Source organism: Somniosus microcephalus, chromosome 29, assembly GCF_052327205.1.
Source record: "Somniosus microcephalus isolate GS21.2 chromosome 29, FLI_Smic_1.0, whole genome shotgun sequence".
Classification (NCBI taxonomy): Eukaryota; Metazoa; Chordata; class Chondrichthyes; order Squaliformes; family Somniosidae; genus Somniosus; species Somniosus microcephalus.
The window spans coordinates 8350618-8494796 of NC_141015.1; the positions used below are offsets into that span (position 1 = coordinate 8350618).

The 144179-nt window shown below is 48.5% G+C and overlaps 2 protein-coding genes across 4 annotated transcripts in view; both read right to left on the bottom strand.

Annotated features, from left to right (window-relative positions):
* Nucleotides 1-22787: 22787 nt before the first annotated feature.
* On the bottom strand, nt 22788-98987 carry tbrg1 (transforming growth factor beta regulator 1). 2 transcript variants are annotated; one of them, XM_085970132.1, is made up of 17 exons: nt 98742-98987; nt 96090-96256; nt 89145-89202; nt 85124-85206; nt 80142-80178; nt 76619-76681; nt 72199-72438; nt 66848-66918; nt 66171-66412; nt 55928-56067; nt 53391-53537; nt 48372-48469; nt 47944-48054; nt 36089-36231; nt 31890-32006; nt 23920-24030; nt 22788-23069 (listed from the first exon to the last, which is right to left on the bottom strand). In XM_085970132.1, exons 1-17 carry the CDS (start codon nt 98850-98852, stop codon nt 22930-22932), a joined length of 2079 nt encoding a protein of 692 aa, XP_085826258.1. In that variant the 5' UTR covers nt 98853-98987; the 3' UTR covers nt 22788-22929. The 2 variants fall into 2 exon arrangements, with proteins under 2 accessions (XP_085826258.1, XP_085826260.1); XM_085970134.1 differs by lacking the exon at nt 98742-98987 and adding an exon at nt 97698-97721.
* A 24735-nt stretch (nt 98988-123722) lies between these two features.
* The window catches only part of LOC147098454 (leucine-rich repeat-containing protein 20-like), a 46879-nt gene continuing 26422 nt past the window's right edge, over nt 123723-144179 (bottom strand). For both annotated transcript variants that reach the window (XM_085970136.1, XM_085970135.1), the window contains exons 3-5: nt 131179-131328; nt 128540-128707; nt 123723-124463 (exon numbers count right to left, since the gene is read on the bottom strand). In XM_085970136.1, the coding sequence (XP_085826262.1) occupies nt 124330-124463; nt 128540-128707; nt 131179-131328 (452 nt within the window). In that variant the 3' untranslated portion in view covers nt 123723-124329. The remainder of the gene's footprint in view (nt 124464-128539; nt 128708-131178; nt 131329-144179) is intronic.

Genomic DNA, 144179 nt, shown 5'->3' on the forward strand with positions numbered 1-144179 from the left:
TCTTTAAAACTGTGCCATTAAGTGTATATTGCCTCTCCCTGTTCCTTCTGCCAAAATGCATCACCTCACACTTCTCTGTATTAAATTCCATCTGCCACTTGTCTGCCCATACTGCGAGCCTTTCTATGTCCTGTTGCAGTCGATTGATATCATCCTCACTGTTTGCCACACCCCTAAGTTTGGTGTCATCGGCAAATTTGGAAATTCTTCTTTGTATTCCAATATCCAGATCAATTATACATATCAAAAAAAGCAGTGGCCCCAGCACTGACTCTTGAGGAACACCACTGTCTACGATCCTCCAGTCTGAAAAACAGCCATTTACCACAACTCGCTGTTTTCTGTCCTTAAGCCAATTCCTTATCCAAGCTGCCACTGACCCACCTATTCCATGAGCCTCAATTTTGTTAACCAGCCTTCTATGCGGTACTTTGTCAAATGCCTTCCCAAAATCCATGTAGACAAAAACCATTGCATTCCCTTCATCAATCCTCCCTGTTACTTCATCAAAAAATTCAATTAGATTAGTCAAACACGATCTGCCTTTCACAAATCCGTGTTGGCTCTCCTTAATTAGCTTAAACCTCTCCAAGTACCTGTAAATTTTTTCTTGATTATTGTTTCTAAAACTTTACCCACCAACTGACCAGCCTGTAGTTACTAGGATTGTTCTTACACCCTTTCTTGAACAATGGTGTCACATTTGCCACTTTCCAATCCTCAGGCACCTCCCCCGCATCTAGGGAAAATTGGAAAATTATGGCAAGCCCTTCCACTATCTCCTCCCCCAATTCCCTTAGCAACCTGGGCAAGCCATCTGGGCCAGGCAACTTATCCACTCTAAGCATACCCAGCCTTTCTAGTACATCCTGTCTATCAATTGTCACCCTTCCATTGCTTCTACCTTTTCCACTTTTGCCAGCATCCACCTCCTTAGCAAACACCAATACAAAGTACTCATTCAGTATTCTAGCCTTGCCCTGCGCCTCTAAGCATATATCACCTTCTTTGTGCCGAATAGACCCCACCCCGCCTCTTACTACCTGCTTACTGTTTACATGCCGGTAGAAGATTTTTGGGTTCCCTTTTATGTTAACCGCCATTCTACTCTCATATTCTCTCTTTGTCAATCTTATTTTCATCTTCACTTCCCCTCTCAACTTATTGTATTTGGTCTGGTTCTCCCTTGAAGAATTCACCTGACATGCATCATACGCCCTCTTTTTTTGTTTCTTCATCTTCTCTATCTCCCTCGTCATCCAAGGAGCCCTTGCTTTGGTTCTCTCTTGTTGGAATGTACCTATCCTGTACTTGGAACATCTCCTCCTTAAAGATCTCCCATTGTTCTGTTACAGTTTTTCCTGTCAGTCTTTGGTTCCATTTTACCCTGGCTAGATCCTTTCGCATCCCATTGAAGTTAGCCCTATTCCAGTTTAGAAGTTCCAATCTAGATTGTTCTTTGCTTCTCTCCATTGCTAATCTAAATCTTATGATACGATGATCACTTGTACCCAAGTGTTCTCCCACAGACACTTGGTCGACCTGGCCCACCTCATTCCCCAGCACCAGATCCAGCAATGCCTCCTTCCAAGTTGGGCCAAGAACATACTGGTCAAGGAAATTCTCCTGAACATATTTCAGAAATTCCTCCCCCTTTACCCTAGCATTATCCCAATCGATATTTGGGTAATTAAAGTCCCCCAATATCACCACTCTATAGCTCTTGCATATCTCTGCGATTTCCCTGCAGCTTTGCTCCTCTACCTCCCTCTCACTATTTGGGGGCCTGTAGAATACCCCCAATAGTATGATCATACCCTTTTTGCTCCTCAACTCTAACCAAATGGATTCTGTCCTTTTCCCCTCAAGAACATCCTCCCTTTCCAACACTACAATGTCTTCCTTAATCAGCACTGCCACCCCACCTCCCTTTTTTCCTTCCCTATCTTTTCTGAACCATATACCCCAGAATATTAAGTGCCCAGTCCTCACCGTTTTTAAGCCACGTTTCCGTTATTGCCACATCATATTGCCACACGGCTAATTGTGCTTGTAGCTCACCAACCTTATTCACTACACTGTGCGTTTACGTACATGCATTCTAAACCCATTTTTGAATTTTTCGTAGTCTTTCTTAGTCTGCTCCTATCTAATATGGTACTACTGCCTCTAGTACTTTCTTCTCTGGTACTATCCAACACACTCACTCTTTTATGCACCTTATTCCTCTTTTCTACTCCTATATGCTGGTGCCCATCCCCCTGCCAAGCTAGTTTAAACTCTCCCCAACAGCACTAGCAAACCTTCCCGCGAGAATATTGGTCCCGGCTCTGTTGAGGTGTAACCCGTCCGGCTTGTACAGGTCCCACCTTCCCCAGAAACGGTCCCAATGCCTCAGGAATCTAAAGCCCTCCCTCCTGCACTGTCTCTCCAGCCACGCATTCATCTGTTCTATCCTTCTATTCCTGTACTCACTAGCACGTGGCACCGGGAGTAATCCGGAGATTACTACCTTTGAGGTCCTGCTTTTTAATCTCTCTCCTAGCTCCCTAAACTCTGTCTGCAGGACCTCGTCCCTCTTTCTGCCTATGTCGTTGGTATGGATATGGACAACAACCTCTGGCTGTTCACCCTTCCCCCCTCAGAGTGTCCTGCAGCCGCTCAGTGACATCCTTGACCCTGGCACCAGGGAGGCAACATACCATCTGGAGTCACGTCTGCGGCCACAGAAACGCCTGTCTGCTCCCCTAACTATCGAATCCCCTACCACTATTGTGCTTGGTGAGTAGCTGTGTGTCCACCCAATGGGTCAATGGCTCAGTTGATGAATTTTATTTTTTGCTTTCAAGACTGATGCATTTCAGGCATTCTGAAAGATGATCTATTCCCCGTCTGTGGGTGTTTGCCGAGGAGACTGATTGTCCATGGCCTACCAGGATCTGTGTTCAGCAGGTGGGCGATTCTGCTCTAGGTTGTGGAGATGGAGGAGCATCACAGGCACCTTGGGAGACGGGAGTGACTGTACTTTAGGCGATGAAGAATCTGCCATTACACCTCCATCCAGTCCACACCTGGACACATCCGAGGAAATTTGTTTGCAGACATTGATTCACCAAGGAGTCCCTGAGTGAGCCCAGCAATCTGCTGCAGCCACTTCCAGGATAGAGGTTGCTGTGACATAATCATAACATCAATATTTTAAGCCACCATGTTATTCCAAGTCACAACAGGAGAACACACCGTTACTGGATCATTAATAAAATAGTAAAACACTGCCGATACTGGAAATCTGAGATAACAGCAGACAATGCTGGAAACTCTCAGCAGGTCAGGCAGCATCGTGGAGAGATAAACAGAGTCAACCTTTCAGGTCGAAGACCCTTCCAAGGGTCACAGACCTCAAATATTAACTCTGTTTCTCTCCACAATGCTGCCTGACCTGCTGAGTGTTTCCACCATTTTCTGTTGTTGTTAAAGGATCATTGTCAGTTACAGGATCATCGTCAGTTACAGGATCATCGTCAGTTACAGGATCATCGTCAGTTACAGGAGCATCGTCAGTTACAGGAGCATCGTCAGTTACAGGATCATCGTCAGTTACAGGATCATCGTCAGTTACAGGATCATCGTCAGTTACAGGATCATCGTCAGTTACAGGAGCATCGTCAGTTACAGGAGCATCGTCAGTTACAGGATCATCGTCAGTTACAGGATCATCGTCAGTTACAGGATCATTGTCCTGTTTTTGTTGCATGTGGGAGCTGGTGGACACCATTGAGGTCCAAGGCGACCACATCTGCAGCAAATGTTGGCTGCTCGAGGAACTTCAGCTCAGAGTTGATGAGCTGGAGTCTGAGATTCAGACACACCGACACATTAGGGAGGGGGAGCGTTACCTGGACGCTAAGTTCCAGGAGGCAGTCACACCCACTAGAGTAATTACTTCCAATTTGGCCCATGGTCAGGGACAGGAGGGTGTGACTACAAGCGAGGCAGGTATTGGGTTTCAGGAGGTAGTGATGGAGGAGCCTCAGCCCTTGCTCTTGTCCAACAGGTACGAGATTCTTGCTCCCTGTGTGGACGAGGGCAGGGACTGCAGGGAGGATGAGCAATCTAACCACAGCACCGTGGAACAGGGAGCCATTCAAATGGGGGAGTAAAAAGAAATTTTGTAGTGATAGGGGATAGTATAGTTAGGGGGATAGATACTGTTCTCTGCAGCCGAGAGCGTGAGTCCCGAAGGCTGTGTTGCCTGCCCGGTGCCAGGGTTAAGGACATCTCCTCTGGGCTGAAGAGGAACTTGGAGTGGAAGGGGGAAGATCCAGTTGTCATGGTCCACGTAGGCACCAATGACATAGGTAGGACAAAGAAAGAGGTTCTACTGAGAGTATGAGCAGCTAGGGGCTAAATTAAAAAGCAGAACCACAAAGGTAATAATCTCTGGATTACTACCTGAGCCACGAGCGAATTTGCATAGGGTAAATAAGATCAAAGAAATGAATGAGTGGCTCAAAGGCTGGTGTGGGAGAAATGGGTTTCGATTAGTGGGACACTGGCACCAGTACTGGGATAAAAGGGAGCTGTTCCATTTGGACGGGCTTCACTTGAACCATGCTTGGGCTAGAGTCCTGGCGAATCGAATAACTAGGGCTGTAGAGAGGGCTATAAACTAAATAGTGGAGGGTAGGATCCAGGTGAGCTGGAATTTAAAAAGTCAATGAGAAATGAGAAAACAATAGAGCAGGATAGAGATGGGGGAAATCATAACCAGAGTCTGACAGGAAGGGAAAGAATGTTTAAAAATAAGAGTGCAAGAGAAAATGGGGCCAAAACAAGGAGAAATGGTAAAAAGACAAAGTTAAAAGCTCTATATCTGAATGCACACAGTATTCGTAACAAGATAAATGAGTTGACGGCACAAATCGACACAAATGGGTATGATCTGATCGCCATTACAGAGATGTGGTTGCAAGGCGATCAGGGCTGGGAACTGAATATTCCAGGGTATTTGACAATTCAGAAGGACAGACAGAAAGGAAAGGGAGGTGGGGTGGCTTTGTTGGTAAAGGATGGGATCAGTGCAGTGGTGAGAAGTGATATTGGCTCAGAAGATCAAGATGTAGAATCGGTTTGGGTGGAGATAAAAAATAATAAAGGGAAAAAGTCTCTGGTGGGCGTAGTCTACAGGCCCCCGAATAGGAGCAGTACTGTTGGACAGAGTATAAATCAACAAATAATGGAGGCCTGTAAAAAAGGTACGATAATAATCATGAGTGATTTTAATCTCCACATTGATTGGACAAATCAAATTGGACATGGTAGTCTTGAGGAGGAGTTCATAGCGTGCATCCGGGATGTTTTCCTGGAACAGTATGTAATGGAACCAACCAGGGAGCAGGCTATCCTGGATCTGGTACGGTGTAATGACACAGAATTAATAAATGATCTTATAGTAAAGGATCCTCTAGGAAAGAGTGATCATAACATGGTTGAATTTCACATTCTGTTGGAGGGTGAGAAAGTTGTATCTCAAACCAGTGTCCTGATCTTAAACAAAGGCAATTACAATGGCATAAGGGCAGAACTGGCTAAAGTGGACTGGAAAAATAAATTAAAGGGTAAGACAGTTGAAATGCAGTGGCGGACATTTAAGGAGATATTTCATAACTCTCAACAAAAATATATTACAGTGAGAAAGAAAGATTTTAAGAGAAGGGAGCACCATCCGTGGCTAACTAAGGAAGTAAAGGATGGTATCAAATTGAAAACGAAGGCATACAATGTTGTGAAAATTGGTGGGAGACCAGAAGATTGGGAAATTTTTAAAAACCTCCACAGTGTTGTGTATGTACCTTTAAGAGAGAACTGCTTTTATACTGTAGTACCGGCAGTGACCACACCTGTATATAAAGCCGTAGCAGGCTTCTGTACTTTCAGTTCCAGCATACCCTCTGTTCAGTAAACACCTCTTATTACCGTTCTCCTGCAGTCCGTGTGTTATTGATACGCGGACACTACAGTGGCGACGAGCAGGTTCGAACTCACCTGCAGTACTGCATCACCTCATGGGGATCCATCCCTGAAAAGAAGCTTCTTGGAGGTTGAAGCCAGAGCAACGGGCGTCGACCGTGGGCAACCGCCCAGTGATCCATCGGAGTTCAGTGAATCGCAGGGGAAGCTGTGGAGAGCTGGGCTTGGCTCCCCAGTCAAGGTGTTCCAGCAAATCGTGCTGGTAGCAGGTAGTGCGCTGACCCTTCCGGACTGCGGCGGGCTTGAGCTCGATCGAGCGGCTCTGCAAGGGGGCCGTGCAACGTCGTCGGGAAGGAAAAGAGAGAGGGTGGAGCGCACAGGGCGCGGTCGGTGCTCAAGAGCCGGGCAGCGTAAGAGAAAATAAAAGAGGGGAAGGAAAAGAGACGCGCAGTGGACAGCGTCGAAGAAGAATAAAATGAAGGAATTTAACTAACAAAAGAGAGACGCGCCAAAGCCGCGGGGCACCGCCATTACTATTTAGAACGCTAGGAGCAGCATTGGCAGTAAGGGGATGAAGGAAAAGCGCGGGAGGCGCCATTTTAATCCATTGGGGAAGAAGGAAAAGCACGGGAGGCGCCATTTTAAACCACCCAAGATGCCGAAGAGTGGCAGTATCACTGCTTTCGACAACGAAATAGAAGACTGGACCACGTATGTGGAAAGAATTGAAGTGTACTGCAAGGCAAATGGGGTGGCCGATGAAAAGAAGGCGTCGGTATTATTAAATTTGATGGGCGCGAGAACGTACGGCCTATTGCGGAATGTAATTACCCCAGCTAAACCAATGGAGAAAAGCTTTGAAGAGATTGTCAATATCTTACAGGAACATCTAAACCCTACACCGCTGCTGATAGCAGAAAGATTCAAGTTCCATAAAAGAAACCAGCACAAAGATGAGAGTAATGCTGACTATCTTACGGAACTACGCAAGTTATCGAAGAACTGCCAGTTCGGAGCAGGACTGGCAGATACATTAAGGGATAAGTTTGTCTGCGGGCTCCAGAGTGAAGGAACCCAGAAACGACTACTTTCGGAAAAGGACCTTACGCTAGAAAAGGCTTTCAGCGTTGCAGTATCCTATGAAGCAGCAGCACGGGGAGCTGCGAAAATGCAACAGAAACCGCAAGAATATAGCACCAATGAAATGGCATATGGAGCAGAAAAGTGCTATCGCTGCGGCAGAACAAACCATGACCAGAAGGATTGCTGGGCTAAGGACAAAGTATGCAGGCAATGTGGAAAAGTGGGACACATAGCACGAGTCTGCAGGTCGGGAAAGAAAACCAACACTAAAAGAACTAAGGAAAAGTACAAGAAAGTACAAAAGATGACGGACAGTAGTTCAGAAGACCAGAAGAGTGATAATGACTCCGGGAGCAGGAGACTAAGTTGTCTAAAGTTACACAACGTGATCGCAAAGGAGGATCACCAAACCATTTGGGTCACCCTCATGATAGCAGGGTCCCAAGTAAAGATGGAATTGGACACAGGATCAGCCCTAACAGTCATGAATTGACGAGACTACGAGCAGCTACTCTCACACATTCCCTTGAAGGATACGTCCATTGTCTTGAAGACATATACGGGGCAAAAAGTCTACCCCAGAGGAAAAATCAGGGTGCCCGTTAAATACAACGGTAAGGAAACACAGGAACTGTATCTATATATACTACAAGATGGAGGACCACCATTATTGGGACGTGAATGGATCCGAAAAATATAATTGGATTGGCATTCCATTCAGGCGCTAGCTGTGGCTGACAAAAAGAATGACGACGCCACACCTAGACGACTGTCAAAAATTCTAACTGACACGAAAGAGGTGTTCCAGCAAGGACTTGGGACTCTAAAAGGCGTAACGGCAACGATAAAAATTGAAGATAACGCAAACCCAAAATTTTTTAAGGCCAGACCGGTACCGTATGCGATCCGCCCAGCCGTCGAAGCAGAGCTGGAGAGTCTGGAGCGTGCGGGTGTGCTGTCCAAGGTGGACTGGAGCGAGTGGGCCACACCCATCATTCCTGTAATGAAGAAATCATTGAGCAGCATGCCTGGGGAACCGAAGAAGGTTCGCATCTGTGGGGACTTTAAGGTAACTGTGAACCCAGTCCTTTACACAGTACAATATCCACTTCCGTGGATAGAAGATATTTTCGCCTCACTATCTGGAGGGAAGCGCTTTACGAAGATTGATCTGGCCTAAGCGTATCTACAAATGGAGGTAGATGAATCATCTAGAAAATACCTCACGATAAACACTCACAAAGGTCTTTACCAGTACAACCGACTGGTATTCTGGGTAGCATCAGCTCCGGCAATTTGGCAGAGAGCGATGGAACAAGTCCTGCAAGGGATCTCGGCGACCCAGTGTTATTTGGACGACATCCTGGTTACGGGCGGAAATGACAGTGAACACCTTGCCAACCTAGAGCAGGTGCTCACTAGATTACAAGAATATGGGCTATGAGCCAACTGCCCCAAATGCGAGTTTTTCAGGAAACAAATCTCATATTGTGGCCACGTGATTGATGAAGAGGGGTTACATAAGTCCCCAGACAAGATTGAGGCAGTAGTCAAGGCTCCAGCACCGGAAAATGTGTCACAAATGAGGTCGTTCCTCGGGTTGATGAACTACTACCATAAGTTCTTGCCAGATTTGTCTACAATTCGGCACCCGCTGAACGCCCTGCTGCAAACTGGAGTAGCATGGAAATGGAGTGATGAGTGTAAGCGTGCCTTTCAGAAATGTAAATGCCCAATCGCTTCAAAAGAAGTATTGGCCCACTTCAATCCATCACTACCGATTCAGTTGGCATGTGATGCGTCTCCCTACGGTATTGGAGCGGTGCTCTCGCACAAATTCCTTGACAGTTCAGAGAGGCCAATAGCCTTTGCGTCACGCTCGTTAACTTCAGCCGAGCGTAACTATGCCCAGATTGACAGGGAGGCCCTCAGCCTGGTGTGGGGGGTGAAGAAGTTCAATCACTATCTGCACGGGCAGAAATTCACCTTACTGACTGATCACCAGCCTCTTGTCTCCATTTTTATCCCAAAGAAGGGCGTTCCGGTGATGACGGCGCAACGGCTGCAAAGATGGTCCCTTTTTCTAGGGGCACATCAATACGACATAGAGTATAAGGGCACGAAACAGCATGGAAACGCTGATGGGCTGTCGCGCCTGCCGCTGCCTACGGTGGAGGAAGCACCTGCAGTGGACCCTGTTGAGATATTCCATTCAACCATAGTCGAATGTCTACCTGTTACAAACTCAAGTATAGAGAAGGAAACTCGAAATGACCCGACACTCTCTCGGGTCTATGATTTGATGGTGAAGGGATGGCCAGCACATGGCGACTCACTGTTGCCAGCATTCTCGCCAAGGAGAGAACAGCTGTCAGTGTGCTGGGGGACCTTTATGTGTGGATCCCGAGTGGTAATTCCACCCAAGTTGAGAGAAAGAGTGCTCAATGAGCTTCATGAGGGTCATCTGGGAGGGGTAAAAATGAAAAGCCTAGCCAGGGCATTTGTGTGGTGGCCGGGAATCGATAAAGAAATTGAGGAAATGACCAAGAGATGCACAGGATGCCAGAAAGTCCAAAACGCTCCACCACAGGCCCCGCTACACCCATGGGAGTGGCCCTCATCTCCATGGCAATGGGTACACATTGATTTTGCTGGTCCATTTATGGACTCAATGTTTTTAATCGCCGTGGATGCACATTCGAAATGGCCAGAGGTCATCAAAATGTCCTCCACCACCACGGAGAAAACTATTGCAGTCCTACGGACCATCTTCACCAGGAATGGCTTGCCAGAACAGATTTGCTCCGACAATGGACCACAGTTTGTGTCCGAGGATTTCCGGAGGTTTTTGAGGAATAATGGGGTAAAGCATTACACATCCGCCCCATATCATCCAGCCACAAATGGATTGGCTGAAAGGTTTGTTCAAACCTTTAAAAAAGCAATAAAGGCGATGTATAACGACAACATACCACTGCAACACAAGGTGGATAATTTCTTGTTTGCTTACCGAAATGCGACACATGCAGTCACCAACCAAGCTCCAGCCATGATGTTCTTCAACTGCGGGTTAAGATGTCGCCTGGACTTGCTCAAACCAAACATAAGATGAGATGTTGAAAATAAGCAATTCCAGCACATCAATGAAAAGCCAACCAGGAGCTTCAAGATAGGGCAACCAGTCTTGGCCCGCGACTACCGAACAGAAAAATGGCAGCCAGGAACGATATGCACACAGCAGGGACCACTAATGTACACAGTGGACGTTGGAGAGAGCATCGTGAGATGCCATGCTGACCAGATTCTAGAGTCACAGGAACAAGTCAAACCCATACCACGAGCATGCGCACCTGGTGATGTACCTAAAGTACAGATTGCGTCTACCTCGGAATCAGTGGTATTGGAAGCTGACGAACCAACCAATGACAATGAGCCAGAATCGACTCCGCCGCAAGAACAGGATACTCGAGAAAGGTGCTATCCAGACAGGATCAGGAAGCCTCCTCAAAGACTGAATTTATAAATGATTACTTTCAGCTGATGTATATAGTACAAAGAAAATTGTAATTAGTTATTATTCAATTGTTAAATGAATGTTATGTACTGTTTATCTAAAAGGGAATTGTTGTGTATGTACCTTTAAGAGAGAACTGCTTTTATACTGTAGTACCGGCAGTGACCACACCTGTATATAAAGCCGTAGCAGGCTTCTGTACTTTCAGTTCCAGCATACCCTCTGTTCAGTAAACACCTCTTATTACCATTCTCCTGCAGTCCGTGTGTTATTGATACACGGACACTACATAAAGGATGACTAACAAAATAATAGAGAAGATGAATTATGAGAGAAAACTGGCAAGAAACATTAAAACAGATAATAAGAGCTTCTACAGGTATATAAAAAGGAAGATGGCAGCTAAAGTAAACGTTGGTCCCTTAGGGGATGAGACTGGGGAATTAATAATGGAGAATGGGGAAATGGCAGAGACTCTGAACAAATATTTTGTATCTGTCTTCACGGTAGAAGACACTAACAACATCCCAAAAATGTATAATCAAGGAGCCACAGGGAGGGGGGAACTAAAGACAGTCACTATCACTAGGGAAATAGTACTTGATAAAATAATGGGACTAAAAGATGACAAGTCCCCTGGACCAGATGGCCTGCATCCCGGGGTCTTAAAAGTGGCTACAGAGATAGTGGATGCATTGGTTGCAATATACCAAAATTCCCTGGACTCTGGGGAGGTCCCAGCAGATTGGAAAACAGCAAATGTAACACCCCTATTTAAGAAAGGAGGGAGGCAGAAAGCAGGAAACTATTGACCAGTTAGCCTAACATCTGTCATTGGGAAAATGCTGGAGTCCTTCATTAAGGAAGCAGTAGCAGGGCATTTGGAAAATCATAATGCAGTCAAGCAGAGCCAGCATGGTTTTATGAAAGGGAAATCATGTTTAACAAATTTGCTGGAGTTCTTTGAGGATGTAACGAGTAGGGTGGACAAAGGTGAACCAGTAGATGTGGTGTATTTGGATTTCCAGAACGCATTCGATAAGGTGCCACATAAAAGGTTACTGCATAAGATAAGAGCTCACGGAATTGGGGGTAATATATTAGCATGGATAGAGAATTGGCTAACAGAAAGCAGAGAGTCAGGATAAATGGGTCATTTTCCGGTTGGCAAACGGTAACTAGTGGGGTGCCACAGGGATCGGTGCTGGGGCCACAACTATTTACAATCTACATTAATGACTTGGATGAAGGGATCGAGTGTAATGTAGCCAAGTTTGCGGATGATACAAAGATGGGTGGGAAAGCAAGTTGTGCAGAGGACTCAAAGAATCTGCAAGGGGATATAGACAGGCTAAGTGAGTGGGCAAATATTCGGCAGATGGCGTATAATGTGGGAAAGTGCGAGGTTACACTTTGGCAGAAAAAATAAAAAGGCAAATTATTATTTAAATGGAGATTACAAAATGCTACAGTTCAGAGGGACCTGGGGGTCCTTGTGCATGAAACACAAAAAATTAGCATGCAGGTACAGCAAATAATCAAAAAGGCAAATGGAATGTTGGCCTTTATTTCAAGGGGGTTGGAGTATAAAACAGGGAAGTCCTGCTACAACTGTACAGGGTATTGGTGAGACAACACCTTGAGTACTGTGTACAGTTTTGGTCTCCTTATTTAAGGAAGGATATACTTGCATTGGAGGCAGTTCAGAGACGATTCACTAGGTTAACTGCAGAGATGAGGGGTTGACTATGAAGAAAGGTTGAGCAGGCTGGGCCTATACTCTCTGGAATTTAGAAGAATGAGAGGTGATCTTATTGAAACATATAAGATATTGAGGGGGCTCGACAAGGTAGACGCAGAGAGGATTTTTCCCATGGGGAAATCTAGAACTCGGGGCACAGTTTTAGAATAAAGGGTCACCCTTTTAGAACTGTAGGAAGTCACACAACACCAGGTTATAGTCCAACAGCTTTATTTGAAATCACAAGCTTTTGGAGCACTGCTCCTTCGTCAGGTGAAGTGAAGCATACAGGCACAGCATATATAGTCAGAGAAAACTGCCAGATGATTACAGGTAATCTTTCTAACTGCCCTTTATCACACCTCAACAGAGAGATAATCACAGCAATCAAAGGTGTGAATGGTGTCCAAACAGGTCAGTCAGGAAAACATTACATCAAAGAACAATGAGGTGGGGTCACAAGGGGTCAAATGTTGCAGATGCTGGGGTCTGTATGAAAAACAGAAAAAAAACAAAAAACTTTGCTGGAAATCACAGCAGGTCCGGCCGCATCTGTACAGAGAGAACAAGCCAACGACAACTCAAGTCTGGATGACTCTATGTCAGGTGGAGTTACATGTAGCGTGACATGAATCCAAGATCCCGGTTGAGGCCGTCCTCATGAGTGCGGAACTTGGCGATCAGTTTCTGCTCGACGATTTTGCGTTGTCGTGTGTCTCGAAGGCCGCCTTGGAGAATGCTTACCCGAAGATCGGAGGCTGAATGTCCTTGACTGCTGAAGTGTTCCCCGACTGGAAGGGAACACTCCTGCCTGGCGATTGTTGTGCGGTGTCCGTTCATCCATTGTCGCAGTGTCTGCATGGTCTCGCCGATGTACCATGCTCCGGGGCATCCTTTCCTGCAATGTATAAGGTAGACAACATTGGCCAAGTCACATGAGTATGTACCATGTACCTTGTGGGTGGTGTCCTCATGTGTGATGATGGTATCTGTGTTGATGATCTGACATGTCTTGCAGAGGTTGCTGTGGCAGGGTTGTGTGGTGGCGTGGTCGCTGTTCTCCTGAAAGCTGGGTAATTTGCTGCGAACGATGGTCTGTTTGAGGTTAGGCGGCTGTTTGAAGGCGAGTAGTGGAGGCATGGGGATGGCCTTAGTGAGGTGTTCGTCGTCGTCGATGACATGTTGAAGGCTGCGGAGAACATGGCATAGTTTCTCCGCTCCGGGGAAGTACTGGACGACGAAGGGTATTCTGTTGGTTGTGTCCCGTGTTTGTCTTCTGAGGAGGTCTATGCGATTTTTAGCTGTGGCCCGTCGGAACTGTCGATCGACGAGTCGAGCGTCATATCCCGTTCTTACGAGGGCGTCTTTCAACGTCTGTAGGTGTCCATCGCATTCCTCCTCGTCTGAGCAGATCCTGTGTATTCGCAGGGCTTGTCCATAGGGGATGGCTTCTTTAACGTGGTTAGGGTGGAAGCTGGAGAAGTGGAGCATCGTGAGGTTGTCCGTGGGCTTGCAGTAGAGTGAAGTGCTGAGGTGTCCGTCTTTGATGGAGATCCGTGTGTCCAAGAATGAGACCGATTCTGGGGAGTAGTCCATGGTGAGTTTGATGGTGGGATGGAACTTGTTGATGTCATCGTGTAGTCTTTTCAGTGATTCTTCGCCGTGGGTCCATAGGAAGAAAATGTCGTCGATGTATCTGGTGTATAGCGTTGGTTGGAGGTCCTGTGCAGCGAAGAAGTCTTGCTCGAACTTGTACATGAAGATGTTGGCGTATCGGGGTGCGAATTTGGTCCCCATGGCTGTTCCGTGTGTTTGGGTAAAGAACTGGTTGTCGAAGGTGAAGACATTGTGGTCAAGGATGAAACGGATGAGTTGTAGGATGGCGTCTGGAGATTGGCTGTTGTTGGTGTTGAGTACTGAGGCTGTCGCAGCGATGCCGTCATCGTGGGGGATACTGGTGTAGAGTGCCGAGACGTCCATTGTGGCGAAGAGTGTTGCTGGTTCAACTGGTCTGTGGGTGCTGAGTTTCTGTAAGAAGTCTGTAGTGTTGCGACAGAAGCTGGGGGTTCCCTGTACGATGGGTTTCAGGATGCCCTCGATGTATCCAGAGAGGTTCTCACACAGGGTTCCGTTGCCTGATACGATAGGACGTCCGGGTGTGTTGGCTTTGCGTATCTTTGGGAGGCAGTAGAAGTCTCCCACGCGGGGAGTACGTGGGATGAGAGCGCGTAGGATGCTCTGAAGGTCTGGATCGAAGGTCTTGATCAGTCTGTTGAGTTGGCGGGTGTGTTCTTTGGTCAGATCTGCGGGTAACTGTCTGTAGTGTTCCTGGTTGTCCAGTTGTCGGTATGCTTCTTTGCAATAGTCCATTCTGTTCTGTATGACGATGGCTCCTCCTTTTTCTGCTGGTTTGATGACGATGTTGCGGTTGGTCTTGAGAGCGTGGATGGCATTGCGTTGTGCTCGGGTGACATTCTGGACTGTCTTGTGAGTGCGGCTGATGAATCTGGCGTTGATGCATCTCCTGACAGCTTGAGCATACATGTCAAGCTTAGGGCAGCGGCCCTCCGGAGGGGTCCAATTTGACTCTTTCTTCTTCGGTTGCTGCACCGCAGATCCCTCTGTCTGCTGTTCCGGATCATTGATTGTCTCATTGGGTTCACTGCTGACATCTTGGGATTTGTGGAAGAATTCCCGGAGCCTCATTCTCCTGATGAATTCCTCTGTGTCTTCCGTGAGGCCGATGGGGTCCACTTTGGTGGTGGGGCAGAAATTGAGCCCTCGGCTGAGAACTTCGATTTCGTCTGGTTGAAGGGTGTGGTTGGACAAGTTGACGATGGACTTCCCTGTGGTTCCAACCGTGGTACCGGGGGAGGCTTGCTTGCTGCTGGTGGTGATGCCGAGTTTCTCAAGCTTCCTGTTCTTCGTGTGCATGTAGGCAGTGTAGTTCCGTTGCCTCGTCTGCTTGGCGGTGTCTTGTAGCTGGTCTGCTGTGTCCTGAGCACAAGCTGAGAACATGGACTCTATCTTGGTCTCGCAGCAAATTGCCCAGCTTTCAGGAGAACAGCGACCACGCCACCACACAACCCTGCCACGGCAACCTCTGCAAGACATGCCAGATCATCAACACAGATACCATCATCACACATGAGGACACCACCCACCAGGTACATACTCATGTGACTTGGCCAACATTGTCTACCTCATACGTTGCAGGAAAGGATGCCCCGGAGCATGGTACATCGGTGAGACCATGCAGACACTGCGACAACGGATGAACGGACACCGCACAACAATTGCCAGGCACGAGTGTTCCCTCCCAGTCGGGGAACACTTCAGCAGGACATTCAGCCTCCGATCTTCGGGTAAGCATTCTCCAAGGCGGCCTTCGAGACACACAACGCAAAATCGTCGAGCAGAAACTGATAGCCAAGTTCCGCACTTATGAGGACGGCCTCAACCGGGATCTTGGGTTCATGTCACGCTACATGTAACCCCACCTGACGTAGAGTCATCCAGACTCGAGTCGTCGTTGGCTTGTTCTCTCTGCACAGGTGCGGCCAGACCTGCTGTGATTTCCAGCAAAGTTTTTTGTTTTTTTTCTGTTCTTCATACAGACCCCAGCATCTGCAACATTTGACCCCTTGTGACCCCACCTCATTGTTCTTTGATGTAATGTTTTCCTGACTGACCTGTTTGGACACCATTCACACCTTTGATTGCTGTGATTATCTCTCTGCAGAGGTGTGATAAAGGGCAGTTAGAAAGATTAACTGTAATCATCTGGCAGTTTTCTCTGACTATATAAGCTGTGCCTGTATGCTTCTCTTCACTTCAGCTGACGAAGGAGCAGTGCTCCGAAAGCTTGTGATTTCAAATAAAGCTGTTGGACTATAACCTGGTGTTGTGTGACTTCCTACATTTGTCAACCCCAGTCCAACACCGGCATCTCCACACCATGGCTTTTAGAACGGAGATGAGGAATTTCTTCTCTCAGAGGGTTGTAAATCTGTGGAATTCTCTGCCGCAGAGAGCTGTGGAGGCTGGGTCATTAAATACATTTAAGGTGGAGCTAGACTGATTTTTGCAAGATAAGGAAGTGAAGGGTTATGGGGAGCAGGGGGGGAAGTGGCTTTGAGCCCAAGATCAGCCATGATCTTATTGAATGGCGGAGCAGGCTCGAGGGGCCAAGTGGCCTATTCCTGCTCCTATTTCTTATGTTCTTATGTTACAGGATCATTGTCTGTTACAGGATCATCGTCAGTTACAGGATTGCACCATTACAAGATCATTGTCAGTTACAGGATCATCGTCAGTTACAGGATCATCGTCAGTTACAGGATCATTGTCAGTTACAGGATCACACCATTACCAGATCATTGTCAGTTACAGGATCATTGTCCATTACAAGATCGCACCATTACAGAATCATTGTCCATTACAGGATCATTGTCCATTACAGGATCACACCATTACAGGATCATTGTCAGTTACAGGATCATTGTCCGTTACAGGATCGCACCATTACAGGATCATTATCCGTTACAGGATCATTGTCCGTTACAGGATCATTGTCCATTACAGGATCGCACCGTTACAGGATCGCACCATTACAGGATCATAGTCCATTACAGGATCGCACCGTTACAGGATCATTGTCCGTTACAGGATCGCACGGTTACAGGATCATTGTCTGTTAGAGGATCGCACCATTACAGGATCATTGTCCGTTACAGGATCATTGTCTGTTACAGGATCGCACCGTTACAGGATCATTGTCTGTTACAGGATCGCACCATTACCAGATCATTGTCCGTTACAGGATCGCACCGTTACAGGATCATTGTCCGTTACAGGATCATTGTCCGGTACAGGATCGCACCGGTACAGGATCGCACCGTTACAGGATCATTGTCCATTACAGGATCGCACCATTACCAGATCATTGTCAGTTACAGGATCATTGTCCGTTAGAGGATTGCACGTTACAGGATCATTGTCTGTTACAGGATCATTGTCCGTTACAGGATCGCACCGGTACAGGATCGCACCGTTACAGGATCATTGTCCGTTACAGGATCGCACCATTACCAGATCATTGTCAGTTACAAGATCATTGTCTGTTACAGGATCGCACCAATACCAGATCATTGTCAGTTGCAGGATCATTGAGCGTTACAGGATCGCACCGTTACAGGATCATTGTCAGTTACAGGATCGCACCATTGCCAGATCATTGTCAGTTACAGGATCATTGTCCGTTATAGGATCGCACGTTACAGGATCATTGTCCATTACAGGATGGCACCGTTACAGGATCATTGTCTGTTACAGGATGGCACCGTTACAGGATCATTGTCCGTTACAGGGTGGCACCATTATGGAATCATTGTCCGTTACACGATCATTGTCAGTTACAGGATCATTGTCCGTTACAGAATGGCACCGTTACAGGATCATTGCCCGTTACAGGATCGCACCGTTACAGGATCATTGTCCGTTACAGGATGGCACCGTTACAGGATCATTGCCCGTTACAGGATCATTGGCCGTTACAGGATCGCACCGTTACAGGATCATTGCCCGTTACAGGGTGGCACCATTATGGAATCATTGTCCGTTACACGATCATTGTCAGTTACAGGATCATTGTCCGTTACAGGATGGCACCGTTACAGGATCATTGCCCGTTACAGGATCGCACCGTTACAGGATCATTGTCCGTTACAGGATGGCACCGTTACAGGATCATTGCCCGTTACAGGATCGCACCGTTACAGGATCATTGCCCGTTACAGGGTGGCACCATTATGGAATCATTGTCCGTTACACGATCATTGTCAGTTACAGGATCATTGTCCGTTACAGGATGGCACCGTTACAGGATCATTGCCCGTTACAGGATCGCACCGTTACAGGATCATTGTCCGTTACAGGATGGCACCGTTACAGGATCATTGCCCGTTACAGGATGGCACCGTTACAGGATCATTGCCCGTTACAGGATCATTGGCCGTTACAGGATCGCACCGTTACAGGATCATTGCCCGTTACAGGGTGGCACCATTATGGAATCATTGTCCGTTACACGATCATTGTCCGTTACAGGATGGCACCGTTACAGGATCATTGCCCGTTACAGGATCGCACCGTTACAGGATCATTGTCCGTTACAGGATGGCACCGTTACAGGATCATTGCCCGTTACAGGATCATTGGCCGTTACAGGATCGCACCGTTACAGGATCATTGCCCGTTACAGGATCATTGCCCGTTACAGGGTGGCACCATTATGGAATCATTGTCCGTTACACGATCATTGTCAGTTACAGGATCATTGTCCGTTACAGGATCGCACCGTTACAGGCTGTGCCATTTTCCGGTATGGATCCATGTCCCCATATCCTGCAGTTATACTTGATCTTGATTTTGGCTTTTTACCTTTTGATGATGTACCTGTCATGCATTTGTGGTTTCTTCTGTTTTAGTGATAAAGCTTTGGCCTTTCTGATGTGGTTGAGGTGTTGTGCCTGTGCGATGTGCAGGCGGAGGCAGCAGAGCCGGTGAACAGTGAGTGTTGATGCTTCATACGAAGGTGGCAGCCAATGACAGTGTCATAGAATCATAGAAATTTACAGCACAGTAGGAGGACATTCGGCTCATCATGTGCGTGCCTGCCGACAAAGAGCTATCTACCCTAATCTCACTTTCCAGCACTTGGTCCATAGCCTTGCAGGTTACGGCACTTCAAGCGCATATCCAAGTACTTTTTGAATATGATGTGGGTCTCTGCCTTGACTGCCCTTTCAGGCAGTGAGTTCCAGACCCCCAGCACCCTCTGGGTAAAACAAATTCTCCTCATCCCCTCTAAGGTTATTAACCCTTCCGCTAAGGAAAATAGGTCCTTCCTATCCACTCTATCCCGGCCCCTCATAATTTTATACACCTCAATTAGGTCCCCCCATAGCCTCCTCTGTTCCAAAGAAAACAACCCCAGCCTATCCAATCTTTCCTCATAGCTAAAATTCCCCAGCCCAGGCAACATCCTTGTAAATCTCCTCTGCACCCCCTCTAGTGCAATCACATCCTTCCTGTAATGTGGCCAGAACTGCACGCAGTATTCTAGCTGCGGCCTAACTAGTGTTTTATACAGTTCAAGCATAACCTCCCCCTGCTCTTGTATTCTATGCCTCAGCTAATAAAGGCAAGTATCCCATATGCCTTCTTAACCACCTCATCTACCTGTCCTGCTACCTTCAGGGATCTGTGGACATGCACTCCAAGGTCCCTCTGATCCTCTATACTACTCAGTGTCCTACCATTTATCGTGTACTCCCTTGCCTTGTTAGCCCTCCCCAAATGCATTACCTCACACTTCTCCAGATTGAATTTCATTTGCCACTGCTCTGCCCACCTGACCAGTCCATTGATATCTTCCTGCAGTCTGCAGCTTCCTTGTTCATTATCAACCACACGGCCAATTTTTGTATCATCTGCAAACTTCTTAATCATACTTCCTACATTCAAGTCCAAATCATTGATACATACCATAAAAAGCAAAGGACCCTGTACGGAGCCCTGCGGAACCCCACTGCAAACAGCCTTCCAGTCACAAAAACACCCTTCAACCATTATCCTTTGTTCCCTGGATCCAACTTGCCACTTTGCCTTGGATCCCGTGGGCTTTTACTTTCGGGACCAGTCTGCCATGCGGGACCTTATCAAAAGCCTTGCTAAAATCCATATAGACCACATCAAATGCACTACCTTCATCGACCCTCCTCGTTACCTACTCAAAAAATTCAATCAAGTTTGTCAGACACGACCTTCCCTTAACAAATCCGTGCTGACTGTCCCCGATTAATCCATGTCTTTCTAAATGAAGATTTATCCTGTCCCTCAGAAATTTTTCCAATAATTTTCCCACCACCGAGGTTAGGCTGACTGGCCTTTAATTACTCTATCCCTTTCTCCCTTTGTAAACCATGGTACCACATTAGCAGTCCTCCAGTCCTCTGGCACCACACCTGTAGCCAGAGATGATTGGAAAATGATGGTCAGAGCCATAGTTTATGAAGGGAGGAGCTGGGATACATTTCATCCGGGCCTGGGGATTTATCCACTTTCAAAGATGCTATACCCCATAATACTTCCTCTTTCACTTTGTTTATTTCATCTAATATTTCACACTCCTCCTCCCTGATTGCAACGTCTGCATCGTCCCTCTCGTTTGTGAAAACAGACGCAAAGTATTCATTAAGAACCATACCCATGTCTTCCACCTCCACACACAGGTTACCTTTATGGTCCCTAATAGGCCCTACTCTTACTTTAGTTATCCTTTTGCTCTTAATGTATTTATAAAACACCTTTGGGTTTTCCTTGATTTTATACTTGCCAATATTTTTTCATGTCCTCTCTTTGCTTTCCTAATTTCCTTTTTGATTTCACGCCTGCACTTGCTATACTCCTCTAGGCTTTCTGCAGTATGGAGTCCTCAGTATCTGTCATAAGCTTCCCTTTTTTTCTTTTGTAATGAAATCTGTTTGTCTTGCCTGTATTTGTTCTTGCCTGTATTTGTTTTGCACTCATGTATATTACCCTCCCCTACAAGGTGTATAGTTTCACTTCCTCTTTCCTGACTCATTCCTGCAAGCCAGTCAGTGTGTTGAGATGTTAGCTCTGATCTTACTGATTAAAAGCCAACTTGTTAAAGTTTATAACTTCTAGTTTTGTGGTTATTGAAGGCACATCATCTTTATCCTACCCTGGAGGCCCCTTGACATCCCCGTGTCATGTTGCTGCTTCCTGTCACGGTGTTAGTGCTCCCAGTGAGTGAGGCACTGGCCCTGTGGAAAAATGGCTGCAACGATTTCACTTCATTGTGAATTTGGCAGTTGGAGTCTGTTCGTGATTTCACCAGCGAGGAGATGGGATTCACAAACACTGAAGCCCAGCAAAAAAGATCCGCCAATGTTCCTGCTCCTGTTACCCCTGTGGGAAGGGCACCTATACAGATGTTGACCAAGGAAATTAATTGGCTTCACTGTGATGGTCACAGACTCTGCTGTCACTCACTGTCCAATCTCCAACATGTGGATCAAGTAGAAGATGGCCACCCTTGGTGATACCATTCACAGGCACAGGGCTACCTCCACATGTATGCTCTCGCCTCTCCACCACTTCCCGCACCCCACCCCAGCTCCTCCGCCTCTGCAGCCCTTATTTATGCCTGGTCACTTCTAGATTCAACTGTCCCAATGCTCCTCCCTTCATAAACTATGACTTGTCCAAAATGTAGCGACGTGTCAAGTCCGGCACGGAGTCTCATTCATCCACCGTCCCCTCCTCACTGACCTCCTCCAGCTCCCCCGGCCCTCAACTTATTCTTAGCTATAAATCCCTCCATGGCCTTGTCCACCGCCCACAACCTTTGCACGTACTTCCAACCTATAAGCCCTCCCAAGTGCTCCATTCCTCTGATTCTGGTCCTCTATTGTTCCACCCGATCCCTTCATCCCAGCAATACTGGGTAGAGCCTTTGGCTGCATCAGCCCCGCTCTCTGGATCGCTCTCCCTAGACTTCTTTGTCTCTCCACCTCTTTCTACCTTCAACTTTTCAAAACTCATCACTTCAACAAGTTTTCTGCCGCATCTCCTAATCTCCCTTCCTGGTGCAGCAGGTATTCCCGAAGCCCGTCGGTGAAGCACCTTGTGACGCTGATTGTTGTTGCTGGTCGGATCAGCACTTCTTCCCACCCCACAAGCTGTGTGTTTTTTTTAATTGAAGCCTTTTTTAACCTCAGTAAGGAGGAATGTGCCTGTTCGGTGCCTCCATTCTTCTTTAGACTGATTGGAAAAGACGATGATTTTTTAACACGCCTGTCTTCAGTACATGTGCAGAGGTCTGGGTGCCCCTTTTCCATAGTGTCCTCCAACAGAACAGAGGCGGTGGACGGTGTCGAAAGCAGAGTTGGGTACGGTGACCGGGCTCTCCCAAAACCCAAGACCAGCATCAAAATGCCCTCAACCTGTTTCAGGTTATTCAGCACCACACCCGGGAGCACAGCTCGAAGCAGAGGGGTGTTAGGTGTGGGTCATGCTGTTACAAGAAGTGGCAGGGCAGGGTGTCACTGAGTAACGGCACTGCATTGGTGATTGGATGTGTGATAGAGGCTGATTGGAAATGTTTTCAGCAAGTTGGGGAGGTAGCGGTTAGGGTGAAACACGGTTCCTCGCGGGGGCGGGGAGTAGAAGTTAGGGGGAAGCATGGTTCCCCAGACCCCCGCCCCGCACGCCCCCAACACTGAACCCAATCTCCTGGAAGGATTGGAACCGCTGCTATCCAGAATCCCACACACGGTAAGGTGGGAGGTCGATGCAGGTCCTCCAGCGCTGAGAGACACTGAGCTGAGAGACTGCCATGAACAAATTAGAAACTGCGCATCAGAGAATAAATAAAACAAAAAGCACTGAGGGTTTGATAATCTGTAAAATTTTATCACCAATTTAAATCTGTCCGTGTGCGGAACGTCGATGTCACGGGAGGCAGCTCCACATTCACAGAGCACCAGCTGCCTCCCTCCACCCTGTGGGCTCTCACCACCCAGCCCACAGTGTCTCATTCAGGCAGTTTGGGGGAACTGAATGAGGCAGGTGATGACACGTGCTGTTGCGGTGAGGTAATCCGTTGCTGTGGGGATGGTATCTGTGGTAACACAGGTTGCTGGGAAGCGAGGTTTCTATTTAACTCCAGTGAAGCTGCAATGAGATTTCAGGAATGTCAAGGGAGGAATCACAGAAAAAGGTCATTCAGGCAAACAAGCTAGTCTGCCAGTGCTTTTCTCCATGAGCCCCTTGTCTAACCCCACCCTCCTGCTCACTCCCCATACCTTTCATATCCCACCCAGTCTAATCCCACTCTCCCCCTCACTCCCCATACCCTTTAATATCACACCCAGTCTAATCCCACTCTCCTGCTCACTCCCCATACCCTTTAATATCCCACCCAGTCTAATCCCACTCTCCCCCTCACTCCCCGTACCCTTTAATATCACACCCAGTCTAATCCCACTCTCCCCCTCACTCCCCGTACCCTTTAATATCACATCCAGTCTAATCCCACTCTCCCCCTCACTCCCCGTACCCTTTAATATCACACCCAGTCTAACCCCACTCTCCCCCTCACTCCCCAAACCCTTTAGTATCCCACCCAGTCTAATCCCACTCTCCGCACCCTTTAATATCCCACCCAGTCTAATCCCACTCTCCATACCCCTTAATATCCCACCCAGTCTAATCCCACTCTCCCCCTCACTCCCCATACCCCTCAATATCCCACCTAGTCTAACCCCACTCGCCTGCTCCCGTACTGTTTAACATTCCTTTCTTTCAACAACTATACTGATCCACTTCATCACCTACCTCACCCGATCAGTGCAACCTGCCCCATCACCCGCCCCTCCGCTCCATCACCTACCCACCCTGCCTACCACACCTGCCTAATGAACCAGTTCACCGCCTCTTACAGCCGCCCTCTCCAATGCCACACCCACCTACTTCCTCTCCCAAAGTTAAAAGAAATTGTGAATTTTAAGTGGTTTACAAGTACCTCGCACCAAAGCCCCTGATGACGTGCTTGAAGAGAGCAAGGAGTGAAGGCTACTTGGAGTACGTGAGGGTGAAGACTGCAGTCTTGGTGCAAAGTGAAGACTCGTGCTGCCTGATGGGGCAAATGAAAGGAAATATGAACAACAATAACACAAACCGTAACCATAACCGAGCAAGCAAAGAACACGGAGAGGAGAGCACACAGACTGCCATTATAAAACAGGTCAGCTGTTAAGAAGCAGGTAAGAACCCTTCACAACAGAAGATTAAAAACAGCTGTTGTTACAAAATTGAACATCTTCTTACTTCTACTGAAAGAGTAAACAAGGAACTCCAGTCAGGCCTCGTCATCTATCAAACAAGGTTTGTCCAGACGGCAAAAGGAAGAGAACCTTGGAGGGAGATGTGAAGAGATGTGAAAGTCCAGATTTGATGTAGAGTGAGTCATTGGTCACATTGCCTGAAGGTTCAGCTAATGGTACTTAAAGGTGATGGCTTTTCAGAAGTTACAACAAAAAGTAGGAGGAATCAGAACAAGTCAGGAGTAAATTCTGCTACAAGAGGATTCTCTTTTTATTCACATTTGTCCACAATGTTTAGTTCTTTTCTTATTTTGCTTTTATAAACTTTCTTTCGCATTTACTTTATTTTACATTTTGCCTCGCTTAGATTTCGCTATTTGTATTAAGAAGCAGGGAGGCAGAGGTTTAGGGAGGGAATTCCAGAGCTTAGGGCCTCGGCAGCTGAAGGCCCGGCCGCCAATGGTGGAGCGATGAAAATCAGTGCTGCGCAAGAGGCCAGATTTGGAGGAGCGCAGGGATCTCGGAGGGTTGTAGGGCTAGAGGAGATTACAGAGATAGGGAGGGGCGATGCCATGGAGGGATTTGAACATGAGTATGAACATTTTAAAATCGAGGCGATGCTTCACTGGGAGCCAGTGTAGATCAGCGAGCACAGGGGAGATGGGTGAACGAGGCTTGGTGTGAGTTAGGATACGGGCAGCAGAGGTCTGGATGATCTCAAGTTTATGGAGGGTAGAAGATGGGAGGCCAGCCGGGAGTGCGTTGGAATAGTTGAGTATAGAGGTAACTAAGGCATGGATGAGGGTTTCAGCAGCCGATGAGCTGAGGCAGGGGCGGAGACAGGCGATGTTACGGAGGTGGAAGTAGACAGTCTTGGTGATGGAGAGGACATGGGGTCGGAAGCTCAGCTCGGGGTCAAATAGGATGCCAAGGCTGCGAACGGTCTGGTTCAGCCTCATACAGTGGCCAGAGAGCGGGACGGAGTCAATGGCCAGGGAACGGAGTTTGTGGCAGGGACCAAAGACAATGGCTTCGGTCTTCCCAATACTTAATTGGAGGAAATTTTGGATCTCGGTCAAGCAGTCTGGCAACACAGAGGCAGTAGAGGGGCCGAGAGGTTGTGAGGTAGAGCTGGGGTCAGTGTACATGTGGAACCTGATGTTGAGTGTTCAAATGATTTCACCCAGGGGCAGCATGTAGAGAAGAAATAGGAGGGCGCCAAGGATAGCTCCTTGGAGGACACCAGTTCAAGGACTTTGGAAAGGAAATGGAGGTCAGCAGTTTAGTGGGAATATGGTCGAGGCAGCAGAGGGCGGATCCCATGAACACGATGAGCTCGGAGAGGGAATAAGGGGAGATGGGAGAGAAACTGGAAAAAGATGCAAATCTTCACTTCTTCTATAGGCTACAGCTGGGGACAGTGCTTTTGATCTCTGGTGGCCCCAAACTGCTGCAGCACAGTCACAAGCTGAAACAAAGTGAGGCCAGAGAACAGTTCCACATTATGAGGTCACCCGGGGGCGGCGCGGTCACCCGGGGGTGGCGCGGTCACTATGGAGCAGTGCGGTCACTATGGGGCGGCTTCCTGATGGTTGGTGATTTTATTTCTGCCCGAGGGTGGTTTTGGTGGAGAAGTTTGAGCCAATCAGTGTGTTTTGGGTTCTGTGTATATGCTTTCCATGTGTTCTAATACACATTAAAATAACTTAATTTCTTGAATTTGAGCCCCCGGCATAAAACTGCCCAAGTCCTTGCCCTTTCTCAGGGGTTACAGGGATAATTGGGTGAAGCAGAGGCACAGAACCCAAAACAGAGCCAGAGGGGATGGAAGCGTGAAATACAGGATTGAAGAATGAAGATCACAAAGGCAGTTTTGAAATCTAGCTTTGTTTGCCGACCTTCTCATGCGCTGGGGGAGTCTCCCCAGGAGGACCAATCTGCGAGAGAATGGAGTACGAGAAATGGGTTTCACAGTTTGAAATCTTAGCGATGGAGTTTCTGAAATCTTTTTTTTAAAGAAGGAGTTGCAGAGTAAACAGTGAGGAGGATAGCAACAAGCTTGAGGAGGACAGAGAAAGACTGGTGAAATGGGCAGACACATGGCAGATGAAATTTAACGCAGGGAAGTGTGAAGTGATACATTTTGACAGGAAGAATGAGGAGACACAATATAATGGTACAATTTTAAAGGGGTGCAGGAAGAGAGAGACTTGGGGGTGTATGTACACAAGACTGAGGGGCCTAGATAGAGGAAGGACCTATTTCCCCTAGCAAAGAGGTCAATAGCCAGGGGGCATAGATTTAAAGTATTTGGTAGAAGGATGAGAGGGGAGTTGAGAGCTTTTTCACCCAGAGGGTGGTGGGGGGGGTTCTGGAACTCACTGCCTGAAAGGGTGGTCGAGGCAGAGACCCTCATTGCATTTAAAAAGTACTTGGATATGCACCTGAAGTGCCGTAACCTACAGGGCTACGGACCAAGAGCTGGGAACTGGGATTAGGTTGGAGAGCTCTTTGTCGGCCGGCACAGACATGATGGGCCGAGTGGCCTCCTTCTGTGCCATAAATTTCTATGATTGTATGAAGTTTTTGAAGATGGCAGGACACGTTGAGGAGGTTGTTAAAAAAGCACACGGGACCCGTGGTTTTATAAATAGCGGTATAGGGCACAAAACAAGGGAGTTATATTAAACCGTTATAAATCACTGGTTAGGCCTCAGCTGGAGTATTGGGTCCAATTCTGGGCACCACACTTTAGGAAGGATGTCAAGGCCTTGGAGAGGGTGTGGACGAGATTTACTAGAATGGGCACTTGTCCAATAGATTCGGGGTTCTTGCAACCCTTGTGGACAAGTGCAGGGACTGCGGGAAGGACGAGCAAACTGACCATGACACCGTGGTACAGGAAGCCCTTCAAGTGGGGGGGGAGTAAAAAGGAAGGTGGTTGTAGTAGGCGACAGTATAGTTAGGGGGATAAAACTATTCTCTGCAGCCAGGAACGTGAGTCCCAAAGGCTATGTTGCCTACCCAGTGCCAGGGTAAAAGACATCTCCTCCAGGCTGGAGAAGAACTTGGAGTGGGAGAGGGAGGATCCAATTGTCATGGTCCACGTAGGTACCAACGACATAGGTAGGACAAAGAAAGAGGTTCTGCTGAGAGAGTTTGAGCAGCTAAGGACTAAATTAAAAAGTAGACCCACAAAGGTCATAATCTCTGGGTGATTACCGGAGCCACGAGCAAACTGGCATAGGGTCAATAGGATCAGGGAGATGAATGCGTGGCTCAGAGATTGGTGTGGGAGAAGTTGGTTTTGATTCGTGGGGCACTGGCACCAGTACTGGGGAAAGAGAGCTGTTCCGTTGGTACAGACTACACCTGAACCATGCGGGGACCAGAGTTCTAGCGAATTGAATAACTAGGGAGGTAGATAGGGCTTTAAACTAAATAAGGGGGTGGTGGGGGGCGGAGGAGAGGAGGGTCCCGGTGGAGAGAAATCTAGAATGCTGAAGATTAAAGACAAGGAAGCAGTGCAGGAACGTGATTGGGGTAAGGATAACCAGATTGTGTCAGGAGGGAACAGAGCGTACAAACAAAGGAGTGCACGAACAAATAGGGTCCGGGTAAGAAAAAATGGTAATAAGACAAATAGCGCCATAGTACAAAAAAATGTTAAGATGTCTAAAAATGTTAAAAAGACAAATCTAAAGGCACTGTATCTGAATGCACAAAGCATTCGTAATAAGGTAGACGAATTAGCAGCGCAAATAGATGTAAACGGATACGATATAATTGCGATTACGGAGACATCGCTGCAGTGTGACCAAGGCTGAGAGCTGAATATCCAAGGATATTCGATATTTAGGAAGGACAGGCAAAAAGGAAAAGGAGGTGGGGTGCTGATGTTAGTAAAGGATGAAATCAGAGCAATAGTGAGAAAGGATATTGGCTCAGAAAATCAAGATGTAGAATCAGTCTGGGTGGAGCTAAGAAGCACCAAGGGGCAGAAAACATTGGTGGGATTTGTCTATAGGCCTCCAAACAGTAGTGGTAATGTAGGGGATGGCATCAAACAGGAAATTAGAGATACATGTAACAAGGGTACTATAGTAATCATGGGTGACTTTAATCTACATATAGACTGGCCAAACCAAATTAGCAATAACACTGTGGAGGATGAATTCCTGGAGTGTGCACGAGATGGTTTTTTAGACCAGTACGTTGAGGAGCCAACTAGGGGACAGGCTATCCTAGATTGGGTATCGTGCAATGAGAAGGGGTTAATTAATAATCTTGTGCGGGGTCCTTTAGGGAAGAGTGACCATAACATGATAGAATTCTTCATTAAGATGGAAAGTGAAGAAGTCCAATCTGAAACTAGGGTCCTAAATCTAAACAAAGGAAACTACAATGGTATGAGGAGTGAGTTGGCTATGATAGATTGGGGAGCTTCATTAAAAGCCATGACGGTGGATAGGCAATGGCTAACGAATTTAAGGAACGAATGCATGAATTGCAACAGTTATACATTTCTTTCTGGCGCAAAAACACAAAAGGAAAAGCGGCCCAACCATGGCTAACAAAGGAAATTAAGGATAGTATTAGATCCAAAGAGTCATATAAAGTTGTCAGAAAAAGTAGCAAGCCTGAGGATTGGGAGCAGTTTAGAATTCAGCAAAAAAGGACCAAGAGATTGATTAAGAGGGGAAAAATAGAGTATGAGAGTAAACTTGCAAGGAACATAAAAGCAGACTGTAAAAGCTTCTACAAGTATGTAAAAAGAAAAAAAGAGTAGTGAAAACAAATGTAGGTCCCTTACAGTCAGAAGCAGGAGAATTTATAATGGGGAACAAGGAAATGGCAGAGCAATTAAACAAATACTTTGGTTCTGTCTTTACGGAAGAGGACACAAATAACTTCCCAGAAATGCTAGGGAAACAAGGGTCTAGTGAGGAGGAGGAATTAAAGGAAATTAGTATTAGTAAAAAAGTAGTGCTGGAGAAATTAATGGGACTGAAAGTTGATAAATCCCCAGGTCCTGATAATCTGCATCCCAGAGTACTAAAAGAGGTAACCATGGAAATAGTGGATGCATTGGTTGGCATCTTCCAAAATTCTATAGATTATGGAACAGTTCCTGCAGATTGGAGGGTGGCAAATATAACCCCACTATTAAGAGGGAGAGAGAAAACAGGGAACTAACACCATTAGCCTAACATCAGTGGTAGGGAAAATGCTAGAGTCTATTATAAAGGATGTGATAACAGGACACTTAGAAAATATCAACAGGGTTAGACAGTCAACATGGATTTATGAAAGAGAAATCGTGTTTGAAAAACCTACTGGAGTTTTTGGAGGATGTAACTGGTAGAATAGATAAGGGAGAACCAGTGGATGTGGTGTATTTGGATTTTCAGAAGGTCTCTGATAAAGTCCCACATAAGAGGTTAGTGTGCAAAATTAAAGCACATGGGATTGGGGGTACAGGAAACTTCCTGTTATCTGGCACGGACGGGACCGACGTGGTGCCGGTTCATCGAAAATTCCGGATAACCGAACGCTATAGTAAAAGATACGGAGCTGAGAGCTCCGTATAAAGCAACAAACCCTGTTGCGCTTCAGAACAATGGGCACAAGTTGCAAGCGTCTCTGTAGCTTAGTAACAGCTGCAGCTACACCCTTGCACAGCAACAAATGGAGTAAAAAAAGTAATAAAAGTTACCTGAACCTACTCCTGAATTTTGCCGGTTAACCGACATTTCCGGTTATTTAGGGGCCGGTTAATCGAAAGTTTCCTGTAATATACTGGCATGGATTGAAAATTGGTTAACAGACAGGAAACAGAGAGTAGGAATAAATGGGGTTTTTTCGGGGTGGCAGGCAGTGACTAGTGGGGTACCGCAGGGATCAGTGCTTGGGCCCCAGCTGATTTGGATGAGGGAACCAAATGTAATATTTCCAAGTTTGCTGACGACACGAAACTAGGTGTGGTTGTTAGTTGTGAGGAGGATGCAAAGAGGCTTCAAGGCGATTTAGACAAGTTGAGTGAGTGGGCAAATACATGGCAGTTGCAGTAGAACGTGGATAAATGTGAAGTTATCCACTTCGGTAGGAAAAACAGAAAGGCAGAGTATTATTTAAATGGTGATAGATTGGGAAATGTTGATGTACAAAGGGACCTGGGTGTCCTTGTACATCAGTCACTGAAAGCAAACATGCAGGTGCAGCAAACAGTTAGGAAGGCAAATGGTATGTTGGCCTTCATTGCAAGAGGATTTGAGTACAGGAGCAAGGATGTCTTACTACAGTTATACAGGGCCTTGGTGAGACCACACCTGGAGTACTGTGTGCAGTTTTGGTCTCCTTACCTAAGAAAGGATATACTTGCCATAGAGGGAGTGCAGCGAAGGTTCACCAGACTGATCCCTGGGATGGCAGGACTGTCGTATGAGGAGAGATTGTCGACTAGGCCTGTATTCACTAGAGTTTAGAAGAATGAGGGGATCTCATTGAAACGTATAAAATTCTGACAGGGCTAGACAGACTGGATGCAGGGAGGATGTTTCCCCTGGCTGGGGTGTCTAGAACGAGGGGTCACAGTCTCAGGATACGGGGTAGGACATTCAGGACTGAGATGAGGAGAAATTTCTTCACTCAGAGGGTGATGAACCTGTGGAATTCTCTACCACAGAAGGCTGTGGAGGCCAAGTCACTGAATATATTTAAGAAGGAGATAGATAGATTTCTAGACACAAAAGGTATCAAGGGGTATGGGGAGAGAGCGGGAATATGGTATTGAGATAGAGGATCAGCCATGATCATATTGAATGGCGGAGCAGGCTCGAAGGGCCGAATGGCCTACTCCTGCTCCTATTTTTCTATGGTACCAGGGATGAGGGACTTCAGTAATGTGGGGAGACTGGAGAAGTTGGGGTTGTTCTCCTTGGAGCAGAGAAGGTTCGGGGGAGATTTGAACGGTTTTGGTAGAGTAAAAGAGAAACTGTTTCCAGTGGCAGGAGGGTCGATAACCAGAGGACACAGATTTAAAATAATTGGCTAAAGGACAAGACGGGAGACGAGGAGAATTTCTTTTACGCAGCGAGTTGTTAGGATCTGGAAGGTGCTGCATGAAAGGGCGGTGGAAGCAGATTCAACAGTAACTTTCAAAAAGGGAATTGGAGAAATAGTTAAAGGGGAACATTTGCAGGACTACGAGGAAAGAGCGGGTGGGAGTGGGACTAACTGGACGGCTCTTTCAGAGAGCCAGCACAGGCACGATGGGCTGAATGGCCTCCTTCGGTGCTCTGAGATTTGATGATTCGATGAGTTCATTCAGAGCTAATCCAAACTGAAAGGCATCAGAGACAGGAGCTACAGGAATTTGGAAACCAGATACCTTCACACTTTAAAGAAAATCCAGTAAGAAACTCACACAGGCCAAGCACAGAATTAGCAGTTCAGACGTAAAGTATTTTTCTCTCCGAGGCTGGGGTGGGGAAGGTAGGAAGATGCAATCTCCTGCTCCACACACTCACAGCTGTTGAGCGCACAGACTGTGTAAATACATAACTGAATCAGGAAGATTCCACAGTATTGTGTCTGAACCCCTGGAATATTAACACACATTGAGGTGCATGCTCACTAAATAAAAAAGCAGCAAGAAGTTTTCACTAACCTGTGGTGTGCAGCCTAACAGCAGCGAGGCTTCCTGTTTGCTGGATACCTGAAGGCAGAGTAGGTATGGAGCCGGACTCAATCGGGATTCCACGCTTCTGATCTGAAGCCAAATGCTCTGGTGGGTAAGATCGCTGTCAGTTTGAGAAATTCTGTATGGGTATAGTACACAGGTCCCGCAAACATCGAGACAACGCCTGTTAAAACGGAGCACCCAGCTCTCCCAAAGCCAGTGGGTAAGTAGCTCTGAGTAGTGCGGCTGGGTTAGTTCAATCCCCGGGCGATGGGGGGTCAGTGTGTGCTGGGTTAGTTCAATCCCCGGGCGATGGCGGGTCAGTGTGTGCTGGGTTAGTTCAATCCCCCGATGGAGGGTCAGTGTGTGCTGGGTTAGTTCAATCCCCCAATGGAGGGTCAGTGTGTGCTGGGTTAGTTCAATCCCCGGGCGATGGAGGGTCAGTGTGTGCTGGGTTAGTTCAATCCCCAGGCGATGGAGGGTCAGTGTGTGCTGGGTTAGTTCAATCCCCGGGCGATGGGGGGTCAGTGTGTGCTGGGTTAGTTCAATCCCCGGGCGATGGGGGGGTCAGTGTGTGCTGGGTTAGTTCAATCCCCGGGCGATGGCGGGTCAGTGTGTGCTGGGTTAGTTCAATCCCCCGATGGAGGGTCAGTGTCTGCTGGGTTAGTTAAATCCCCCAATGGAGGGTCAGTGTGTGCTGGGTTAGTTCAATCCCCGGGTGATGGGGGGTTCAGTGTGTGCTGGGTTAGTTCAATCCCCGGGCGATGGAGGGTCAGTGTGTGCTGGGTTAGTTCAATCCCCAGGCAATGGAGGGTCAGGGTGTGCTGGGTTAGTTCAATCCCCAGGCAATGGAGGGTCAGGGTGTGCTGGGTTAGTTCAATCCCCGGGCGATGGGGGGGTCAGTGTGTGCTGGGTTAGTTCAATCCCTGGGCGATGGGGGATCAGTGTGTGCTGGGTTAGTTCAATCCCCGGGTGATGGAGGGGGGGTCAGTGTGTGCTGGGTTAGTTCAATCCCCGGGCGATGGAGGGTCAGTGTGTGCTGGGTTAGTTCAATCCCCGGGCGATGGAGGGTCAGTGTGTGCTGGGTTAGTTCAATCCCCCCAATGGAGGTTCAGTGTGTGCTGGGTTAGTTCAATCCCCGAGCGATGGAGGGTCAGTGTGTGCTGGGTTAGTTCAATCCCCAGGCGATGGGGGTCAGTGTGTGCTGGGTTAGTTCAATCCCCCCGATGGAGGTTCAGTGTGTGCTGGGTTAGTTCAATCCCCGGGCGATGGAGGGTCAGTGTGTGCTGGGTTAGTTCAATCCCCAGGCGATGGAGGGTCAGTGTGTGCTGGGTTAGTTCAATCCCCGGGCGATGGAGGGTCAGTGTGTGCTGGGTTAGTTAAAACCCCCTGATGGAGGGTCAGGGTGTGCTGGGTTAGTTCAATCCCCCGATGGAGGGTCAGTGTGTGCTGGGTTAGTTCAATCCCCGGGCAATGGAGGGTCAGTGTGTGCTGGGTTAGTTCAATCCCCGGGCGATGGGGGGTCAGTGTGTGCTGGGTTAGTTCAATCCCCGGGCGATGGGGGGTCAGTGTGTGCTGGGTTAGTTCAATCCCCGGGCGATGGGGGGGTCAGTGTGTGCTGGGTTAGTTCAATCCCCGGGCGATGGGGGGGTCAATGTGTGCTGGGTTAGTTCAATGCCCGGGCGATGGAGGGTCAGTGTGTGCTGGGTTAGTTCATTCCCCTCGATGGAGGGTCAGTGTGTGCTGGGTTAGTTCATTCCCCTCGATGGAGGGTCAGTGTGTGCTGGGTTAGTTCAATCCCCGGACGATGGAGGGTCAGTGTGTGCTGGGTTAGTTCAATCCCCGGGCGATGGAGGGTCAGTGTGTGTTGGGTTAGTTCAATCACCGGGCGATGGGGGGTCAGTGTGTGCTGGGTTAGTTCAATCACCGGGCGATGGGGGGTCAGTGTGTGCTGGGTTAGTTCAATCCCCGGGCGATGGAGGGTCAGTGTGTGCTGGGTTAGTTCAATCCCCGGGCGATGGAGGGTCAGTGTGTGCTGGGTTAGTTCAATCCCCGGGCGATGGGGGGTCAGTGTGTGCTGGGTTAGTTCAATCCCCGGGCGATGGAGGGTCAGTGTGTGCTGGGTTAGTTCAATCCCCGGGCGATGGAGGGTCAGTGTGTGCTGGGTTAGTTCAATCCCTGGGCGATGGAGGGTCAGTGTGTGCTGGGTTAGTTCAATCCCCGGGCGATGGGGGGTCAGTGTGTGCTGGGTTAGTTCAATCTCCGGGCGATGGGGGGGGTCAGTGTGTGCTGGGTTAGTTCAATCCCCGGGCGATGGGGGGGTCAGTGTGTGCTGGGTTAGTTCAATCCCCCGGCGATGGGGGGGTCAGTGTGTGCTGGGTTAGTTCAATCCCTGGGCGATGGAGGGTCAGTGTGTGCTGGGTTAGTTCAATCCCCGGGCGATGGGGGGTCAGTGTGTGCTGGGTTAGTTCAATCTCCGGGCGATGGGGGGGTCAGTGTGTGCTGGGTTAGTTCAATCCCCGGGCGACGGAGGGTCAATGTGTGCTGGGTTAGTTCAATCCCCGGGCGATGGAGGGTCAGTGTGTGCTGGGTTAGTTCAATCCCCGGGCGATGGAGGGTCAGTGTGTGCTAGGTTAGTTCAATCCCCGGGCAATGGAGGGTCAGTGTGTGCTGGGTTAGTTCAATCCCCGGGCGATGGAGGTTCAGTGTGTGCTGGGTTAGTTCAATCCCCGGGCGATGGGGGGTTAGTGTGTGCTGGGTTCGTTCAGTCCCCGGGCGATGGAGGGTCAGTGTGTGCTGGGTTAGTTCAATCCCCGGGCGATGGAGGGTCAGTGTGTGCTGGGTTAGTTCAATCCCCGGGCGATGGAGGGTCAGTGTGTGCTGGGTCAGTTCAATCCCCGGGCGATGGAGGGTCAGTGTGTGCTGGGTTAGTTCAATCCCCCGGCGATGGGGGGTCAGTGTGTGCTGGCTTAGTTCAATCCCCGGGCGATGGGGGGTCAGTGTGTGCTGGGTTAGTTCAATCCCCCGGCGATGGAGGGTCAGTGTGTGCTGGGTTAGTTCAATCCCCGGGCGATGGGGGGGTCAGTGTGTGCTGGGTTAGTTCAATCCCCCAATGGAGGGTCAGTGTCTGCTGGGTTAGTTCAATCCCCGGGCGATGGAGGGTCAGTGTGTGCTGGGTTAGTTCAATCCCCGATGGAGGGTCAGTGTGTGCTGGGTTAGTTCAATCCCCGGGCGATGGAGGGTCAGTGTGTGCTGGGTTAGTTCAATCCCCGGACGATGGGGGGGTCAGTGTGTGCTGGGTTAGTTCAATCCCCGGGCGATGGGGGGGGTCAGTGTGTGCTGGGTTAGTTCAATCCCCAGGCGATGGAGGGTCAGTGTGTGCTGGGTTAGTTCAATCCCCGGACGATGGGGGGTCAGTGTGTGCTGGGTTAGTTCAATCCCCGGGCGATGGGGGGGGGTCAGTGTGTGCTGGGTTAGTTCAATCCCCAGGCGATGGAGGGTCAGTGTGTGCTGGGTTAGTTCAATCCCCAGGCGATGGTGGTGACCCTCAGTGAGGGTTCTGTTGCCGACTGTAACGGAGCGACTCATGTTGGAGAGGATGCGTGTCGATGGGTCTGCATAGGATCGGGCTCAACACGATGCCCTCCATGGTTCAATAGCCCACCTAAAGTTACTGTCTAATTTTAGCACTTGGGCCCAGTACCTGAGGGTTTTGCGCACTTGTGGAACTGTCACTGCCTTTATGAGAAGAGGGCAGAAAATGATAAAAGTTTTGTGTCTGGTGCACCTCCGCCAAGCTGTAACTGGGTCAGAGAACCATGGTTAAAACAAAGAGGGTCTGAGCCAATCAAAAACCACAGCTCGGAAAAGCTACCAATCAGCAATGGACTGCAATACAACAAACCTCCAATCAAACCGTTCGAGCTGCCGTTGGCCATTTCGGTTCCTCGAGCCACTCAATGTAAACAGTTGAAGTAATGTTTATAACAAAGGTAAAAAATTACACAATTCTGCAAAAAAAATCACTTCACCATAAACTTATTCTCTTAAAGCAAAGGGATAAAGTTACCGATACAAAGGGAAAACTTACCAAATATCCCATAAATATTTCCTGATAAAACTATTTTTCACAAGTTACCGCACCATTCCAATGGTTGTTAAGTGGATGAATTGGACGGTGTTATTACCTGATGTGGGCCGATTGCTCGGCCTCTCCTCAAAGACCCGCTGTCTCAGGGCCTCAAAACTCATGGAAACATCATCTTCAGGCAGCCCGTGTGGCACCTGCCCATCTCCGGGCCGACACACCTCAAACCTCACCCAGCGATAGCTGCAAAATAAAGGGCACATCTCAGGTGCTTCCAACTTCTCAACTCCTTCAGAACAAGCTTAGTCATGGGCGTGCACAATCAGCAATCCATTGTACGGTTCCAGACAGAGCACAGTCTGCCGTCCATTGTACGGTTCCAGACAGAGCACAGTCTGCAATCCATTGTACGGTTCCAGACAGAGCACAGTCTGCCGTCCATTGTACCGTTCCAGACAGAGCACAGTCTGCCGTCCATTGTACGGTTCCAGACAGAGCACAGTCTGCAATCCATTGTATGGTCCCAGACAGGGCACAGTCTGCCGTCCATTGTACGGTTCCAGACAGGGCACAGTCTGCAATCCATTGTACGGTTCCAGACAGAGCACAGTCTGCCGTCCATTGTACGGCTCCAGACAGGGCACAGTCTGCAATCCATTGTACGGTTCCAGACAGAGCACAGTCTGCAATCCATTGTACGGTTCCAGACAGAGCACAGTCTGCCGTCCATTGTACGGTTCCAGACAGGGCACAGTCTGCAATCCATTGTACGGTTCCAGACAGAGCACAGTCTGCCGTCCATTGTACCGTTCCAGACAGAGCACAGTCTGCCGTCCATTGTACGGTTCCAGACAGAGCACAGTCTGCAATCCATTGTATGGTCCCAGACAGGGCACAGTCTGCCGTCCATTGTACGGTTCCAGACAGGGCACAGTCTGCAATCCATTGTACGGTTCCAGACAGAGCACAGTCTGCCGTCCATTGTACGGCTCCAGACAGAGCACAGTCTGCCGTCCATTGTACGGTTCCAGACAGAGCACAGTCTGCCGTCCATTGTACGGCTCCAGACAGAGCACAGTCTGCCGTCCATTGTACGGCTCCAGACAGAGCACAGTCTGCCGTCCATTGTACGGTTCCAGACAGGGCACAGTCTGCCGTCCACTGTACGGTTCCAGACAGGGCACAGTCTGCAATCCATTGTACGGTTCCAGACAGGGCACAGTCTGCCGTCCATTGTACGGCTCCAGACAGGGCACAGTCTGCCGTCCATTGTACGGTTCCAGACAGGGCACAGTCTGCCGTCCATTGTACGGTTCCAGACAGGGCACAGTCTGCCGTTCTTTGTACGGTTCCAGACAGAGCACAGTCTGCCATCCATTGTACGGTTCCAGACAGGGCACAGTCTGCCGTCCATTGTACGGTTCCAGACAGAGCACAGTCTGCCGTCCATTGTACGGTTCCAGACAGAGCACAGTCTGCCATCCATTGTACGGTTCCAGACAGAGCACAGTCTGCCGTCCATTGTACGGTTCCAGACAGAGCACAGTCTGCCGTCCATTGTACGGTTCCAGACAGGGCACAGTCTGCCGTTCTTTGTACGGTTCCAGACAGAGCACAGTCTGCCGTCCATTGTATGGTTCCAGACAGGGCACAGTCTGCCGTTCTTTGTACGGTTCCAGACAGGGCACAGTCTGCCGTTCTTTGTACCGTTCCAGACAGAGCACAGTCTGCAATCCATTGTACCGTTCCAGACAGAGCACAGTCTGCCATCCATTGTACGGTTCCAGACAGAGCACAGTCTGCCGTCCATTGTACGGTTCCAGACAGGGCACAGTCTGCCGTTCTTTGTACGGTTCCAGACAGAGCACAGTCTGCCGTCCATTGTACGGTTCCAGACAGGGCACAGTCTGCCGTCCATTGTACGGTTCCAGACAGGGCACAGTCTGCCGTCCATTGTACGGTTCCAGACAGAGCAGAGTCTGCCGTCCATTGTACGGTTCCAGACAGGGCACAGTCTGCCGTCCATTGTACGGTTCCAGACAGGGCACAGTCTGCCGTCCATTGTACGGTTCCGGACAGGGCACAGTCTGCAATCCATTGTACGGCTCCAGACAGGGCACAGTCTGCAATCCATTGTACGGCTCCAGACAGGGCACAGTCTGCCGTCCATTGTACGGTTCCGGACAGGGCACAGTCTGCAATCCATTGTACGGTTCCGGACAGGGCACAGTCTGCAATCCATTGTACGGTTCCGGACAGGGCACAGTCTGCAATCCATTGTACGGCTCCAGACAGGGCACAGTCTGCCGTTCTTTGTACGGTTCCGGACAGGGCACAGTCTGCAATCCATTGTACGGCTCCAGACAGAGCACAGTCTGCCGTCCATTGTACAGTTCCGGACAGGGCACAGTCTGCAATCCATTGTACGGCTCCAGACAGGGCACAGTCTGCCGTTCTTTGTACGGTTCCAGACAGAGCACAGTCTGCCATCCATTGTACGGTTCCAGACAGGGCACAGTCTGCCATCCATTGTACGGTTCCAGACAGAGCACAGTCTGCAATCCATTGTACGGTTCCAGACAGAGCACAGTCTGCCGTTCTTTGTACGGTTCCAGACAGAGCACAGTCTGCCATCCATTGTACGGTTCCAGACAGGGCACAGTCTGCCGTCCATTGTACGGTTCCAGACAGAGCACAGTCTGCCGTCCATTGTACGGTTCCAGACAGAGCACAGTCTGCCGTCCATTGTACGGTTCCTGACAGGGCACAGTCTGCAATCCATTCTACGGCTCCAGACAGGGCACAGTCTGCCGTCCATTGTACGGCTCCAGACAGGGCACAGTCTGCCGTCCATTGTACGGTTCCAGACAGGGCACAGTCTGCAATCCATTGTACGGTTCCTGACAGGGCACAGTCTGCAATCCATTGTACGGCTCCAGACAGGGCACAGTCTGCCGTCCATTGTACGGCTCCAGACAGGGCACAGTCTGCCGTCCATTGTACGGTTCCAGACAGGGCACAGTCTGCAATCCATTGTATGGTTCCAGACAGGGCACAGTCTGCCGTCCATTGTACGGTTCCAGACAGAGCACAGTCTGCCGTCCATTGTACGGTTCCAGACAGGGCACAGTCTGCCGTCCATTGTACGGTTCCAGACAGAGCACAGTCTGCAATCCATTGTATGGTCCCAGACAGGGCACAGTCTGCCGTCCATTGTACGGTTCCAGACAGAGCACAGTCTGCCGTCCATTGTACGGTTCCAGACAGAGCACAGTCTGCCGTCCATTGTACGGTTCCAGACAGGGCACAGTCTGCAATCCATTGTACGGTTCCAGACAGAGCACAGTCTGCCGTCCATTGTACGGTTCCAGACAGAGCACAGTCTGCCGTCCATTGTACGGTTCCAGACAGGGCACAGTCTGCCGTCCATTGTACGGTTCCAGACAGAGCACAGTCTGCCGTCCATTGTACGGTTCCGGACAGGGCACAGTCTGCAGTCCATTGTACGGTTCCAGACAGGGCACAGTCTGCCGTCCATTGTACGGTTCCGGACAGGGCACAGTCTGCAGTCCATTGTACGGTTCCGGACAGGGCACAGTCTGCAATCCATTGTACCGTTCCAGACAGGGCACAGTCTGCCGTCCATTGTACGGTTCCAGACAGGGCACAGTCTGCAATCCATTGTACCGTTCCAGACAGAGCACAGTCTGCAATCCATTGTACGGTTCCAGACAGAGCACAGTCTGCAATCCATTGTACGGTTCCAGACAGAGCACAGTCTGCCGTCCATTGTACGGTTCCAGACAGAGCACAGTCTGCCGTCCATTGTACGGTTCCAGACAGAGCACAGTCTGCCGTCCATTGTACAGTTCCAGACAGAGCACAGTCTGCAATCCATTGTACGGTTCCAGACAGGGCACAGTCTGCAATCCATTGTACGGTTCCAGACAGAGCACAGTCTGCCGTCCATTGTACGGTTCCAGACAGAGCACAGTCTGCCGTCCATTGTACGGTTCCAGACAGGGCACAGTCTGCCGTCCATTGTACGGTTCCAGACAGGGCACAGTCTGCCGTCCATTGTACGGTTCCAGACAGAGCACAGTCTGCCGTCCATTGTAAATCATCGCTGAACCTGACCTTGCTCTCAGCTGATGTCCAAACCCACAGTTTCAACCAGGTTCGCTGGGAGCAGGAACCCCGTGCAAAACTCCCCTCCCTAGCCCAGAGGCACTGAGTCAGTTGTGTTGCCCTCTCTCGCCACCCCAGCTGCAATCCACCAACTCAATCTTGACCGGGTTCTGGACCTGTGACATTCCTGCTCTGTGTGACTAAACTCACCGAGCTAACTGTAATAGCTAGTACACCACCAGGTGGCATCTTTATCAACTAAACCAGCTTTCATTTTTATTAAAACCCAAACAGTGATTCCACAGTCAGGGCCAGTGCCACTCTACAGAACTCACACTATGCCGTGCCAACGAGCAGCTGACTTTCCATTCATGGGTTTGATCTGAAATTAGCAAATATAAGTGTTTGCAACTTGACTCAGTGGTAGCACTCTAATTTCTGAGTCAGATGGTTGTGGATTCAAACACGACTAAGACTTGAGCTCATAATCTAGGTTGACAGTACTGAGGGAGCGCCGCACTGTCGGAGGGGCAGTACTGAGGGAGCGCCGCACTGTCGGAGGGGCAGTACTGAGGGAGCGCCGCACTGTCGGAGGGGCAGTACTGAGGGAGCGCCGCACTGTCGGAGGGGCAGTACTGAGGGAGCGCCGCACTGTCGGAGGGGCAGTACTGAGGGAGCGCCGCACTGTCGGAGGGGCAGTACTGAGGGAGCGCCGCACTGTCGGAGGGGCAGTACTGAGGGAGCGCCGCACTGTCGGAGGGGCAGTACTGAGGGAGCGCCGCACTGTCGGAGGGGCAGTACTGAGGGAGCGCCGCACTGTCGGAGGGGCAGTACTGAGGGAGCGCCGCACTGTCGGAGGGGCAGTACTGAGGGAGCGCCGCACTGTCGGAGGGGCAGTACTGAGGGAGCGCCGCACTGGCGGAGGGGCAGTACTGAGGGAGCGCCGCACTGTCGGAGGGGCAGTACTGAGGGAGCGCCGCACTGTCGGAGGGGCAGTACTGAGGGAGCGCCGCACTGTCGGAGGGGCAGTACTGAGGGAGCGCCGCACTGTCGGAGGGGCAGTACTGAGGGAGCGCCGCACTGTCGGAGGGGCAGTACTGAGGGAGCGCCGCACTGTCGGAGGGGCAGTGCTGAGGGAGCGCCGCACTGTCAGAGGGGCAGTGCTGAGGGAGCGCCGAACTGTCGGAGGGGCAGTGCTGAGGGAGCGCTGCACTGTCGGAGGGGCAGTGCTGAGAGAGCACCGCACTGTTAGAGGGGCAGTACTGAGGGAGTGCTGCACTGCTGGAGGGGCAGTACTGAGGGAGCGCCGCATTGTCAGACGGGCAGTACTGAGGGAGTGCTGAACTGTCAGAAGGGCAGTACTGAGGGAGCGCTGCACTGTCGGAGGGGCAGTGCTGAGGGAGTGCTGCACTGTCGGAGGGGCAGTACTGAGGGAGTGCTGAGGGAATGCTGCGCTGTTGGAGGTGATCTTTTTTGGAGGATATTAAACCGAGGCCCCATCTACCGTCTCAGGTGGACGTAAAAGATCCCATGGCACTATTTCAAAGAAGAGCAGGGGAGTTCTCCCCAGTGTCATGGCCAATATTCGTCCTTCAACCAATGCCTAAAACAGATTAGCTGGTCATTTATCGCACTGCTGTCTGTGGGACCGTGCTGTGTGTAAATTGGCTGCCGCGTTTCCCACATTACAACAAAGACTACATTTCAAAAGTAAAACGCTTTGAAGTTGTGAAAGCTGCTAAATAAATGCACAGTGTTTGTAGCCTTACCATACACAGTGCCCAACTTTCCTGGAACTCCATGTTTGAATCCCTCCAAGCAGGTTTCGGCCCTGCGTCAGTACCAAAACGGCTCTTATCGAAAAAGAGAGACTTGCATTTCTATAGCGCCTTTCATGACCACTGGACGTCCCAAAGCGCTTTACAGCCAATGAAGTACTTTTTGAAGTGGAGTCACTGTTGTAATGTGGGAAACGCGGCAGCCAATTTGCGCACAGCAAGCTCCCACAAACAGCAATGTGATAACGACCAGATAATCTGTTTTATGTTGATTGAGGGATAAATATTGGCCAGGACACCGGGGAGAACTCCCCTGCTCTTCTTCGAAATAGTGCCATGGGATCTTTTATGTCCACCTGAGGGGGCAGACGGGGCCTCGGTTTAACGTCTCATCCGAAAGACGGCACCCTCAGACAGTGCAGCACTCCGAATATTGCACTGGAGTGTCAGCCTGGAGTGGGACTTGAACCCACAACCTTCTGACCCAGAGGCGAGTGTACTACCCACTGAGCCACAGCGGACACAAGTCACAAATGATATCCTGCATGACTGACAGTGGTAAACTAGCCCTCCTCGACCTGTCTGCAGCCTTTGACACGTGGACCACTCCATCCTTCTCCAACACCTCTCTACCGTCGTCCAGCTGGGTGGGACTGCACTCACCTGGCTCCATTCTTATCTATCTAATCGTAGCCAGCGAATCACCTGCAATGGCTTCTCTTCCTGCTCCTGCACCATTACATCTGGTGTCCCCCAAGGATCTATCCTTGGCCCCCTCCTATTTCTCATCTACATGATGGCCCTCAGCGACATCATCGAAAACAGAGCGTCAGTTTCCACATGTACGCTGACGACACCCAGCTCTACTTCGCTCGACCGCTTCGCTGTCTCTAAATTGGCAGACTGCTTGTCCGACATCCAGTACTGGATGAACAGAAATTTCCTCCAACTAAATATTGGGAAGATCGAAGCCATTGTCTTCGGTCCCCACCACAAACTCCGTTTCCTGCCCATCGACTCCGTCCCTCTCCCTGGCCATCGACTCCGTCCCTCTCCCTGGCCATTGACTCCGTCCCTCTCCCTGGCCATTGACTCCGTCCCTCTCCCTGGCCATTGACTCCGTCCCTCTCCCTGGCCACTGACTCCGTCCCTCTCCCTGGCCACTGACTCCGTTTCCTGCCCATCGACTCCGTCCCTCTCCCTGGCCACTGACTCCGCCCCTCTCCCTGGCCACTGACTCCGTCCCTCTCCCTGGCCATTGACTCCGTCCCTCTCCCTGGCCACTGACTCCGTCCCTCTCCCTGGCCACTGACTCCGTCCCTCTCCCTGGCCACTGACTCCGTCCCTCTCCCTGGCCACTGACTCCGTCCCTCTCCCTGGCCATTGACTCCGTCCCTCTCCCTGGCCATTGACTCCGTCCCTCTCCCTGGCCACTGACTCCGTCCCTCTCCCTGACACTGACTCCGTCCCTCTCCCTGATCACTGACTCCGTCCCTCTCCCCGGCCACTGACTCCGTCCCTCTCCCTGGCCACCGACTCCGTCCCTCTCCCTGCCCACCGACTCCGTCCCTCTCCCTGCCCACCGACTCCGTCCCTCTCCCTGCCCACCGACTCCGTCCCTCTCCCTGCCCACTGACTCCGTCCCTCTCCCTGCCCACTGACTCCGTCCCTCTCCCTGCCCACTGACTCCGTCCCTCTCCCTGCCCACTGACTCTGTCCCTCTCCCTGCCCACTGATGCACTATCAATTGCTACAAAAGACTGGAAAGTTGAGAAAGTAACAGACAGGCTTTTATTACCAAAGAACAGAGCATGCCTCTTGTGGTTGCCTGGTATCCAAAAGGGCCGGGGGCTGCCGAGCAGCCACCTTTATATCCAGCCATGAGGGTGGAGCCAGGGGCGGAGTCAGCTGAGGCATGCACAGACAAGTACAACAATATGCAAGAGTGAACAACAGTACTAACAGTGAACAACAGTACTAACAACAGTGGTTTACCACACCCACTGTCTGAGGCTGAACCAGACCGTTCGCAACCTTGGCATCCTATTTGACCCCGAGATGAGCTTCCGACCCCATATCCTCTCCATCACCAAAACTGTCTACTTCCACCTCCGTAACATCGCCCGACTCCGCCCCTGCCTCAGCTTATCGGCTGTTGAAACCCTCATCCATGCCGTTGTTACCTCCAGATGCAACTACAGGAAACTTTCTGGTATCCGGCACCGACGGGGCGCCGGTTCATCAAAAATTCCGGATAACCGAACGCTATAGTAAAAGATACGGAGCTCAGAGCTCCGTATAAAGCAACAAACCCTGTTGCTTAGCAACAGCTTCAGAACAACGTCCACAAGTTGCAAGCGTCTCTGTAGCTTAGCAACAGCTGCAGCCACACGCTTGCACAGCAACAAATGGGCTAATAAAAGTTACCTGAACCTACTCCTGAATTTTGCCGGTTAACCGACATTTCCGGTTATTTAGGGGCCGGTTAATCGAAAGTTTCCTGTATTCCAATGCTCTTACAAAAGCAAAATACTGCGGATACTGGAAATCGGAAATAAAAACAGAAAATGCTGGAAATACTCAGCAGATCAGGCAGCATTTCTGGAGAGAGGAAGAGTTAACGTTTCAGGTCGATGATCTTTCATCAGAACTGCTATTCCAACGCTCTCCTGGCTGGCCTCCAACCTCTATAAACTTCAGCTCATTCTAAACTCTGCGGCCCGTATCCCAACTAGGGAACAGGCTATTTTAGATCTTGTATTGTGTAAAGAGACAGGGTTAACTAGTAATCTCATAGTAAAGGGTCCTCTGGGGAAGAGTGATCATAATATGATAAAAGTTCAACATTGAGTTTGAGAGTGAAATACTTCAGTCGGAAACTAAGAACATAAGAAATAGGAGCAGGAGTAGGCCATACGGCCCCTCGGGCCTGCTCCGCCATTCAATAGGATCATGGCTGATCTGAATCTAGACTCACGTCCACTTCCCTGCCCTCTCCCCATAACCCCTAATTCCCTTATCTGCTAGGAAAATGTCTATCTCCATTTTAAATTTATTTAATGTTGCAGCTGCCACAGCTCTCTGGGGTAGCAAATTCCATAGATTTACTACCCTCTGAGTGAAGAAGTTTCTCCTCATCTCAGTTTTGAAAGGGCAGCCCCTTATTCTAAGATTATGCCCCCTAGTTCTAATCTCACCCATCAGTGGAAACATCCTCACCGCATCCACCCGATCAAGCCCCCTCACAATCTTATATGTTTCGATAAGATCGCCTCTCATTCTTCTGAACTCCAATGAGTAGAGTCCCAACCTACTCAACCTTTCCTCATAAGTCAACCCCCTCATCTCTGGAATCAACCGAGTGAACCTTCTCTGAACTGCCTCGAGAGCAAGTATATATTTTCTTAAATATGGAAACCAAAACTGCACGCAGTATTCCAAATAAGCCAATTACATAGGCATGAGGGGCGAGTTAGCTAAGGTAGATTGGGAAATTAGATTAAAAGGTATGATGGTAGATAAGTAATGGCAAACATTTAAAGAAATATTCCAAAATTCTCAACATTGAGAAATAAAAACTCCACAGGAAAAGTGATCCATCCGTGGCTAACTAAAGAAGTTAAGGATAGTATTAGATTAAAAGAAGAGGTTTATAATGTTGCGAAGAATAGTAGTAAGCCGGAGGATTGGGAGAGTCTTAGAAACCAGCAAAGGATGACCAAAAAATTTATTAAAAAGGGAGAAAATAGAATGAGGGTAAACTAGCAAGAAATATAAAAACAGATTGTAAGAGCTTCTACATGTATGTAAAAAGGAAGAGAGTAGCAAAAGTAAACGTTGGTCCCTTAGAGGCCGAGACAGGAGAAATTATAATGGGGAATAAGGAAATGGCAATTTTGTATCTGTCTTCACAGTAGACGACACAAAGCATACCAAAAATAGTGGGAATCAAGGGGCTAAGAGTGAGGAACTTAAAGTGATTAATATCAGTAGAGAAAAAGTACTAGAGAAACTAATGGGACTAAAAGCCGACAAATGCCCTGGGCCTGATGGCCTACATCCTAGGGTTCTAAAAGAGGTGGCTGCAGAGATAGTGGATGCATTGGTTATGATCTTCCAAAATTCTCTAGATTCTAGAACGGTCCCAACAGATTGGAAGGTAGCAAATGTAACCCCGCTATTCAAGAAAGGGGAAGAGCAAAAACAGGGAACTACAGGCCAGTTAGCCTAACATCAGTCGTCGGGAAAGTGCTGGAATCCATTATTAAGGAAGTAGTAACAGGGCACTTAGAAAATCATAATATAAGGCAGAGTCAACATGGTTTTATGAAAGGGAAATCAGGTTTAACCAATTTATTAGAGTTTTTTAAAGATGTAACTAGCAGGGTAGATAAAGGGGAACCAGTGGATGTAGTATATTTGGAGTTCCAAAAGACTTTCGATAAGGTGCCATATAAAAGGTTGCTATGCAAGACAAGGGCTCATGGGGTTGGCGGTAATATATTAGCTTGGATAGAGGATTGGTTAACATACAGAAAACAGAGAGTAGGGATAAACGGGTCATTTTTCGGGTGGCAGGCTGTAACGAGTGGGGTGCCACTGGGATCAGTGCTTGGGCCTCAGCTATTTACAATCTATATCAGCGACTTAGATGAAGGAACCGAATGCAATGTATCCAAGTTTGCTGACGATACAAAAATAGCTGGGAAAGTAAGCTGTGAAGAGGACACAAAGAGCCTGCAAAGGGATATAGATAGACTAAGTGAGTACTGGGCAATAAGGTGGCAGATGGAGTATAATGTGGGGAAATGTGAGGTTATTCACTTTGGTAGGAAGAATAGAAAAACAGAATCTTTTTTAAATGGTGAGAAACGATTAAATGTTGGTTTTCAGCGAGATTTGGGTGTCCTCGGACAGGAAACACAGAGTTGGCCTGCAGGTACAGCAAGCAATTAGGAAGGCAAATGGCATGTTGGCCTTTATTGCAAGTGGGTTGGCATACAAGAGTAAGGAAGTCTACTACAATTGTACAGGGCTTTGATGAGACCACACCTGGAGTACTGTGCACAGTTTTGGTCTCCTTATCTGAGAAAGGATATACTTGCCTTAGAGGCGGTGCAACGAAGGTTCACTAGATTGATCCCTTGGATAAGACGGCTGTCCTATGAGGAGAGAATGAGTAGATTGGGCCTATATTCTCTGGAGTTTAGAAGAATGGGAGGTGATCTCACTGAAACATACAAGATTCTGAAGGGGATTGACAGGGTAGATGCTGAGAGGTTGTTTCCCCTGGTTGGAGAGTCTAGAACTAGGGGTCATAGTCTCAGGATAAGGGGTCGGCCATTTAAGACTGAGATGAGGAGGTATTTCTTCACTCAGAGGGTTGTGAATCTTTGGAATTCTCTGCCCCAGAGGGCTGTGGATGCTGAGTCTTTGAGTATATTCAAGGCTGAGATCGATAGATTTTTGGACTCGAGGGGAATCGAGGGATATGGAGATCGGGCGGGAAAGTGGAGTTAAGGTCGAAGATCAGCCATGATCTTATTGAATGGCGGAGCAGGCTCGAGGGGCCGTATGGCCTACTCCTGCTTCTAATTTTTACGTTCTTATGTTCTAACTCGCACTAAGTCCCGTTCACCCATCACCCCTGTGCTTGCTGACCGACACTGGTTCCCGGTCCAGCAACACCTCGATTTCAAAATTTTCATCCTTGTTTCCATGGCCGCGCCCCTCCCTATCTCTGTAACCTCCTCCAGCCCTACAGCCTTCCGAGAACTCTGCGCCCCTCGAATTCCAGCCCCTTGCACATCCCCGATTTTCATTGCTCCACCATTGGCCCTGCTTTCAGCTGCCTAAGCACTCTCCCCCTTTAAGACACTCCTTAAAATCCACCTCTATGACCACGCTTTTGGTCACCTGTCTCCAATATCTCTTTATGTGGCTCGGTGTCAATTTGTGTCTGATAACCCTCCTGTGAAACACCTTGGGAAGCTTTACTACATTAAAGGCACTATATAAATGCAAGTTGTTGTTGTTCCTGTAACCTTACCATGCACATTTTCTGGCACCAGGGCAGCTCTGAATCAGGTTCTGAATGGTGGGGTGGGAGAAGCCAAAGAAATCTGCTCCAGATGGCTCTACATTCGTGAGTGGTTTTCCTCTGAGTGGAGAAAGAATAGCATAAAACACATTTAAAAATAAATCGTATCTCCAAAGTTCCTGGCATTACACAGATATGAGTCAAGGGACGAAGAGTTGAGTTTGTGTCCCTCATCGAAAGGTAGACGGTTCCCATCAGATAGCTTGCTGTTTCTCTGATGATCCTTCACATACTGTGCAGTTCAGTCACCCCAATATCCAGACTGGGCCCAATCATCGGTCTGACTACCTCTGACCTTCCTAACCTGTGTGGCTCACGGCCAACCCCATATGGAGCACTTAGCAACTGTACCACCCATAACAGTAAACCGCACTCACCGTGCCATGGCGATCGTTTCCAGCAGGCTGGCGTGACAGGCTGACGCAGAGGTGGCAACAAGGGCGTTCTGAGGGTCAACTTCAGGAGCAATCTCGAACTGTTAAACACAAACACTCACTCAGTCAATATCTTTCCTCCTTGCCATACTGAAAATTCTCACTGTGTTTCTAATATACACTAAGCTAGCGGGCGCTCCACATCACCAACTGTGGCTTCACTCGCTGGGCGAAACCAGTGTTCTACGCAGAGTGAACACACGGAAGGCTGCTGGACCGGATAGCATCCCTGGACGGGTACTCAAGGAATGTGCTGATCAGCTGGCTGATGTCTTCACCGCCATCTTCAATCTGTCATTGGCCCAGGCAGTAGTCCCTACATGCTTCAAGACCGCTACCATTATTCCTGTGCCAAAACAAACGGCTGTGACGTGCCTGAACGACTATCGACCTGTCGCACTCACACCCATCATAATGAAGTGTTGAGAGAGACTGGTCCTGGCTCACATCAAAGCTAGTGTTCCCGCCTCTCTTAACCAACACCAGTTTGCCTATCGTGCAAACAGATCAACGGAGGATGCAATCACAACTGCTCTACACTCGGCACTGAATCACCTAGATGGTAAAGAGACCTACATCAGAATGCTGTTCATAGACTACAGCTCAGCATTCAACACTATCGTCCCCAACAAGCTGCCCACCAAACTCCAAACTCTTGGCCTGAACACTTCCCTCTGCAACTGGACCCTGGACTTCCTAACAGACCCCAGTCTGTCAAATTAGGTAACCACACCTCCCCCCCCCCCCCCTGACCCTGAACACGGGGGCCCCACAAGGATGTGTGCTGAGCCCCCTCCTCTACTCCCTCTTCACCCACGACTGTGTGGCTGTTCATGGTTCCAACACCATCATCAAGTTTGCGGATGATACCACGGTAGTAGGCCAGATCACCAACAACGATGAGTCAGCCTACAGGGAGGAGGTCCAGCATCTCGTGAAGTGGTGCGCCGATAACAACCTGGCCCTTAACATCAAGAAAACCAAAGAAATCATTGTGGACTTCAGGAAGTCTAAAGGCGGAAGTCACACCCCCATCCACATCAATGGGGCTGTGGTGGAAAGGGTGGACAGCTTTAAGTTCCTCGGAGTCCACATCACGGAAGACCTCTCCTGGTCCCTCAATACCTCCTCTCTGGTGAAGAAGGCCCAGCAGCACCTATATTTCCTAAGGAGGCTGAAGGGATGTAACCTGTCACCCCTGATCCTCTCTAACTTTTACCGCTGCACAATAGAGAGCATCCTGACAAACTGTATCACAGTATGGTATGGCAGCTGTAGCTACTATGACCGGAAAGCCCTGCAGCGGGTAGTCAAAACTGCCCAACGCATTACCGGCACCCGGCTACCGACCATAGAGCACATATACCAGAAACACTGTCTACGGAGGTCACGGTCCATCATCAGAGACCCCACCCACCCCAGCCACAGTCTGTTCGCCCTCCTGCCATCTGGGAGACGCTACAGATGCATTCGCACCCGTACGACCAGATTTAGGAACAGCTTCTTTCCCAGGGCTGTCATCCTACTGAATTCCACAAATAAACTCTAAAGCCTGCACATCTGCCAATGCACTTTATTATGGTTATGTTTATGTTAATATATTACAAGCCAAATGTATGTTGAATGTTTAAATGTCTTAATCTAAATGTACACTCTCGGGAGCCGCAAGCCTACATTTCGTTGTACTGCACTTGTGCACTAACAATGACAATAAAAGTTGATTTAATTTGATTTGATTTGATTTGTGTAGGAATAATAAGTGAAAGCTGACACACCGCCTGCCATACCGTGCGACACACCGTGTACAATATGCTACTGTGATAACCCTCCTGTGAAACACCATGGGAAGGTCTGATCTCAGGACATTGCTCAAGGATTTAAAAAAATCTCTTTTTGAAAGTGTCTGCTTCTTTCTCACTTATCAATTCTATTTTGTGTTGTTCCTTTAATGATGTACTCAATATCTATCTCTGACTCCTTCAGTGCAGAGTACAAGCTGACAGCACTGTGCTCCCCCTCCAGCCCACTCCCAGCAGCACTGTGCTCCCCCTCCAGCCCAGTCCCAGCAGCACTGTGCTCCCCCTCCAGCCCACTCCCAGCAGCACTGTGCTCCCCCTCCAGCCCAGTCCCAGCAGCACTGTGCTCCCCCTCCAGCCCACTCCCAGCAGCACTGTGCTCCCCCTCCAGCCCACTCCCAGCAGCACTGTGCTCCCCCTCCAGCCCAGTCCCAGCAGCACTGTGCTCCCCCTCCAGCCCACTCCCAGCAGCACTGTGCTCCCCCTCCAGCCCAGTCCCAGCAGCACTGTGCTCCCCCTCCAGCCCACTCCCAGCAGCACTGTGCTCCCCCTCCAGCCCAGTCCCAGCAGCACTGTGCTCCCCCTCCAAGTGGTGAACCTGTGGAATTCTCTACCACAGAAGGCAGTTGAGGCCAATTCATTAAATATATTCAAGAAGGAGAGTGATATATTTCTTAAGGCTAAAGGGATATGGGGAGAAAGCAGGGACAGGGTACTGAATTTGGAGGATCAGCCATGATCTCATTAAATGGCGGAGCAGGCTCGAGGGGCTGAATGGGCTACTCCTGCTCCTATCTTCTACGTTTCTATGTTTCTATACCCAGCAGCACTCTGCTCCCCTCCAGCCCGCTCCCAGCAGCACTGTGCTCCCCCCCAGCCCAATCCCAGCAGCACTGTGCCCCCCCAGCCCACTCCCAGCAGCACTGTGCCCCCCGCCCACTCCCAGCAGCACTGTGCGCCCCCGCCCACTCCCAGCAACACTGTGCGCTCCCGCCCACTCCCAGCAGCACTGTGCTCCTTTGCAGCCCAGTCCCAGCAGCACTGTGCGCCCCAATAGCCCAGTCCCAGCAGCACTGTGCTCCCAATAGCCCAGTCCCAGCAGCACTGTGCTCCCAAATAGCCCAGTCCCAGCAGCACTGTGCTCCCCAATAGCCCAGTCCCAGCAGCACTGTGCTCCCCAATAGCCCAGTCCCAGCAGCACTGTGCTCCCCAATAGCCCAGTCCCAGCACTGTGCTCCCCAATAGCCCAGTCCCACCAGCACTGTGCTCCCCAATAGCCCAGTCCCAGCAGCACTGTGCTCCCCAATAGCCCAGTCCCAGCAGCACTGTGCTCCCCAATAGCCCAGTCCCAGCAGCACTGTGCTCCCCAATAGCCCAGTCCCAGCAGCACTGTGCTCCCCAATAGCCCAGTGCTCCCCAATAGCCCAGTCCCAGCAGCACTGTGCTCCCCAATAGCCCAGTCCCAGCAGCACTGTGCTCCCCAATAGTCCAGTCCCAGCAGCACTGTGCTCCCCAATAGTCCAGTCCCAGCAGCACTGTGCTCCCCAATAGTCCAGTCCCAGCAGCACTGTGCTCCCCAATAGTCCAGTCCCAGCAGCACTGTGCTCCCCAATAGCCCAGTCCCAGCAGCACTGTGCTCCCAAATAGCCCAGTCCCAGCAGCACTGTGCTCCCCAATAGCCCAGTCCCAGCAGCACTGTGCTCCCCAATAGCCCAGTCCCAGCATCACTATGCTCACCTGCAGTCGAGAGCTACATTCTTGTCGATCCCAGTCCACCTGTGGTCTCAGTGAGATGTAGTGCTGTGGACCCATGTCTCCATGGAACTGGATTGAGACTGTCCAAACTCAATTAATTTAGAGCCCTCACAGTTAACGGACAGAGGGCACCGTCGCCTCATCAGTCTGGGCTTGTCTTAAACCAGGTCCCAGCGTTGAGGGGACAGTTTCAAACGAAGGTGTCACCCACTGACCTGTTCCGACACTGTGACTATAAATGTTTTTGTCCTCAGTCAGCACACATGGTGAGAGGCAATGGGCAGACACGGTCCTGTAATCTCCTCAATAGTGCTGGTCATTATCAGCAGTGAAGATGAAAACTTGCATTTAATGTAAAGAAACATTCCAAGGTTTTTATTCAGAGGTGGGTTTTGAGGACGGTTTTATCAGCGGAGCGGTGTCGACATTGATGGAGGGAGTTGCATAGAGGTCAAAGTGGCAGGATGTTCTGCCATCAATGGTGGAGTGATGGGAGGGGGACAGGGTCAGGGGGCAGAGCGAGTGTAAGTGAACAAGGATGGTGAGAATGGACAGGGCTCGGTGTGGGACAAAGTACTTGTGGCAGAGTTTTGGATAATTAGAATTTATAGAGGGTGGAGGAAAGGGCCAGCAAGGTGAACACGAGAGCAGGCCAGTGCGGGGGTGAGAGAGGTTGAGGGTTTCTGCGGCAGCGGGGCTGAGGTAGGGGCGCAACGTGGCAATGTTGTGCACACGGAGTGGGCGGATTTGGGGATGGGGATGATGTAGATTTTAACGCTCAGCTCAAGGCCAAGAGGAGGCCATGAGGGCAAATAGTCTGATTCAGCCCAAGGGAGTGGCTGGGGAGGGGGTGAGCCATGGCAAGGGAGTTCACGGCAAGGAAGTGGGACTCGGGACCGGGGGTCGGGGCAGCAGTACAGGGCACCCGCACCACCAGTACAGGGCACCCGCACCACCAGTACAGGGCACCCGCACCACCAGTACAGGGCACCCGCACCACCAGTACAGGGCACCCGCACCAACAGTACAGGGCACCCGCACCAACAGTACAGGGCACCCGCACCAACAGTACAGGGCACCCGCACCAACAGTACAGGGCACCCGCACCAACAGTACAGGGCACCCGCCAATGTTCTCTTTAAGCTGTGCGGCCGCACAGTGCTCTGGAGCTCCTGCACAGCCGGCTCACCAGCTTTTAAATGGGAAAAACCGTGCATGCCAAGTAATTTGAATGGAATGGGCCGTGCATCCAAAAAAAATAAAAGGGAACATTGACACCCACATCGTTACAGGATATCCTGCAACAAAATGCAGATTCAAAACTTTAGGAAATATTTCACAAAAATGTAATCTGCATCATTGCGCAGCAATACCAATCGTGAAAAACTGTACGTTATGTTTTTTGAAATACCTGTGGTCCAGTTCCACCATCTTTGATCTGACAGGTGTACAGGCACTTGTGGTCGGGGTTCTTCATACTGGCGTAGATCCGGGTGCTGCAAAACCCCACGGGATAGATCGCCGTCTCATCACAGAAACCTGAGCGATCCGCAATGATCTAACATCCAAAAGTAGAGAGTTTAGTGTGTAATCAGTCATTCCCAATGCCAGCTCCACAGGGACAGGTGCGCACCACAAGAATGGACCCTGATTGGATAGCGGGCAGTCGATGACCCGTGCTACAAGCTACCATGGTAATGAGTCGCACGGTTGGGATCCCATCACCCGAGCACAGTCACCGTCGATTGTCACACTGCGCACTTCTTCAGCTGTGTAATTCCCGGTTGAGCAGAGTGCAAAATACTTCAAAGTGAAACGCGTGTGTTGAAACAAAACCAGCAGATTTCACCACCCCACCGCCCACCCCCCATTTCTCCTGCAGACACTCACTTTTAGCAGTTCCACACATACCATCAGCTTCCAGGTACCCCTCACACGTAAGCCAGGAAAATGTCAGAGCTATGAGAGAGCTAGGTATCAGCCGCGGCTCAGTGGCTAGCACTCTCACCTCCGAGTCAGAGGGTTGTGGGTTCAAGTCCCTCTCCAGACACTCCACTGCAGTACTGAGGGAGTGCTGCACTGTCAGAGGTGCCATCTTTCGGATGAGACGTTAAACTAAAGCCCGTCTGCTCTCTCAGGTGTACATAAAAGATCCCATGGCACTATTTCGAAGAAGAGCAGGGGAGTTCTCCCCGGTGTCTTGGCCAATATTTATCCCTCAACCAATATCGCTAAAAAACAGATTATCTGGTGATTATCACACTGCGGTTTGTGGGAGCTTGCTGTGTGCAAATTGGCTGCTGCTTTTCCTACATTACGACATTGACTACAATTCAAAAGTTCTTAATTGGCCAGAAAACACTTTGAGATGTCTTAAGACTGTGAAAGGCGCTAAATAAATGCAAGTCCTTTCTTTCTGTGTTATTCAAGCACAGAGGGTGGGCATCATAAGCAGACTCCAACAGCCTCATCAGACACCCATATATGGGCACTTACCAGCCGAGGGGTGGGGAAGGGAGTTGCTGGGTGGCAGTCAGGCGTAGGAACCCAGGCTGATTTTTGCTCCCTTCATAGTCCAGGGATTCTGAGGATAATTCTAGCTCCATGCCTAAAATCAGCGAACTCACTGGATCAACTTGCTTAGGAATCAGGGGTTCCCCAATACCCGTCTTCTCAGGTATTCCACCCCCTTCCTCTTTTTTGGGTCTTCAAGTGCCATCTAACATCACCTCGCAAAATCATGGCTGACCTGCGCCCCTGCTGGGCGTTAGGAAGCGGCTTACAGTGGGGGGAACCGTTACCCTCCTTCCCGACTGGTGACGGGTCCAGATCTCCATCCCAGTGACTCTGTGTAGAGTGCAGAACGATGCTGACTGGTCCATGCAGGCATAACCCCGAGTTAGAAGCTGCACTGCTCACTCTAAACACAATCAATTTAGACAGGGCTAAACAATAAACAAATATTTATTTAATAACCTTTCTACCTATTTTTGATGGAGTTTTGTGCTCATTAAGGTGAGGGATGTTAGTGCAGACAAATGGAACACTTTCTATTTCAGGCACCCAGTGTCAGCATCAAACACTCCCAGCACAGGTACAGCACGGGTTAGGTACAGAGTAAAGCTCCCTCTACACTGTCCCATCAAACACTCCCAGGGCAGGTACAGCACGGGTTAGGTACAGAGTAAAGCTCCCTCTACACTGTCCCATCAAACACTCCCAGCACAGGTACAGCACGGGTTAGGTACAGAGTAAAGCTCCCTCTACACTGTCCCATCAAACACTCCCAGGGCAGGTACAGCACGGGTTAGGTACAGAGTAAAGCTCCCTCTACACTGTCCCATCAAACACTCCCAGGGCAGGTACAGCACGGGTTAGATACAGAGTAAAGCTCCCTCTACACTGTCCCCATCAAACACTCCCAGGGCAGGTACAGCACGGGTTAGATACAGAGTAAAGCTCCCTCTACACTGTCCCATCAAACACTCCCAGGGCAGGTACAGCATGGGTTAGATACAGAGTAAAGCTCCCTCTACACTGTCCCATCATACACTCCCAGGGCAGGTACAGCATGGGTTAGATACAGGGTAAAGCTCCCTCTACACTGTCCCATCAAACACTCCCAGGGCAGGTGCAGCACGGGTTAGATACAGAGTAAAGCTCCCTCTACACTGTCCCATCAAACACTCCCAGGGCAGGTACAGCACGGGTTCGATACAGAGTAAAGCTCCCTCTACACTGTCCCATCAAACACTCCCAGGGCAGGTACAGCACGGGTTCGATAGTGAGATTTTATGATTCCTCATAGCAGCATGTGGCCTCTCAGAATGGGATTGCCAATTTATTGCCAAGTACACTCATCTTTAAGTTGCCATTGTGAAACCGAGGATTATCCTACAATGGTGGTGCTTTCTCTTGGAATCAAAGAGAATAAACAAGAATGCAAACCTCTCCCAAACTGTAAACAGTCAGTCCTCCAAGCACAATTGGAAAAATCGGCCTCCCACAGGGGTCCAGAGGGATTGGCTGGACCAGCCTCCGGGCGCTGCTGTCCCCAGCTCGCTTCTTCTTTGATACTTTTTTCGGACCTAGAATTAATTGCACGTTAGCGCTTCTACCAAACCACATTTATCAAGCACAAAATGCATACCTACAGCTTGTGAAGTGACTTGAGCAGTGTTAGTGCACAGCGCTAGAGCTGGATGGCACACTGGGATTGTCGGTACACGCTGGGAGCCACACGCAGGTCAAGATAGACTGGCAGTGTCCCTCGGGTTTGGTTAAGACAAAATGTCCGCAGCCAGATAGCAAAGGGTCTCGCACGGTTGGGTAGTTGTGTGCATGATGCTTCAGGAGCCCAGTCACACTGGAGAAAGCCTCAGTTCGCTTGTGGTTACATTTGATGTTGCGGATGAGGGGATGTGCCAGCTTCCAGGAAAGGGCTCGATTGCCCAGTGCCCCCAGCCGGAGATTGTACATTCCAACTGGTCCACTGGTCCACAGCTGCTCCATCCACGCAGACTGCGCCAGGGGGCATCTTCTTTTGTCTGCCGCTGACACGTTGCCAGGGAGGCTCGTTCTCCAGTGGGCAGGCCCAAAAGGCCTGCAGGAATCAAAGAGCTGATCAGAGAGAGCCAACATGGATTTCTAAAGGGCAAGTCATGTCTAACAAACCTCGTCAATTTTTTTGAGGTCACTAATGTGGTACATAAGGGAGTGTCGATGGATGTTATTTGTATGGATTTCCAGAAGGTATTCGATAAAGTTCCACATAAGAGACTGTTAGCAGAAATGAAAGTGCATGGAAATTGGAGGCAACCTTTTGACATGGGTAGGGAATTGGTTAGGAGATAGGACCAGAGAGTAGGGACAATGGGTGTGTACTCATTGACAGGATGTGACCAGTGGTATCCCCCAGGGATCTGTACTGGGGGCTCAGCTTTTCACTGTATTTATCCATGACTTGGATGAAGGAATAGGGAGCCGTATATCCAAGTTTGCTGACGACACTAAGTTAGGTGGAACAGTAAATAGTGTAGATGGGAGCAGAAAGTTGCAAAGGGACATTGATAGATTCAGTGAGTGGACATAACTGTGGCAGATGGAGTTCGATGTGGGAAACCATGAGGTCATCCACTCTGGACCCAAGAAAGATCGATCAGAATATTTTTTAAATGGCGAGAAGCTGGGAACTGTGGAGGAGCCGAGAGATTGAGGGGTCGAAGTAAAGAAATCACTAAAAGCTAGTGGACAAATACAAAAAATAATTTAAAATGCTAATGGAATGTTGGCCTTTATCTCGGAGGCTGGAATACAAAGGGGTGAAGTTATGTTGCCGCTGCACAGAGCTCTGGTTAGACCCCATCTGGACACTGGGTTCAGTTCTGGGCCCCGCCCCTCGGGCAGGATATATTGGCCTCGGAGGGGGAGCAGCGCAGATTCACCGGACTGATCCCGGGGCTAAAAGGGTTAAATTGTGAGGACAGGTTCCACAGACTGGGCTTGTATTCCCTCGAGTTTAGAAGATTAAGGGGTGATCTAATCGAGGTGTTTAAGGTGATTGAAGGAGTTGATGGGGTAGCGAGAGAGAAACTTTTTCCTCTGGTGGGGGGAGTCCAGAACAAGGGGGCAGAACCTTAAAATTAGAGCCAGGCCGTTCAGGGGTGATGTCAGGAAGCACTTCTTCACACACAGGGTGGTGGAAATCTGGAACTCTCTCCCCCAAAAAGCTAACAAGACTGAGAGGAGTCATTGAAAATTTCTTAACGGAGATGGATAGATTTTTGTTAGATAAGGGAATTAAGGGTTACAAAGTATTTACACCACAGAAACAGTCCATTCGGCCCAACAGGTCCGTGCCAGTGTTTATGCTCCACAGAAGTCTCCTCCCATCCCTCTTCATCTAACCCTATCAACATATCCTTCTATTCCTTTCTCCCTCATGTGTTTATCCAGCTTCCCCTTAAATGTATCTATGCTATTTGCCTCCTTGGTGTAGCGAGTTCCATATTCTAACCACCCTCTGGGTAAAGATGTTTCTCCTGAATTCCCTATTGGATTTATTAGTGACTATCTTATATTGACGGCCTCTAGTTCTGGTCTCGCCCACAAGTGGAAACATCTTCAACCCTATCAAAACCTTTCATAATCTTAAAAACCTCTGTCAGGTCACCCCCTCAGTCTTCTCTTTTCTACAGAAAACAGCCCCCACCTGTTCGATCTTTCCTGATAGATAGAACCTCAATTCTGGTATCATTATAGCAAATATTGTTTGCACCTTCCCCAGTGTCTCTATATCCTTTTTATAATAGGGAGACCAGAACTGTTCACAGAACTCCAAGTGTGGTCTAGCCAAGGTTCTCGGCTTTTCAATTCTATCCCTCTAGGAATGAACCCCAGTGCTTGGTTTGTTTTTTTATGGCCTTATTAACCTGCGTCGCTACTTTTAGTGACTTGTGTATCTGTACCCCCAGATCACTGCTCCTCTACCCCATTTAGACACATATTTTCCAAGGAATATATGGCCTCCTTATTCTTACCAAAATGTATTACCTCGCACTTATCTATACTGAAGTTCATTGGCCAATTACACGCCAATTCTACAAGTTTATTCATGTCTTCTGTATTTTGTCGCAGTTTTCCTCTGTATTAACTACACACCCTGCTCCCCCCCAATTTTTGAAATTGTACTTCCAATTCCCCGAGTCCAAATCATTTATTTAAATGGTGAACAACAGTGGTCCCAGCACCAATCCTTGTGGAACACCACTTCCCAAGTCACGGAACCAAGGCGGGTAATTGGAGTTAAGATACAGATCAGCCATGATCTAACTGAATGGCAGGACAGGCTTGAGGGGCTGAATGGCCTCCTCCTGTTCCTAATGGACGTAAACTCATGAGCTGTGGACGAGTGATATAAGATGCCAGCAGGCGAGTCGCTTTGCCAGCTGTCCCGCGCAGGCCGTTCAACAGCTTTATAATGGAAAAAAACGCGCATGCACGATAATTTGAATGGGCCACGCAGCCCATTAAAGGGGCCACGCACCCAAAAAAACTTAGCAGGAACATTGATCCTGGCCCTTGCACATTTGCAAGAGGTCGCAGTCTTGAGGATCTACTAACAGACCTGTCCCCATTTCTCCTCCATCTGGCAGCCTCTCACTTTCAGGCTCCCCATCAGATTTACGGTGTTGTTTTTCGATCTGGAGAAAACATGGAGTGCAGGGTGGAGCTGTATTTATAGTGCCTTTTGTGGAGTGGAGGTCAGCTCATGTTGGAGCTGTTAGTGTGGTCAGGTCCTGGAGGAACAGGATTGGTCATGTTGGGGAAGCCAGCCAGCTGTTGGAAGGCAGTCCAGACACTGGCCTAGTCTGGTGCCAGGTTGAGAATCTACCCATCGCAAATGCGTGTGGGAGAAGTGCCACATTGCGACGAGGATCGACAGATCCTGTGGTATTTTCAGAGACTTTCCAGGCTGATAGTGTTGCTGTTATTATGGGGTGCTCCTGGATCGCTCTTGGCCTTCTCAGCTGAACTACAAAGGGCAGGCTGTGTAGAAGGTTGATTGGAGGTACTGGTCTCCATGCCCAGCAGGGGCTGAATTTCAGGCCATAATTCTCTAAAGTTGGGCTGCCCAGTAGTAATGGCTGGGACAGAGGAAGCCAGAATCTCCTTCATGTGCGAGTTCCACCTCGAGACCCAGACAACATATTTGTGGGTCTTTTCTGCTCTTGTTACTCTAAATATTTCAGCTGTCATAGTTTTGATTACTCGCAGAGAGGAGTCGCAGCTCACTACAGCCCTGAGGGCATCTTCACTGGCTCAGATAGCGAAGTAAGTTTTGATAGTGTGCCCAGGATAAGAAACAGAAACAACTTTCTTTAGCTACAGGATCTATCCTGTGCCTACAGGAGTCTTTCCGTGTCCTCCAAGAAGTGGCAGAATATCATCACACCAGACCTGGTTTTTGGCTTTAATTGCCAATTAAATTTATTGAACAATAGGTGAACACATGAATAAATCACAGCAATATATAATGCATATATTTAAAGTAGATGTTAAACCATGCTAATTCCTCAAAAAGGAAAATAATAAATGGTTTTCAATCTATATATTAAACTGTATATTTTTTTAAATTATCGTTAGTATACACAATTATTCTTTTTTTCTTTGATTCTTGCCAACTGCGGGAGCTTATTGTCCTGACCGGAGCTTTGTGAAAGTTCGAGACCAACTTGAACAGTCCAAGCTAATTCAGAACCACCCAAAACAGTTGTTGTGGATTTGAATTACTGTCAGCTGAATTCAAAAGGAGCTGTCAATCATACACATAACAAGTTACGCAGTTACTCGTCTTTGAAAATCCAGGCACTGACTCAGTACCTCCTGTAACAGCATGTGACTGACGGCAGGTCCAGACCTCCGTCCCAGTGACTCAGTGTGTAGAACGCGAATATCCATACAGAACAATGCTGGCTGACCCATGCAGGTATAACCCCGAGCTAGAAGCTGTTTAATGCACTACCCACCCCAAACGCAATCAATTTAGATTGGGCTGAACAATAAACAAAAATATTTCTTTATTAAACTTTCTACCTTTTTTATGGAGTTTTGTGCTGTTACGGTGAGGGATGTTAGTGCAGACAAGTGGAACACTTTCTCATTTCAGGGACCCAGTGTCAGTATCAAACACTCCCAGGGCAGGTACAGCACGGGTTAGATACAGAGTAAAGCTCCCTCTACACTGTCCCATCAAACACTCCCAGGGCAGGTACAGCACGGGTTAGATACAGAGTAAAGCTCCCTCCACACTGTCCCATCAAACACTCCCAGGGCAGGTACAGCACGGGTTAGATACAGAGTAAAGCTCCCTCCACACTGTCCCATCAAACACTCCCAGGGCAGGTACAGCACAGGTTAGATACAGAGTAAAGCTCCCTCCAGACTGTCCCATCAAACACTCCCAGGGCAGGTACAGCACAGGTTAGATACAGAGTAAAGCTCCCTCTACACTGTCCCATCAAACACTCCCAGGGCAGGTACAGCACGGGTTAGATACAGAGTAAAGCTCCCTCCACACTGTCCCATCAAACACTCCCAGGGCAGGTACAGCACGGGTTAGATACAGAGTAAAGCTCCCTCTACACTGCCCCATCAAACACTCCCGGGGCAGGTACAGCACGGGTTAGCTACAGAGTAAAGCTCCCTCTACACTGTCCCATCAAACACTCCCAGGGCAGGTACAGCACGGGTTAGGTACAGAGTAAATTGCACAGTTATTTGTGTTACAATTATATTGCTTGGCTCCTCTTTCAAGCTATCTGCTCAGAGACCAAAACTACTAGGAGTACTTGAAAAATTATATTGTGTTTTGTCAGGACATGGATCTGGATTTGAACTCCTTATATATTGTGACTCAATTAAAGCAACGGGCCAGAAATTCGGGTCCCCGCGGGTGAGTACGCGCTGTGTACTCACCCGTAACGGAAGTGCCGGTTTCGCGCATGCACTGCGCATGGAAACCGGAACTTCCGTTCCCTTGAAGGGGTTCGGAGGTCAAACGCGTGCGCCGGAGAGGCAACGCATAGACCTGGAACTTCCGATGTTTTTATAGGTTTCTCCATGCGGGTAAGTTCCTAGCAGCGGCGTGTGGAAAAAGCAGTCGCAAGGCCTGCTTTTAACAAGGTAAGGGGTTAATTAAGTAAAATTAAAACATTTTTTTTTCCCCACAGGTTCATCATTTTAAAATACTTTAAAGACAGGTAAGTTTATTTTTAGCCCCGTTAAAACCTTTAATTTTTTCAAAAATTTAAATTTTTGTTTAAAATAGTTAATTTATGTAATTTATATATAGTTATTTTTAAAATGTGATGTTTTTTAAAAAATTTATTTGAAGTTTTACTTCGGCTTTCTGTCAAATCTATGAATAGAGATTCCTTGCTCCGATTGGCTCCCCATGGCCCACGTGATCTCAGGGGACGCTACGAACTAACTGCGCCCCTGGGATACACAAGCACTGTGCACCGGCAGCTGGAGCAGGCCCAGGATCGGAATCCCACGCGGGCCCACCGCACAACAGCCGGCGCGGTAGGTAAGTGCAGGTCGGGGGCTTAAATACCAAGCTAAAACAAGACAAAAACGCTTAATGTTTGTCAACACCGGACTGGCAGAATGTGAAGCAAGTAGAGGAGACAGGGAGTACATTCCCTTTTGTTGTACCAAGAGTGAAATGGGAAGGTTGTTCCAGGTAAGCCAAGGACACCATTAGCAAACACCCTCTGACAACAGAATACAGTCCTACTCAGGTCCCCTCCCTCGCCTCTTTTTCCAGTACATTGACGACTGCATTGGTGCCGCTTCCTGCTCTTGCACCTAACTGGAAATTTCATTCACTTTGCTTCAAATTTCCAGCCCTCCCTCGCTTTCACATGGTCCATCTCCGACTCTTCCCTTCCATGACTTCTCTATCTCCATTTCTGGCGATAGGCTATAGACTAATATCCACTATAAGCCCACTGACTCCCTCAGCTACCTTGATTACACTTCCTCCCACCCCGCTTCCTGTAAGGACTCTATTGCATTCTCCCAGTTTCTCCGTCTTCATCGCATCTGTTCCGACGATGCCACCTTCCACACCAGTGCTTTCGATAGGTCTGCCTTTTTCCTAGGATTCCCCTCCACCCTGGTCGACATGGCCCTCGACCGTGTCTGTCCCATTTCCTGCACTTCTGCCCTCACCCCTTCCCCTCCCTCCCAGAGCCACGACAGGGTTCACCTTGTCCTCACATTCCACTCTATCAGCCTCCATATTCAACAGATCATCCTCCGCCATTTCCACCCACCTCCAGCGCCAAACACTCTTCCCCACCCCTCCCCTTTCGGCATTCCGAAGGGACCCTTCCCTCCGGACATCCTGGTCCAGTTTAATCACCCCCAACACCCGCTCCCCGTCCCACGGCACCTTCCCGTGCAAGCACAGGAGATACAACACCTGCCCTTTCACCTCCCCCCTTCCCACTGTCCAGGGCCCCAAACACTCCTTCCAGGTGAAACAGCGATTTACTTGTACTTCTTTCAATTTAGTATACTGTATTCACTGCTCATGATGTGGTCTCCTCTACATTGGGGAAACCAAATGCAGGTTGAGTGATCACTTTGTTGAAAACCTCCGTTCAGTCCACAAGCGTAACCCCGAGCTTCCGGTTGCCTGTCATTTTAATTTTCCACCCACTCCCACTCTGACCTCTGTCCTGGCCCTTCTAAACTTTTTCAATGAACAGTACCTCGTCTTTTGATTAGGCACTTTACAGCCTTCTGGACTCAACATTGAGTTGGATTGGTGTTGTTTGCTTGGGAGCACGGTTACATTCAGTACCGAGATGTGCCATTTAGCTGCCCATGGCTAGGGTCCTGTGAGTTCCGTGAGTGTTTCCTCAAATAGAAGGTAAACCTCCTCTAAACTATGCCATCTAGGAAATCAGCCAGGTGGGAAATACCTGCCCTAAACCCCAAGTGGTGACCCAAACGATGACGCACCTCCGCCCCTCCTTCGTTACCCAAAGATGTGGCCTCCCAGCCTCGGCTGCAAGCTTGCCTCAGGAAAGAGGTGAGTGTGGAACGACTGTTGCTTTCATGCCAACTGTAGGTGGCTTGCTTCACTGTAGGAGGCAGCGCGTGCGTCTTGGATTTCCGCTGTTTTGGGGGATTTGCGCATGTGTAAAGGCCTCCGGTCTTTACGCTTGTAAAAAGCACACGTAAGTATTTATTTTTATAGGTAAGTGGTGTTTTAGTGCAATTCAGAATTTTTTTTTTTCCCCCACAGGTTTATTATTTTAAAGAATCTACAATAAGGTAAGTTTAGTTTTAGACCCTTTTTTATTAAAAATTTATTTTTTTCAAAAAAAAAATTGTTTAAATTATTTTTTTAAACTTATTTATACTTAATTTAATGATTGGGATGTTTTTTAAAATTTTATTTAAAGTTTAAGTAGTGTTTAGGGGTACAGTACTTTTCATGAGTTTGACAGTTCTTACTCTCAAACTTATGAATGAAGTTTCCCCTCCCCTGATTGGCTGAACAGTGCTCACCTGATCCCAGCCGGCACATCGCACTAACTACGCCGCTGGGTCAGGTTAGCACAGCGCGCCGACATCAGAACCGGGCCACTGACAGGAAATCCACTGCGGGCCAGGTTTCAGATGTCGGATAGCAAAATACTGCAGATGTTGGAAATCCGAAATAACAACAGAAAATGCTGGAAAAACTCAGCAAGTCAGGCAACATCCGTGGAGAGAAATTTGAGTTGACGTTTCGGGTTTGACCCTTCTTCAAAACTGGAGAGAAAAGGAACTAGATCGAAGGCAGGGCTGCGATTGGACAAAAGAATAAAAGAACCAAAAGAAGTAAAAGAGATAGAAGCTAGACGAGATGGTAATAGGCTGTGATTAGGTGTAAAGTGTACTGGCAGGGCAAAAGATAGCTGCCAGGTGTGAGAGAGAAACAAAAGGAAAGGGGGGGGGAAAGGAAAGGAGTGGAAAAATATAAGTGAAAAAGTGAAAATGAAATAGGGGCCGAGGTTATGATCTGAAATTGTTGAACTCGATATTGAGACCGGAAGGCTGCAGACTGCCTAATCGGAAGATGAGGTGCTGTTCCTCGAGGAAGCTCAACGTAAACTCGAGGAACAGCACCTCATCTTCCGATTAGGCAGTCTGCAGCCTTCCGGTCTCAATATCGAGTTCAACAATTTCAGATCATAACCTCGGCCCCTATTTCATTTTCACTTATATTTTTCCACTCCTTTCCTTTCCTTTCCCCCCCCCTTTCCTTTTGTTTCTCTCTCACACATGGCAGCTATCTTTTGCCCTGCCAGTACACTTTACACCTAATCACAGCCTATTACCATCTCGTCTAGCTTCTATCTCTTTTACTTCTTTTGGTTCTTTTATTCTTTTGTCCGATCGCAGCCCTGCCTTCGATCTAGTTCCTTTTCTCTCCAGTTTTGAAGAAGGGTCAAACCCGAAACGTCAACTCAAATTTCTCTCCACGGATGTTGCCTGACTTGCTGAGTTTTTCCAGCATTTTCTGTTGTTATTTCAGATGTCGGCACGTCGGGTAAGTGCACATCGGGGGCTTGCACGCGCGGCAAGCCCCCGACACCAAGTTCTGGGCCAATATTAATTAAAAATCAAAGCTTGCCCAATGAATACACTGCCCGCTGCACTACTGAGCCATTCAGACCAAGAAGGTCCCAAATACTGTGGTGTGTAAGCTGAACTCAGACAGCACAGCATCTGGGGTGCTACAAGTGGTTTCAACACCCATGTAAAGAGCAAGCTCCCGATTACTACCCAGTGAGTCCTGCCGGAAAGCCTGCATGTCAGGTCAAGACTGGCTGTGACGGCCCCCAAGGTAAAATAGCCTGCTGAGACCCACTGTCCAGCCTCATGAATAAAGAATGGCAACTTGTGCAAGTTCCAGAAGGCTAGCAACATCAGTGTTCAGAGCACGAGAAAACTTGGGGGGGGGGGGGGGTGGGGGAGCGGAAACAGCATTCTTTTGGATAAGTCAAATGAAATACGTCTGCAACTTTGCTTTCAAAATAGTTTACAACAGAATCTCAATTATCGACCATAATAGGACCTGCCCTCTGGCCCAAAGCGAAGACTGGGGGAACAGAGAGGCTCCACTGGAGCAATCAGCGGCTCGCTGAGAGCACGGTGGCTCTCCTCACATTTTGTTCCAAATCTATTTTTGAGTTATTCTACAGCTGACAAAAGATTTAAAGCCTCCTCTGACTGATCCTTCTGTCCTTCTCCTCCACAATCTCGGTCTTTGAATCCCAACCTCCCACCTCAAGTCTCGACCCTGCTGCCCTGCACCCGAGACAATATCTCCCTCCGTGTCTGTTCCGTCTCTAACAATAGCAGGGTGTGCAGAGCAGTGCCAGGACAGGCAAAACAATAGTTTTAGTTAAAGGGCTGCTAAAAGAATCTGCACTCCATGCTCAGTGAGGTGAAATGATCTGTACTGACGCCGGACGCTCAGGCGGAAGTGAACAATTGTACAGTCAGCAGCAGATACATCAAACACGTGCTCTGCTTTCTGACACCAACTCGTGAATGCACCACTGTGCATCAACCAAGTACACTGGTCACTCCCGCAGTGCATACAGGAGACCCAAAGGCTTACCATCATCTTTGCCATTATCTTTTCCTTTGTCTCTCTTGTCTTTCTTTGACTTTTTCCCCACTGCCTCCTCTCCTACTGAAGTACTGGTAACTGGTGTCGTGGGGAGGCTCGCCACTCCTGATACTTGGCTGGTTCCGCCAGGGACACTGTACACGGGAGGGGTAAGCACGGTGCTGGTGGGTCCTGCAAGCTCAGTCCCATCAGTTAAGCTCTGGTGCTGCAATAGCCTCTTTAATAGGAACCTACGGTGTATTTAAAGAGAGAGGGACAACATCATGACTAGAAACATCCTTTTTACGTACCAGTAATTAAACCAAATTAGATTTTATGAAATAAAGAGGTAAAGAATGGAAAATTACAAAATTCTGCTAATTGCAAAAATATATTTTTTAGCAAAATCTGTTGACAGATTTTCAGCTTCCAATATGAATATTTTCTTTGGTGAATTAATAAGTGTAAATATTTTTTTAAATTCTAAATGCTTCAATAAAACAATTTTACAGCACAAAAGCTGTAACTCATGTAAATTTTCAATGATTATCACCCAGTTTTGGGTCAGTGCTGAGCGCAACAATGTTAGACCTTAATTTAGACTGCACAATGGATAACCAGTCAGCCACGGGACTAGGCAACTAAAGTACAAAGCATAAACATCAGCATGTGAAAATATTCCTTACCGTCTTTCCGCTTTGGTTCGGACGAATTTCTGCTCTATGTAAGCAATTTCATCACAGAGAGCTGCATTCTCCTGAAATACAGTCATTGTACCCATAAACAGGCAGATAAAGAAAGAAAGGTCACCTTATTCCTTACTTAACTCAGAAACATGCACTCCGTACGGCCCTCTCTACTCGCTCTCAGCAGAATGTATAAAATATATATTCTACAACATGCTCTACCTAAAGCAGCAGCTAAAGTGCTTAATAGAACCTCAGTAACTTATGTTTTGGGGCTTGTACAGAATCTAGTTTCTCAGGTTCAGCGTCACCTGTCACTCCTGTAAGTAGACCTCGTGTTCCCCATCATCTGGAGTGCACCTATTCTGTCCAATATCTCAGTAAATGTGACAAGTACCGCCACATAATTCTCCTCTCTGCGCAAGCGGACTCGATGCACATACTTAGCTGACCAAGGCTTAGGCCCTGAACCAATAAATGGTTGAATTTACACAAGGCAGGTGAATGAGCTGTACAACAGTGAAATATACATTGTTCTCTTCTATACATAAAATAATAAAGTCACCACTCATTTTCATTTTAAACACAACAACTTGCATTTATATAGCACATTTAATGTAGTACAGGAAACTTTGTGCTATCCGGAGGCGAACCATCCGGCAAGCTGGAGCCACCGGCAAAAATCAGGAGCCGTTTTTATTCTTTTCGTTTCTTTTCTTTGCTTTTTTTTCCCCCCAGTCAAGCTCTGAAAGGTCTGTAGCTATAGCAACAGCTTCAGCTACAGAGGCTTGCAGCTGCTCCCGACTGTTTAGAAGCTGTTGCTAAGCAAGAGTGTTTGTTGTCAGATACGGAGATGAAAGTCTCTGTATCTTTCAACATTAACTCTGGAGTGTCCGGCAGTTTTGAGGGAACGGCAGCAGCTCGGTCCCGTCGGTGCCGGATAGCACAAAGTTTCCTGTACAATGCCCCAAGGCACTTCACAGGAGCGTTATCAGACAAAAATACAGACATTAAATACTGTCTTCTGTAGAAATGGCCACTGTTTGAAATCTAGCTCAACGATCCTGCTGGCTGGCCTGAACTCCAAGCCCTCAGGCTGCAGCCGCACAAGTCCATCACTGACCACAGACTGACCCTTCAACTACCATATAATGAGCTATCTGTGGAAAAGTGACCTTGTCCCCTTCTGAAAGATCGCAAACACAGCTGGGAATTAAACCCGCTGCCCTGGGCTGGGCACACTCCTTTGATCTGTGTTAAGGTGGCTTGGGACCATCCAAACACAAACCCCACTTCCAGTAGACCATGGGAACATCTCACAGTCTGACTGTCAGTAACCAGTGTGTCAAACTGGGTAAATTGAATAGAACACCTTAAGCACCAAGGCTTCTGAAGGACAATGCATTTGAAAAGACCCCTTTAGAATCCTACACTGCATGTAAATTACCTCCAGCTTGCAGAGAATAACTAGCCATGATCAATCTTATCCCCATGTGACCCATTTTAGAATCATAGAATCACAGAAGCAGGCTATTCGGCCCATCGTGCCTGTGCCAGTTCTTTGAACGAACCATCCAATGAGTCCCACTCCCTTCTCTTTCCCCATAACCCTGTAAATTTTACATGCTGATTCTAGCCATACAAAATACAATTAACATAGAAACATAGAAGATAGGAGCAGGAGTAGGCCATTCGGCCCCTCGAGCCTGCTCCGCCATTCAATGCGATCATGGCTGATCATCAAAATTCAGTACACTGTCCCTGCTTTCTCCCCATATCCCTTGATCCCTTTAGCTTTAAGAAATATATCCAACTCCTTCTTGAATATATTTAATGAATTGGCCTCCACTGCCTTCTGTGGTAGAGAATTCCACAGGTTCACCACTCTCTGGGTGAAGAAATTCCTCCTCATCTCAGTCCTAAATGGCCGACCCCTTATCCTTAGACTGTGACCCCTGGTTCTGGATTCCCCGACCATCGGGAACATCCTTCCTGCATCTAGTCTGTCCAGTCCTGTCAGAATTTTATAAGTTTCAATGAGATCCCCTCTCATTCTTCTAAACTCCAGCGAGTACAAGCCCAATCGACCCAATCTCTCCTCATACGTCATTCCTGCCATCCCAGGTATCAGCCTGGTGAATCTTCGCTGAACTCCTTCCATGGCAAGAACATCCTTCCTCAGATAAGGCGACCAAAACTGCACACAATACTCAAGGTGTGGTCTCACCAAGGCGCTGTACAACTGCAGCAAGACATCCTTGTTCCTGTACTCAAACCCTCTCGCTACGAAGGCCAACATACCATTTGCCTTCTTAACCGCCTGCTGCATCTGCATGCTTACCTTCAGCGACTGGTGCACAAGGACACCCAGGTCTCATTGCACTTCCCCTTCTCCCAATCTATTGCCATTCAGATAATAATCTGCCTTCCTGTTTTTGCCACAAAGTGGATAACCTCACATTTATCCACATTACATTGCATCTGCCATGCTTCTGCCCAATCACCCAACCTGTCCAAATCATCCTGGAGTTTCTCGGCATTCTCCTCACAGCACACACGCCCACCCAGCTTTGTGTCGTCTGCAAATTTGGATATATTACATCTAGTTCCCTTGTCTAGATCATTAATATATATTGTGAATAGCTGGGGTCCAAGGACAGATCCCTGCGGTACCCCACTAGTCGCTGCCTGCCACTCGGAAAAAGACCCGTTTATTCCAACTCTTTGCTTTCTGTCTGCCAACCAGTTCTCTATCCAAGTCAATACCTTGCCCCCAATCCCATGTGCCTTAACTTTACACGCTAATCTCTTATGCAGGACTTTATCGAAAGCCTTCTGAAAGTCCAAATACACCACATCCACTGGTTCTCCCTTATCTATTTTACCAGTTGCATCCTCAAAAAATTCCAGTAGATTAGTCAAGCACGATTTACCTTTTGTAAATCCATGTTGACTTTGTCCGATCCTGTCACTGTTTTCCCAAGTGCTCTGCTATTACATCTTTTATAATGGACTCTAGCATTTTCCCCACTACCGATGTCAGGCTGTAATTCCCCGTTTTCTCTCTACCACCTTTTTTGAATAGTGGGGTAACATTAGCTACCCGCCAATCCATGGGTACTGTTCCAGATTCCATCAAATGTTGGAAGATGATCAGCAATGCATCTACTATTTCCAGGGCCACTTCCTTAAGTACCCTAGGATGTAGATTATCAGGCCCTGGGGATTTATCGGCCTTCAATCCCATCAATTTCCCTAATACCATTTCCCTACAAATACTGATTTCTTTCAGTTCCTCCCTTTTATCAGGCCCGATGTTCTCCGACATCTCTGGGAGGTTATTTGTGTCCTCTTTTTGAAGACAGAACCAAAATATGTATTTAATTGGTCTGCCATTTCTTTGTTCCCCATTATAAATTCCCCTGATTCTGACTGCAAGGGACCTACGCTTGACTTCACCAATCTTTCTCTCTTCACATATCTATAAAAGCTTTTACAGTCAGTTTTTATGTTCCCTGCAAGCTTACTCTCATATTCTATTTTCCCCTTCTTAATTAATCCCTTTGTCCTCCTTTGTTGAATCCTAAACTGCTCCCAATCCTCAGGTTTACTGCTTTTTCTGGCCAATTTATATGTCCTCTCCTTGGATCTTATGCTATCCCTAATTTCCCTTGTTAGCCACGGTTGAGTCACCTTTTTTGTTTTATTTTTATGCCAAACTGGGATGAACAAATTCTGTAGTTCATCCATGCGGTCTTTGAATGTTTGCCATTGCCTATCCACCGTCAACCCTTTGAGTGACATTCCCCAATCAATCCTACCCAACTCGCGCCTCAGACCATCGTAGTTTCCTTTATTTAAATTCAGGACCCTAGTCTCTGAGTCAACTACTTCATTCTCCATCTTAATGAAGAATTCTATCATATTATGATCGCTCCGACCCAAGGGGCCTCGTACAACAAGATTGCTAATTAATCCTTTCTCGTTACATAATACCCAGTCTAAGATGGCCTAATCTCTGGTTAGTTCCTCAACATATTGGTCCAGGGAACCATCCCACAAACACTCCAGGAATTCCTCCTCCACAGTATTGTTACTAATTTGGTTAGCCCAATCTATATGTAGATTAAAGTGATGACTGCTGTGCCCTTATTGCATGCTTCTCTAATTTCCCTTTTAATGCCATCCCCAACCTCCGCATTAGTTTGGAGGTCTATATACCACTCCCACTAACGTTTTCTGCCCCTTGGTATTTCTCAGTTCTACCCATACAGATTCCACATCATCAGAGCTAATATCCTTCCTTACAATTGTGTTAATCCCTTCTTTAACCAGCAATGCTACCCCACCTCCCTTTCCTTTTTGCCTATCTTTCCTGAATATTGAATACCCCTGGATGTTGAGTTCCCAGCCTTGAAAAATTCAAGAGACAAAAAGTACATATTTGTTACACCATTCTACCCTCCTCCCACCCCAAAGAGAATCTATATACAGTATTATGGACTGCAACATATTTACTTGAAGCAGCAGCAATTTGAGCTCTCGCTGGGACAGAGCTGGGGCTCATACGAGAGTCGACTGATAGAGGAAGACTAATCACAGTAAAATAGAGCAAAGAAAACTCCAAAAACATAACTGCACCCTATAGGAGGTTGAAAGGATAGCCTGGATACACTAATGGCCGGCCAGGACTCACCAGCGGCCGGCCTGGTTACTATATAACTGGTCTGACGCAGTAGTGAGTGCTTTTAGCATTTTGCCCATGTATTTAGGCATTGTTTTACTGATCATAGAAAGTTACAGCACGGAAGGAGGCCATTTCAGCCCATCATGTCCGTGCCGGCCAACAAAGAGCTTTCCAGCCTAATCCCACTTCCCAGCTCTTGGTCCATAGCCCTGCAGTGTTTGACCACGTACCACACAGCACGGCTAATCTCTTGTGGCACAGGTCAAACACAGAAAGCAAGCTCCTAATGATCTCTGCTCCTTTCCCAATCTCTTTCTGTTTGTGTCACACTCTCAAGTACTTCTTAAATGTGGTTAGGGTTCCTGCCTCTCCCACCCTTTCAGGCAGTGAGTTCCAGACCCCCACCACCCTCTGGGTGAAGAGATTTCCCCTCAAATCCTTCCACCGATTACTTTAAGTTTATTTGTGGGGGGGGGGGGGTGAGAGTTTTGCTCCCACTTCTCTCCCTCCTGAAGTTACTGATTTTTGCCGAGATGCAGACAGCAGAAGCAACCCTCTCGAACCTCACCAAGCGGTGAGTCTACGAACAAACAAAATCTGCCCACTCCTGCTTCAAACAGACAGCAGTGCAACAGCGCTGTTCAAAATGATTGCAAATACTCACAAAAATCAGAGCTTTTACAGTCTTCCGCAGCCTGAGGTACTTAATCCTATACTTCTCATTCATGGTCTTCTTCAGAACCTTCTTCAGTTTGGGCTTTGACTCCTGGAATATGGAGGGGGAAGGGAAGTTGGAGAGATGGTCCATTAACTGGGGATTTGGATACTCAGGCGGGTGAGTCACTGGCACAAGGAAAGGCTGTGCCGGGTAGGTCTGGAGAAGCTGCTGTCGTTCCTTCTCCGTCTGGAAGGCAAAATGTGGTCATTTTAGGAAAAAATAGGTTTTCGTGTACCTCATTACATCATCCCCGTCACTGTGAGCAGCCAGGTTTCCTGTGATAATGCTCCCGTGAAGCACCTTGGGACGTTTTACTACATTAAAGGTGCTATATAAATGAAGCTTGTTGTTGTAAGGGTGTATTGGTGTGCAGGTTCAGATTTTTGACAGGGCTAATCAGTGAAAATTAAAATAAACTCTTTGAAAGTGATAGCTGTCCAATGTTTTCTCCCTCTTCTCCGCTCTAAAAGCCAGTGACTGCTTCCTACGGCTCTTCAGCTACTGCCGACCCTCTGGGTATCTCAGCCAAGTGACTATACATTGCATGTGCGTCAACAGGCTACTTAACAATGGAGTGCGTCACACCCGAGCCCCATACTGTCCTCACCCAATGTCCGTGCCGGCGCATCATCATCTTAGGCAGTCCCTCGGAACCGAGGATGACTTGCTTCCACATTAAAAATGAGTTCTCAGGTGACTGAGGAGTCCAATGCGGGACCTACAGTCTCTGTCACAGGTGGGGCAGACAGTGGTTGAAGGGGCGGGTGGGTGGGGTGCTTGGGTTGACGTGCACTCCTTGTGCTGCCTGCGCTTGGCTTCCTCTTGCTCCCAGCGAAGAGACTCGAGGTGTTCGGCGCCTTCCCAGATGCTTCTCCTCCACTTTGTGCGGTCTTGGGCCAGGGATTCCCAGGTGTCAGTGGGGATGTTACACTTTTTCAAGGAGGCTTTGAGGGTGTCCTTGAAGCGTTTCCTCTGCCCACCTGGGGCTCTCTTGCCGTGCCGGAGCTCCGAGTGGAGCACTTGTTTTGGGAGTCTCGTATCGGGCATGCGGACAATGTGACCCATCCATCGGAGCTGACTTGAGCATGGTCAGAGCTTCGATGCTGGGGATGTTGGCCTGAACAAGAACACGGACGTTGGTGCGCCTATCCTGCCAATGGATTAGCAGGATCTTGCCGGCGCATATTCCAGCAGCGGTCACAGGATTGTGATTCAGCGTACGAATCCTGGCCCATTATTCTTCCTCAGTTAACACGCCAATTGTAGCCACAGGCACCCTCTACGGTCATGAACTAAACCAACTCCAGCCACCGACTAGGCCTATATTTGGAGACCTGATGAGGGTTGTTGGGTTGTTTAAAGCAGAATGTCTCTCATGTCATTGCTGATGGCGAGTTGCAGCATCCACGCTTTCATGGCAGGAGTGTTGTACCACGTACCACACAGCACGGCTACTCTCTTGTGGCACAGGCCAAACACAGAAAGCAAGCTCCTTCTGTAATGATCTCTGCTCCTACCCCAATCTCTTTCTGTTTCTGTCACACTCTCACTCTTTTGCTGTACCACACTTTTCTCAATGTATTTCATTGGGTGTAAAGCGCTTTGGGACGTCCGGTGGTCGTGAAAGCCGCTATAAAAATGCAAGTCTTTCTTTCTTTTCTCAATGTGCTGTCTATCACTCTGTCACATGTTCCTTTACTGGTGTAATCAATAGCAATCTCTTAGTCTTTTAGAAAGCTTATGGTATGCAGATTGGTCGAAGGCAGCATGTGCCAGGGTGGCAACAAGCTGTTGGAGTTTTTTTTATTTGTTCCTAGGGTGTGGCCGTCGCTGGTATTTATTGCCCATCCCTAGTTGCCCTCGAGAAGGTGATGGTGAGCTGCCTTCTTGAACCGCTGCAGTCCGTGTGGTGAAGTTGCTCCCACAGTGCTGTTAGGGAGGGAGTTCCAGGATGTTGACCCAGCGATGATAAAGGATCAGCCGATATATTTCCAAGTCAGGATGGTGTGTGACTTGGTGGGGAACTTGGAGGTGGTGATGTTCCCATGCGCCTGCTGCCCTTGTCCTTCTAGGTGGTAGAGATCGCGGGTTTGGGAGGTGCTGCCGAAGAAGCCTTGGCGAGTTGCTGCAGTGCATCTTGTAGATGGTACACACTGCAGCCACGGTACGCCGGTGGTGGAGGGAGTGAATGTTGAAGGTGGTGGATGGGGTGCCAATCAAGCGGGCTGCTTTGTCCTGGATGGTGTCGAGCTTCTTGAGTGTTGTTGGAGCTGCACTCATCCAGGCAAGTGGAGAGTATTCCATCACACTCCTTACTTGTGCTTTGTAGATAGTGAAAAGGCTTTGGGGAGTCAGGAGGTGAGACACTCATCGCAGAATACCCAGCCTCTGACCTGCTCTTGTTGCCATAGTATTTGTGGCTGGTCCAGTTACGTTTCTAGTCAATGGTGACCCCCCCAGGATGTTGATGGTGGGGGATTCGGTGATGGTAATACCGTTGAATGTCAAGGAGCGGTTGTTAAGGTTCTCTCTTGTTGGAGATAGTCATTACCTGGTACTTAAGTGGTAAGTAACATTCGTGCCACACATCAGCATAAGCCTGAATGTCACCCAGGTCTTGCTGCATGCGGGCACGGACTGCTTAATTATCTGAGGAGTTGCGAATGGAATTGAACAGTGTGCAATCATCAGCGAACATCCCACCTTCTGACCTTATGATGGAGGGAAGATCATTGATGAAGCAGCTGAAGATGGTTGGGCCTAGGACACTGCCCTGAGGAACTCCTGCAGCAATGTCCTGGGGCTGAGATGATTGACAACCAACAACCACAACCATCTTCCTTTATGCTAGGTATGACTCCAGCCAGTGGAGAGTTTCCCCCCCCCCAACCCCGATTCCCATTGACTTCAGTTTTACTAGGGCTCCTTGATGCCACACTTGGTGAAATGCTGCCTTGATGTCAAGGGCAGTCACTCTCACCTCACCTCTGGAATTCAGCTCCTTTGTCCATGTTTGGACCAAGGCTGTAATGAGGTCGGGAGCTGAATGGTCCTGGCAGAACCCAAACTGAACATTGGTGAGCAGGTTATTGGTGAGTAAGTGCCGTTTGATAGCACTGTTGGTGACACCTTCCATCACTTTGCTGATGATTGAGAGTAGGCTGATGGGGCGGTAATTGGCCGGATTTGATTTGTCCTGCTTTTGTGGACAGGACATTCCTGGGCAATTTTCCACATTGTCAGGTAGATGCCAGGGTTCTAGGTGTACTGGATCAGCTTGGCTAGAGGCACGGCTAGTTCTGGAGCACAAATCTTCAGCACGATAGCCGGGATGTTGTCCGGGCCCACAGCCTTCGCTGTATCCAGTGCACTCAGCCATTTCTTGATATCACGCGGAGTGAATCGAATTGGCTTAAGACTGACTTCTGTGATGGTGGGGGCCTCAGGAGGAGGCCGAAATGGATCATCCACTCGGCACTTCTGGCTGAAGATGGTTGCAAACGCTTCAGCCTTTAATTTTTCACTCACATGCTGGGCTCCACCATCACTGAAGACGGGGATGTTCATGGAGCCTCCTCCTCCTCCCGTTAGTTGTTTAATTGTCCACCACCTGGATGTGGCAGGACTGCAGGGCTTTGATCTGATCTGTTGATTGTGGGATCGCTTAGCTCTGTCTATAGCATGTCTAAATATTTCCACTGTTTAGCGTGTATGTAGTCCTGTGTTGTAGCTTCCCCAGGTTGGCACTTCATTTTAAGATACGCCTGGTGCTGCTCCTGGCATGCTCTTCTACACTCCTTATTGAACCAGGGTTGGTCCCCTGGCTTGACGGTAATGGTAGAGTGAGGGATATGCCGGGCCATGAGGTTACAGATTGTGGTGGAATACAATTCTGCTGCTGCTGCTGATGGCCCACAGCGCCTCATGGATGCCCAGTTTTGAGCTGCTTGATCTGTTCTGAATCTATCCCATTTAGCACGGTGGTGGTGCCACACAACACGATGGAGGGTGTTCTCAGTGTGAAGACAGGACTTCATCTCCACAAGAACTGTGCAGTGATCACTGCTACCAACACTGTCATGGACAGATTAAATGAGTGGGCAAAACTGTGGCAAAGAGAGTTCAATATGAATAATGAAATGTTAACTCTGTTTCTCACCCAACAGATGCTGACTGACCTGCTAAGTGTTTCCAGCATTTTCTGTTTTTGTTTCAGATTTCCAGTATCTGCAGATGTTTTGCTTTTTTTTAAAAAAAAAACCATAGAAAATACCCCAGTCAATGCCTCCAGGGGAGGAGGGGAAAGGGGAAGAAAATGGCTAAACTAAGCTGCGGCAATTAAAATATCCCCAGGGTTCACACTTACCAACAGAGCAAAGACCCCGTTCCTGTTCTCAAGTCTCTTGAATCGTCTGCTCCCTTTCTGAGTCTGTAAAGCAGCAACACACGGACACTCAGCTGTGTCACATCAAACACAACAACCTCTCGCCCCAACGCAACAGCTCTTAGATCAGTATTGTAACCCCATATCAAAATACTTTCCTTTAAACCTGGTGCCGTTCAGCAAGGATCAGAAAATGTCTTAAATTTATTGTTGAGAAGAATCTAATCATATGAGCATTTGAAGAAAGATCATCCATTTCTACATCAGGTGCTCTGGAGTAAGCTCAAGTTGTCTTCCCTAACTGAAAGCCAGAGACGGTGACAATGCAGATGTGGAACAAATCTTTCTGCAAGATTTAAGATTTTAGGAATAATTGTTTCACATTTAAGAATTGCCCATTTATGGAACTGATTAATGTGAACTTGGCTGACATTCAAAGAGCAACTGGACAGATTTCTCATGGAACAGGGAGAAGATGGTTATTGCCCTGGTGCCTAATGCAGGAGGGAAGTGATAAAGTTGAAGAGGTCCTAATTATGGATCAGATCAGCTGGAGCAGAAAACCACCATATATCCTGCAGAATCCAGACTCGCAGCCCAACACCTCACTGACCGTGTCCCAGACTCACAGCCCAAACATCTCACAGCCCAAACATCTCACTGACACTGGGCTAGACTCACAGCCCAAACACCTCACTGACACTGGGCCAGACTCGCAGCCCAAACACCTCACTGACACTGGGCCAGACTCACAGCCCAAACACCTCACTGACACTGGGCCAGACTCACAGCCCAAACACCTCACTGACCGTGTCCCAGACTCACAGCCCAACACCTCACTGACACTGGGCCAGACTCACAGCCCAACACCTCACTGACACTGGGCCAGACTCACAGCCCAACACCTCACTGACACTGGGCCAAACTCACAGCCCAACACCTCACTGACACTGGGCCAGACTCACAGCCCAACACCTCACTGACACTGGGCCAAACTCACAGCCCAACACCTCACTGACACTGGGCCAGACTCACAGCCCAACACCTCACTGACACTGGGCCAGACTCACAGCCCAAACACCTCACTGACCGTGTCCCAGACTCACAGCCCAACACCTCACTGACACTGGGCCAGACTCACAGCCCAACACCTCACTGACACTGGGCCAGACTCACAGCCCAAACACCTCACTGACACAGGGCAGCACCCACCCTGAACATCAGGACACGGTGATATCTGCTGTTCACAAGTTAACAGTCAGTAAGAGACGGAGTTATGCTGCCTAATCATAGCAATTTCCAGATCAATATACCAGCCTTTGTTCACCTGTAGGTGTTATTCTGTACTGCTTGGAGTGGTGCAGCTAATGGTGGAACACTCCTGTGTTGAACAGAATTGAGAATTTTGCAAAGTTTGGTTTTCACTTGGATGAACTCCTGGTGTGCAGATGAAACAAAATCCATTGTTTTGTTAACAGCCTGTTCCAATGCTGAATCACCCCTTCCTGTCTCAGCTAAATATTATATGAGCGCTGTTACATCCCCCACTTATAGCGGAAACAGCATTCCCATGGTCCTTGTGCCCGACAGCACTGCCTTTACCATGGGTCATGAAGAAATAACTGCTACAGGAATGCATTGTTCTCGTGTCCCTCTCCCCCACATCTGACTGTTGAGTCCGCTCTCTGTAAATGAAAGCTAGGCTTCCCAAACAGGTGCTTGGATACAGAAATTCCAAACAGCAAAAGAATGCCTGCAAGAACCGTAAACCGTTACTTGATGGAGGCAGCAACCTTGCTGAGGAATTTTGTATTATAGGAGTTAAGGACCACATTTGAGTGAAGAGAACTAGATTCACACCAATATATCACACAGCTATTGGCAGGACAGCTCACAGCTTTTGGTAGTCAAAATAGAGCCCAGGGGCCACACGGACTCAGCACAGCTGCTGCTCCGTGTCCCACCGAGTCAGTTCACGGCTCGCTAACTCTACAGTGTCGCTGCTGCTAGGATTCAGTAGAATCGGGATGGCACAGAGAAAAAAAAATAAAAGGTTTATCGAAGAGAAATTGCCCCAATGAGCTGATCAGTGAGTCGCTGAGCCACAGAGGCAAAGACCCTGGTTCCATCTCTGATCTCCGTCAAGTCAGCTGATCTGAGCTGCGGGCGGAATGACTGGGAGGGGATAACGGACTAGGATTCTTGTTTCTGTTTGCTAGTCAGGGACCCCTGCTGGAAGTGTCTATGTGTGAACAACAGGCGAGGAGAGATCTCTCTTGGCTGTGATGTCGAGTAGCTGAAGACTTATATTCAAGGCTCAGGAGAGATTAGGGCAGAAAGTTGGTGAGAGAGAAAAAAAAGAGTGGAGTTGTTTTGTGGTAAATCTGAGTTTAGCCCTCGTGCCTCACTGCTTGGGACCGTCAGCCTTCAACTAATCGGTAAGAGCCTGAGTTCCAATGACAATATAGGTGCCGATACAAACCTACCCTTAACTTAAACTGCACATCACTTGTATTGTAGGGAAAAACTAAACAGAGGTGCATTTTTTTAAATTTTATTTTTTTATACAGTGTTGGATTTGGAAATTTAGGAAAAGGAATGTGAGCATAGAAAGCACAAGATTAATCTTTGGCAGGTTGGGGACATTTTGTGATGCACTGAAGCCAAAAAGAATTAATTCAGGAAAGATATATAGTTGTTACAACTGAATCACGACCTCTTTACCATCAGGAGGTAACGAACAGTGAGAATAAGCGTGTAACAGGCCCACGTGTACCATAGCTGAATGATGTAATAATGTAAGTAACAATGGACTGTAGGCTTAATCATAAAATTACTGAACTAGGCATGTAACTAATACATGCACCACAATGATGTAAAGATTGTCACAACATACATTTCCGTAGCTCTCCCACAAACCAGTTTCTGTCCACAAACATGTCGAATTGTCTGCTGATCCTGTTTATTTTGTCGGTTTCAATGTCCTTCCCTGGAACTTATTCTACGATTTTATTACTCTTTGGGAGAAAAGGTTCCTCCTGAATTCTACTCTTAGTCCGAACTCCCTAATTTTGCTCAAAACCTTTACCATAGGGAATAATTGGCCTGGATCAATTTTGCCGATTCCCTTCACAATCTTGAAAGATTGAGGTTGGTCACTAGGAAGTTTCCAAAATGGCCAAGCACAGGCCCAGTTTCCTTAACCTGTGCTCTTCACTTTCTGATACTCGGATCGATCTCCGTGCCTCACCTCTGGCCCCTCTCAAGGGAGGGAGCATCATTTCTAAGGCCAGGAGGCCAGAAACCGCCACGTGGGTCTAACTTTATCTAGTGGTGGTTGTGCCACCATTTTAACCATAACGGCACTGCAAACTGCACCAATCAGCAAGGGGAATGGAAAGCAGGGTTGGAGCAGGCAGCAGCTTCCCTCTCCCTCCAAATCACCCAGGAAATCATATACACTGAATGCAGATTGAAATAGAAAGGAATAGCAAGGAGTGCTTACCTCTCGATACAGAACTGCTTCCAGGCTAGATTTGGAGCTATAGGGAAGGAGAGCAAGACAATCGGTAAATAATGTAAAGCAGTTCGACACCGGCATTGGTACACATTCACAGCCATTGAAGTATTTTTGAAGTGCAATTTCTGTTGTAATGTAGGAATCACAGCAGCCAATTTGTGCACAGCAAGATCCCACATACAGCAATAAAATAAATGGCCAGATAACCAGTTTCAGTAATGTTGCTTGATGGATTCATACTAGCCAAGACACCGGGAGAACTCCCCTGCTGCACTTTGAATGGTGCCACGGGATCTTCCATCTGAGAGAGCAGGCGGGGCCTCGCTTTAATGTCTTATCCAAAAGACGGCACCTCTGACTGCGCAGCACTCCAGATTATGTGCTTAAGTTCTGGAGTGGGGCTCGAACCCTTGACCTCTGAGTCAGAGGCAGCAGTGCTCCTACTGAGTCAAGGCTGACACCTGGATATAGTATTGAAGGACGGGAGTGTTATACAATGTTATTGGGATGGTGTATTTATTAAAAGGCAAGCATTGAGAATGGGATTTACATATACAGTCCAGAGGTGAGGCGAGAGTTACTGCCCTTGACATCAAGGAAGCATTTGACCGAGTCTGGCATTAAGGAACCCTAGTAAAACTGAATTCAATGGGAATCGGGGGGGAAAACTCTCCATTGGCTGGGGTCATACCTAGCACAAAGGAAGATGGTTGTGGATGTTGGCGGTCAATCATCACAGCCCCAGGACATCACTGCAGGAGTTCCTCAGGGCAGTGTCCTAGGCCCAACCATCTTCAGCTGCTTCATCAATGACCTTCCCTCCAACATAAGGTTAGAAATGGGGATGTTCGCTGAAGACTGCAGTGTTCAGTGCCATTCGCAACTCCTCAGATAATGAAGCAGTCCATGCCCGCATGCAGCAAGACCTGGACAACATTCAGGCTTGGGCTGATAAGTGGTCGGTAACATTCACACCTCAAATGCCAGGCAATGACTATCTCCAACAAGCAAGAGTCTAACCACCGCCCCTTGACATTCAATGGCATTACCATCGCCGAATCCCCCAACATCAACATCCTGGGGGTCACCATTGACCAGGAACTTAACTGGACCAGCCACATAAATACTGTGGCTACAAGAGCAAGTCAGAGGCTAGGTATTCTGCGGCGAGTGTCTCACCTCCTGACTCCCCAAAGCCTTTCCACCATCTACAAGGCACAAGTAAGGAGTGTGATGGAATACTCTCCACTTGCCTGCATGAGTGCAGCTCCAACAACACTCAAGAAGCTCAACACCATCCAGGACAAAGCAGCCCACTTGATTGGCACCCCATCCACCACCTTAAACATTCACTCCCTCCACCACCGGCACACCGTTGCTGCAGTGTGCACCATCTACAAGATACACTGCAGCAACTCGCCAAGGCTTCTTCGGCAGCACCTCCCAAACCCGCGACCTCTACGACCTAGAAGGACAAGGGCAGCAGGCACATGGGAACACCACCACCTCCAGGTTCCCCTCCAAGTCACACACCATCCTGACTTGGAAGTATATCAGCCGATCCTTCATCGTCGCTGGATCACAATCCTGGAACTCCCTCCCTAACAGCAGTGTGGGAGCACCTTCACCACACGGACTGCAGCGGTTCAAGAAGGCGGCTCACCACCACCTTCTCAAGGGCAACTAGGGATGGGCAATAAATGCTGGCCTTGCCAGCGATGCCCACATCCCATGAACGAATAATAAGAAAACCTCTTGCACCGTCCCCGCTTATCCAGGACAGCCACCTGTATCTGACAAATGGCACTGACCATTTGCCAGTACCATAGGCGCCAATTATAAAGGCACCGCTTAAATCGTATTGAACGAGCTGACTATTTTGGGCAAATCAAGCAGCGGTTTGCTGAGTGATTACCTGTCAGACGTAAATTGTATATGGAAAGGCAGTTTCCCTGTCCAATAAACTATCAGTAACCAACATGGAAGAATTCTTCTGAAATGCGAGGTTACTGGGAATATTCCGTCCACCCCCGTCACAGTCTAACCGTCTCTTATACGGTCCAGGGCTGTACCTCAGCAAAGATACATCGGTGTACTGACTACTGACACAAAGACCCCCTCATCACTGTTGGAATACATTGTGTTGCAGAGAAGCCAGGGGAAGCAAATTCTCGTCGGTGAGATTTGCTCTTATGCTACAGTGTTATTAGGGATCCGATGGATTTACGGCCCACCGTGTATAGCGGGCAAATCGTGTTAGTGCGAATGCGCCTGCTGTATATCTATTATAAATGCTGTGATCCAGTCAGTTTCACTTGTGATAAAGTAGTTCCTATCCTAATAATCCCACTTCACACCCCAATATCCCATTTCATGTTCTAATAATCCTGTGTGTGAACAAATGTATGCTTCTAGCGTTTTCCTGAGATACTGTTCCCTGAGCAAATAATCTTTCAAAATAAAAACATCCTATGAACTATAGTCACACTGCTGCCCTATTATTAATAAATTGCCCCAATCATCAAATTCATAAAAGCCTGGTACCAATTGTAAATAAATAAATTCCAGTACAGTGCATTCTCAGTGTTGTCCATCGTTTACTAAATCGCCCCAATTTCAGTCCAGTTCACACCGTATACAGCGGGCGCAGTCGCACTGACATGATTTGCCCGGTATACACGGTGAACCCATCGGACTCTCCAATAACCCCGTAACAGACGAACAAATCTCACCGACGAGAATTTGCTTCCCCTGGCTTTTCTGCAAAACAATTTATTCCAAGTGATGAGGGGTCTTTGTGCCAGCAGTCAGTACACCGATCAATCTCTCAACTTCGCTGAGATTACAGCCGTGGACCGTATGATCGAGTTCTTTGATTAAGTAATGGAGAGGGTAGTGCGGTTGATGTTGTGTATACGGACTTTCAATAGGCGTTTGATAAAGTACCACATAACAGATTTGTCAGCAAAATTGAAGCCAACGGGATTAATGGGGCAGTGGCTGCGTGGATACGAAATTGGTGAAGGGACAGAAAGCAGAGAGTGGTGGTGAACGGTTGTTTTCCAGACTGGAGGGAAGTATAGTGCTGTTCCCCAGGGGTCGGTATTAGGACCACTGCACTTTTTGATATATAGTAATGACCTGGACTTGGATATACAAGGAATAATTTCAAAGTTTGCAGATGACAGAAAACTCGGAAATGTAGTAAATAGTGAGGAGGATGGTAACAGATTTCAGGAGGACATCGACAGCCTGGTGAAATGGGCAGACACAGGGCAGATGGAACTTAACGCAGAGAAATGTGAAGTCATTCATTTTGAGGGGAAGAATGTAGAGGCAATATAAACTAAATGGTGCAATTTTAAAGCGGATATAGGAAGAGAGAGAGCTGGGGGGTGTGTACACAAATCTTTGACGGTGACAGGACAAGAAAACTGTTAAAAAGGCACATGGGATCTTTGGCTTTATAAATAGAGGAATAGAGCAAAAGCAAGGACGTTATATTGAACCGTTATAAATCACTGGTTAGGCCCCAGATAGAGTATTGTGACCAATTCTGGACACCACACTGTAAGAAGGATGTCAAGGCCTTAGAGAGGGTACAGAGGAGTTTTACTAGAATGGTACCAGGGATGAAGGACTTCAGTTACGTAGGAAAACTAGCGAAAATGGAATTGTGTTCCTCAGAGCAGAGAAGATCAAGGGGGAGATTTGATAAAGGTGTTCAAAATTATGAAGGATTTTGATAAAGTAAATAAGGAGAAACTGTTTCCAGTGGCAGAAGGGTCGGTAACCAGAGGACACAGATTGAAGGTGATTGGCCAAAGAACCAGAGGGGAGAGGTTTGTTTTACACAGCGAGTTGTGATCTGGAATCCGCTGCCTGAAAGGGCGGTGGAAGCAGATTCAATAATAACTTTCAAAAGGGAATTGGATAAATACTTAAAGGGCGAAATGTGCAGGGCTCTGGGGAAAGAGCAGGGGGAGTGGGTCTAACTGGAGAGCTCTTTCAAAGAGCCGGCACAGGCACGATGGGCCGAAAGGCCTCCTTCTGCGCTCTATGGTTCTTTGAAGAGGGAATTAGATAAACATGAAAAACATATTATTGGGCACTTGGATACAGCAGGAGATGAGACTGAAAGGGAATGCTGCAGTGGTGGAGCCAGCACTGACAGGGCTACATTGAGCTGAATGGGTTGCTTTGGTACCTAAATTTCAATGATCCTATAATTTTCCACCAGAGGGAGCCCTCACACACTGCCTGAATTAATGTACAACTCACCGTAGGACCACTGACTATCTGAAAAGCATCTTGCACTGCTCCGTAATACACGGCACTAATTTGTGCCATTCACGAGTAGTTCAATCCAGCAGGATTGCGCTGTCACAAGTCTCCTTCCTGCCCAACTTTCTCCCCTTCTCCCTAGAAGAAAGTGGCTCTTGCTCGACTGAATTTGGGACTGTGGCACACTGTTAGGGCAGAGTGCAGGCAGCACGATTCTGCAGCTGTCCCTGTAATACCTGATGCGCAAGTGCTTGATGGCGACAGCACTGCGAGTGCTAGATGGCGACAGCACTGCGAGTGCTCGCAGCCCTCTGGTACTTTGCCAGTTGCCCTCTGGCACTTTGCCCGCCGCCCTCTCTTCTTGTTCAGCCTAGGCTCACACATCAATAGGCTATTCAACTCTAGAGATGGCCCAATCCTCAACCTCACCAACATCCAAACATGTGCATCTTACATCAGGGAGGAGGACCAGAACCCTGGCTGACTTTTTCATCTCTTGCTCAGGAGCACCAAGGCCATTTGTATCACTCCAACTCCCCCCCCCGGGCAGAGCTGAGCTAACAGCAGCGACCAGCGACCAACCCTGGGACCTTCAGGCCTTCTGTTCAAGTCCACTGCGTCACGCAGCACCCAGCTCAGGTTTGCCCCCGTGTGTCAAGGTTCTGTACTAAATGCCACCTTACTTTGACTGCACCAGCCCTCGGTCCAGTATCCTCTGCTTGATTTCCTTGATGTGCAGCGGCCTCCCAGCTTCTTCCAGAACAATCTGTAACAAAACAACACATTTCAGCAGCTGAGCCACAATATTCAGAAGTCTGAAGGCAGTACTGAACGGCAAGTGAAATTTACAGCGAGGGTTAGAATCTAATCTGATTCAGAAAGTTCTTTTAAGAACATAAGAATTAGGAGCAGGCGAAGGCCATACGGCCCCTCGAGCCCGCCTCTGAGTCAGAAGGTTGTAGGTTCAAGCCCCACTCCAGGGACTTGAGCACATAAACCTAGGCTGACACTCGCAGTGTAGTGCTGAGGAAGCGCTGCACTGTCGGAGGTGCCGTCTTTCAGATGAGACGTTAAACCGAGGCTCCATCTGCTCTCTCAGGTGGACGTAAAAGATCCCATGGCATTATTTCGAAGAAGAGCAGGGGAGTTATCCCCAGTGTCCTGGGGCCAATAGTTATACCTCGACCAACATAACAAAAACAGATTATCTGGTCATCATCACATTGCTGTTTTTGGGACCTTGCTGTGTACAAATTGGCTGCTGCATTTCCTACATTACAACAGTGACTACACTTCAAAAAGTACTTAATTGGCTGTAAAGCGCTTTGAGACGTCCGGTGATCATGAAAGGCGCTATAGAAATGCAAGCCTCTCTTTATTTTTGCTCCCCCATTCAATAAGATCATGGCTGATCATCGACCTCGACTCCACTTTCCCGCCCTATCCCCATATCCCTTGATTCCCCTAGAGTCCAAAAATCTATCGATCTCAGTCTTGAATTTTGTGTTAATAAAAGGCGAGGACCGTTAGTGTGGGAATGCTGGGAATCAGGTACCCTGCATTAGCATCAAGCACTCCCGTGAGACGTAGCACTGATAATTGCAGAACAAAGCTCCCTCTATTCTGTCCCAATCCCAACCTCAGATCACCTCTCACTGTACAGCAGGACCTTTGACCATTCGCAATACCAGCCACCCCGACACCCGAGTGAGAGCGCCAGTTAGTGCCAAGTTAGAAGCAGTTTTGTGCTGTAGCACATTCTCACTAAGAACTGGATTGAGATGGCCCAAGTCACTTCACATAGAATCCCTATAGCCAGCATTGATTTTCATTAGTTTGGGCTGAATTTGATCCTAGTGTTTAACCCACTGCACCATAATACAGTAATGTTTTTGCACTTATCACCAAATTAAACAAATCTATTTGATCACTATGTTGTACAGAGAGCTCAATATGAAATATTATGTTTAGTTAATCAAACAAGAGCATTCGTTTAATATGAGCGAATCTTCCCGCAATGAGTTAGAGGATATGGTTTTCTATAATGACAGGATTATACCAATGTACACCCAGCAAACGTCCCATGGCACTTTCTGCTAGGTAGTCTGGGCAGTGCTGCCGTGGCACTTAGTGTGGTCCCATCTCAAGCCTGAGAGAGGAACAGAGTGTGGGCTGTGGAGGCAAAATCCCCTTAAACAGTCGGATGTTGTGAATGGGAGATGGTGGCGTCTCTCAGGGTGAATGAGCTAAGATGGGCTGAATGGCCTGCCCCCTCTGCATTGACTCAGCGATCCTCTTGTACGATAGCTAGATTTGACCTGCCCCCCACCTACTCATTTAATTAGTTAGTTGATCTCCTGTGGCATTACTCACAGAAGTAAATAAAGCGAAGTGTTGGTCTCCTTTTCTTTAACCTGTTCTCGGGATATGGTCAACACTGGCATGGCTGGCATTCATAGCCCATCTCTAGTTGCCATGAGATGGTGGTGGCGCTGGCTCTTTTCCTTGAGCCGCTGCAGTCCGTGTGGTGATGGTGCCCCCACAATGGTGTTAGGGAGGGAAGTCCAGGATTCTGACCCAACAATGACGAAGGAACGGTGATATATAGCCAAGTCAGGATGGTATGTGACTTGGGGAGGAACTTGGAGGTGATTGTGTTATCACAACATTGCTGCTCTTGTTCTTCTTGGATGTAGAGATTGCAGGGGAGGAAGGTGCTTCCAAAGTAACATTGGCGAGTTGCTGCAATGCATCTTCTCGATTGTACATACTGCAGCCACAGTGGAATACTGGTGGAGGGAGTGGATACCGAGTCCCGCATTAGGGGCGCCATTCCAGCAAACGGATCTACCCCGGATGGTGTCAAATTTCTTGAGTGTTGTTGCAACTGCACCTATCCAGGTGAGTGGTGAGTATCCATCACCCTCCTGACTTAAGCCTTGTAACTGGTGGAAACGTTTGCAGGGTCAGCCTCTGCCCTGTCCTTGTAGTCACTATATTGATATGGCTGCTTCAGTTCAGCTTCTGGTCAATGGTGACCCTCAAGATGTTGATAGTGCAGGACTTGGCAATAGTGGTACCACTGAAGGACATGGGGAGGTGGCTGGGCTTTCTCTTGTTCAAGATGGTCATTCTCTGGGTTCAAGATGGTCATTATCTGGCACTTAAGTGCTACAAATGTTACCTGCCACTTAGCCCAAGTCTGGATGTTATCTAGGTCCTGCTGTAGGCTGTCATGGCCTGCTTCAGTATCAGTGGAGCTGTGAATGGAGCTGAACACTGTGGGATCATCAGTGAACAGCCCTATTCCTGACCTTATGATGGAGGGAAGGTCAGTGATGCAGTAGCTGAAAATGGTTTGACCAAGAATACTTTCCTGAGGAATGCATGCAATGAAGTCCTGGAGCTGTGGTGATTGGCCTCTGACAACCATGATCATCTTCCTTTGCAGCAGGTATGACTCTAGCCATTGGAGAGTTTTCCCTGACCCCCCAGTAACTTCAGTTTTGTTTGGGCTCCTTGGTGCCATATTTGATAGAAGGCTGCCTTTACGTCGAGGGCAGCTGCTCTCATCCCCTCGGACATTCAGCTCTTGCACTGGTGTCAGGATCAAGGCTGTGAGGAGGTCAGGAGCCAAGTGGTTCTGGCGGAACCCGAGCTGAGCATCAGTTAACAGGTTATTGGCGAGTAGGTGTTGCTTGATGGTACTATTGACGACTCTGGAATATGTGGAAGTCAGAACAAAAGTGGAGGGCTGGGTACTTGGGCTGGGAAGGAAACTGGTGCTGGAAAGAAGTGGAGTGTGGGGCTTGGGAGCGCATGGTGGGCCAGGGCAATTGTTGGGCTTCAGGATGAGAGTTATGACCATCTGGTGGGAATAGAAGGCTGGGGTGTGGGTACTCAGATGAGCAGAGGAAAGAGTCTGGGAGTGCACAGGGGGCTGGATATGGGAGTATTCAGGAGGGTACTGAGTGAAATTAGGACATCTGGGAGAATTCCATGGCTGAAGTCCATAACGGTTCAGCAGGAGGGAGGAGACTGGAGGGTTGGATTTCACTAGTAAAGGAGTTAGGGGGCACTTGGAGAAGAGTAGGGTCTGGGAGCATTTGGGTTCTGTGGTCTATGAGGGTCTGTTTTGGTGCTGCGAACCTTCAAGAGAGCAGCAACTAATGTGTTTCAAAAGAATGTGGGCCGTGCTGGCCACCAGAGACAAGGACATCGAGATGGAGATGTAGGGTGGGCAGGTATCCAATGACTGATGACTGTGAGGACACAGCCCTGGAGAGACCACGATGGAGCATCGCCCTGCCTGCGGGCATCTCTCACTTTCAGAGCAAGCGTCTGTGAAAGTAGCGACGGAGCCTCTAACCAGCCCGTGCGTCATTGTGACCTGCGATGGTTCCCACAATTGTCTCAGTGTTGCTTGATGGCACTACTGAGGACTCCCTCCATCAGTTTACTGATGATTGGGAGGAGACTGATAGGGACGTTATTGACCACTTAGATCTATCCAGTTCTTTATGGATAGGACAAAGCTGGGCAATCTTCCACACTGTGGGGTAGATGCCAGTGTCACTGGAACAGCTTTGCTCGGGAGAAGCTAGCTCCGGTGCAATGCAAGAAACTTCTGGTGATCCAATCATTCTCGACATGAAGAACAATGTACAACACGGACTTGTACGTTGAGTGAATAACAGTGTGTACCTGCGCAGCATCCAACCACGTCATGTTTGGCTTGTCACTCACATCAGCTGCTGGCTCACTAGTAGGGGGAAATAAAAAACATACCGGTTTTCATTATATTGTCTATGATGATATGTGATTGCCTTTCAAATGATCTGTGTGCTGAAAATGATGATAACCCATCAATCAGGCCATCGAGGTTAAAACAGAAAAGAAAGACTTGCATTTCTATAGCACCTTTCACAACCTCAGGACGTCCCAAAGTGCTTTACACCCAATGAAGTGCTTTCGAAGTGGAGTCACTGTTGTAATGTGGGAAACGCGGCAGCCAATTTGTGCACAGCAAGCTCCCACAAACAGCAAGGTGATAAAGACCAGATAATCGGTTTTTTTTGTTATGTTGATTGAGGGATAAATATTGGCCCCAGGACACCGGGGAGAACTCCCCTGCTCTTCTTCAAAATAGTGCCGTGGGATCTTTTACATCTACCCGAGAGCAGACGTTTAACGTCTCATCCGAAAAGAATGGAGAGAAGGTGAACCAGGAGACAGTAGTTAGAGCTTCTGGCTCATTTTCCTTTCCAAGTCCAAGCACACTGCCGCCGACAGTAGCAGCCCTACTGCTACCCTAGCCAAGGTCAGCTAACTGCACCAACCAGGGATCGAGCTTGGGATCTTCCTTGCCTGTATGACTCAGTATCCAAAAAGCTTAAATACAATCCCAAGAAAACATTCATAAAACACTTGAGATTTGCTATCATGATTTAGGACTACATCTGAAACACTCTTACAGCCCTTGCAAGAGACAAACCCAAGATTTTTTTATTTTTTATTTATTCATTCACGGGATGTGGGCGCCCCGGCAAGGCTGGCATTTATTGCCCATCCCTTGAGAAGGTGGTGGTCAGCCACCTTCTTGAACCGCTGCAGTCCTTGTGGTGAAGGTAGTTCCGCAGTGCTGACTGCATCACCATTACTGACACGAGCTTTTTATTCCAAATGTATTTAATTAACTGAATTTAAATTCCCCAGCTGCCGTGGTGGGATTTGAACTCACGTCCCTGGATCATTAGTCCAGGCCTCTGGATTACTAGTCCAGTAACATAACCACTATGCTACCGTACCCCTTATTATTCAATATAAAGAATGCATACAGGTGCACTTTTGATCGCATTTTCAGTGTCACTGGCCCTTCCTATTAACTTTAACGTCCCCCTTCTCGTTCTGTACTGCAAACTTCAAAACACCTCCAATTCTCAGAATTCCAATCACATTGAAGTCATAGAATTTACAGCACAGGAAGTAATCACCTGCTCCATCAGTGCCAGTGCCAGTGTCAGTGCTATCTCTTCAGCTAGAGCTTTCTACTCTCATGCCATTTCCCTGTTCTTACTCCATGTCCTTTTGTATTCTTCAAACACCTATGACAGGGAGGTAAAGGACACTTAAGAGGGAGTGTTGCATTCAGAAATGCCGTCTTTTGGATGAGACGTTAAACCGAAGCCCAATCTCCCCTCTCAGGTGGACGTAAAAGATCCCCCGGCGCTATTTCAAAGAAGAGCAGTCGCGTTCTCCCCGGTGTCCTGGGGCCAATATTTATCCCTCAATCAAGATCACTAAAACAGATGATCTGGTCATTATCACTTTGCTGTTTGTGGGAGCTTGCTGTGCACAAATTGTCTGCTGCGTTTCCTACATTACAACAGCGACTACACGTCAAAAAGTACTTCACTGGCTGTAAAGCACTTTGGGATGTCCTGAGGTTGTGAAAGGCGCTACAGAAATGCAAGTTCTTTCCTTTTCATTTTATAAAAACGTGTTTCTCCAGTGTACAGCTTTGGACAGAGTATAGCGACAATAGGAAAGAGAGGGACGCACAATGAGCAGTCACTGGGCAACGATGACAGTGGGTGCTGCAAGGGGAGGAGTTGGAGAAAGAGAGAGAGAGAGAGAGAGAGAGAGAGAGAGAGACAGAGAGAGAGACAGAGAGAGAGACAGAGAGAGAGAGCCAATGTGCAGACAGGGAGGAGGAATGGGGAGAGAGGAGGCAGCACCAGAGATAGGGAGCAGACTGAGACATGGCATCAATGCAGAAAAAGGCCAAAAAGGGGATGTCTTGACTTCAACCTTAAGGGTGGGGAAAAACACAAGTGCATGAGGGGGAAGGAGACAGGGAGTTAGAGAAGATGCAGCACATCGATCCATCTCAGTCTTGAAAGTTTCAATAGACCCAGCCTCACTGCTGGACAATATTGAAGTGTTCTGTTTGGACACCATTCACACCTTTGATTGCTGTGATTATCTCTCTGCCGAGGTGTGATAAATGGCAGTTAGAAAGATTACCTGTAATCATCTGGCATTATTCTCTGACTATATAATCTGTGTCTTTAGGCATCTCTCCACTTCACCTGATGAAGGAGCAGTGCTCCGAAAGCTTGTGATTTCAAATAAAACTGTTGGACTATAACCTGGTGTTGTGTGACTTCTTATAATTAGGAGAGACAGAGGCAGAAAAAAGGGAATGCAGAGGAAAGATTAGTACAGGATTCTACCCCAGCGCTAGAGCACAAGGATATTCCAGAGGTTGCATCAAGCCAGAATCCATTTGGCTAGAGATGGGGAAATGGTACAATTCTTAATGTGTACAGTGAAGAGTGGCGATGAGGTGGAGATCTGAGATCCCAAGGTAGACTGGAATAAAGGTAACACGTGGTTAGAATGTAGGTTTGCTGGAGGAGGATCTGGAACAATTGTAAGAGATAACTGTAGAAAAGGAATTGGTTCTGAAAAAATTAGCAGAACTCAAGGTGGGCGAGTCACCAGGCTCCGATGGCTGTACTCTGCGCTGTTGAAAGTTGTCAAGTGGATAGAGCTGATGCCCTGGGCACAATTTGTCCACCCTCTTTAAATATACAAATTGCACTGTGGGAATGCAGAGCAGCTGATGTAACACCTTGTGGTCAACGAGCAACAATTTGTTAAAGACAAGTTGTGCTTGGCAAATGTTTTATTTGAAGAAGTGATTGACTGTACAGATAAGGAAATGCGGCAGATGTCATGTATATGGATTTTCGATAAGGTGTCTCACAATAGGTTGGCTTGTAAAATTTAGGCATATGGTACAAGAGGGAATGTGGCAGCGTGGATAGACAGTAGGCTGACAGACAAAAAACAGAGTTAAAGTAAATGGCTGTTGTTGGATTGGAGGCGGGTTGGAAGGGTTGTGTACCCCAGGGACCAGTGCTGGCTCCACTTCTGTTCTCAATATAATCTCGAAATTTACTGATGACACAAAGCTTTAGCAAATGACTAGGAGGATTGTAAAAGACTTCAGCAAGACACAGACAGCTTGGCAGAATGGACAGACAGGTTGCAGATCCAATTTAATGTTGCTTGACGTGATATAACATATTTGGGAGGTAAACAAGGAATAGGAGTACACACTCAATGGAAGAACACTGAAGGGCGTGGATGAACAGTGGGACCTAGGGGTTCAAATCCAGAATTCCTTGAAAGTGTGTGGTGATTATTCTTGTTTTATAAGAAGCATTGTAATTGGTTGCCTGTTTTCCTGCCTTGAGATATATGCTGTAAACTCATTGGTAGTTGATGTCATGTTATCTGTGGTGGCCATCTTAAATTCAGTTCTCCACGGTTTTGGTTGAGACTGGATGCTTAAGATGTGCTGCTGGTTTTTAAGGTTAATAAAGCCTAGCTTTAGAAAGGCAATCTACTCTTCATTTCAAAGTGCGAGTCCAGGTAGATAAGAGACATAAAAATGGCCAGGTGCATTTTGAGTTTTACAAATAAGGGCACAGAGTACAAGAGTAAAGAAGTAATGATAAATTTGTGCAAAACATTAGTTGCCGTGTACAGTTTTGGGTGCCCTGTTATTGAAAGGACATTAAAGCCATGGGGAGCGTACAGGGTAAATTCACCAGGGTGATGCTAGGGATGGGAAACTAGTTAGGAGGAGAGACTCGAGATACTGGGACTGTTCCCACTGGACCAGAGAAGGGCAAGAGAAGATTTCATTGAGTTTTTTTTTTTAATTATGAAGAGTTTTGGTGGTGAATAGGGAAAGGCGATTTCCTCTGGTTGAGGAGCGAGAGAAAAAGGTTCATCAATTTAAGATTGCCTGAGAGTGAGGAGAGGGGTTAGGAGAGTGAGGAGAGGGGTTAGGAGAGATTTCTCTACAGAGGGGTATTGGAGCCTGGAGTGCTTTGCCACAGGGAGCAGCTGAGAGAGAGAGACCGCTGCATCTTTTAAGAGAAAACGGAGTCAATATTTGAAGCAGAGGAAGATATAGGGCTTTGGGCAGTGGGGTTTGTTTTATATTTCGCGAACCGAAGAGCCAGCACAGACACGATGGGCTGAATGGCCTCCATCTGCTGTGTAACCCTCTCCTTGTGAACTGCTCAGACAGCCCACACCTGTAATTAGAACAGGAGTAGTTTCCTTCTTGACACTAAACAAACCCAAGCTATTGTTCATCGAGAGTGGGTTTCTTCTTTAGTCACTCCCCTCTTTGTTTTGAATCTCTCTTCTGAACCATTTTTGAGGTACAAGGACGTGACCAGGAAAATGATGAACAGTTGAGTGTCGAAAGCAATCATTTTGTTGTTGATGGAAGTTTATGTTCATCTAAGAGTGTATAATTCAACAAATGTCACTAATACTGCATTGCAGGGTAAATATTCCCCTTCGGACACATGCTGGGATCGCACACCCAGAAACTGCACCCTTAACTGTCAGTTTCCATCAATCACCCTTCAAATTTACCCGTAGCCACTTTAAGGCAGGAACATAACATATAGAGTCTAACCACCTCCCCTTGACATTCAGCGGCATTACCATCGCCAAATCCCCCACCATCAATAACCTGGGGGTCACCATTGACCAGAAACTTAACTGGACCAGCCATATAAATACTGTGGCTACAAGAGCAGGTCAGAGGCTGGATATTATGCGGTGCATCTCACCTCCTGACTCCCCAAAGCCTTTCCACATCTACAAGGCACAAGTAAGGAGTGTGATGGAATACTCTCCACTTGCCTGGATGAGTGCAGCTCCAACAACACTCAAGAAGCTCGACACCATCCAGGACAAAGCAGCCCGCTTGATTGGCCCCCCATCCACCACCTTAAACATTCACTCCCTCCACCACCGACGCACCGTGGCCGCAGTGTGTACCATCTACAAGATGCACTGCAGCAACTCGCCAAGGCTTCTTCGGCAGCACCTCCCAAACCCACGACCTCTTCCACCTAGAAACATAGAAGATAGGAGCAGGAGTAGGCCATTCGGCCCTTCGAGCCTGCTCCGCCATTCAACGAGATCATGGCTGATCCTCCAAATTCAGTACCCTGTCCCTGCCTTCTCCCCATATCCCTTGATCCCTTTAGCCTTAAGAAATATATCCAACTCTTTTTTGAATATATTTAATGAACTGGCCTCCACCGCCCTCCGTGGCAGAGAATTCCACAGGCTCACCACTCTCTGGGTGAAGAAATTCCTCCTCATTTCAGTCCTAAATGGCTTACCCCTTATCCTTAGACTATGACCCCTGGTTCTGGACTCCCCGGCCATCATAAACATCCTTCCTGCATCTAGTCTGTCCAGGCCTGACAGAATTTTATAGGTTTCGATGAGATCCCCTCTCAATCTTCTAAACTCCAGTGAGTATAATCCCAATCGACACAATCTCTCCTCATACGTCATTCCTGCCATCCCAAGTATCAGCCTGGTGAATCTTCGCTGCACTCCTTCCATGGCAAGAACGTCCTTCCTCAGGTAAGGCGACCAAAACTGCACACAATACTCAAGGTGCGGTCTCACCAAGGCCCTGTACAACTGTAGCAAGACATCCTTGTTCCTGTACTCGAACCCTCTTGCTACGAAGGCCAACATACCATTTGCCTTCTTAACCGCCTGCTGCACCTGCATGCTTACCTTCAGCGACTGGTGCACAAGAACACCCAGATCACTTTGCACTTCCCCTTCTCCTAATCTATTGCCATTCAAATAATAATCTGCCTTCCTGTTTTTGCCACCAAAGTGGATAACCTCGCATTTATCCACATTATAGTGCATTTGCCATGTTTCTGCATGGGGAGGACAAGGGCAGCAGGCGCATGGGAACACCATCACCTGCAAGTCACACGCCATCCTGCCTTGGAAACATATCAGCCGATCCTTCATCGTTGCTGGGTCAAAATCCTGGAACTCCCTCCCTAACAGCACTGTGGGAGCACCTTCACCACAAGGACTGCAGCGGTTCAAGAAGGCGGCTCACCACCACCTTCTCAAGGGCAACTAGGGATGGGCAATAAATGGTGGCCTTGCCAGCGACGCCTCATTCCCATGAACGAATTTAAAAAAAGACTGGACCAGATGATAACAGGGAAAGCAGTGGGAGGGACCCTTGAGAGCAATGAGGGCTGCAGACAGGTCACAGACTGACCAGCAGAACCTGATGGTCCAAGAGGGACACAGGGCAGTTGGAGTCAATCTCCCCCGAGCCCCGCTCCTCCAAAAGGATGCTAGGCCCTGTTCCCCCAATACTGCCAGATTCCAGCAACCTGCCCATGCTCAAAATCACCTGCTGGATCTCAGAACCCCTCCCCATTCTAAACTTTATCCCCACCCAAAATCCCAGGACCCCCTGTGCTTAACCCCACCCCGAGACTGCGACCCCAGTGTTCCCCGACCCAAAGACCTCCCTCCCCAATGGTGCTGCATCCCAGGACCCCTCTCCCGGACAATCTGGTTTAGTGCTGCTGATTGAAAAGCAAATATTGACCAGGACACCAACATAAAAGGAGACAACAAAGGGTGACTGAGAAGCATGAGTAATTGCACCGAGACCTCCCTTTAAAACAGTTAGTGTTTTATTACCAAAGAGTAGTGAGTCACTCTCCCGCCCCCCCGTTAATGAAACATGAAAGTACTGACAGCAAAACTTACGTTTCCAGTGCTTCACTGGTTCCGGACAAGATCGTCACGTTATCGAGGGCCGGGAAGAGAGAATAATTCCCCTGTCCATCGTGGTCCATTTCAGATTCAAAATTGGAAAGAGAATTCATGGTGTCGATAGGAGATAGGGACGTCTCTGGCGAATGACTGCTTGTGGACTATTCAGGGCAAAAACACACACAGCTCCAATTAATTTTAAAATGACTCTGCTTCTTATCCAATCACTCACTACAATGCTTAATATTGCGATCAGTGTCTGACACTAGGGCAGTGTTGTCACTCAGAGGATGGGATGCTTCCTATCGATAACTAGCAAAGAACGTCAGCTTGGCTACAAATCAGGACTTCCGTTTTTAAGCTTTTCTGTTAAAACTGTTGAGGTGTAAGAGTTTCACTTTGGGATTTCAGCGCAGTGTAATTTCTACTCTCTGCCCACTTGAGCTGTGAAAGGGAATGGTGGTGCAGCGGCGTTTTGGTGCTGGAGTCTGTGGGTTCAAATCCCACCATGGCAAGTTTTACATCGAGTCTGTAGCACAGAAACAGGCCATTCAGCCCAACAGGTCTACGGCATCGTATATGCTCCACACGAGCCTCCACCCACTCTACTCCATCTCAGCCTCTAGTGCTTTCCAATTTTATTCCTCTAGAAATGAACCACAGTGCTTGATTTGCACATTTTTAAATGGCCTTATTAACCTGCGTCGCTACTTTTAGTGATTTGTGTAACTGTACCACTCAATCCTGCGTGTCCTTCTATTTCTTTTTGCCCTAATGTGTTTATCTAGCTTTCCCTTGAGTGCACCTCTGCTATTCGCCTCACCATTCTTTGGGTAAAGAAGTTTCTCCTGAATTCCCCATTGGATTTATTAGTGACTATCTTATATTTTGGCCTCTAGTTTTGGACTCCCCACAAATAGAAACATCTCTATGTCTACCCTATCAAACCCTTTCATAATTTTAAAGAACTCTATCAAGTCACCCATCAGTCTTCTCTTTTCTAGAGAAAAGAGCACCAGCTTGTTCAGCCTTTCCTGATAAGTATATCCTCTCAGTTCTGGTATCATCCTTGTGAATCTTTTTTTGCACCTTCTAGAACCATAGAAACACAGCACAGGAGGAGGCCGTTCGGCCCATCGTGCCTGTGCCGGCTCTTTGAAAGAGCTCTCCAATTAGTCCCACTCCCTGCTCTTTCCCCACAGCCCTGCAAATTTCTCCTTTTCAAGTATTTATCCAATTCCCTTTTGAAAGTTACTATTGAATCTGCTCCCACCGCCCTTTCAGGCAGCGCATTTCAGATCACAACAACTCGCTGCGTAAAAATTTTTATTCTCATCTCCCCTCTGGTTCTTTTGCCAATCACCTTCACTCTGTGTCCTCTGGTTACCGACCCTCACAGAATCACAGAATCTACAGTGCAGATAGAGGCCATCTCGGCCCATCAAACCCGCACCGACACACATCCCACCCCATCCCTGCAACCCCACGTATTTAATCCCCTAATACTAAGGGTCAATTTATCATAGCCAAATCAACCTAACCTGCCACTGGAAACAGTTTCTCCTTATTTACTCTGTCAAAACCCTTCATGATTTGGAACACCTCTATTAAATCGCCCCGTAACCGTCTCTGCTCCAAGTGGCTCGGTGTCACATGTTGTTTGGTAACGCTCCTGTGTTGCGCCTTGGGATGTTTTACTCCATTAAAGGTGCTATGTAAATCTCCAGTGCCTCTATATCCTTTTTAAAATATAGAGATCCTCAGCTTCTGGTTTAGGAGTAATCCACAAAGCAACGGGCCTGAGGCCCCAGCCCCAGCAAATTGAAAGAGCTCAAAACAACAAGTGAGCAGCATAGCAACAGATATAAATAAGACCGGGCTTCGAGGGCAAGATTGCACCCCTGCACTAGGGTGAAGTATTGGTGGTTACGTCCCACTGGCGTGATGAATTAAGAACATTGTGCCATATACTGGCACAGCTTCAAGCTAACTCAGCTAGTGTGTTTATTGGCAACAGTAAACCATGTCACCCTGGCCTACAGCGAGGGCCCAGCGACCCAGGCCCCGGGGGGTGAGGGCCCAGCGACCCGGGCCCCGGGGGGGTCAGGGCCCAGCGACCCGGGGTCAGGGGTCAGGGCCCAGCGACCCGCAGGAGTCAGGGCCCAGTGACCCGGGCCCCGGGGGGTCAGGGCCCAGCGACCCGGGCCCCGGGGGGGGGTCAGGGCCCAGCGACCCGGGGTCAGGGGTCAGGGCCGTGGGACCCGCAGGAGTCAGGGCCCAGTGACCCGGGCCCCGGGGGGTCAGGGCCCAGCGACCCGGGGGGGCTCAGGGCCCAGGATCAGGGCCCAGGGGCCCGGGGGGGGAGCGGGGGTCAGGTCAGGGCCCAGCGACCCGGGCCCAGGGCCGGGCCGCTCTGGTTGGCCGGTTCCTGGAGTTTTCATCACATGGCCTCGCGCCGCCCCTCCCGGTCAAACAGCCGGCTCCGGCTCCGGCTCCGCAAATTAATGGTCAATTCCTGGAGACTCCAGGGCAGGCCGGGAGGGTTGCCAAGCCTCCCACTCCCTTCCCAACCAGTGCGCGGGCGAAGCGGGGCGGGCAGTGCAGGAAAGGCCGCTGGAAGCGCCGGGCCCCGCGGGGGACACTCACCACGGGCAGCAGGATGGCGGGTTTGTGTCCGTGTCGGAGCTGCTCCTTCCCGTGGATCATCGGCGACTTGTGGAGAATCTCCCCTTCCGTCTCCAGGCTGTGAGACTCCATCCCGGAGCGGGCCAGCGGCGGCGGGGGAGATCGCGGGCCTTCCCGCGGCCTACCGGGGCCGCTTCGGGAACACTCGGGGCCGCCCGGGAACGTTCGGCAGTGCTCGGGGCCGCTCGGGAACACTCGGCAGTGCTCGGGCTTTTCCGGCGACTCTCGGGGTGTTCGGCGCTCCTGTGGTTTCACTCCTTAAAGGAGCCCCGACCATCCTCGTCATCAACAACAACTTGTATTCATACAGCGCCTTTAACGCAGTAAACCGTCCCAAAGCGCATAGGAGCATTATAAAACAAAATTTGATGCCGAGTCACATAGAGATATTAGGGCAGGTGACCAAAAGCTTGGTCAAAGAGGTAGATTTTAAGGAGTGACTTAAAGGTGGAGAGAGAGGCAGAGAGGTTTAGGGAGGGAATTCCAGAGCTTAGGGCCTGGGCAACAGAAGGCCCGGCCGCCAATGGTGGAGCGATTAAAATCAGGGATGCTCAAGAGGGCAGAATTAGAGGAGCGCAGATATCTCGAGGGGGGTTGTAGGCAATGTTCCCTTTTAAGCTACGTGGCCGCACAGCGCTCCAGGTAACCTGTGCTACCGGCTTGTCTATACAGAAACCGCACCTGCGCGGTATTTATGAATGGCCCGCGTAACCCCTTCAGGGACCGCGCGGAGCCAAAAAAAAAAGAGCATTAGTTGTAGGGCTGCTGGAGATTACAGAGATAGGGAGGGGCGAGGCCACGGAGGGAATTGAAAACAAAGATTGATTGATTGAATATTAGATTGGTTCCTGGGATGAGAGGGTTGCCCTATGATGAGGGATTGAGTAGACTGGGCCTGTACTCACTGGAGTTTAGAAGAATGAGAGGTGATCTCATTGAAACATATAAGAGAGTCTAGAACTAGGGGACATAGTCTCAGGATAAGGGGTCGTGCATTTAAGACAGATGAGGAGGAATTTCTTCACGCAGAGGGTTGTGAATCTTTGGAATTCTCTTCCCCAGAAGGCTGTGAATGCTGAGTCGTTGAGTATATTCAAGGCTGAGATCGATAGATTGTTGGACTCTGGGGCAATCAAGGGATATGGAGATCAGGCGGGAAAGTGGAGTTGAGGTCAAAGATCAGCCATGATCTTATTGAATGGCGGAGCAGGCTCGAAGGGCTGAATGGCCGACTCCTGCTCCTATGTCTTATGTTCTTATGATGAGAATTTTAAAATTGAGGTATTGCTTAACCGGGAGTCAGTGTAATGAGCACAGGGGTGATGGGTGAACGGGATTGGTGCGAGTTAGGATACGGGTAGCAGAGTTTTGGATGAGCTTAAGTTTATGGGAGTCTGACGAGCAGTGCGTTGGTATATCCTACTGCCCCTATCCTAACTCGCACCAATCCCGTTCAACCATCACCCTTGTGCTTGTTACACTGGCTCCCAGTTAAGCAATACCTCGATTATAACATTTTCATCCTCAGATCCTAAGAAATGGGAGCAGGAGTCGGCCATTTGGCCCCTCGAGCCTGCTCCGCCATTCAGTAAGATCATGGCTGCTCTTTGACCTCAACTCCACTTCCCCGCCCGATTCCCATATCCCTCGATTCCCCGAGAGTCTAGACGTAACAAAGGCATGGATGAGCGTTTCAGCAGCCGATGAGCTGAGGCAGGGGCGAAGTCGGGTGATGTTACGGAGGTGGAAATAGGCGGTCTTATTGATGGCGTGGATATGTGGTCGGAAGCTCATCTCGGGGTTAAATATGACACCGTGGTTGTGAAGAGTCTGGTTCAGCTTCAGACAGTTGCCAGGGAGAGGGATGGAGTCGGTGGCCAGGGAACAGAGTTTGTGGCGAGGACTGAAAACAAGGGCCAAGGATAGATCCTTGGGGGACACCAGAGGTAACAGTGCAGGGGCAGGAAGAGAAGCCATTGCAGGTGATTCTCTGGCTACGACTAGATAGATAAGAATGGAACCAGGCGTGTGCAGTCCCACCTCGCTGGACGATGGAGGAGGGTGGTGTGGCCAACCATGTCAAAGGTTGCAGACAGGTTGAGAAGGAATAGTTTACCTTTGTCAGTCAATTAGGATGTAATTTGTGACTTTGATGAGAGCCGTTTCGGTACTGTGGCGAGGACAGAAACCTGAATGGAGGGATTCAAATATGGAATTACGGAAAAGATGAGCACGGATTTGAGGGGCAACAACACGTTCAAGGACTTGAGAGGAAAGGGAGGTTGGAGATGGGCGGTAGTTTGCAAGGATAGAGGGGTCAAGGGTTGTATTTTTGTGGAGAGGGGTGATGATGGCAGATTTGAAGGGGACAGGGAGAGAAACATAGAAACATAGAAGATAGGAGCAGGAGTAGGCCATTCGGCCCTTCCAGCCTGCTCCGCCATTCAATGAGATCATGGCTGATCATTCAAATTCAGTACCCTGTCCCTGCCTTCTCCCCATATCCCTTGATCCCTTTAGCCTCAAGAAATATATCCAACTCTTTCTTGAATATATTTAATGAACTGGCCTCCACCGCCCTCTGTGGCAGAGAGTTCCACAGGTTCACCACTCTCTGGGTGAAGAAATTCCTCCTCATTTCAGTCCGAAAGGTCCTACCCCTTATCCTTAGACTATGACCCCTGGTTCTGGACTCCCCGACCATCGGGAACATCCTTCCAGCATCTAGTCTGTCCAGGCCTGACAGAATTTTATAGGTTTCGATGAGATCCCCTCTCAATCTTCTAAACTCCAGTAAGTATAAGCCCAATCGACACAATCTCTCCTCATACGTCATTCCTGCCATCCCAGGTATCAGCCTGGTGAATCTTCGCTGCACTCCTTCCATGGCAAGTACGTCCTTCCTCAGATAAGGCGACCAAAACTGCACACAATACTCAAGGTGCGGTCTCACCAAGGCCCTGTACAACTGTAGCAAGACATCTTTGTTCCTGTACTCGAACCCTCTTCCTACGAAGGCCAACATACCATTTGACTTCTTAACCGCCTGCTGCACCTGCATGCTTACCTTCAGCGACTGGTGCACAAGAACACCCAGGTCTCTTTGCACTTCCCCTTCTCCCAATCTATTGCCATTCAAATAATAATGTGCCTTCCTGTTTTTGCCACCAAAGTGGATAACCTCACATTTATCCACATTATAGTGCATTTGCCATGTTTCTGCCCAATCACCTAACCTGTCCAAATCGTACTGGAGTTTCATGACATCCTCCTCGCAGCATACCCTCCCACCCAGCTTTGTGTCGTCTGCAAATTTGGAGATATTACATCCAATTCCCTCGTCCAGATCATTAATATATATTGTGAACAGCTGGGGTCCTAGGATCGATCCTTGCGGTACCCCACTAGTCACTGCCTGCCACTCGGAAAACGACCCGTTTATTCCAACTCTTTGCTTTCTGTCCGCCAACCAGTTTTCTATCCAAGTCAATACCTTGCCCCCAATCCCATGTGCCTTAATTTTGCATGCTAATCTCTTATGCGGGACCTTTTCGAAAGCCTTCTGAAAGTCCAAATCACCACATCCACTGGTTCTCCCTTATCTATTTTACCAGTTACATCCTCAAAAAATTCCAGTAGATTAGTTAAGCATGATTTACCTTTTGTAAATCCATGTTGACTTTGTCCGATCCTGTCACTGCTTTCCAAGTGCCCTGCTATTACATCTTTTATAATGGACTCTAGCAATTTCCCCACTACCGCTGTCAGGCTTACCGGTCTATAATTCCCCGCTTTTTCTCTGCCACCTTTTTTGAATAGTGGGGTAACATTAGCTACCCTCCAATCCATGGGTACTGTTCCAGAGTCTATCGAGTTCTGGAAGATGACCAGCAATGCATCTACTATTTCTAGGGCCACTTCCTTAAGTACCCTGGGATGTAGATTATCAGGCCCTGGGGATTTATCGGCCTTCAGTCCCATCAATTTTCCTAACACCATTTTCCTACAAATACTGATTTCTTTCAGTTCCACCCTTTCGTCAGACCCTATGTTCCCCGGTATTTCTGGGAGGTTATTTGTGTCCTTCTTTGTGAAGACAGAACCAAAATATGTATTTAGTTGGTCTGCCATTTCTTTGTTCCCCATTATAAATTCCCCCGATTCTGACTGCAAGGGACCTACGCTTGACTTCACCAATCTTTTTCTCTTCACATATCTATAAAAGCTTTTACAGTCAGTTTTTATGTTCCCTGAAAGCTTACTCTCATACTCTATTTTCCCTTTCTTAATTAATCCCTTTGTCCTCCTTTGTTGAATCCTGAACTGCTCCCAATCCTCAGGATTATTGCTTTTTCTGGCCAATTTGTATGTCCTCTCCTTGGATCTTATGCTATCCCTAATTTTCCTTGCTACCCATGGTTGAGTCACCTTTTTTGTTTTATTTTTATGCCAAACTGGGATGAACAACTTCTGTAGTTCATCCATTCAGTCTTTGAATGTTTGCCATTGCCTATCCACCGTCAACCCTTTGAGTGCCATTCCCCAATCAATCCTACCCAACTCGCTGCTCAGACCATCGTAGTTTCCTTTATTTAAATTGAGGACCCTTGTTTCTGAGTTAACTACTTCATTCTCCATCTTAATGAAGAATTCGATCATATTATGATCGCTCCGACCCAAGGGGCCTCGTACAACAAGATTGCTAATTAATCCTTTCTCGTTACATAATACCCAGTCTAAGATGGCCTGATCTCTGGTTGGTTCTTCGACATATTGGTCCAGGAAACCATCCCATAAACACTCCAGGAATTCCTCCTCCACAGTATTGTTACCAATTTGGTTAGCCCAATCTATATGTAGATTAAAGTCACCCATGATGACTGCTGTGCCCTTGTTGCATGCTTCTTTAATTTCCCTTTTAATGCCATCCCCAACCTCCGCCTTACTGTTTGGAGGTCTATATACCACTCCCACTAAAGTTTTTTTCCCCTTAGTATTTCTCAATTCTACCCATACAGATTCCACATCATCAGAGCTAATATCCTTCATTACTATTGTGTTAATCTCTTTAACCAGTAATGCTACCCCACCTCCCTTTCCTTTTTGCCTATCTTTCCTGAATATCGAATACCCCTGGATGTTGAGTTCCCAGTCTTGGCCATCCTTGAGCCACGTTTCCGTAATCCCAACCAAATCATATTCGTTTACCTCTATTTGCGCAGCCAATTCATCCACCTTATTACAAATGCTCCTCGCATTAAGACACAAAGCCTTCAGGCTTGTTTTTTTAACGCTCTTAGATCTATTAGAAGTATTATTTACTGTAGCCATGTTTGATTTAAACCGTTGATTTCTCTGACTGCCACTTTTGATTTTTTCCTTCCTATCTTTTGCTTTTATCCTTGTTTCCCTTTCCTCTGTCTCCCTGCTCAGGTTCCCAACCCCCTTCCATTTTAGTTTAAACCCTCCCCCACAGCACTAGCAAACAAACCCCCTAGGACATCGGTTCCTGCCCTGCCCAGGTGCAGACCGTCCGGTTTGAACTGGTCCCACCTCCCCCAGAACCGGTTCCAATGTCCCAGGAACTTGAATCCCTCCCCCTGGCACCATTCCTCTAGTCACATATTCATCTGAAGTATCCTTCTATTTCTACTCTGACTAGCACGTGGCACTGGTAGCAATCCTGAGATTACTACCTTTGAGGTCCTGTTTTTTAATTTACCTCCTAACTCCCTATATTCCACTTTTAGGACCTCATCCCGCTTTTTACCTATATCGTTGGTGCCTATATGCACCACGACAACTGGCTGTTCACCCTCCCCTTCCAAGATGTTCTGCAGCCGCTCGGAGACATCCTTGACCCTTCCACCAGGGAGGCAACACACCATCCTGGAGTCTCGTTTGCGGCCGCAGAAACGCCTATCTATTCCCCTTACAATTGAATCCCCTATTACTATAGCTCTACCACTCTTTTTCCTCCCATTCTGTGCAGCAGAGCCACCCCTGGTGCCAGGAAGTTGGCTGCTGCTGCCTTCCTCTGATAAGCCATCCCCCCCAACAGCACTCAAAGTGGTGTATCTGTTGGAGAGGGGGATGGCCACAGGGGACCCCTGCACTACCTGCCTGCGCCTAGTACTCTGCCTGTTGGTCACCCGTTCCCTTTCTTCCTGTCCAACCTCTAGCTGCGGTGTGTCCAACTCTGTGAACGTGCTAATCATGATGTCCTGAGCATCGTGAACGCTCCAGTATGTATCCAATTGCAGCTCCAGCGCCGCAATGCAGTCTGTCAGTAGCTGCAGCTGGGTGCATTTCCTGCACATGTAGTTGTCAGGGACACAGGAAGTGTCCCTGAGTTCCCACATATCGCAGGAGGAGCAGATCACGGGGCCTGGCTGTCCTGAGGAGAGAGAACCGTTAACAATGTCGGCTAACATGGGAGCCAAGAAGGGAAGTTGGATAGTCAGCAGTTTAGTGGGAATCGGGTCGAGGGAGCAGGGGTTGGGTCTCAAGGACAAAATGATCTTGGAGAGGGCATGAGGAGAGATCGGAGAGAAACGGGAGAAATATGCAAATTCAGGGGCTAGGGCAGGGGGAACCTTAGAGGAAGTTTGACCCGGTGGGCTAGGGCTAGGGAAGGATGCGGCAGAGGCAGCTGAACGGATGGTCTCAATCTTAGTGACAAAGAAGTCCATGAGCTTCTCGCACTTATTGTTGGCGGGGAGGGTGGAGGAGGCAGGGGAGAGGGGTTTAAGAAGATGGTTTGTAGTGGAGAAGAGAAGCCGGGGGTTATCTTTGCATTCCAGGATGATCCTGGAACAGTGAGCAGTTTTGGCCGAGGAGAGCGGGACCCGATAGTGTTTTGTGGTCCAGCCAGATCTGGGGGTGAATGGCTAAACCAGTTGTCCGCCATATACGTTTAAGTCTGCGTCCCTTGGACATAGGGAGTGGAGATGAGGGCCGTACCAGGGGGAACAACCAGGGTGAGAGAGAGTAATGGTTTTATTGGGGACTAGAGCATCAAAGGTGGAGGTGAGGGTGTGGTTGAGCAGATCAGTAGCAGCAGAAATGTCGTGGTGTATGGAGAGCCAAAGGCTAGAGAGTTGGGAATTTTAAAATGTAGTTCTAAGTTACTTAGAGTTTTTTCCAGGGGCGGGCACAGAAGGTCATGGGATTGGGAGAGGGATGTAGGTGAAGAACGATACAAGGAAGTGATCAGAGATTGCCTTATCTGTGATTGGCACGATGGAAGTAGCGAGGCCACATGAGGTGGCGCAGTCAAGGGGGTGGCCGTGAATATGGGAAGGGGAGTTTATGTGGAGAGTGAGATGAAGGGCAGTGAACTCAGAGGAGAGAGAGCATGATGAGTTGAGATGGAGGTTGACCTCACCGAGGATGAGAAGTCCCTCGGTGCAGAGGCCGAGGGAGGAAAGCAGTGAAGATATCTCGGTGAGAAATTTGGCGTGGTACTTGGGTGGGTGGTAGAGAACGAAAATTTTAAATGATAAGTGGGAAGGGTGGAACAAGGTGAAAAGCTCAAAGGAGGAGAAGGTGCCAGAGGAGTAGGGGTCAGAACAAGGTGTGATTTGAGTCCATGGGGTCAGCACTGGGAAGGGTGAGTGGGACGGGAAGGAGGTAGGAAAGATTAGACGCTAGAGGGTGCGCTGGGCGGGAAGGTCAGCGAGAGAGGAGGATGGGGTAGTTGGGGTTGCTGCTCGTAAGGAGGCAGCGCCGAGTGCCTCAGTGGTCCCTTCGGAGGATGCCAAGAGGGGCACAGGGAAGCTGTAGGCTTATCTAAGAGGGAGTCAAGCCTAGGACTACTGCAGGAGAGTAGGAAGGTCGACAAGTGCTGAAGGGTAGGGGTAGTGATTTGGGAGGGCAGAGTACCCGAGAGGGGAGAAGTGAAGGGAGGCACGATGACAGGAGAGAGGGGTCTCGGAAGGGTAAAGAGAAAAGAAAAAAAGTGGAAATAGAAATGATGGGCTTGGATCCGGAGCAGCAGCCAAAACACGCACGCGAATGGACACAGCGAAAACTCAAGTTACATAGGCCTGGTTACACCTCAGGAGATCACATGACCCTTTACCGCCAGTCTGAGAAACCAACAGTCCACCCGGACCTCAACCCAGCTCCCCGCACTGAGCGTGCACCCCGGCCTAACCTCCCTCCCGTCCCCAGGGTAACACCGGCCCGCTTCACCCACCCCCGCCACCGGCCCTCTTCACCCGCCCACCCCCCCCACCGGCCCTCTTCACCCGCCCATCCCCCCCACCGGCCCTCTTCACCCCCCCCCCCCTCCACCGGCCCTCTTCACCCGCCCCTCCACCGGCCCTCTTCACCCCCCCCCCACCGGCCCTCTTCACCCCCCCCCTCCACCGGCCCTCTTCACCCCCCCCCTCCACCAGCCCTCTTCACCCCCCAGCCCCACCGGCCTTCTTCACACCCCCCACCGGCCCTCTTCACCCCTGCCCCCCCCCTCACCGGCCCTCTTCACCCCTCCACCAGCCCTGTTCACCACCCCCCTGTGATGAAATATTCCATTCATCACTCATCAGTATTTCTCTGCCTGTGACTGTGGTTGGTTTCAGTTTCATTTCCATTGTATTGTACTGTGTGTAGGGCTCCGCCCATACCTGGCTCCTATGTAAGCTGGCCCAGCCTGCAGCACATCCAGTACGGCAGACCTCTGGATGGAAGATACATTCTCCTCTGTGTGTTACCTTCTCAGTCAATAAAAGCCTTGTTTTGTTTCGCTAACATCGCGTCTCGGATTTATTGAGGCACATCAATTTTATTGACTTAATTTTCAACACAATGGATCAACTCTTGAAACCCAAACGTTTGGATTTGGACCAGCATGCTTCGGACGCATCGGCACGCTTCGGACACTGGTTTATGTGTATGGAATTCTTCCTGGACAATTCCGCAGCCGTCAAAGACGCTACGGACGCTGCGAGTATGAAACTCGGAATTCTGCGGAATTGGGTAAGCCACCGGGTTTACCCCCTCATCCAAGACGCCGACACGTACCCGGCCGCCTGCGACATCTTAAAGGCGCATTACCAGCAGCCTATGAATGAGGTGTATGCTAGGCATCTGCTCGCTACTCGCGCACAGCGACCTGGGGAATCGGTGGAGGAGTTACTAGGCACCCTGAAAACGCTTGGCAAAGACTGCAAGTGCCAAGATGTAAAAGCCGCAGTGTACACTGACGAGCTTGTTCGCGATGCCTTTATCACAGGCCTCAGCTCCACTTACATCCGGCAGAGACTGCTGGAAAAAACGGGATTGGACCTGAAACAGGCTGCGGACACAGCACGATCCCTGGATGTGGCCCAGAGAAACTCGGATGCCTACTCTTCAGCCTGCGCCATCCACGCCGCCACGTGTGCACCAAGGGCGCCGCCATCTTGGAAGGCATCTTCCCCGCCCGGCAGCCCGACACCGTCGGGGCCCCGTTCTCCCCCCAGAAGCCCTACGACAGCCGCGGCGCGTCGGGGACCCAACTGCTACTTCTGCGGGCAGCCGAAGCACACCAGAAACCTGTGCCCGGCGAAAGGCACCACCTGCTTTAAGTGCGGTAAGAAGGGGCACTTCGGGAAGGTGTGCAGAGGGAACCCCGCCGGAAAACCCGCCACCGCCGCGTGTGCGCTGTGGGAGCGGCCATCTTGGACGCCATCTTGCCCGACCTCGTGGGGTCCGCCATCTTGTGAGCAGACAGCGTGGACGCCATCTTGTCTCGATCAGGGCCCTACAGTGGCATCGGTCACAGTGGACCAGACCAGGCCGCACCCGCTATCCAAATCAATGGTGGACATCGAGGTAAACGGGTGCAGGGTTAAATGTTTAATTGACAGTGGAAGCACGGAGAGTTTTATCCACCCTGAACTGGTACAACAACTCTCCCTAAAGGTGGTCCCTACTCGGGGTACCATCTCTATGGCTGATAAAACCCAGACATCGACCATTATGGGTTACTGCACGGTACAATTGTCCGTTAACGGAACTGTATACGATAATTTTAAAGTATTAATCATGAAGAATCTATGTGCGAGCGTGATCTTAGGCCTGGATTTCCAGTGCTACCATCAAAGCATCACGCTCAATTACGGTGGGTCCCAGCCGCCCCTCACAGTGTGCGGTCTGGCTACCCTGAAGGTAAAGCCGCCTTCGCTATTCGCGAACCTTACCCCTAACTGCCGGCCAATAGCGACCAAAAGCAGGAGGTACAGCTGGGAGGACAGGCAGTTTATCGCGACCGAGGTAGACAGGCTCCTGAAAGAGCGCATTATTGAACGCAGCAATAGCCCGTGGCGCGCCCAAGTGGTGGTGGTAAGGGGTAGCGAGAAGAAACGGATGGTGATCGACTATAGCCAAACGATCAACAGGTACACCCAACTAGACGCCTACCCGCTACCCCGCATATCAGAAATGGTGAACCAAATCGCCCAATACCGGGTGTTCTCCACCATCGACCTCAAGTCAGCGTACCACCAGCTCACTATCAGACCAGAGGACCGCCCGTACACCGCCTTCGAGGCGAACGGACGCCTCTACCAATTCCTCAGAGTCCCCTTTGGGGTGACGAATGGGGTCTCGGTCTTCCAGAGGGAGATGGACCGCATGGTCGATGACCACCACTTGCAGGCAACCTTCCCCTACCTCGACAACGTCACCATCTGCGGTCACAACCAGCAGGATCACGACTCGAACCTCGAGAGGTTCCTGAAAACCGCACAAAAACTCAACCTCACCTACAACGAGGACAAGTGCGTTTACAACACCACGCGCCTCTGCATACTAGGCAGCGTGGTGGAGAATGGGGAAATCGGACCAGACCCCGACCGATTGCGCCCCCTACGGGAGCTGCCCCTGCCCAACACTCCCAAAGCCCTGAAAAGGTGCCTGGGGTTATTTTCTTATTATTCCCAATGGGTCCCCAACTACTCCGACAAAGCCCGCCCCCTCTTGAAAGCATCCTCTTTTCCGCTCTCTGCTGAGGCCCATGCCGCCTTCAAAAGCATTAAGCAGGATATTGAGTGGGCCACGCTACAGGCAGTGGACGAGAACACTCCCTTTCAAGTGGAAAGTGATGCGTCTGACTTTGCCTTGGCGGCCACCCTCAACCAGGCGGGGCGGCCCGTAGCTTTCTTCTCGAGGACCCTCCAAGGGCCCGAGATCAGACACTCCTCCGTAGAAAAGGAGGCCCAAGCCATCGTGGAGGCAGTGCGCCACTGGCGCCACGACCTAGCCAGCAAACGCTTCACCCTACTTACCGACCAGCGGTCGGTAGCGTTTATGTTCAATAATAAACAGAGGGGGACGATTAAAAATGATAAGATTCTTAGGTGGCGGATCGAGCTCTCCACCTTCGATTATGACATCATTTACCGGCCAGGGGCCCTTAACGAATCCCCCGACGCCCTCTCACGAGGGATGTGTGCCAGCGCCACCGGGGATCGGCTACAGACCCTGCACAATGACCTCTGCCACCCAGGGGTCACGTGGCTGTTCCACTTCATAAAGTCTCGCAACTTACCCTACTCGATTGAGGAAGTTCGGTCCCTGACCAGGAACTGTCGCACTTGCGCTGAGTGCAAGCCTCGGTTCTACCGCCCAGATAGAGCCCACTTAATCAAAGCTACACGGCCCTTTGAGCGGCTCAGCTTAGATTTCAAGGGCCCCCTCCCGTCCGTCGACCGCAATGTTTACTTCCTGAACATTGTGGACGAATACTCTCGTTTCCCATTCGCCTTCTCCTGCCCAGACATGACCAGCGCCACGGTCATTAAATGCCTCAACAGCCTGTTCTGCCTGTTCGGTATGCCGAGCTACATCCATACGGATAGGGGGGCGTCCTTCATGAGTGAAGAGCTACGCCAGTACATGCTGTCCAAGGGGATCGCCACGAGCCGTACCACCAGCTACAACCCCCGGGGTAACGGTCAAGTGGAGCGAGAGAACGGGACAGTATGGAAAGCAGTCACTCTAGCTCTAAGGACCAAAGGCCTCCCTATCTCCCGCTGGCAGGAAGTCCTCCCAGATGTGCTCCATTCGATACGGTCGCTATTGTGTACTGCCACTAATGCCACGCCTCATGAGCGAATGTTTGTCTTTCCCCGGAAATCCACCTCAGGCGTATCCATGCCGTCATGGCTCTCCACCCCAGGTCCGGTATTCGTGCGAAGGCATGTGAGGGGCCACAAGACGGACCCTCTCGTGGAGTCAGTGCACCTACTCCACGCCAACCCCCAATACGCATATGTCCGGCACGCCGACGGAAGGGAGGACACCATGTCCATAAAAGACGTCGCCCCAGCCGGTAACGACAACAACCATGACAACAGCAGCAACAACGACCACAGCAACTCTTACCCACCCACTACTCTTTCATCACCCCCGGAAGAACATCGACCAACGGTACCCCCACCAACTACCCCTTCAACAACCCTGGCGGCACCCCCGGCAGAGACCCAGGAGGCCACCGGGGACACCCAGCCGACACCCACGGCACCACAACAGCCACGTCGGTCGCAGAGGACTATCAAACCCCCGAACAGACTAAGGCCTAGAAATTCAGTCGCGTTTGCGCCCACTTATTGGCTATAAAGTGGTTTGCGCCGGAAGTTTTTTAGCGCCCGAAATTGAGTTGGTCCCTAACATCGGCGTTAGCCGGTAGCGCTGCGCCGGCACCGATGACGTCATCGGTGTGCGCAGCGCCCCGGTTCCAATGGTAATCCGTCCCGATGGCCAAATTCAGTTGCGGCCGCCTCGCCCGTCGCGGCCGCAAACAGCATTTGTAAAACGGTGCCTTACAGCTCCGAGAGGCCGGCGCATAAAGGTGGAGGGGTGGCCGGCCGCTTTCCCGGCGGCCGCCTGGCCGCACCTCCCTCCCCGGACTCCTGCACCACCCCCCCGCAACATTGGTGTGTGACTCCCGCGAGCCCGGCACTTCTCCGTGGTGCCGGGCACATTTGACGGGGGAATCCAGCGGCGATCTCACGGCTGCAGGCAGCTCCTCCTTAAGAGAAGGAGGAGGCCTGCAGTACCCCAGCCTGCTGCGCCGCATCGGTTGCCGCAGCGGCAGCTGGGCGCCGGAAACTGACATTCTTCGCCCCAAACGAGGCGGCCAAACCCTCCAATAGCGCCCGCCTCCGTCTTGGGGCGGCGCTACTGAATTTCAGGCGGGCGCTAGGGGAATCCGGCCCAGCGCTAAATTTCGGGCACTAAAGACCTGGCGCGGCGATACCGAATTTTTAGCCCTAAATCTATAGAAGGGGTGAATGTGATGAAATATTCCATTCATCACTCATCAGTATTTCTCTGCCTGTGACTGTGGTTGGTTTCAGTTTCATTTCCATTGTATTGTACTGTGTGTAGGGCTCCGTCCATACCTGGCTCCTATGTAAGCTGGCCCAGCCTGCAGCACATCCAGTACGGCAGACCTCTGGATGGAAGATACATTCTCCTCTGTGTGTTACCTTCTCAGTCAATAAAAGCCTTGTTTTGTTTCGCTAACATCGAGTCTCGGATTTATTGAGGCACATCACCCCCCCCCCCCCACCGGCCCTCTTCACCCCTGCCCCCCCCTCACCGGCCCTTTTCACCCCCCCCACTCCACCAGCCCTCTTCACCCCCCCCCCTCCACCGGCTCTCTTCACCCCCCCCCCTCCACCAGCCCTCTTCACCCCCCAGCCCCACCGGCCCTCTTCATCCCCCCCCACCCCCCACCGGCCCTCTTCACCCCTGCCCCCCCCTCACCGGCCCTCTTCACCCCACCACCAGCCCTGTTCACCACCCCCCCCCCCACCGGCCCTCTTCACCCCTGCCCCCCCCTCACCGGCCCTTTTCACCCCCACCCCCCCACCTCCACCAGCCCTCTTCACCCCGCCCTCCACCGGCCCTCTTCACCCCCCCCCCCTCCACCAGCCCTCTTCACCCCCCAGCCCCACCGGCCCTTTTCACCCCCCCCCCCACCGGCCCTTTTCACCCCCCCCACCTCCACCGGCCCTCTTCACCCCCCCTCCGCCAGATCTCTCTTCCCTCCACCGCCCCCCCCGACCTTCCCTCTGCTCCAGGTTCTCTCTCGCCCGGGCCGTCTTTCCTCGCTCCCGTCGGGCCCTCTCTCCATCCCCTGTACCGTGTCAGTAAGTCAGTGTAACGTTTCAGTAAATTTTATAGTGTAAGCAAGCAAGTGTCTATGTACTGACACGCAGACAACCCATTGGATAGACCTCGGCACCCAGAGATTGATTTCTGGTGTCTTTGGTCCAAGCTGCCCGCAGACCCCCAGGATACACCGGCCTGTACATCCACCAATGACTCATGTCACGTGACAGGTCTCTGCCTTCATGACTATTTGTGTGTGAAATTAAAGCTGTGACTGGGCCTGATCCTATCTGTGCTTCACAGGGTCGTGCTCTTGCTGTCTGGCAAGCTCAGCTCCTTCCTTTCAGTATTTCTCCATCACTCTAAACTATCATAGAATCTTACCGCACAGGAGGAGGCCATTCGGCCCCTCGTACCTGTGCCGGCTCTTTGAGAGAGCTCTCTAATTTAGTCCCACACCCCAGCTTTTTCTCCATAACCCTGCAAATTAATTCTCTTCAAATACATGTCCAATTGCCTTTCGAAAAGTCCGATGAATCTGCTTCCACTTCCCTTTCAGATCTTAACAACCCTCAGTGTGAAGACATTTCTCCTTATTTCCACTTTAGTTCTTTTGGCAATTATTTTAAATCTATGACCTTTGGTTACCGACCCATTTGCCAGAGAAAACAGTTTCTGGCTATTTGCTCTATCAAAACCCCATATAATTTTGAATACCTCCATTAGGTCTCCCCTTAATCTTCTCTGCTCCAAGGAGAACAATCCCAGCTTCTCCAGTCTCTCCACATAATTGAAGTCCCTCATCCCTGATATTATCCTGGTAAACATCCTCTGTACCCTCTCCAAGGCCTTGTCATCTTTGCCCTGGGGGACCCCACTGTATACTTCTCTCCAGTCTTACCTTTTGTTAATTATGTTAGTTCTTAAGTACCTGTCAGTTGCACAGTGTATTGTATAGGTCAGTGAATCATAGAATGGTTGCAGCACAGAAGGAGGCCATTCGGCCCATCGAGCCCGTGCCAGCTCTCTGCAAGAGCACTTCAGCTAATTCCACTCCCCCGCCCTTTCCCTATAGCCCTGCAAATTTCTCTCCTTCGGGTACTTATCCAATTCCCTTTTGAAAGCCGTGATTAAGTCTCCCTCCACCCTTTCAGGCAGTGCATTCCAGATCCTAACCACTTGCTGAGTAAAAAAGTTTTTTCTTATGTCGCCTTTGGTTCTTTTGCCAATCACCTTATATCTGTGTCCTCTGGTTCTTGACCCTTCTGCCAATGGGAACAGTTTCTTTCTATCTACTCTATCTAAACCCCTCATGATTTTGAACACCTCTATCAAATCTCCACTCAACCTTCTCTGCTCCAAGGAGAACAACCCCAGCTTCTCCAGTCTATCCACGTAACTGAAGTCCCTCATCCCTGGAATCATTCTTGTAAATCTTTTCTACACCCTTTCTAAGGTCTTCACATCCTTCCTAAAGTGCGATGTCCAGAATTGGACACAATATTCCAGTTGAGGCCGAACCAGTGTTTTATAAAGGTTCATCATAACTTCCTTGCTTTTGGACTCTATACCTCTATTTATGAAGCCCAGGATCCCGTATGCTTTTTTAACCGCTTTCTCAACCTGCCCTGCCACCTTCAGCGATTTGTGCACACATACCCCCAGGTCTCTCTGTTTCTGCACCCCCTCTAGGATTGTACCCTTTAGTTTATATTGCCTCCATTTGTTCTTCCTACCAAAATGTATCACTTCACACTTTTCTGCGTTAAATTTCAACTGCCACACACCTGCCCATTTCACCAGCCTGTCTATGTCTTCCTGAAGTCTATCACTCTCCTCCTCACTGTTCACTATACTTCCAAGTTTTGTCTCATCTGCAAATTTTGAAATAGTGCTCTGTACACACAAGTCCAAGTCATTAATATATATCAAGAAAAGCAGTGGTCCTAGTACCGACCCCTGGAGAACACCACTGTGTACCTTCCTCCAATCTAAAAAACAACCATTCACCACGACTGTTTCCTGTCACTTACCCAATTTCATATCCATGCTGCCACTGTCCCTTTTATTCCATGGGCTTCAACTTTGCTGGCAAGGCACTTTATCAAATGCCTTTTGGAATTCCATGTGCACCACATCATGCTGGCTTTCTTTAATTAATCCACACTTGTCCAAGTGACTATTAACTTTGTCCCTGATTATTGTTTCTAAAAGCTTCCCCACTACTGAGGTTAAACTGACTGGCCTGTAGTTGCTGGGTTTATCCTTACACCGTTTTTTGAACAAGGATGTAATATTTGCAATTCTCTAGTCCTCTGGCACCACCCCCGTATCTAAGGAGGATTGAAAGATTATGGCCAGTACCTCTGCGATTTCCTCCTTAACTTCCCTCAGCATCCTAGGATGCAGCCCATCCGGTCCTGGTGACTTCTGAACTTTAAGTACAGCCAGCCTTTCTAGTACCTCGTCTTTATCAATTTTTTATCTCCTCCAGTATCTCCACTACCACCTCTTTCACTATGACTTTGGCAGGAACCTCTTCCTTGGTGAAGACAGATGCAAAATACTCATTTAGTACCTCAGGCATGCCCTCTGCCTCCATGTGTAGGTCTCCTTTTTCGTCCCTAATTGGCCCCACCCCTCCTCTTACTTACTACCCGTTTACTATTTATATGCCTATAGAAGACTTTTGAATTACCTTTTATGTTAGCTGCCAATCTATTTTCATACTCTCTCTTTGCCCCTCTTATTTTCTTTTTCACTTCCCCTCTGAACTTTCTATATTCAGTCTGATTCTCACTTGCCTTCTCAACCTGACATCTGTCATACGCGCTCTTTTTCTGCTTCATCTTACTCGCTATCTCTTTCGTCATCCAGGGAGCTCTGGTTTTAGTTGCCCTACCTTCCCCCCTCGTGGGAATGTACCCCAACTGTACCTGAACCGTCTCCTCTTTAAAGGTAGCCCATTGTTCGATTACAGTTTTGCCTGCCAATCTTTGATTCCAATTTACCCGGGCCATGTACGTTCTCAATCCACTGAAATTTGCCGCCTTCCAGTTAAGTATTTTCACTCTAGATTGCTCTCTGTCCTTTTCGATAGCTAAACTAAATCTTATGATACTATGATCACTGTTCCCTAAATGTACCTCTATTGACACTTGCTCCACTTGACCTACCTCATTCCCTGGAACCAGATCCAGCAATGCCTCCTTTCTTGTTGGGCCGGCAAAGTACTGATCCCAGTCTATATTAGGATAGTTGAAGTCCCCCATTATCACTACTCTATAGTTCTTGCACCTCTCTGTAATTTCCCTGCCAATTTGCTCCTCTATATCTTTCCCACTAGTTGGAGGCCTATAGAATACACCAAGTAATGTAATGGCACCTCTATTATTTCTTAACTCTAACCAAATAGATTCTGTCCTTGACCCCTCCAGGACATCCTCTCTCTCCAGCACTGTAACATTCCCCTTAACCAATACTGCCACACCACCTCCTTTCTTTCCTTCCCTATCTTTCCTGAACACCTTATATCCTGGAATATTTAAAACCCAATCCTTCCCTTTTTTGAGCCAGGTCTCCGTTATCGCCACAACATCGTATTAGAAACATAGAAGATAGGAACAGGAGTAGGCCATTCGGCCCCTCGAGCCTGTTCCGCCATTTAATGAGATCATGGCTGATCATCCAAATTCAGTACCCTGTCCCTGCTTTCTCCCCATATCCCTTGATCCCTTTAGCCTTAAGAAATATATCCAACTCCTTCTTGAATATATTTAATGAATTGGCCTCAACTGCCTTCTGTGGTAGAGAATTCCACAGGTTCACCACTCTCTGGGTGAAGAAATTCCTCCTCATCTCAGTCCTAAATGACTTACCCCTTAACATTAGACTGACCCTGGTTCTGGACTCCCGCGCCATCGGGAACATCCTTCCTGCATCTAGTCTGTCTAGTCCTGTTAGAATTTTATAAGTTTCAATGAGAACCCCTCTCATTCTTCTAAACTCTAGCGAATATAAGCCTAATCGATCCAATCTCTCCTCATACGTCATTCCTGCCATCCCATTATCAGACTGGTGAATCTTCGCTGCACTCTCTCCATGGCAAGAACTCCTTCCTCAGATAAGGCGACCAAAATTGCACACAGTACTCAAGGTTTGGTCTCACCAAGGCCCTGTACAACTGCAGAAAGACATCCTTGCTCCTGTACGCGAATCCTCTTGCTATGAAGGCCAACAAACCATTTGCCTTCTTAACCACCTGCAGCACCTGCATGCTTACCTTCAGCGGCTGGTGCACAAGGACACCCAGGTCTCGTTGCACTTCCCCTTTTCCCAATCTATTGCCGTTCAGATAATAATCTGTCTTCCTGTTTTTGCCACCAAAGTGGATAACCCGCATTTATTCACATTACACTGCATCTGCCATGCATCTGCCCAATCACCCAACTTGTCCAAATCGTACTGGAGTTTCTTGGCATCCTCCTCACAGCACACACACCCACCCAGCTTTGTGTCATCTGCAAACTTGAAGACATTACATCTAGTTCCCTCGTCTAGATCATTAATATATATTGTGAATAACTGGGGTCCTAGCACCAATCCCTGCGGTACCCCACTAGTCACTGCCTGCCACTCGGAAAAAGACCCGTTTATTCCAACTCTTTGCTTCCTGTCTGCCAACCAGTTCTCTATCTAAGTCAGTACCTTAACCCCAATCCCATGTGCTTTAACTTTGCACGCTAATCTCTTATGCGGGACCTTATCGAAAGCCTTCTGAAAGTCCAAATACACCACATCCACTGGTTCTCCTTATCTATTCTACCAGTTACAGCCTCAAAAAATTCCAGTAGATTAGTCAAGCATGATTTACCTTTTGTAAATCCATGTTGACTTTGTCCGATCCTGTCACTGCTTTCCAAGTGCTCTGCTATTACATCTTTTATAATGGACTCTAGCATTTTCCCCACTACCGATGTCAGGCTTACCGGTCTATAATTCCCCGTTTTCTTTCTACCACCTCTTTTAAATAGTGGGGTTACATTAGCTGTCCTCCAATCCATGGGAACTGTTCCAGAGTCGATAGAACTTTGGAAGATGACCAGCAATGCATCTACTATTTCTAGGGCCACTTCCTTAAATACCCTAGGATGTAGATTATCAGGCCCTGGGGATTTATTGGCCTTCAATCCCGTCAATTTCCCTAACACCATTTCCCTACAAATACTGATTTCATTCAGTTCCTCCCTCTCATTAGACTCTATGTTCCCTGACATCACTGGGAGGTTATTTGTGTCCTCCTTTGTGAAGACAGAACCAAAATATGTATTTAATTGATCTGCCATTTCTTTGTTCCCCATTATAAATTTCACTGATTCTGACTGCAAGGGACCTACTTTTGACATCACCAATCTTTTTCTCTTCACATATCTATAGAAGCTTTTACAGTCAGTTTTATGTTCCCTGCAAGCTTACTCTCATAATCTATTTTCCCCCTCTTAATTAATCCCTTTGTCCTCCTTTGCTGAATCCTAAACTGCTCCCAACCCTCAGGTTTGCTGCTTTTTCTGGCCAAATTATATGTTCTCTCCTTGGATCTTATGCTATCCCTAATTTCCCTTGTTAGCCACGGTTGAGTCACCTTTTTTGTTTTATTTTTATGCCAAACTGGGATGAACAAATTCTGTAGTTCATCCATGCGATCTTTAAATGTTTGCCATTGCCTATCCACCGTCAACCTTTTAAGTAACATTCCCCAATCCATCCTAGCCAACTCATGCCTCATACCATCGTCGTTTCCTTTATTTAAATTCAGGACCCTAGTCTCTGAGTCAACTACTTCACTCTCCATCTTAATGAAGAATTCTATCATATTATGATCGCTCCTCCCCAAGGGGCCTCGCACAACAAGATTGCTAATCAATCCTTTCTCATTACATAATACCCAGTCTAAGATGGCCTGATCTCCAGTTGGTTCCTCGACATATTGGTCCAGGAAACCATCCCGTATACACTCCAGGAATTCCTCCTGACAGTATTGCTACTAATTTGGTTAGCCCAATCTATATGTAGATTAAAGTCACCCATTATAACTGCTGTGCCCTTATTGCACGCATCTCTAATTTCCCATTTAATGCCATCCCCAACCTTAGCATTACTGTTTGGGGGTCTGTATACAACTCCCACTAATGTTTTCTGCCCTAGGTATTTCTCAGCTTTGCCCATACAGATTCCACATCATCAGAGCTAATATCCTTCCTTACTATTGTGTTAATCTCTTTAACCAGCAATGCTACCCCACCTCCTTTTCCTTTTTTCCTGTCCTTCCTGAATATTGAATACCCCTGGATGTTGAATTCCCAGCCTTGGTCATCCTGGAGCCATGTCTCCATAATCCCAATTATATTATATCTGTTTACATCTATTTGTGCAGCTAATTCATCCACCTTATTACGAATGCTCCTCGCATTAAGACACAAAGCCTTCAGGCTTGATTTTTTAACACTCTCAGTCCTTTTAGAATTATTATTTACCGTAGCCCTGTTTGATTTATACCCTTGATTTCTCTGCCTTCCACTTTTGCTTTTCTCCTTCCTGTCTTTTGTTTCTATCCTTGCTTCCCTTTCCTCTGACTCCCTGCACAGGTTCCCAACCCCCTGCCATTTTAGTTTAAACCCTTCCCCAGAGCACTAGCAAACCTCCCCCTAGCACATCGGTCCCGGCCCTGCCCAGGTGCAAACCGTCCGTTTTGTACTGGTCCCACCTCCCCCAGAACCGGTTCCAATGTCCCAGGAATTTGAATCCCTCCCCCTTGCACCATTCCTCTAGCCACATATTCATCTGAAATATCCTTCTATTTCTACTCTAGCATGTGGCACTGGTAGCAATCCTGAGATTACTACCTTTGAGGTCCTATTTTTTAATTTACCTCCTAACTCCCTATATTCAGCTTTTAGGACCTCATCCCATTTTTTTACCTATACCATTGGTGCCTATATGCACCACGACAACTGGCTGTTCACCCTCCTCCTCCAGAATGCCCTGCAGCCGCCCCAAGACATCCTTGACCCTTGCACCAGGGAGGCAACATACTATCCTGGAGTCTCGTTTGCGGCCGCAGAAACGCCTATCTATTCCCCTTACAGTAGAATCCCCTATCACTATAGCTCTCCCGCTCTTTTTCCTCCCGTCCTGTGCAGCAGGACCGCCCATGGTGCCAGGAAGTTGGCTGCTGCTGCCTTCCCATGTGGCTATTTGCACCTACAGCTCACCAACCTTGTTTACTATGCTTTGTGCATTTACACACAGGCACTATAAACCTATCTTAGACCTTGTATTCTCTCTTAGTCTGACCCCACCTAATAAGTTACTATTTCTTACTCTAGTGTTATCCGTCTCTCCCAATCCTTTGTGCCCTTTGTTTCACCTTTCTAATGCTACATCCTGGTGCCCATCCCCATGCCAAATTAGTTTAAACCCTCCCCAACAGCACTAGCAAACTCCCCCGTGAGGATATTGGTTCCAGCTCTGTTGAGGTGCAACCCGTCTGGCCTGTACAGGTCCCACCAACCTCTCAGAACCAGTCCCAATGTCCCAGGAATCTGAAGCCCTTCCTCCTGCACCATCTCCCCAGCCACACTTTCATCTGCTCCATCTTCGCAACCAATATACATTCTCTTGAGGAATAAAAACATCACGGGATAAATGGGCCATCCGTGGCTAACAAGAGAAGTTAAAGATAGTATTAGATTAAAGGAAGAGGCTTATAATGTTGCCAAAAAGAGTAGTAAGACTGAGGATTGGGAGGATTTTAGAATTCAGCAAAGGAGGGCCAAAAAATTTATAAAAGTAACGGAAAATAGAATGAGAGTAAACTAGCGAGAGACATAAAAACAGACTGTAAAAGCTTCTATAGATATGTAAAAATGAAAAGATTAGCGAAAGTAAACATGGGTCCCTTACAGGCTGAGACAGGAGAAATTATAACGGGGAATAAGGAAATGGCAGAGAAATTAAACAAATACTTTGTGTCTGTCTTCACGGAAGAAGACTCAAAAAAATTCCGGAAATAGTGGAAAACCAAGGGTCAAACGAGAATGAGGAACTGAAAGAAATTAGTATTAGTAAGGAAATAGTACTGGAGAAATTAATGGGACTGAAAGCTGATAAATTCCCTGGACCTGATGGCCTACATCCTAGGGTTTTGAAAGAGGTGGCTATAGAGATAGTGGATGCATTTTGGTCGTCATTTTCCAACTCTCCATAGATTCTGGAACGGTTCCCACAGATTGAAAGGTAGCAAATGCAACCCCACTATTTAAGAAAGGGAGAGAGAAAACGGGGAACTACAGACCAGTTAGCCTGACATCAGTAGTAGGGAAAATGCTAGAATCTATTATTAAGGACGTGGTAACAGGACACTTAGGAAATAATAATAGGATTGGGCAGAGTCAGCACGGTTTTAGGAAAGGGAAATCATGTTTGACAAATCTGTTAAGAGTTTTTTGAGGTTGTAACTAGCAGAATAGATAAGGGGAACCAGTGGATGTGCTGTATTTGGATTTTCAGAAGGCATTCGATAAGGTGCCACACAAGAAGTTATTGAACAAAATTAGGGCTCCTGGAATTGGGGGTAATATATTAGCATGGATTGAGGATTGATTAACGGACAGAAAACAGAGAGTAGGAATAAACGGGTCATTTTCGGGTTGGCAGGCTGTAACTAGTGGGGTACCACAAAGATCAGTGCTTGGGCCTCAGCTGTTCACAATCTATATCAATGATTTGGATGAAGGGACCAAATGTAATATATCCAAGTTTGCTGATGATACAAAGCTGCAAGGGGATATAGACAGACTAAGTGAGTGGGCAAGAACATGGCAAATGCAATAAAATGTGGAGAAATGTGAAGTTATCCACTTTGGTAGGAAAAATAGAAAAGCAGAGTATTTTTTAAATGGTGAGAGATTGGGAAATGTTGGTGTTCAGAGGGACCTGGGTGTCCTTGTACACGAATCACTGAAAGTTAACATGCAGGTACAGCAAGCAATTAGGAAAGCAAATGGTATGTTGGCCTTTATTACAAGAGGATTTAAGTATAAGAGTAAAGATGTCTTACTGCAATTATATAGGGCCCTGGTGAGACCACACCTGGAGTATTGTGTACAGTTTTGGTCTCCTTACCTAAGGAAGGATATACTTGCCATAGAGGGAGTGCAACGAAGGTTCACCAGACTGGTTCCTGGGATGGGGGGATTGTCCTATGAGGAGAGATTGAGTAGACATGGCCTATATTCTCTAGTATTTAGAAGAAGGAGGGGTGATCTCATTGAAACATACAAAATTCTTACAGGGCTTGACAGGGTAGATGCAGGGAGGATGTTTCCCCTGGCTGGGGAGTCTAGAACCAGGGGTCACAGTTTCAGAATAAGGGGTCGGCCATTTAGGGCTGAGATGAGGAGAAATTTCTTCACTCGGAGGGTGGTGAATCTTTGGAATTCTCTGCCCCAGAGGGCTGTGGAGGCTCAGTCGTTGAGTATAGAGATCGATAGATTTTTGGATATTAAGGGAATCAAGGGAGATGGGGATTGTGCAGGGAAGTGGAGTTGAGGTCGAAGATCAGCCATGATCTCATTGAATGGCGGAGCAGGCTCGAGGGGCCGAATGGCCTCCTACTGCTCCTATTTCTTATGTTCTTATATATCATCCTATTTTTATACTCACTAGCTCGTGGCACCGGGAGTAATCCAGAGATTGCTACCTTTGAAGTCCTGCTTTTTAATCTCTTTCCTAGCTCCCTAAAATCTGCCTGCAGGACCTCATCCCTCCTTCTACCTCTGTTGTTGGTACTTATATGGACAACGACCTCTGGCTGTTCACCCTCCCCCCTCAGAATGTTCTGCAGCCGCTCAGTGACATCCTTGACCCTGGCACCAGAGAGGCAACATACCATCCTGGAATCACGTCTGCGGCCGTAGAAACGCCTCTCTGTTCCCCATCAAATGTCCAAAGATGTGCGGGTTGGGTTGATTGGCTATGATAAATTGACCCTTAGTGTTAGGGGGATTAAATACGTGGGGTTACGGGGATAGGGTGGGATATGTGTTGGTGTAGGGGTTACGGGGATCGGGTGGGATATGTGTCGGTGCAGGCTCGATGGGCCGAAATGGCCTCTATCTGCACTGTGGGGTTTCTGTGATTCTGAAATCCCCTACCACTATTGCTTTCCCGATCTTCCTCTTTCCCCCCTGTACAGCTGAGCCACCCATGGGGCCATGGACTTGGCTCTGGCTGTACTCTCCAGAGGAACCATAGCCCTCACCAGTATATTCCCTGGAATTTAGAACATTAAGGAGTGATCTGATGGAAGTTTTCAAGATATTAAGAGGAACTGATAGGGTAGAGAGAAACTATTTCCGCTGGTTGGGGAGTCTAGGACTAGGGGGCATAGTCTAAAAATTAGAACCAGACCTTTTAGGAGTGAAGTTAGGAAACACTTCTACACACAAAGGGTGGTAGAAGTTTGGAACTCTCTTCTGCAAATGGCAGTTGATGCTGGGTCAATTGTTAATTTTAAACCTGAGATTGATAGATTTATGTTAACCACAGATATTAAGGGATATGGGCCTTAGGCAGGTATATGGAGTTAGGTCACAGATCAGCCATGATCTCATTGAATGGTGGAACAGGCTCGAGGGGCTGAGTGGCCTCCTCCTGTTCCTATGGTCCTAGTTTACACACTGGACACTAGTCTGAACTCACTGCTGGTAAATCAGTAGACACAATCATACAGATCCTCGATAGTCTAACACACCAGCCCATTAGTTCAATCACTGCAATGCTTAATTATAATTTTATTGTAAAGCCATAAACACTAACCGTCATGCAATGACAATTTTACATCAACATTGCAACAGGACACTTAAAGGGGAAGCTCACTCTGGGGGATACTTTTTATTTCAAGTGCTCCCCATTTTACAGTGTAAAAAGTACTTGAATAACGAACTCTTCAGAGTACCAAGCTTACTGGAGAGAAAGCAGATTCCTTTCTGCTGTTTAATATAGTTACATCATAACTCCAAATCATTTATAATCCAAGTACTTTATAATTAATAATTTATAAATCTAAATAGTTTATAATCTAATTGCTTTGTCTCAAAAACCAATTCAAAGATGTCACAATAAACAGAAGACTCTGAAAGAGTTCTGTGCAACCACCAGTCAATTCACGCATTGTTTGAACCATCCAGTCTTCCGAGCACAAGCTGCTGGATTGGCACAGCTGGATCTCCTCACACCAACGCCTTTGGTAAAATGCCAAATTTTGTCACACGCACTCTGAACTCCAGGAAGGTCCAGTTTCTGGTGAAGAGGGAGCAGCCCTCTTGTACAAGCAGCATTGCTCACTCCAGACAAGCTCTGATGTTTAATCCACGTTAACTCTTTATTCAGCAGCAGACAGGAATTCACATTTTAATATGGTCTGCCCAGCTGCCTGGGACTCTCTGCTCAGGGGGTTGGATTTCATATTCAGCGACTTGAGGGAGGCCATAGAGGCGAGGATCTCAACTGGCATCTCTGGAAAACAGAAAGAGATCATCTAACCCTTAGCTTGCAATAAACACCCAATGACCCACAGCACAAATCTGCCAAATTCCTGCCGTGCCAATGCATTCACTGGTCAGTCACTCCAGTGCTGCACGTGAGATCTTGCTGTGCAAAAGTTGGCTCCCACGTTTACCGAAACTAACTTCATAGTAATTCAATGTGAAGCACTTTTGAGTGTATTTGAGACACTATAAGCAACTATATAAATAAAAGTCTTTCTAATTCAGCACTAAAATAGCAATCTTAAACAGAGGCCACAGAATGGCTGGTGTGGGAATTGGAAAATTGTCACACTGATGCCGTAGCTGGTGTGCTTTGGTGATTGAGGCTGACATAGTGGTTGTTGATTAGAGGGAGCTTTACTCTGTATCTAACCCGTGCTGTACCTGCCCTGGGAGTGTTTGATGGGACAGTGTAGAGGGAGCTTTACTCTGTATCTAACCCGTGCTGTACCTGCCCTGGGAGTGTTTGATGGGACAGTGTAGAGGGAGCTTTACTCTGTATCTAACCCGTGCTGCACCTGCCCTGGGAGTGTTTGATGGGACAGTGTAGAGGGAGCTTTACTCTGTATCTAACCCGTGCTGTACCTGCCCTGGGAGTGTTTGATGGGACAGTGTAGAGGGAGCTTTACTCTGTATCTCACCCATGCTGTACCTGCCCTGGGAGTGTTTGATGGGACAGTGTAGAGGGAGCTTTACTCTGTATCTAACCCGTGCTGTACCTGCCCTGGGAGTGTTTGATGGGACAGTGTAAAGGGAGCTTTACTCTGTATCTAACCCGTGCTGTACCTGCCCTGGGAGTGTTTGATGGGACAGTGTAGAGGGAGCTTTACTCCATATCTAACCCGTGCTGTATCTGCCCTGGGAGTGTTTGATGGGACAGTGTAGAGGGAGCTTTACTCTGTATCTAACCCGTGCTGTACCTGCCCTGGGAGCGTTTGATGGGACAGTGTAGAGGGAGCTTTACTCTGTATCTAAGCCGTGCTGTACCTCCCCTGGGAGCGTTTGATGGGACAGTGTAAAGGGAGCTTTACTCTGTATCTAACCCGTGCTGTACCTGCCCTGGGAGCGTTTGATGGGACAGTGTAGAGGGAGCTTTACTCTGTATCTAAGCCGTGCTGTACCTCCCCTGGGAGCGTTTGATGGGACAGTGTAGAGGGAGCTTTACTCTGTATCTAACCCGTGCTGTACCTGCCCTGGGAGCGTTTGATGGGACAGTGTAGAGGGAGCTTTACTCTGTATCTAACCCGTGCTGTACCTGCCCTGGGAGTGTTTGTTGGGACAGTGTAGAGGGAGCTTTACTCTGTATCTAACCCATGCTGTACCTCCCCTGGGAGCGTTTGATGGGACAGTGTAGAGGGAGCTTTACTCTGTATCTAAGCCGTGCTGTTCCTGCCCTGGGAGTGTTTGATGGGACAGTGTAGAGGGAGCTTTACTCTGTATCTAACCCATGCTGTACCTGCCCTGGGAGTGTTTGATGGGGACAGTGTAGAGGGAGCTTTACTCTGTATCTAACCCGTGCTGTACCTGCCCTGGGAGTGTTTGATGGGACAGTGTAGAGGGAGCTTTACTCTGTATCTAACCCGTGCTGTACCTGCCCTGGGAGTGTTTGATGGGGCAGTGTAGAGGGAGCTTTACTCTGTCTCTAACCCGTGCTGTACCTGCCCTGGGGGTGTTTGATGGGGCAGTGTAGAGGGAGCTTTACTCTGTATCTAACCTGTGCTGTACCTGCCCTGCGCGTGTTTGATGGGACAGTGTAGAGGGAGCTTTACTCTGTATCTAACCCATGCTGTACCTGCCCTGGGAGTGTTTGATGGGACAGTGTAGAGGGAGCTTTACTCTGTATCTAACCCATGCTGTACCTGCCCTGGGAGTGTTTGATGGGACAGTGTAGAGGGAGCTTTACTCTGTATCTAACCCGTGCTGTACCTGTCCTGGGAGTGTTTGATGGGACAGTGTAGAGGGAGCTTTACTCTGTATCTAACCCGTGCTGTACCTGCCCTGGGAGTGTTTGATGGGACAGTGTAGAGGGAGCTTTACTCCATATCTAACCCGTGCTGTATCTGCCCTGGGAGTGTTTGATGGGACAGTGTAGAGGGAGCTTTACTCTGTATCTAACCCATGCCCTACCTGCCCTGGGAGTGTTTGATGGGGACAGTGTAGAGGGAGCTTTACTCTGTATCTAACCCGTGCTGTACCTGCCCTGGGAGTGTTTGATGGGACAGTGTAGAGGGAGCTTTACTCTGTATCTAACCCGTGCTGTAGCTGCCCTGGGAGTGTTTGACGGGACAGTGTAGAGGGAGCTTTACTCTGTATCTAACCCATGCTGTACCTGCCCTGGGAGTGTTTGACGGGACAGTGTAGAGGGAGCTTTACTCTGTATCTAACCCATGCTGTACCTGCCCTGGGAGTGTTTGATGGGACAGTGTAGAGGGAGCTTTACTCTGTATCTAACCCGTGCTGTACCTGCCCTGGGAGTGTTTGATGGGACAGTGTAGAGGGAGCTTTACTCTGTATCTAACCCGTGCTGTACCTGCCCTGGGAGTGTTTGATGGGAGAGTGTAGAGGGAGCTTTACTCTGTATCTAACCCATGCTGTACCTGCCCTGGGAGTGTTTGATGGGACAGTGTAGAGGGAGCTTTACTCTGGATCTAACCTGGGCTGTACCTGCCCTAACAACTTGCTGCAAAAAAAAATTCTCCTAATTTCCCCCCTGGATTTTTTGCCAATTATCTTGACTCTGTGTCCTGCCAGTGGAAACAGTGTCTCCCGATCTACTCTGTCAAAACCCCTCATGATTTTGAACACCTCTATTAAATCTCCCCTTAACCTTCTCTGCTCTAAGGAGAACAATCCCAGCTTCTCCAGTGTCTACACTGAAGTCCCTCATCCCTGGTACCATTCTGGTAAATCTCCTCTGCACTCCAGGACTTTGACATCCTTCCTAAACTGTGGTGCCTACTTAATTTTACATTCCAAAGTGCATCACTTCACACTTCTCAGCATTAAATGTCATCTGCCTTGTGTCTGCCCATTTCACCAGTCTGTCTGTGCCCTCCTGAACTCTGCTACTATCCTCCTTACGGTTTATTATATTTCCAAGCTTTGTGTCATCAGCAAACTTTGAAATGATGCCCCCATAACCCAAGTCCAGGTCATTAATATATACCAAAAGGAGCTTTGGTCCCAATACTGACCCTTGGGAAACACCACTGCACACTTCCCTCAAGTCTGAAAAACAACCGTTTGCCACTACTCTCTGTTTTCTGTCCCTTTGCCAATTTCGGACCCATGTTGCCACCGCCCCATCAATCCCATGGGCTTCAATTTCACTAACAAGCCTATTATGTCCTATATCATATTCCCCATAGTTAGTGATGCTTCGAATTCTCCAATTTTGATTTGAATGCTTTGTGCATTCACATACATACCAATTAATCCTGACTCCAGTTCCTTGCCCTTCTACCCCAGTGTTTTTATCTCACTATCTCATAGCCTCTTTCCCTTTCTCATTTGTTCGTACTGTCTCACTATTAAGCCTTCTCCTTCCATTTCAAGTTTTATTTTCCTGCTTTTTTTTCTAGTTCCAAACCTCTACTCCCCCCTCCCCCGCCCCCACCTCTATTCACCTGCTGCACATTGGTGCTATTTTCATTCAGATGAAGGCCTCCCCTCAGAACAGCCTTCCCTTGTTCCAGAACTCGCCCCAATGCCTGAATATGAATCCTTCCCTCCTGTACAAACCCTGCAGCCACACACTGACCTTCCTAATCTTCCTCTCCTTAACCTGCGTGGCACAGAAAGCAACCCGGAGATTACCAGCTCGAGGTCTTACTCTTCAGTCTAGTGCCTAACTCAGCGTGAAACAAATCAGGTAATGCAAGAATGAAACGGGTGGGTAGATGGCGAGAAAGAGGAGGTAAAAAGAGTCCAGTGACCACCTCAAAATACTGAACATGACTGTGGGAGCTGGCCGTGTCTCGGAGAGGTAGTGCTGGTACTGCCAGGCAATTCCGGGTCGATCACCCATTGGACTAAAATACTCACCAGCAATCTCATTCGCCTCCAGATTAATCCTTTCCAGTGTTGTCAGTTCAGTTAGTTGGTGTGGGAAGACAGAGAACTTATTCCTTGCTAAGTTTATGGTTGTCAAGTGCGTCAAAGTCTTGACTTCATCGGGGAGCTGTTTCAGGTAATTGCCTGCGAGGTTTAACTCTGAGGAGAAAGAGTTGTTGAAATACAGTAACTCACAAAATCAGTCCTCTCTAAAGACAAACAATGAATATAGCAAAACCTTCCCTTACGACTGAAGCTCCTTGTGACAAAAATGAAGCTTTTATCTGTCACGGTATTGGCTTCATTCTTCGTCACGGATCATGTGGGGTTAAAACCCAGGACAGAACATGGCTTAGCTTGTGATACAGTGACCCCAGAATTAGGCACTGGAGGCTAGAAATTCAACAATGCTACTAATCCTCACCGGGGCTTCCACCTGTCCTTTGGCCCATATCCCAGAGTGAGGGGGATTCAAATATTTCGGGAGTGTTCAAGGGCCAATGATAGCACTGCTGGGACTCTGCTCTCCCAGGTGGGTGTAAAAGATCCCACGGCACTATTCAAAGAAGAGCAGGGGAGTTCTCCCCAGTGTCCTGGCCAATATTTATCCCTCAACCAACATCACTAATTAAAATAGATGATCTGGTCATTATTACATTGCTATTTGTGGGAGCTTGGCTGCCGTGTTTTCTACATGACAACAGTGACTACACTTCAAAAGTACTTAATTGGTTGTAAAGCACTTTGGGACATCCTGAGGTTGTGAAAGGTGCTACAGAAATGGAAGTTCTTTCTTATAACCAGGCGTCGAACGGTACAGAGGGGTTTCTGTTCGCGATCTTTACCTAAATACTGGGAAGGTATGTCATAGGGAGCGAGGGGTCGCCTATGGCAGTGAAACCCAAAAACATAACTCCTTTTCAACCCAATCTTTCCAAACATCACCAAATTCAAGCAATACATCAAAGAGGGAGCCTTGCCATTGGGACCCTTTTAAAATTCAACCAGTTAAAAAATCAACGCAGGTGTCCCGATGTGGGTAAACGCGACCCCATTGTGGTACTGGGACACAGACCAGCAGGATCTGGATTCAATCTGTACCAAGTTAACTGATCTCAGAGTAGTCATTGGAGCACTAGTGCCCGAAGTGACAATCTGTCAGTGTTCACACTCCTGTGCTGTGAGTGTGAGTGAATATTGGAGGAGGGTTGGATCAAGCACAGGGTGTGATGATGCATGGCTCTCCCATGAAGACTGGCCCCGGAGGGGCTGCTGGAGGATCTGGTCAGTCACCATCTTCAGCGGAGGAAGGGTGGGGGGAATTAATTATACTTTTTTACAAAATCATTCTTGGGATGTGGGCATCGCTGGCAAGGATGGCATTTATTGCCCATCCCTAGTTGCCCTGAGAAGGTGGCGATACAACTGAGTATCTTCAGTGGGCAGTTAAGAGTCAACCATGTTGGTGTGGGACTGGAGTCACATATAGGCCCAGACTGGGTAACGGCAGCAGGTTTTCTTTAAACCTGCAGCAGGTGGACAGCTTTAAGTTCCTCGGAGTCCACATCACGGAAGACCTCTCCTGGTCCCTCAATACCTCCTCTTTGGTGAAGAAGGCCCAGCAGCGCCTATATTTCCTAAGGAGGCTGAAGGGATGTAACCTGTCACCCCTGATCCTCTCTAACTTTTACCGCTGCACAATAGAGAGCATCCTGACGAACTGTATCACAGTGTGGTATGGCAGCTGTAGCTTCTATGACCTGCAGCGGGTAGTCAAAACTGCCCAACGCATTACCGGCACCCGGCTACCGACCATTGAGAACATATACCAGAAACGCTGTTTACGGAGGTCACGGACCATCATCAAAGACCCTACCCACCCCAGCCACAGTCTGTTCGCCCTCCTGCCATCTGGGAGACGCTACAGATGCATTCGCACCCGAACGACCAGATTTAGGAACAGCTTCTTTCCCAGGGCTGTCATCCTACTGAACTCCACAAATAAACTCTAAAGCCTGCACATCTGCCAATGCACTTTATTATGGTTATGTTCATGTTACAAGTCAAATGAATGTTAAATGTCTTAATCTAAATGTACACTCTCGGGAGCCGCAAGCCTACGTTTCGTTGTACTGCACTTGTGCACTAACAATGACAATAAAGTTTATTATTATTATTATTATTATTAATAAAGGACGTTATTGAACCTGTTGGGTTTTTACGACAATCCCACTGCTTCACGGTCATTTTTACTCAAGCCTGCTTATTTTTTAAAAACTGAATTCAAATTCTGAAACAGCCATTTGAACTCCTGTGCCTGAGATCATTAGTCCAGTAACAAAACCACCAGAACATATTTATTGCAGATAATCTTTCATATCATCCCAGTAATTTGGCTTCTGGGAGTAGTTCAAACTTCACTGATTAACAACATCCTGATTAAACTTTTTGTGCGAACTGTTGTTAAAATGCTATTTACAATCTTAGAAGCACACACCGACAATTTTAAAAAAATTGCCAAATTAATGCAGTCGCTGTTGCCAGGGCAGGGATAGTAACATTACCCAGTGCCGACCGGCTGGCCCTCCGGGAATCATTTCTAACACAGAGATAACCTGGGGAACCCTTACCCCGGAGCTGGTTAAAGTTGATCATAAATTCACCGGCGATGGATTTCAGTTCATTGTTTTCCAGTGAAATGAAGTGAATGTTCGCCACCGCATCCCTCATAACTTTGAAGAGTGCAACTGGAAAAGTGGTTAGTTTGCAGTTTGACAGGTCTGGGGAAATGAAAATAACAAATGAATATTGTCAGAGGGAAAACAAAGAATTAGGGAATTTTACAGCACAGAAGGAGGCCATTCAGCCCATCGTACCTGTGCCCTCGCTCTGACAGAGCTCTCCCCTTAGTCCCATTCCTGTGTCCTTTCCCCATTGCCCATTCCTGTGTCCTTTCCTCATTGCTCATTCCTGGGTCCTTTCCCCATTGCCCATTCCCGTGTCCTTTCCCCATTCCTGTGTCCTTTCCCCATTGCCCATTCCTGTGTCCTTTCCCCATTGCCCATTCCTGTGTCCTTTCCCCATTGCCCATTCCTGGGTCCTTTCCCCATTGCCCATTCCCGTGTCCTTTCCCCATTCCCGTGTCCTTTCCCCATTGCCCATTCCCGTGTCCTTTCCCCATTGCCCATTCCTGTGTCCTTTCCCCATTGCCCATTCCTGTGTCCTTTCCCCATTCCTGTGTCCTTTCCCCATTGCCCATTCCTGGGTCCTTTCCCCATTGCCCATTCCTGTGTCCTTTCCCCATTGCCCATTCCTGGGTCCTTTCCCCATTGCCCATTCCTGGGTCCTTTCCCCATTGCCCATTCCTGGGTCCTTTCCCCATTGCCCATTCCCATGTCCTTTCCCCATTCCCGTGTCCTTTCCCCATTGCCCATTCCCGTGTCCTTTCCCCATTGCCCATTCCTGTGTCCTTTCCCCATTGCCCATTCCTGGGTCCTTTCCCCATTGCCCATTCCTGGGTCCTTTCCCCATTCCTGTGTCCTTTCCCCATTGCCCATTCCTGGGTCCTTTCCCCATTGCCCATTCCTGTGTCCTTTCCCCATTGCCCATTCCTGGGTCCTTTCCCCATTGCCCATTCCCGTGTCCTTTCCCCATTCCTGTGTCCTTTCCCCATTGCCCATTCCCGTGTCCTTTCCCCATTCCCGTGTCCTTTCCCCATTGCCCATTCCCGTGTCCTTTCCCCATTGCCCATTCCTGTATCCTTTCCCCATTGCCCATTCCTGTGTCCTTTCCCCATTGCCCATTCCTGGGTCCTTTCCCCATTCCTGTGTCCTTTCCCCATTGCCCATTCCTGGGTCCTTTCCCCATTGCCCATTCCTGTGTCCTTTCCCCATTGCCCATTCCTGGGTCCTTTCCCCATTGCCCATTCCCGTGTCCTTTCCCCATTCCTGTGTCCTTTCCCCATTGCCCATTCCCGTGTCCTTTCCCCATTGCCCATTCCTGGGTCCTTTCCCCATTGCCCATTCCCGTGTCCTTTCCCCATTCCCGTGTCCTTTCCCCATTGCCCATTCCTGTGTCCTTTCCCCATTGCCCATTCCTGTGTCCTTTCCCCATTGCCCATTCCTGTGTCCTTTCCCCATTGCCCATTCCTGTGTCCTTTCCCCATTGCCCATTTCTGTGTCCTTTCCCCATTGCTCTTTTCCAAATATTTATCCACTTCTCTTGCACAAGCTATTCCGATTCTGGTTCCCCCATTATTTCTGATCGGTCATTCCATGTGCTAACAACACTCTCTGTAAATAGATTCTCCTCATCTCTCTCTTCATTCTATTGGTGAAGCTCTTAAACTTATTCTCTTGAGTTATTGACTCACTCACCAGTGGAAATAATTCTTCCCTTCTTACCTTACCAAAACCCCTCATCACTTTGAACACCTTTAGCAAATCTCTTAATCTCTGTTTTAGTAAAAAAATGCCTTAGTTTCTCTCCTTATAACTAAAGCCTCCTGATTGAGTGAATATCCTCTGCACCCTCCCCATGGCTTTGACATCCTTCCTAACTTGGGACATCCAAAACTGGACACAACACTTGAAATGTGGCCTACCAATGATTGTATAATTTTAACATTGCCTCTCTGATTTTATACCTCTATTTATAAACTTCGGATCCCATGTGCTTGATCAATTTGTCCTCCCATATTTAGATTGGTTTATCTGTACCCTTAAGTCTCTCTGCTCTTGTCCTCCTCTTAGTTTGGTCATTTAGTCTGTATCTCCTCTCTTTATTGTTCCTCCTGAAATGTATCACGTCACTTTTCTCTGAATTAAATTTATTCTAACGTCTCTCTGCCCAATCTACTGACCTCTCCGTACTCCGGAAGTCATTCACAATCCTCTCCACATTTACACACACTCTATTTTTCTATCATCTACATATTTTGACATTGTACTCCCAAATTATGTTTGACAAACCTATTGGAGTTCTTTGAGGATGTAACTAGTGGAGTAGACAAAGGGGAACCAGTAGATGTGGTGTATTTGGATTTTCACAAGGCCTTCGATAAGGTCCCACACAAGAGGTTGGTGAACAAAATTAGTGCACATGGAATTGGGGTAATGGTTTGGATTGAGAATTGGTTAACAGACAGAAAACAAAGAGTAGGGATAAATGGGTCTTTTTCAGGATGGCAGGCTGTGACTAGTGGGGTACCGCAAGGATCGGTGCTTGGGCCCCAGCTATTCACAATCTATATCAATGATTTGGATGAGGGACTAAATGTAACATTTCCAAATTTGCTGATGATACAAAGCTAGGTGGCAGTGTCAGTTGTGAAGAGGAAGTGAAGAGGCTTCAAGGGGATCTCGACAGGCTCAGTGAGTGGGCGAGAACATGGCAGATGGAATATAATGTGGATAAATGTGAAGTTAGCCACTTTGGTAGAAAAAACAGAAAGGCAGAGTATTTCCTAAATGGTGAAAGATTGAGGAATGCAGATGCTCAAAGGGACCTGGGTGTCCTTGTACATGAGTCACTGAAAGTGAATGTGCAGGTGCAGCAAGCCATTAGGAAGGCAAATGGTATGCTGGCCTTCATTACAAGAGGATTTGAGTACAGGAGTAAAGAAGTCTTACTCCAATTATATAGGGCCTTGGCGAGACCACACCTGGAGTACTGTGTACAATTTTGGTCTCCTTACCTAAAGAAGGATATACTTGCCATAGAGGGAGTGCAACGAAGGTTCACGAAATTGATTCCTGGTATGGTGGGACTGTCGTATGAGAAGAGTTTGAGTAAACTAGGCCTGTATTCTTGAATTCAGAAGAATGAGAGGGGATCTCATTGAAGCATACAAAATTATTACAGGGCTTGATAGGGTGGATGCTGGGAGAATGCTTCCCTTGGCTGGGGAGTCTAGAACCAGGGGCCACAGCCTCAAGACTGAAATGAGAAGAAATTTCTTCACAGAGAGGGTGGTGAGTCTTTGGAATTCTCTACCCCAGATGGCTGTGGAGGCTCAGTCATGGGGTATATTCAAAACAGAAGTCGATAGATTTCTGACTAGTAAGGATATGGCGCTGGGGCCAGTGAATGGAATTGAGGCAGAAGATCAGCCATGATCTCATTGAATGGCGGAGCAGGCTCGAGGGGCCGAATGGCCGACTCCTGCTCCTATTTCTTATATTCTTAAACACAAATTTGGATTGTGTATATATTGAGAAGAGCAATGGTCCCAACAGTGACCATGGGGGGCTGTTTACATCCCTCCCATCTAAAAAACATCCATTAACCACTACTCTCTGTTTTCTATCCTTTAACCAATTTCCCACCCATACTGTCTATTCCCTTTAATACCTTGTGCTTTCACTTTATCATCAAGCCTCCTCTTCGGGACCTCATCACATCCCTTTTGAAAATCCATATACACAACATCCACTACCTTTCCTTTATCCTTCCTTGACACTTCAGCAGTCAAGGACATTCAGCCTCCGGTCTTCGGGTAAGCATTCTCCAAGGCGGCCTTCGAGACACACGACAACGCAAAATCGTCGAGCAGAAACTGATAGCCAAGTTCCGCACCCATGAGGACGGCCTCAACCGAGATCTTGGGTTCATGTCACGCTACATGTAACCCCACCTGACGCAGGGTCATCCAGGTTCGAGTCGACATTGGCTTGTTCTCTCTACACAGATTTCCAGCAAAAAAAAAAAATGTTTTTTGCCTGTTTTTTTGTTTTTCATACAGACCCCAGCATCTGCAATATTTGACCCCTTGTGACCCCACCTCATTGTTCTTTGATGTAGTGTTTTCCTGACTGACCTGTTTGGACACCATTCACACCTTTGATTGCTGTGATTATCTCTCTGCCGAGGTGTGATAAATGGCAGTTGGAAAGATTACCTGTAAACATCTGACATGATTCTCTGACTATATAAGCTGTGTCTTTATGCATTTCTCCACTTCACCTGACGAAGGAGCAGCGCTCCGAAAGCTTGTGATTTCAAATAAAGCTGTTGGACTATAACCTGGTGTTGTGTGACTTCTTACATTTTTCCTTTATCAACACACTCTGTTAATCAATGCTGGCTGTCCCTAATTAACCCATATCTTTCTGGCTGAATATTAATGTTACCCTGTATTAAGGTGTTCAGAAACTCACCCACTACTGATGTTAGGCTGACTGGTCTGTAGTTACCTGGTTTATCGCTGTCCCTTTTTGAACATGTATTACATTGCCAGCTCTCCAGTCCCTGGCACATGTTTGGTGCTTGTGGTCAGAGCCTCTGCTATTCCCTCTCTGACGTCCCTCAGTATTCCAGGGCCCGGGGCCTTTTCCACTTTGTGTTCCACCAGTTTCCTCAGCGCAACTTCCTTATCTATAGTTACCCTGTCTAATTGCGCCACCTACTCAACAACAACAACTTACATTTATATAACGCCTTTAACATAGTAAAACATCCCGAGGCACTTCACAGGAATGTTACCGAGCCACATGAGGAGATATTAGGGCAGGTGACCAAAAGCTTGGTGAAAGAGGTAGGTTTTAAGGAGTGTCTTAAAGGAGGAAAGAAAGGTAGAGAGGCAGAGAGGTTTAGGGAGGGAATTCCAGAGCCTAGGGCCCAGGCAGCTGAAGGCACGGCCGTCAATGGTGGAGCGATTAAAATTGGGGATACGCAAGTTCCCAGAATTGGAGGAGCGCAGAGATCTTGAAGACTTGTAGGGCTGGAGGAGATTACAGAGATAGGGAGGGGGCAAGGCCATGGAGGGATTTGAAAATAAGGATGAGGATTTTAAAATTGAGGCGTTGTTGGACTGGGAGCCAACGTAAGTCAGCAAGCACAGGGGTGAGTGACGGGTGTATATTTATACACTCAGGGATATACCTGTTTATACACTGTATGAATAGAACTGCGTTTATGTGCTAAACCATAAATGTATTTTGATGCTTTGGCAACATAAGATGTAACTTATCATGCCAATAAAGCGATTTGAATTGTGAATTGTGGGTGAACGGGACTTGGTGCGAGTTAAGGTACGGGCAGCAGAGTTATGGATGAGCACAAGTTTATGTGCACTTGTACACTTTCATTCCCACTACCTCACTCCTCTGTGAAATTCGAGGCAAAGTCCTCATTTAGTATCTCCACCACGCCTTCATTATGAGGAAATTTCCTTCTGTTCCTAATTGGTCCTACTCTTCAGTCTGAGGTTATCACAGAATCACAGAAACCCCACAGTGCAGATAGAGGCCATTTCGGCCCATCGAGCCTGCACCGACACATATCCCACCCAATCCACTGAGTATTATTTACAGTGTGAGACAGCTGGTATTGCTTCTAATCTTGTTACACAAATGTCAGGCGTGACAGTTGGCTGTGCAGTGTGAATAATGATTTAGAGCTAATCATGGACCAGTATCATGACTTGACAACATTTATGTGAGGCCATTGCACTGAAATAAAATGAAACCTGGCACAAGCTTTTCAAACCATCCATGTTTTTTCTGTCAATTACTTCTCCTCTTCTTCCCTTGAAGGGTTTGAGTTTTTGCGGGATACGGTTCCAAGGATGCTGTCTATTCCCTGCTACCCACCCATGTTGCCATGCTCCATGTGTGAGGCCGGAACAGTACGTTAACAGGCTATTCAGCCGTAGGAAGACATCACAACTGAGATTGATCCTGGTCTCATCCGATATCCACTTCCAGGAGAGGTCACTGGATAGTGATCAGGAACAGAAATCCTCTCGCTAACCCAGGGGTGCTGAGATGAACCACTGCATTCCTCCAGTCTCTCGAACTGACTCACCCTGGATCAGGCATGGAACATAGAATTTTACAGCACTGAAGAAGGCCATTCAGCCAATTGTTCTGTGTTGTACTGTGCACAGGTTTGGTCTCCTAACCTAAGCAAAGATATACAGGAAACTTTGTGCTATCCGGCACCGACGGGACCGAGCTGCTGCCGTTCCCTCAAAACTGTCGTACACTCCAGAGCTGATGTTGAAACATACGGAGATTTTCATCTCCGTATGAATCAACAAACCCTGTCGGCAAGCATCTCTGTAGCGTCTCTAGCTGAAGCTGTTGCTTAGCTACAGACGTTGCAGAGCTTGACTGTTCAAAAAAAGAAAAGAAAAGAAACAAAAAGAATAAAAAACGGCTCCTGATTTTTGCCGGTGGCTCGAGCTTGCCGGACGGTTCGCCTCTGGATAAACACAAAGTTTCCTGTACTTGCATTAGACGGAATGCAACAAAGGTTCACTAGACTGATTCCTGGGATGGGGGGATTGTCCTATGCGGAGAGATTGAGGCCTATATTCCCCAGAATTTAGAAGAATGAGAAATGATCTCATTGAAAAATTCTTACAGGGCTTGACAGGGTAGATGCAGGGAGGATGTTTCCCCTGGCTGGGGAGTCTAGAACCAGGGGTCACAGTCTCAGAATAAGGGGCCGGCCATTTAGGTCTGAGATGAGGAGAAATTTCTTCACTCAGAGGGTGGTGAATCTTTGGAATTCTCTACCCCAGAGGGCTGTGGAGGCTCAGTCATTGAGTATATTCAAGACAGAGATCGATAGATTTTTGTATATTAAGGGAATCAAGGGATATGTGGATAATGCGGGAAGGTGGAGTTGAGGTAGAAGATCAGCCATGATCTTATTGAATGGCGGAGCAGGCTTGAAGGGCCGAATGGCCGACTCCTGCTCCTATTTCTTATGTTCTTATGTACCTGTGCCAACTCTCTAAAAGAGCATTGAACTTAGTCCCATTCCCTATCCCAGGGATGTATAAGGTTCCTGCAATAACCAGCTGAGCCATCAGGTGGCTCAAAATATAAGTGCAATGTGCAACATGGTGAGAAAAATAAAAGGAGGCTGAGGTCATGTCTCCGTATAACCCACTCCATGGACAGGTGCTGTGGTGTTGCTGAGCTATTGGAATAGGACTAAGAGCAAAGCTCTTTCAGAGAGCTGGCACAGGTACATAAGAAGATAAGAAATAGGAGCAGGAGTAGGCCATTCGGCCCCTCGAGCCTGCCATTCAATAAGACCATGGCTGATCTGTACCTCAACTCCACTCTCCTGCACTATCCCCATATCCCTTGATTCCCCTCGAGTCCAAAAATCTATCGATTTCTGTCCTGAATATACTCAACGACTGAGCCTCCACAGCCCTCTGGGGTAGAGAATTCCAAAGATTCACCGCCCTCTGAGTGAAGAAATTTCTCCTCATCTCAGTCCTAAATGGCCGACCCCTTATTCTGAGACTGTGACCCCTAAGTCTAGATTCTCCAGCCAGGGGAAACATCCTCCCTGCATCTACCCTGTCAAGCCCTGTTCTTTTGACCTGCTAACTCGGGGTTGGTGTCCTTTGACCTGACACTAAAGGGATAAGTGGAATCCAGTCCAAGGCACCACTGTGAAATCGAGGAAAATACTTGCCTCTCTCTGTTGCAACATTTCTTGGCTCTGTTTTAATCAATATGGCTCGTACTGCTCTGACATTTCCTTTCTTCCTGGAGCAACTACATCCTACACACGCTGCCTCCTCCCGCAGTTCTCACTATGTTCAGATCAAGACACAAAGCAGCATTTCCTATCCTAACTCATTCTTTCCCATTAATGTTTCTCAAAACTTTTTACCTCCCGACTCTTCCTTTGATCCTATAATCTACAGAGTTTAAACACAAGCTGGAAGTTGCCTCGTCACTAGTCCCTGCATCACATCATCTCATCTACACTCTGACCCTTGGTCCTGTCCTGCACTCTGGGCCTCAGCCCTCCACCCTTGGTCCTGCCCATCACTGTGAGCCTCAGCCCTTCACCCTTGGTCCTTGGCCCTATCCTGCACTCTGGGCCTTGACCCTTCACCCTTGGTCCTGTCCTGCACTCTGGGCCTTGACCCTTCACCCTTAGTCCTGTCCTGCACTCTGGGCCTTGACCCTTCACCCTTAGTCCTGTCCTGCACTCTGGGCCTTGACCCTTCACCCTTAGTCCTGTCCTGCACTCTGGGCCTTGACCCTTCACCCTTGGCCCTGTCCTGCACTCTGGGCCTTGACCCTTCACCCTTGGTCCTGTCCTGCACTCTGGGCCTTGACCCTTCACCCTTAGTCCTGTCCTGCACTCTGGGCCTTGACCCTTCACCCTTGGCCCTGTCCTGCACTCTGGGCCTTGACCATTCACCCTTGGCCCGGTCCTGCACTCTGGGCCTTGACCCTTCACCCTTAGTCCTGTCCTGCACTCTGGGCCTTGACCCTTCACCTTTGGCCCTGTCCTGCACTCTGGGCCTTGACCCTTCACCTTTGGCCCTGTCCTGCACTCTGGGCCTCGGCCCTTCACCCTTGGGTTCTTGAAAGGAAGCGGATTTTTGGAACATTAACTTGTGTTTGCTGAAAATAGAACCGAAACCCTCGATTCCAGCTGCAGCCACGACAACGGAGAACCCGGATAATTTTACACTTCTATTTCCAGTGAACAGACTGTGAGGAGCACGGCCAGTTTGGGGCGGGGGAGGGGAGAATGGGAACAAAAAGAGAAAGAATGACAGCAACAGAGCTGGGAGGAAAAGCTCAACGGGAGGTTCACAAACAACAGATTGCAAGAAGGAAACCAAATAGAAAACGGTGCAAAATAGTGGGAGATAGAAAGTACGTCATGAAAATAGGAAGGAATAGAAAGCGCCATGTTTTATAAACTATGGAGAAGGTAGGTACTGAGCTCATGTTCCCCAAGCACCATGGCTTCTGTCACTACTGCACCAAAGTCTGGTCTTTGTTACCATAGAGATGCATCCCACCCAACCTAGGAGGGAGAGAGAGGAGAGGTAGGGAGAAAGAGAGAGGGAGAGAGGATCAGTTTGAATTGGTCATTGATCCACTCCAGGCTATTTCCAAGCATCTCCGGGCAACTCAGTGTTGTCACGAGACATGTTTAGCGTGTCAAAACAGGATAGAAATGGACGCACTGAAGTCAGCACACTTCCCTGTTATGTGGTTCAGTTCAAACTACTTACACCATCAATGTCACCAAAGGTGACAGATCTGTACCCACCAGTACTGTACCCCAGTGTTATACAGTGACAGGCCTGTACCCACCAGTACTGTACCCCAGTGTTATACAGTGACAGACGTGTACCCACCAGTACTGTACCCCAGTGTTATACAGTGACAGACCTGTACCCACCAGTACTGTACCCCAGTGTTACAGTGACAGACCTGTACCCACCAGTACTGTACCCCAGTGTTATACAGCGACAGACCTGTACCCACCAGTACTGTACCCCAGTGTTATACAGTGACAGACCTGTACCCAACAGTACTGTACCCCAGTGTTATACAGTGACAGGCCTGTACCCACCAGTACTGTACCCCAGTGTTATACAGTGACAGGCCTGTACCCACCAGTGCTGTACCCCAGTGTTATACAGTGACAGACCTGTACCCACCAGTACTGTACCCCAGTGTTATACAGTGACAGACCTGTACCCACCAGTACTGTACCCCAGTGTTATACAGTGACAGACCTGTACCCACCAGTACTGTACCCCAGTGTTATACAGTGACAGACCCGTACCCACCAGTACTGTACCCCGTGTTATACAGGGACAGACCTGTACCCACCAGTACTGTACCCAGTGTTATACAGTGACAGACCTGTACACACCAGTACTGTACCCAGTGTTACACAGTGACAGACCTGTACCCACCAGTACTGTTCCCCAGTGTTATACAGTGACAGACCTATACCCACCAGTACTGTACCCATGTTATACAGTGACAGACCTGTACCCACCAGTACTGTACCTGTGTTATACAGTGACAGATCTGTACCCACCAGTACTGTATCCCTGTGTTATACAGTGACAGACCTGTACCCACCAATACTATACCCCAGTGTTATACAGTGACAGACCTGTGCCCCCTAGTACTGTACCCCAGTGTTATACAGTGACAGATCTGTACCCACCAGTGCTATACCCCAGTGTTATACAGTGACAGATCTGTACCCACCAGTACTATACCCCAGTGTGATACAATGACAGACCTGTACCCCCTAGTACTGTACCCCAGTGTTATACAGTGACAGATCTGTACCCACCAGTGCTATACCCCAGTGTTATATAGGGACAGACCTGTACCCACAAGTACGGTACCCCAGTGTTATACAGTGACAGACCTATACCCACCAGTACTATACCCCAGTGTTATACAGTGACAGACCTGTACCCACCAGTACTATACCCCAGTGTTATACAGTGACAGACCTGTACCCGCCAGTACTGTACCCCCGTGTTATACAGGGACAGACCTGTACCCGCCAGTACTGTAACCCCGTGTTATATAGCAACAGACCTGTACCCGCCAGTACTGTACCCCAGTGTTATACAGTGACAGACGTGTACCCACCAGTACTATACCCCAGTATTATACAGGGACAGACCGTACCCACCAGTACGGTACCCCAGTGTTATACAGGGACAGACCTGTACCCACCAGTACTGTACCCCAGTGTTATACAGTGTCAGACCTGTACCCACCAGTACTGTACCCCAGTGTTATACAGTGACAGACCTGTACCTATCAGGACTGCACCCCAGTGTTATACAGGGACAGACCTGTACCCACCAGTACTGTACCCCAGGGTTATACAGTGACAGACCTGTACCCACCAGTACTGTACCCCAGTTATACAGTGACAGACCTGTACCCACCAGTACTATACCCCAGTGTTATACAGTGACAGACCTGTACCCACCAGTACTGTACCCCAGTGTTATAGTGACAGACCTGTACCCACCAGTACTGTATCCCAGTGTTATACAGTGACAGACCTGTACCCATCAGTACTGTACCCCAGTGTTATACAGTGACAGACCTGTCCCCACCAGTACTGTACCCCAGTGTTATACAGTGACAGACCTGTACCCACCAGTACTGTGCCCCAGTGTTATACAGTGACAGACCTGTACCCACCAGTACTGTGCCCCAGTGTTATACAGTGACAGGCCTGTACCCACCAGTACTGTACCCCAGTGTTATACAGTGACAGACCTGTACCCACCAGTACTGTACCCCAGTGTTATACAGTGACAGACCTGTACCCACCAGTACTGTACCCCAGTGTTATACAGTGACAGACCTGTACCCACCAGTACTGTACCCCGTGTTATACAGGGACAGACCTGTACCCACCAGTACTGTACCCAGTGTTATACAGTGACAGACCTGTACCCACCAGTACTGTACCCAGTGTTATACAGTGACAGATCTGTACCCACCAGTACTGTACCCCAGTGTTATACAGTGACAGACCTATACCCACCAGTACTGTACCTATGTTATACAGTGACAGACCTGTACCCACCAGTACTGTACCCCAGTGTTATACAGTGACAGACCTATACCCACCAGTACTGTACCCATGTTATACAGTGACAGACCTGTACCCACCAGTACTGTACCTGTGTTATACAGTGACAGACCTGTACCCCCTAGTACTGTACCCGTGTTATACAGTGACAGATCTGTACCCACCAGTACTGTATCCCTGTGTTATACAGTGACAAACCTGTACCCACCAATACTATACCCCAGTGTTATACAGTGACAGATCTGTACCCACCAGTACTATACCCCAGTGTTATACAGTGACAGACCTGTACCCCCTAGTACTGTACCCCAGTGTTATACAGTGACAGATCTGTACCCACCAGTACGGTACCACAGTGTTATACAGTGACAGACCTGTACCCATCAGTACTGTACCCCAGTGTTATACAGTGACAGACCTGTACCCATCAGTACTGTACCCCAGTGTTATACAGTGACAGACCTGTACCCATCAGTACTGTACCCCAGTGTTATACAGTGACAGACCTGTACCCATCAGTACTGTACCCCAGTGTTATACAGTGACAGACCTGTACCCACCAGTACTGTACCCCAGTGTTATACAGTGACAGACCTGTACCCACCAGTACTGTACCCAGTGTTACACAGTGACAGACCTGTACCCACCAGTACTGTTCCCCAGTGTTATACAGTGACAGACCTATACCCACCAGTACTGTACCCATGTTATACAGTGACAGACCTGTACCCACCAGTACTGTACCTGTGTTATACAGTGACAGATCTGTACCCACCAGTACTGTATCCCTGTGTTATACAGTGACAGACCTGTACCCACCAATACTATACCCCAGTGTTATACAGTGACAGACCTGTGCCCCCTAGTACTGTACCCCAGTGTTATACAGTGACAGATCTGTACCCACCAGTGCTATACCCCAGTGTTATACAGTGACAGATCTGTACCCACCAGTACTATACCCCAGTGTGATACAATGACAGACCTGTACCCCCTAGTACTGTACCCCAGTGTTATACAGTGACAGATCTGTACCCACCAGTGCTATACCCCAGTGTTATATAGGGACAGACCTGTACCCACAAGTACGGTACCCCAGTGTTATACAGTGACAGACCTATACCCACCAGTACTATACCCCAGTGTTATACAGTGACAGACCTGTACCCACCAGTACTATACCCCAGTGTTATACAGTGACAGACCTGTACCCGCCAGTACTGTACCCCTGTGTTATACAGGGACAGACCTGTACCCGCCAGTA

What these genes read in the sequence shown, in the direction of transcription:
- tbrg1 (XM_085970132.1), bottom strand. Translation starts at nt 98,852, where the DNA reads ATGGAGTCTCACAGCCTGGAGACGGAAGGGGAGATTCTCCACAAGTCG. An exon ending in CTGTAAAAGCTCTGATTTTT is followed by an intron (nt 66,919 to 72,198) that starts GTGAGTATTTGC and finishes ACTGTATTTCAG; the next exon opens with GAGAATGCAGCTCTCTGTGA. An exon ending in GGTGCCAGAAAATGTGCATG is followed by an intron (nt 36,232 to 47,943) that starts GTAAGGTTACAG and finishes TTTATTTTGCAG; the next exon opens with CTATCGCTGGGTGAGGTTTG.